Source organism: Lates calcarifer, linkage group LG5 (assembly GCF_001640805.2).
Source record: "Lates calcarifer isolate ASB-BC8 linkage group LG5, TLL_Latcal_v3, whole genome shotgun sequence".
NCBI lineage: Eukaryota > Metazoa > Chordata > Actinopteri > Centropomidae > Lates > Lates calcarifer.
In genome coordinates, this window is record NC_066837.1 from 22,105,966 (window position 1) to 22,240,526 (window position 134,561).

General features: G+C 40.6%; 14 protein-coding genes across 23 annotated transcripts; 5 read left to right on the forward strand and 9 right to left on the reverse strand.

Annotated features, from left to right (window-relative positions):
- The first annotated feature begins 308 nt into the window (after window positions 1-308).
- On the forward strand, window positions 309-17,947 carry LOC108875730 (lysyl oxidase homolog 4-like). The gene is given in 15 exon segments (XM_018664843.2): window positions 309-576; window positions 673-1,200; window positions 1,203-1,342; window positions 2,065-2,273; window positions 8,713-8,748; window positions 8,878-9,085; window positions 9,802-9,982; window positions 11,437-11,591; window positions 11,690-11,857; window positions 12,425-12,587; window positions 12,676-12,919; window positions 13,889-14,004; window positions 14,377-14,513; window positions 16,729-16,840; window positions 16,943-17,947. Coding segments are annotated over 15 exon segments (2,736 nt in total). The 3' UTR covers window positions 17,014-17,947.
- Window positions 17,948-21,316: 3,369 nt separating this feature from the next.
- r3hcc1l (R3H domain and coiled-coil containing 1-like) lies at window positions 21,317-24,620 on the reverse strand. Its single transcript, XM_051070289.1, has 7 exons — window positions 24,384-24,620; window positions 24,139-24,291; window positions 23,728-23,921; window positions 23,301-23,371; window positions 23,031-23,126; window positions 22,783-22,923; window positions 21,317-21,973 (listed from the first exon to the last, which is right to left on the reverse strand). The coding sequence occupies exons 1-7, from the start codon at window positions 24,618-24,620 to the stop codon at window positions 21,921-21,923; spliced, it is 945 nt and encodes a 314-aa protein (XP_050926246.1). The 3' UTR covers window positions 21,317-21,920.
- Window positions 24,621-25,379: 759 nt separating this feature from the next.
- Window positions 25,380-30,501, forward strand: crtac1a (cartilage acidic protein 1a). The gene is made up of 14 exons (XM_018664761.2): window positions 25,380-25,543; window positions 26,342-26,550; window positions 26,659-26,855; window positions 26,974-27,110; window positions 27,241-27,397; window positions 27,479-27,613; window positions 28,077-28,213; window positions 28,317-28,453; window positions 28,553-28,635; window positions 28,846-28,946; window positions 29,037-29,205; window positions 29,367-29,512; window positions 29,765-29,804; window positions 30,232-30,501. Exons 2-14 carry the CDS (start codon window positions 26,351-26,353, stop codon window positions 30,237-30,239), a joined length of 1,647 nt encoding a protein of 548 aa, XP_018520277.1. The 5' UTR covers window positions 25,380-25,543; window positions 26,342-26,350; the 3' UTR covers window positions 30,240-30,501.
- A 1,098-nt stretch (window positions 30,502-31,599) lies between these two features.
- Window positions 31,600-35,190, reverse strand: golga7ba (golgin A7 family, member Ba). Its single transcript, XM_018664762.2, has 5 exons — window positions 35,060-35,190; window positions 33,857-33,982; window positions 33,148-33,300; window positions 32,946-33,047; window positions 31,600-32,835 (listed from the first exon to the last, which is right to left on the reverse strand). Exons 1-5 carry the CDS (start codon window positions 35,105-35,107, stop codon window positions 32,752-32,754), a joined length of 513 nt encoding a protein of 170 aa, XP_018520278.1. The 5' UTR covers window positions 35,108-35,190; the 3' UTR covers window positions 31,600-32,751.
- Window positions 35,191-36,580: 1,390 nt separating this feature from the next.
- Window positions 36,581-45,557, reverse strand: zfyve27 (zinc finger, FYVE domain containing 27). Of its 3 annotated transcripts, XM_018664757.2 has the most exons (14): window positions 45,223-45,557; window positions 43,906-44,143; window positions 43,703-43,773; window positions 43,408-43,594; window positions 42,535-42,630; window positions 41,880-41,992; window positions 41,670-41,788; window positions 41,016-41,087; window positions 40,181-40,201; window positions 39,931-39,951; window positions 38,658-38,799; window positions 38,435-38,481; window positions 38,230-38,311; window positions 36,581-38,060 (listed from the first exon to the last, which is right to left on the reverse strand). In XM_018664757.2, the coding sequence occupies exons 2-14, from the start codon at window positions 44,139-44,141 to the stop codon at window positions 37,990-37,992; spliced, it is 1,278 nt and encodes a 425-aa protein (XP_018520273.1). In that variant the 5' UTR covers window positions 44,142-44,143; window positions 45,223-45,557; the 3' UTR covers window positions 36,581-37,989. The 3 variants fall into 3 exon arrangements, with proteins under 3 accessions (XP_018520273.1, XP_050926732.1, XP_018520276.1); XM_051070775.1 differs by lacking the exon at window positions 39,931-39,951; XM_018664760.2 differs by lacking the exons at window positions 39,931-39,951; window positions 40,181-40,201.
- A 1,049-nt stretch (window positions 45,558-46,606) lies between these two features.
- si:ch211-284e13.5 (uncharacterized protein LOC793850 homolog) lies at window positions 46,607-52,049 on the reverse strand. Its single transcript, XM_018664849.2, has 4 exons — window positions 51,814-52,049; window positions 50,734-51,717; window positions 49,962-50,294; window positions 46,607-49,186 (listed from the first exon to the last, which is right to left on the reverse strand). Exons 2-4 carry the CDS (start codon window positions 51,302-51,304, stop codon window positions 48,603-48,605), a joined length of 1,488 nt encoding a protein of 495 aa, XP_018520365.1. The 5' UTR covers window positions 51,305-51,717; window positions 51,814-52,049; the 3' UTR covers window positions 46,607-48,602.
- Window positions 52,050-52,210: 161 nt separating this feature from the next.
- Window positions 52,211-56,637, forward strand: avpi1 (arginine vasopressin induced 1). The gene is made up of 3 exons (XM_018664608.2): window positions 52,211-52,820; window positions 53,541-54,003; window positions 55,645-56,637. The coding sequence occupies exons 2-3, from the start codon at window positions 53,630-53,632 to the stop codon at window positions 55,844-55,846; spliced, it is 576 nt and encodes a 191-aa protein (XP_018520124.2). The 5' UTR covers window positions 52,211-52,820; window positions 53,541-53,629; the 3' UTR covers window positions 55,847-56,637.
- A 467-nt stretch (window positions 56,638-57,104) lies between these two features.
- On the reverse strand, window positions 57,105-63,775 carry pi4k2a (phosphatidylinositol 4-kinase type 2 alpha). Its single transcript, XM_018664814.2, has 9 exons — window positions 63,273-63,775; window positions 61,191-61,391; window positions 60,945-61,076; window positions 60,460-60,613; window positions 59,667-59,728; window positions 59,405-59,504; window positions 58,766-58,899; window positions 58,566-58,625; window positions 57,105-58,331 (listed from the first exon to the last, which is right to left on the reverse strand). The coding sequence occupies exons 1-9, from the start codon at window positions 63,609-63,611 to the stop codon at window positions 58,170-58,172; spliced, it is 1,344 nt and encodes a 447-aa protein (XP_018520330.1). The 5' UTR covers window positions 63,612-63,775; the 3' UTR covers window positions 57,105-58,169.
- A 1,765-nt stretch (window positions 63,776-65,540) lies between these two features.
- Window positions 65,541-68,479, forward strand: pgam1b (phosphoglycerate mutase 1b). The gene is made up of 4 exons (XM_018664815.2): window positions 65,541-65,935; window positions 66,928-67,202; window positions 67,332-67,512; window positions 67,815-68,479. Exons 1-4 carry the CDS (start codon window positions 65,797-65,799, stop codon window positions 67,982-67,984), a joined length of 765 nt encoding a protein of 254 aa, XP_018520331.1. The 5' UTR covers window positions 65,541-65,796; the 3' UTR covers window positions 67,985-68,479.
- Window positions 68,480-69,332: 853 nt separating this feature from the next.
- Window positions 69,333-73,650, forward strand: exosc1 (exosome component 1). Its single transcript, XM_018664788.2, has 8 exons — window positions 69,333-69,447; window positions 70,574-70,689; window positions 70,979-71,053; window positions 71,187-71,275; window positions 71,370-71,403; window positions 71,484-71,534; window positions 71,790-71,874; window positions 72,434-73,650. Exons 1-8 carry the CDS (start codon window positions 69,420-69,422, stop codon window positions 72,538-72,540), a joined length of 585 nt encoding a protein of 194 aa, XP_018520304.1. The 5' UTR covers window positions 69,333-69,419; the 3' UTR covers window positions 72,541-73,650.
- knop1 (lysine-rich nucleolar protein 1) lies at window positions 73,536-77,876 on the reverse strand. 4 transcript variants are annotated; one of them, XM_018664784.2, is made up of 7 exons: window positions 77,776-77,876; window positions 77,409-77,483; window positions 76,940-77,008; window positions 75,616-76,821; window positions 75,443-75,514; window positions 75,063-75,131; window positions 73,536-74,617 (listed from the first exon to the last, which is right to left on the reverse strand). In XM_018664784.2, the coding sequence occupies exons 4-7, from the start codon at window positions 76,780-76,782 to the stop codon at window positions 74,309-74,311; spliced, it is 1,617 nt and encodes a 538-aa protein (XP_018520300.1). In that variant the 5' UTR covers window positions 76,783-76,821; window positions 76,940-77,008; window positions 77,409-77,483; window positions 77,776-77,876; the 3' UTR covers window positions 73,536-74,308. The 4 variants fall into 4 exon arrangements, with proteins under 4 accessions (XP_018520300.1, XP_018520301.1, XP_018520302.1 ...); XM_018664785.1 differs by lacking the exon at window positions 77,776-77,876 and adding an exon at window positions 77,587-77,767; XM_018664786.1 differs by lacking the exon at window positions 77,776-77,876 and adding an exon at window positions 77,568-77,767.
- Window positions 77,877-79,551: 1,675 nt separating this feature from the next.
- Window positions 79,552-87,447, reverse strand: gprc5bb (G protein-coupled receptor, class C, group 5, member Bb). The gene is given in 5 exon segments (XM_018664783.2): window positions 79,552-81,495; window positions 81,597-81,709; window positions 84,775-85,636; window positions 85,638-85,883; window positions 86,633-87,447. Coding segments are annotated over 4 exon segments (1,266 nt in total). The 5' UTR covers window positions 86,633-87,447; the 3' UTR covers window positions 79,552-81,450.
- A 3,331-nt stretch (window positions 87,448-90,778) lies between these two features.
- Window positions 90,779-94,043, reverse strand: LOC108875689 (cell death-inducing p53-target protein 1 homolog). 4 transcript variants are annotated; one of them, XM_018664781.2, is made up of 6 exons: window positions 93,963-94,043; window positions 93,227-93,312; window positions 92,250-92,394; window positions 92,038-92,091; window positions 91,736-91,869; window positions 90,779-91,608 (listed from the first exon to the last, which is right to left on the reverse strand). In XM_018664781.2, the coding sequence occupies exons 3-6, from the start codon at window positions 92,383-92,385 to the stop codon at window positions 91,534-91,536; spliced, it is 399 nt and encodes a 132-aa protein (XP_018520297.1). In that variant the 5' UTR covers window positions 92,386-92,394; window positions 93,227-93,312; window positions 93,963-94,043; the 3' UTR covers window positions 90,779-91,533. The 4 variants fall into 4 exon arrangements, with proteins under 4 accessions (XP_018520297.1, XP_018520296.1, XP_050926735.1 ...); XM_018664780.2 differs by having other exon boundaries at window positions 91,722-91,869; XM_051070778.1 differs by having other exon boundaries at window positions 91,722-91,869; window positions 92,250-92,390; window positions 93,963-94,037.
- Window positions 94,044-111,838: 17,795 nt separating this feature from the next.
- Window positions 111,839-119,658, reverse strand: LOC108875726 (somatostatin-like receptor F_48D10.1). 2 transcript variants are annotated; one of them, XM_018664838.2, is made up of 5 exons: window positions 118,071-119,658; window positions 115,118-115,258; window positions 114,661-114,933; window positions 113,763-113,909; window positions 111,839-112,557 (listed from the first exon to the last, which is right to left on the reverse strand). In XM_018664838.2, exons 1-5 carry the CDS (start codon window positions 118,650-118,652, stop codon window positions 112,345-112,347), a joined length of 1,356 nt encoding a protein of 451 aa, XP_018520354.1. In that variant the 5' UTR covers window positions 118,653-119,658; the 3' UTR covers window positions 111,839-112,344. The 2 variants fall into 2 exon arrangements, with proteins under 2 accessions (XP_018520354.1, XP_018520355.1); XM_018664839.2 differs by having other exon boundaries at window positions 112,383-112,538.
- Window positions 119,659-134,561: the final 14,903 nt, after the last annotated feature.

Below are 134,561 nucleotides of genomic sequence, written 5' to 3' on the forward strand. Positions count from 1 at the left end.
TTTTCACAATGCTCCTCAAGCCTCTGACTGTCCTTTAAACGACTCTGATTATTTTGAAAGATAAAAACATCTATCAATCTTTCATTTTACTGTGAAATGTCCCATTAGGGTTAGAGGAGAAGTTTCTAATTATATGTTTTGTCAGAGAATGGAATGTGAGTTCTATGGCTTTGTGTGATTTTTGGGATTTTTGCGGTAACATGTGCATATTTATTTATGGGGCTTCTACTTGACATGTATGTTCTCTGTTTTCTGTGCTGCTGTACTTCTCTTTACCTGGTGTCCCTCATTCTCCATTTTTCTCCAGGATGCTGTGCCTCAGCTCCCTGTCCACACTCCTCCTCCTGCTTCTCCTCTACCCCCCTCCGCTGTCAGCTCAGGAGGTGCTTGTTCGTCTGGCAGGTGTAGGGAGGCGCGGTGCAAATGAGGGGCGTGTGGAGGTGTTCTATAATGGAGCGTGGGGCACCGTGTGTGATGATGAGGTGGATCTTAACCTGGCCAACGTGGTGTGCAGACAGTTGGGCTTTCAACGCAGCTTTACTTGGGCGCACAGTGCCAAGTTTGGTGAGGGGCAAGGTATGTCCAGCCAAGTATATTTAGTTTTGAAAACCTTACTTACTTGTTCACTAATTAATGATTCAATGACTTACCACATGCTTTTCTTGTTTTTAGGTCTGATCTGGTTGGACAATGTGCGCTGCAGGGGCACAGAGCTCTCTATTGCAGAATGTCTCTCCAATGGGTGGGGAGTCAATGACTGCACCCACGCTGAGGACCTGGGGGTCATTTGCAGCCCAGAAAGGAGACCTGGCTTCCCCCCGGTCTCGTTGGGGGAGGCCACTTCATCTTCCAGGCAACAACAAAGCCAACCAAGACAGAGAAACCCACTGCCACAGTCTGTGTCCCCTCCAGCTCCACCTGTGGCCCACATCTCCTCTTCTTCTGCAAGAGGTCATGAGATTGCCCTCCATCGCAACCCATCCTCTACCCGTCGCAGCAGCGTCTCACCACAGGAAAACGGCCACGAGATCCAGATCCTGCGACGGAATCGAGGAGGTTCCAGAACGACCCAGCAGGTGAGCCAGGCTTTGCCACAAGGACACGAGCTGCCTTCACATCTGATAAATGGTGCAGCCTACAGGCAGAGGCAGGAGATGGCGCGGAGCAGTCCACAAGCAGTGAGACGGGAGGCAGAGGGCAGGTGAACAGGCAGCAGCAGCCTCATTCCCAACTCCAGTCTGAGAGGGGGAGCGACAGGAATCAGCAGCTCAGTGGGAACCATGTGGAACCAGACCCAGGTTATCCAGACATGGGACTGGAGGCTGATGCTCAGTACACACAGGTAAAAACGCACACACACAGACAGCACAACCTCTAGTGCACACCAAAGAAGTACACCAGTTTCACTTTATTCAGACTCCTATGCTGAAATGTCATTTGTGGGAATATATAATTAGAGACAAAGCTAAAACCAAACCTTCTCCCAGATCCACTTCATATGCAGCAGCAGGGCCTGAAGTTAATTAGTTAAAAACACCAGTCGCTCAACAGCTTCAAACGTGCAAGAACTTCATAACAGAGGAAATTGCAAGACATTTATCACTTGTGTTTGGTTTTCTTCCTTTTCAACTTGCAGAGTTTTACACTTTCCTCACCATTTTGTAATCATCATGACACATGAAGCAAACTCTTTGTTTTCTGTTAGTTTCCATCCTGCTGCCTACAGTACGTCATGCAGATGATTAGAGAGTGTGATGATTAGAGACATAGCATCTCCTCATGTTATCATTCTCTCGATCGTGTAGTGTCTGCAGATATTTAAATAAACAATGTGTTGTTTGATCAAAGATGAGGTCATGTTTATGAAATCAAATTTTTCTTCTTTTGGAGTGCAGGACAAAAGCTTGGTTGATGTGGGTTGAGGTTGGAGTAAAGTCTTCAATAAGTGTGACAAAGATCCATTTCTCTCCCTGTGTCAGTACAAAAAGCAACAAAGTCAGTTCTCCTTTTTTGAATAATCAGTCATGTTTAAATCAGTCAAAAGCTGCGTTCTCTCATGGACAGGGATCTCATAGGGTTCACTTAGAGGAGGTGCGTCTACGGCCTGTGCTGGGAAATCATGGCGGTCTGGTGACGGAGGGAGTGCTGGAAGTGAAGCATGCTGGGAGGTGGCGTCACGTGTGTAACCAGGGATGGGACATGAGCAGCAGCAGGGTCGTCTGTGGCATGTTAGGATTCCCTGCTGCAGAGGCGTTCGACCAAATCAGCTACAGGTGAGTATGTGAGGGGACACGGCAGAGTAATAGAGGAGGAAGGAAACAGAAAAAGAGAGAGTGTGTATAAAAACGGATGTGTGTGTCTTTGTGTGGGTGTATAGTTATGAAAGGGATGGAAAAGTGTGGTGGACTACACATCCCCTCATGGATTAGGCAGCCCCATGCCTGGATTGTTGTTCCATCCCCCTGTAGTAGAGGTTGACCACAACTACTGTCATTAGTACGACCACACTTGGCATGACATGTCCACTGTGGTATTAGCCGAGCCCGGCTGTCCGCCAGGCCTGTCTGCCACATTGGCTGAGAGGGCCTCAAAACAAGTCTTGAAAATAGTTTGAGAGAGTATGTTATTAATGTCAGATCCAGACTACAAGATTATCATCATCATCATGGTGTATGTCTTTACATGAATCCTCCCATACATGGTTTCTAATCTCACATAATTAAGAAACTCCCAGAAAGAACTGTGTGCAGAAGCACTTTCTAATGCAGAGTGGTGTGTCAGAGGCAATTTAATGTCTCTGTATGTCTCTGTCAAAATCATTAGACAATAATCCCTTAACAGAGAAGATTCAAATTAAATCACAAATTACATTCATAAATTTTAAACCAGTTAACAGATTAAACAACAGCATTCTATAATAAAAGTAACATGTTGTCATGTTTTCTTTCAGTTTTTTATATTATATTATATTAGCTCACACCAACACCATTTCCAGACACAACAGGCAGCTGATTTCAGTGAAAAAGCTCTAGAAACCCACTGCACGTACCTGCACAGTACAAATCTGCAGACAGACACAGTTAGCAACTTAGCTGGTGAACATAGCAGAGGGTTTAGTGGCAGGACACAAAACTACACAGAGACAGAGACATGACTTCACATAAATGCTAAAGTAAGATGATATGTTAGTACTGTTTTCACAGCTAGTTTCCTCTGCCCCCAAGTGAACAAAACATCACTTAGTGCAGTTTTAAAATTGACTACACTTCCAACGTTTTAACAAAGAGAACATCATGATTTGTTTGTTAGGATTCAACAGCTACAGCCAAAAGGGAGATATAGCGACTGAATCCCGGTAAAACATCACAGTGTTTACCTTGTTAAAATTATAATGTGTTAAAATTTTACTATGTAGTATGGTCACAAATACACATTTACCTCAGCATATAGACGGAAAAGTCCAAAAATATGTTTCAGCTTTTCAGACAGACCTATGAAATAAACCCTCTATGAGAAAATCAGAAGCTAGTGGAACAGAAAAGGGAAGAAGAAGGACTTAAGGTTTCTGTTTGTTCATGTTTTCAGAGCTCTGTCATTGTCCCTCAAACACAAATCATTGGCTATGCTAATAATGTCAGGTTGTTATGTTGATTTTATCCCCATAAATCCAACTCATCTGTCTAACTTTAGCCATAAATATCCACTGAAGCTCCTACACAAACCTTCAAAGCTCTTACACACATACCAGCAAAACCCCAATGCCTCACTTGCACACACACATGCTAATACATCCCTCCCTCCACCCTCATCACACAGCATCCTACGAGACCTTACATAAACTACATCCAAGATCCATGTGCACACACAAATAAACACGACAAACACACTCACACATGCTTGTGCACATGCAAATACAAGCCTCTGTGTGTCCGTCTGTCTGCCCACAGAGGTCTTTTTATGGCTTGGCTAACAGGGCGACTGTACTGACCGCTGGCCTGCCCTGCACCATCTGTCTCTCCATGTTGCCAATAATTACCCCTTGTGTCCTGCTCTGCTTTGCTCGGCAGCAGGGTACAGGCTTCTCCTCAGCTGCCCTGTTCACCACCAGCATTAGAGCCTTGAAATGAAGCAGTGTAGTCCAGATGCAATGATGCAAGAAGCGTCTCACTTTTACTTATGTTGGTCCTTCTGGTTAAACTATGAGCCCTCTCACATCGAAGATAGAGTAAAGACGTCAGAGCCTAGTTGTCCATCATTCTGACTTTCTAAATCTAATGCTAATGTAGACTTCTCTGCGGTGAAAACACCTCAGAGTATTCTGGAGAAACATCACATATCTGTGCCAAGAACTCAACCAGCAGTTTACGTAAAGACAGGATCAGGCCAGAGAATGTTGTTTGTTTTTTGTCAACCTCCACCCAGCTACGTGGGAGATGAATCAAGCAGCCATTTCTGTCTGACAGTAAACAGCTGAGGGGGGTAGGTTGGGTTTTTTCACAGAAAAGAACACAGCATATGGTGGATCTCTGGCATTTGCAATCAAGTATTTTGAGTCAGATGTTTATGCTGTTTATGTTTTCAAAATGTTCCCTTTTAAATTTGTATCAGGACTAACCTAGCTGGTGGCAAGAGACATTTTAGCCCCTCCAGCAGCGTGGCTCTGGGGGTAGCAATGCTGGTCTCTCAGTGCACCAATTTTGTCCAGACTGAAATATATTTTTAAATAAAATGCAACTTGCTAACTTTTAATCTAGTGCCACCATCAGATCAAAATTTCAGTTTGTCCAATACTTTGATTTAATACCTTCAAAATGACATTCACGTCAGCTAATTTCGCAATGTTAACATGCTAACAGATGGTGAACATGGTGAACAATAATTCCTAAACATAAGCATTTTGACATTTTGAGCATGTTAGCATGTTAATACACCAAACCAAGAATGGGAACGTATTGCATATGGCAAATGTTATACCTTCTCCATCAACAGGTTAACAGCAGTTATTATGAGCTTTAGCATGCTGATGTTAGCATTTAGCTCAAAGCATTACTGTGTGGACAACCTTCAGGAGCCACTAGCATGGCTGTAGATGCTTGGTCTTCTTGTTACTACTGAAATTGTGACAAACAGTATCACACACAATAGCAAAAGTGAAAGTAACCAATTTTTCCATCAGTCTTTATGATAACACAACATCTTCCCGATGCTACCCATTGTGCTGGCAGTGCTCCATGCCTGCTCTTCTTTAGGGTTTGCATCCACTTGAACAGCTGTAATTATGGTTTGAGCGATCCTCTAATCTAGAATATTCTCTCGACTGAACCTGCTGCACCCGCCTGTGCTATGTCAGCATTTCCCTCTCTGGCCATGTGGTTGTTTTTTTGGTGTGACTGCCTTTGTCTCTGCCTGTTAAGTTGCTCAGTGCGTTTTTACAGATGTTTAAATACTCCCCCACTTTGCCATGCTTACAAAAGGCGAGCACTAAAACCATTTTCCAGCTCCCTTGTTTCATCACATCCACACTCTCTTTGAGGCTGACTTAAAACTTCTTCAGTTCTTCTAATTTACTTTCACCCCCTGCTCCTTTTTTCTCCCGTCCTCAGTTACAGCCTTTTTTAAGGCCACACTTAATTCCTTTGCTGCAATTATACTAAAACCCACATTTCATGGAAAGTACATCATTATGACCCCTTTGAGTTTTGTTCCACGGAGGTTGATGGGACTGTCTAGAGGCTTTTGTGGAGTTAGTGTGGCAACCTGCTGTCTCCTGACTGAGTTGATTGTTCCAGTCAGGCAGCTTTGCATTCATGCAGCATAATAACAGGTTATCTCTGCTTTCCTGACAGCCAGCTCCTCTCTCCAGTGTGGCTTATGGTATTGTGTGGTCAGAGTTGCATAAAAAACCTGGCATCCAGCTGAAGATCCTGAGAAGTAAGAGAGCTTCATCCAGGTTGAAGGGATTCAGCAGAAGTGTTGCGGTCACAACCTGTTTGTTGTGTTGAGGCTTGATACTGTGGTTCACCTCCCTTCCTTTAAATCTCCTTATAAGACTGAGAAAGCCTTAACTCAGCTCCAACTTTTGTTTCCGACCTGACAAAGAACATCACACACAGTGTTTTCAGCTCTCTGCAGGATAACTGAAATGTGTCTGGAAACCATACACTTTTGCTCTTCCTGTGAAGTTCAGTGATGCTCATAAAAGTAGCCCAGTTCACAGAGACTTCAGTCTTACATCACTCGCTCCGTGTTTCCCAGCATGCAGTCATAGTGTTGGGTAACGACGCTGGGGTTTTTAAAGAGCTTTGTTTTTACAGAGGCAAGGCAGGGAAAGCTGATATGTACGTGCATATTTCCATGTCTGGTGTGTGTGAACCAACATGCTACTGCTCGACCACAGAGCAGACACTGCCAAGCACAGCAGGCAATTATATGGGTAGTGCTCTTTCCCCCTCCTCCAAACCATGAACTAACACCTCCTTACGGCCTGTCTCTCTCACTTTGATTTATCAGAGTTATGAAACATTTTAAACTGTGCAAACACACACAGATAGCCTCAGACACATGCATGCAAATAGACACAAGTGAACACACACCATCATACACAGCTAACATATACATAAACTGATTGACTTTGCACAGAAAAGTCATAGGTTCTGTCTCATCAGCATAGAGAAATCTACCCTGGAACAGCCTGTGTTTCTATATCCTGTTTTGTTGATCAATATACTTTCATGCTTTTCAGATCAGCTGAAACCTAAACAAAGAGAAAGGGCAATAGGAAGGAAGGGAGGAAGAATGGAAAAAGAGAGAGAAAAGAAGAAATGCCACAAAAGGAAATAGGGTGAGGGGGAAAGAATTGAGGGGGAAAAGAAGGAGGGAAGACAAAAAAGGATGGTTTTCAATGCTCTCTCGCAGCAGGTAGCTAATTTCAATGAAAAGTTTTATTTAAAAAAACTTACTAAACTACCAAACTACCTGCTCAGCACCAAACAGCAGACATATAAACATTGGTTGTAGTTTGTGAACATAGTGAAGCGTTTAGCAGCTACAGAGCCAGATATTTTTCTCAGGAGTTTGTAGACCAAAAACAGAGCTAAAAGAGAGTGAATGTTGGACTTACATTCAACAGGTGTACCTCCATAACTGGATGTGTAAAGAAGCAGCTGTTTGCTAACTCGCTCACCATATCAATTCAGAAAGGTCATGATATGTCAATGATATGTTTCCAAGCATTAATGTATTGGTAGTACAAGTACAATGCAGAGAGAAGCAAAGACTTTGAGTTTCTTTGCAGATTTACCCACACTGAGCCTGCACACTGTAAAAGAGGAAGATAAATAAATGTATTCAGCTGTCTGAACCAGACGGGCTGTTCGAATTACATTTCATTACTGTTGGACTGCAGAAGAAGTAACAAAATAATAATATGTAAACTTATATTAGGGTGGAAATTGTACTGTTAAAGAAATTATACTGTATATACAAGTTTGCCCCTCACTGTCTGGCCTGTTGTTGGATTGTGAATGATTTGTGGTTCACATGTTCCATCCAGTAGTTTCTCTGGCTCAGGATTAATTCCAGCCTCAAACACATTTCTCATCTAATGTTGGGACTGTGGATAATAACCTGTGGAATACCAGGGTACTGGGGTTCTCCCAGAGATGAAACATGTCTCATTTTAAATATTTAATTGCATCATGAATCTGGTCGTACAGTAAACTCTGCTCCTGTCTATACTTGGTGTTCTGACTCATTTAATTCAGGCACATTCATGAAGGGCGTCAGTCACGCTGCACCTGTCTGTGGTCACACTGGCTGATGCAAGTGGTCAGCTCTGATGTGTGTGTGTTTGTGTGTGTTGTAGAAAGACACTTCCCAGACTCTGCCTGGTTTGTGAATCATTCTTTTTATTGAATTCTCCTTTTTTTCTCTCGCTGTTTTAGGTTTTGGCATGGGGTGTGTGTGTGTGTGTGTGTGTGTGTGTGTGTGTGTGTGTGTGTGTGTGTATGTGTGTGTGTGTGTGTGTGTGTGCCCAGGCATAGGGGGCCTCATTTTCTGTATACACAGTTTCCCTTTAGGATTTGACTCTAGTTTAAGGTAATACCTATGAAACTAGACACAGTTTTGAAAACCCTGTTGAAGTTGGCAGACCTCAATAAGGCTTCTTCAAGGGATTAATGTATAGTGGTTTATTCATATTTTTAGGCTTTTTTCCACATGCATGCCCAAAACCAGACATCCACTGTAGACATATAGACAAACACTAAAACAGAAATACCCATGAATGTGGAAATGGAAGATCTAAAAAAAAAAAGTCATGACAAGAAGGTAGTGGTTTGAGAGGGAAGAAAGAAAGAAATGGGGAGTTATGTGATCCGTTATTGCAAATTTCCCTCAGTCCCTGTCTCTTACACGAGGCTATGTTTATCCAGAAGAATACACGCCCTCTCCAGCATGTTGTGTCTCCTTCATATTTATGGCTTTCGGCTTGTTTATTTAAGGTTTGATGATCAGAATGGAAGAGTATGGGGTGTCAAGGAAGAGAAGAAAGGATGATTGAGGAGGAAAAAAAGAGATTGGGCAGGAGGCAGGGGCATAGGAGTAGACTGTGGGAGTGTATAAGACTGGATATAAGCTGGTTGTTTAGTCTACTGGATGTAAAGCTGTACAGTTGTAACCCTAAAAAAGAGCGTGATGTTCTCTGTCTTTCAGGAAACAGTGGGAGTCCAAGTTAGCTGATTCATCCAGGTAAAATTAACATCAGCTCTCTGAAGCATAATAACTTTATATTCTCAGTACAGAGGATTCTAATTCATGTAAATACAAATAAATCTCTCCTGTCATTCTACTTGTTCCTCCACTTCATTCCCCTTCCAGGCTGAGGACACAGATTACTAAAAAGGCCTACTGGGTGGAGAAAGTGCAGTGTCAGGGTGTGGAGGCCTCTCTGTCACAGTGTCAGGCCCAGCTGTCCCTCCCCAGGAGTGATGTGCCATGCAGGGGAGGCATGCATGCTGTGGTCCGCTGTATTCCTGGATCCCAGTTCACACGTAATGGAAGAGCGCCTGCACCACCTCCCGTGCCGGTCAGTGTAGAGGAGAAAAGTTAAAAAAATATAGATTGGCAATTAATACATATCTTGTTGCTTAATCTGTACACAAACATTATGTCAGTGCACCGAGAAATACTGCCAGCACATAACCCCCACCCCACCCATAAAAACCCTCTTTTTTTATGTACAGATTAAACAAAAAAGATATTATGTGTTTTATGCTTGTTTTTACTTTTACCTGTTTTGCTTGTTTTTTTGTCTTTATGCTAAGCTAAGCTAATTTTACCTGATTTTCATATTTGATATATAAATATTCACGTAGCCCTTTGCATGTTAGAGACTATTTTCCCAAATGTCAAACTTCAAAAACAGTACAATACATGGTCTCATATCATATCTCATATCTGAATAGTAAATATTAAGCTACAACCAGCAGCCTGTTAGCTTAACAAGCAGAAACAGCTAGCATTGCTCAATGGTAACACAATTCGGCTATCAGCACCTCTAAGATTTTATGCACTACGACTTATCTGTTAATCTGTCCAAAAACCAAAACGTTAAGATGACACTGTCCAGATTTACAGAGTGACTTTTAGGTGTGTTTTTTTTTTTTTTTTTTTAACTTTAAACAGAGCCAGGCGAGCCAATCTGAAATTGTAGCTGAGCAACCAGATCCAGATAAGCTTTAAAAAAATAAGATGCCCACATCACAAACCATTTCTCTCTAAACTCTTCCTTTTTCTTTCCAGCCTGTTGTGCGTCTGAAGGCAGGGCCCCGTCTTGGGGAGGGCCGTGTCGAGGTGCTGCAGGAGGGCAAGTGGGGCACTGTGTGTGACCACCTGTGGGACATGACTGCAGCCAGCGTGGTCTGTAGGGAGCTGGGCTTCGGGACAGCAAAGGAGGCTCTCACTAAGGCTCAACTGGGACAGGGTAGGATAAACATAGCCACACACATAGCTCAGGGTGCGTGGTGAATTCAGATACTGATTCAAAGTCTCACAGAAAGAAAGCTCTTTCAAGATGCATTATACTTCACTTAATGTTTATTGTGAGACATTCATGCAGGTCAGTTATCATAGAGTACAATAAAGACCATTGGCTGCTGATCGGATCAGTTATATGTGACTTTGAATCAGTATCTGAGTTCACCATGCACCCTGAGCATGATCAGCTCAGTGAACCCTTCAGACTAAACATTTCTCAGTCAATGTCTTTTGCTAAATGCAGCACTCCAAGAAGCATGGGCATGAGCAGACAAATAAACGCAGAGAAAATGTTTACAGCCTCACTTCTACTTCTGTCGAAGAGGCTGATTGTTGAGGAAATCTACCCATGACTAATTATATGAGTGTAAGCTATGTTAGGTGGTTCCAGCGACCATGTGTTGACAAAATAAACTGGTTGTGTGTGAAAAGCTAGCGCAGCTTTGAAAGTCAAGATGTCAGGCAATCAGCACTGAGAACAACCAAACATTCAAAAAGACATGATTGTTTTGGCCCTGTCTTTGTTGCAGGCATGAAAATATGGTCACCAAAATTGTCTCGCAATAATAGAGTTAAACATTTTCCTAGGAAATAGCATAGACACCACTTTCTCACACTCAGTTATTGTCCTCTGTACCTCTGCAGTAACTCTGTAATCACGTTCATTTCCTCCCATTATCTTTCTGCCCAAATGAGCACATAGCATGTCCTATAATAGTGGGTGCATTTCCCTCTCTCTACTTTACTTAATGAAGTAATTGATGGAAACCATTTGAGTGCTCCTTTTAGGGCTCTATTAAACTAGGTACTATAGTGTTGTTCACTCAATAATGAACGTGGTTAAATGTGAGAAAGGAGCGTTGTGGCTTTTACTGTCTCAGGCCTGTTTACTGAAGTCGTCTGAACATAAAACATGTGAAGAGGTGAATCTGTATGTCGCAGGAGGCATGTGAAGGCTCATGAGTAGTGCAGTCAAAGAACTCGAAGCTAGACCTGATGACATCATTAGCTATTTAAAGCCAAATTATAGGGCTCTATGGGGCATTAGCCTGGGCCTCACACACCTACGCAAACATAGATGCGTTCAAAGATTTTCCTCCATTTTGCCATTTTGGTTCTATTTTGGTTTATAAAGCATGGCCCTGGTGTGCAGTGTGCAGCACAGAGTACAGTCATTTAGACAGAAAAGCTCTCTGGCTAAGCTCAGTTTCAGAGCCACATCAGAGGTCCCGATCATGTCTGGGCTTTTAATCCCTCTCTGTGGACATCTGTGGCTGCAGGGCCATCAGGTTTTAGAGACTTTTATGTACTGTCTCTGTGTGTGTGTCTTCTTGCATGTGGCCTACGCTTAGCAAGACACATGTGATTCTATCAACTGTCACCTCACGCCCTCTTCTGTAGGTACTGGTCCCATCCACATGAACAGTGTCCAGTGCACAGGCAGGGAGAAGTCCATTACAGAGTGTCGCTACAGAGTGGTGCCACTTTACAGCTGCAAACACACCCAGGATGTAGCAATCCGCTGCAATGTGCCCAACACTGGCATGCAGACCACGGTAAGAAACACACTCGAAAGCATGCCAGCATATTCACAGATAGTCATTAAGAGGTATTGCTCACAAGAAAAAACCGCTTTTCCTCCCTCCGTATTCAGGTGCGCCTGGCAGGAGGCAGAGAGCCAGCAGAGGGCCGTGTGGAGGTGCTGATGGATGTCGGAGGAGTGAGGCGCTGGGGATCCGTCTGCAGTGAGAACTGGGGCATCAATGAGGCCATGGTGGTGTGTCGACAGCTGGGACTGGGATTTGCCTCAAGAGCTCATCAGGTAAGCAACACACCACAAAATAGTGATGCTTTTTTTCTACTTCATTCCTTCCTTTTCTAAACTTTTGTGCTCCCATATGTCTTCCTTCTCCTCTCTCTCTCTTTCTTTCGCTCTTCGTCCTGCTGTTTGTGTGTCTGTGCTGTGTTATTACCGAGGCCTGAGGTAATTACAGGCTTCTCAAACGTCCACTTCCAGCTCACCGAAAATAAAAGAGGGAAAGTGAGGCGAAGAGAGATCGGGAGAAATTCACAGAGCAAACAAACTGAAAATAGAAGTGTGCATGGAAAGGGCAGCATGAGTGTGTTCTGAGGGGGGGCTGCTAGGAACATTTAACAGGCAGTTTTAAAACTGTGAAAAAAGAATGGAAAATGTGATAATGTGCACTGATAGTTCCGGTTAAAAAAAATGGGGGGGGTTTGCTGTTCATAGCAGAGGCTGCTATTTGACTCCAGCTCCTCCATTTTTCACGTTTCCTTGTCATTATTCCAGAAGTGTTTAAGGCAACAGTACAAATGAACTCTAATTATTTTGTGTGCTAATTTGTTCTCTTCTTGTGTCTCTGTGCAGGAAACCTGGTACTGGCCTGGCTCCTCAGATGCTGGGGAGGTGGTGCTGAGTGGGACCCACTGCATCGGCACTGAGATGTCTATCCAGCAGTGTCGCAGAAACACACACGTCTACTGTCCCAGAGGAGGAGAAGGCAGGGCCGCAGGAGTCACATGTGTGGAGAGTGAGTCCAAAACCAGCAAACACAATGGCATATTTGTGTTTGTTGTGCAGTGACTGTGATGTAAACTCTGAGTCTTGACCCCCTGCAGCTGCTCCTGACCTCGTCCTAGACGCTCAGCTTGTCCAAGAAACAGCCTACCTGGAGGATCGACCCCTCCACCTGCTGACCTGCGCCAATGAGGAGAACTGCCTGTCCTCCTCAGCCGCCAGGATGAACTGGCCCTACGGACACCGCCGCCTGCTGCGCTTCTCCTCTCGCATCATGAATCTGGGCCGCGCCGATTTCCGACCCCGGGCCTCCAGAGAAAGCTGGATATGGCACCAGTGTCACAGGTAAGATGAGAAAGAGGAAAAGAAGATCCCTAACATGAGCCAGACATCTGCAGTGATTGCTCCAAGCCACTGTGTCACTTAGAGGTTTTCATTCGAACCAGCAGCTGCTCATTTTACGCCTTCAACCAGATAGGGAGTAACTATGTGGTGATTTCAGCTGCTGTAGGGTTTGGTTGGAAAGGAGAAACTGTCTAACCTCCTCTTCCATGGCACTGGAATGGGCATCATTATGAGGTGGCACAAAAAAAAGAAGCAAAAAAACAAAAAAAACAGTTGCCACCAGAGGTTAAAAAATGAAATGTCTGCAGCAAGAGATGAATGGGAATTTAACATTTGGTGAGTGAAATGGGATCTCTGGGTGCAACATAGTCCAGTGATATTTTTGAGATCTGGACTATAAATAACCGAAACGCATATAAAAGTCTGTTATTCAATGCAATAAACACAATCCTCTATCCTGCAAAATGATGTTTACAGTAAACATCCTCCTCACTGGTCACCCAGTTGTTAGAGTCAGAGCCATGACTGCACTCAGAGCAGCCTGGCTTCTTATCTCAGCGGTTGTGGTTCGGTGTCCCAAAACGAGAGGCACAGCTCGTTGTGTCTCCCGAGCCACAACCCAATCACTACCTCCCCAACCAGCAAACACATGGTTTGCCTCTCAGTTTCGGTAGAATCTGCTCTGGGAATGGTTCCATAATGAGAGAAAGAGCAACACCAAACTGATATTTGTGCTTTTACAATTGTTGTCCGTGTTTGTTTGACGCCTTCGCAACAACATAACAGGATTTATGAGCACTACATTTCAAATTAAACGTCAGGGTGTTCCTTTTTTCACAGGATGAAGAAGGTGACACTTAAGAACCAAAAAACATGCAGCAGTATGTTTGGAGGTCTTTCTTTCACTAACTTTTTATCATTTTTTACTTCCTTCGTGTATTAATCTTGCCACCCTGATCCCATTTTCAGGCACTACCACAGCATTGAGGTGTTCACCCACTACGATCTGCTCACCCTCAATGGGACCAAGGTGGCTGAAGGTCACAAAGCCAGCTTCTGTCTGGAGGACACCTACTGCCCTGACGGTGAGACAGATTACAGATTAATGCTGTGGAAATCTGATGTTTGAGGGAAATCTGGAAATGAGGGCAGAGTCGTGACAAACAAGAGAATTGAGAATACATAAAAGTGCAAAGCTGAAATCCCATAATGAGCATTCAAAGTCAGCTGTAAGATCGGGGGCCAAGCCTAAATTGAGTTTGGCTTCCAGATCCTTTCTATTCATTTGAAAGTCCCCAAAAAAAGATCAGGTTGTTAAATCATCTTGTTATAATTTCAGCTTGTTGGTAGACATTCAAATCCACAGCCACCGACAGCAAAGACAATTTACACATTATAGTGATTTTTTTAATCTCTCCTCACGTGTTTCCAACTATTTTTTTTCCTCTCTCTTCCAGGTATCCATAAACGGTATGCCTGCTATAACATGGGACAGCAGGGTATCTCAGTTGGCTGCTGGGACACATACCGCCACGACATTGACTGCCAGTGGGTCGACATCACAGATGTACGACCTGGTGAATACATCTTTCAGGTCAGGAGGCTTGTTTATCCCAAAAAGAAATGCTCTAAAGTGAACTGTCACCAGATTCTTATATAAACCATGTTCACTTGTCTAAGAGAGAAAAATAATGCTGAGAAAAAAGTAATCCACACTGCAGTTTTCATGATGAACGTACACAACCTCTTAGATCAGGCATGAAAGTAAAAAAAGAAAAGGAAAAGAACAGGGCAACAACAGGGCAAACACCGGGGGTTGGTGTTTCAACATCTGAAGGCGCACATGAGATAAGTGATAAGTGTGATAAAAGACTATAATTTCAGTTAAATGGCTTTTGGCTGTGCTTCCAGCCATTCAGGTGTACAGTATGTATGCAGTTTTAAGGGTGTGTGCCTATTTAGGGAAAGTGAATTTAGTCTGGATTTATATAGAAAGTAGCCCTGCTATTAGTACACCCTCTCAGAAAGTACGGGCCTATTGGCAGTGGAAAAGCTCCATCAGCACTTTACATTTGCACAGAGCGAGTTTTTATGTTTGAAGCTGAGCTCGCTCACGTCTCGCCAAGCTCTAGACATCCAATCTGCTGTGGTGACCTACTCATCTGTCCTCCCTCTCTGTCATTTGTTCTATTTTTTCCTGTCAGCTTAGTGGCAGCAAAGTGATGATGTTTACAGTTTCTAATTATTTTCTGAGTGTTTACGTAAAATCAAGATGTTTAAGTTTGACTTGCACGTGTGTGCGTGGACCACATGTAAACTACACGCAGGAGTGGTCCGACCTCGATGTGTGAGTGTCACATGTGACGAGCCACGTCTTAAGAGATAAAACCACATATACCTCATAAAGCAGGGATCCGCCGTTGCCATGACAACGTGACCCAGCAGCACTTTGTGGTCGTTGTGGCTCAACAGTAGTTGAGCTGCTCATAAAAGTGAGAGATTGAGGGAGGGAGCAAACGCTCGCTCGTCTTTCATGCAGCTGGGTGTTTCTTTGAGCGTTTACCAAGTATCGCAGGGTGGCAGCCATTTTTAGGACCATACATTTAAACTGATGAGTCATGTCCACCTCAGCTTGATTGCTCCTGATTGCTCCGTCATTTAAAAATCAGCTGCAAAACCTTTTACATGACAGTGACAACCTTTCATTGTTCTGTAAAAACAGGCTGTGGGCCCTTTGTCTCACATTATTACAAGAACTTTTAAAAGACTATCAACTGCCACCAACTTAATATAGTGTTTTACACCGGGACAATAAAGTATATGCTGAAATCATTGGCAATATTAAAAAATATATGAAGTTCTTCATGCCAAATTTGTCGTAAAATGTAATGAAAAAAAAACATTATTATGAATATTTTACATCTTAAACCTTTCTTTATAAATATAATTGGAACCACAAAATTTATACTGTACATAAAAAAATGAAACTGGGTTGCTTTATTGAATATGTGGTCAGGTTATCTGTTTGATGTGTGCATCAGGAAAATTCATTTGTGTGCTTTTCTTATATATGGCAGGCAGACAGACAGGGTGGAAAACAACAAACCATGGCAACCAACCATGGCTACAGGCTAATGATAGGCTGCAACTTAAATCCAAACCCAAAACTGTCATCTGCATCTCTGGGCCTTTTTTTCTGCATGGAGATAACAGTGGAAAGTGATGTCATGCATCACTTCAACCCCCAATTTATACATCATGAGCCATATAGAAAAGGAGAGAACAATAATCCTGTGGTTTCTCAGTCAGCCCCATGGAAAATCTGTTGTTTCCTAACTGTCTGAAGCAGTGTTACTTTCTCACTTGTTCCCTTGCTTTGTTAAAAGACACTACTTGCAGTGTCCATAGTCTAGACTTAGACAGGGAGGTACTTTCAGCAGAGGCTCCAGGAAGTCACTGCTCCCTGCCAAGAAGTAGTCCCACCCATAACCCCCCTGTAAAACATCAACTTTTTAAAACTTTTTAAAATTCTTAAATTTATACAGAGTGAGGCTAGCTGTTTTTCCCCTGTTTCCAGTCTAAGCTAAGCTAACAGTCTGCTGGCCAGCTTCATATCTAAGACAGACATGAGATTGATATTGATAGTAAATTGAATAAATGTATTTCCCAAAATGTTGAACTATTCCTTGGCCAAGTCAAAAAGTAAATCATTCAAAGTGGAATGAAGTTTTCTAAATGTTGAGACAATAGGTTTGTCTTGTCTTGTCTTATCTCGTAGCATCTTATTTTTTGTCTCTCCTCTTTTACAGGTGGAGGTCAACCCTTCTTTAGACATGGCTGAGTCTGATTTCCAGAACAACGTGATGCGATGTCGGTGCAAGTACGATGGAGCACGTGTTTACATGTCCGGATGCCATGCAGGTAGAGTCTTAAGACTTTCTCAGTGCATATGAACCCTCTCATTTTCGACATACTGACATGCTGCTATGTATGCCAATTCTCTTCTTCATCTGTTTTCTTCAGGTGATGCTTACAGCGCAGAGGTTGAGGACTTGTTTGACCACCAACGTCAGATTTCCAACAACTTCTTGTGAATTAAAGAACACGCAAACATAAGGACAAAACAACTGTACAACTCCTCACCACACCTCAACATGTCAGGGAAAGGAGGGTGAATGACAATGACATGCCAGTAAATACAAAGATGAGGGTCAGGGGGAGGAGGGTGGGAAACTGGGATGGTATGGGAGGGACTTCATGCAAAAATGACTAATTAGCATCCAGTGACCAATTGCCATCAGTAGTGACTGTTCCTGTTAGAAAGTCAAAGAGATAGAAGAAGAAATTTGGAAAGAGGGAGAGACCAAACTAGGCCTGTCACAAGTCTCATGTCACCATGATAGAACGTAGAGTAGTTTACAATTTTACAAAACCTTGCCTTGAATTTTTAAAATCAAATTTAATTCCCTTGATCAAAACATAACCGCATTTAACAAAGTAATGACATGAAGGCACGTGAGTACAATGCATCCTTTACTTTTACAGTACATCACCAGGCATTTGTCCGTATAATATCAAAACAGGTAACAGACCATCAACAAAACTCTGTATATGCCTCATGTGCTTTCACTGTTCACATTACAAAATACAGTATTTACTGTTACAACTGTGTGGTTTTTGGTTTTGAATGAGATTTTTTTATTTCATGGTGCTATTTTGCCTTATTTGAATAAATATTGTAATGTATTGCAAATGTATTGTCATGTACAGTTTTATATTACCTCTCTGGAATATTGTTCTTTAGGTCTCTAATTTATGCAGAATTTTAATGTACTTTTGAGTTGAACCTTGTCCCTGTGTGGCTGTGTTTTGTATTGTTAATTTTATTATGATAAGTATTTTCATTTGTTTGTTCTTTACCTGTTTAACATCGGTAACATCAGATGAGATCTGGTTGTACCACGGTATTGCGCTTTTAACAGTACTTGGTAATGGTAGAGAAAGAATAAACGTCAGATTGACAAACTGTATGGTTATTTGAGACATGGTTATTTGACTGCAGGGTCTTCTAATGCAGAACTAAGATAATGGTTAATGTTACAGTTTCTGCAGAAGATTTGGGGAATCTTCTAATTTGCTAAAAGAGATTCCTATATTTAATTCATCCTATATATAAAGATAACTAATATAGTGAAGTTACCATTTAACAGCAGTTCAGGCCGTTCATACAGTGGTTTATGTAAGTCTGATTGTCAGAGCACAACAGCATTTTGATCTTTGTTTCCATCAGCAAACTGAAGAAAGAGTTAAAGAGACTAAAGTTTCAGCAGCAACTGGGTTTCTCATCTTTTCCCAGGGAGCCTGAGCTAATCTGTGTTTTATGATTCTTTCCAACCTCATTACCACTGATTAACACATACAAACACTGGAAACTCTCATAGCTCCCGATTGTTGCATTACATATACTTTGATATATATTCTTTAAAAACATGACATGACTAATTTTTCCCTTATGAGTTGAAGTGGAATATATTTTTCACATTCTGTAAGTAAAATATGAAATTAAAATCAAATGAGAAATACAAGGAAGTCAATTTGTCCCAGTGATTAAAACGAGATCTAACTTCTGTTCAACTTTGGCCACTGCAGCTACAAGTGACAGTTATAGGATAATGCCAAATTTAGCCAAAATGTTTTGCTATTGTAACTGTAGGAGAGTCACAAAGTCAGCAAACTAAATCAGTAAAGTCAGCAATACAGCAACATTTATCTAAAAGTTAGCTAACATCAAGCTAGTGGTCATACCAAACCAAGTAAAGTTGTACCAGCAAAACCCTTAGGTATACTGAGGTGAGGAACAGTGTGTTTTATTGTATATGAATTCAACTTTTAATTTCTTTAGAATTAGACTGTCATGTCTTCTCACAAAATGTATATAGTCTCACTTAAAGTGTGCATCATTATCACAAAACACACACTCTGTTCAGCAGGTGGAAGTTAGCTAGTAGCCAAATCTGGTAATTAATAATAATAATAATAATAATAATAATAATAATAATAATAGCCCCTGTGATGATCAAACTATATGAACGACGGTGATGTAAGTTGTCTTTGCTGACAGTGTTTGGTGCTAGGAAACACACCACCCTACCAAACCAGGGTCCTTTATTATGGTGGGACATCAGATTATTCCTTCATTTGGACCATACCTCACATTTCATTGCTCCATGACATAACAGGGCTTCTGTGCTGCACATATAGGGCAGAGTTGGCATGTGGAACCACCACTTGCTCAGTAGTGGTTTGTGTTTGTGTTGTTAATCTAATGATTGTGTGTAAGGCACCCAGTAGGCTGTTCTGCGGTACATCAACTCCTTATGTAGCCACAGCAAAGCATGAGATTATGGGCAGGGTTCAGATCTCACACGATGATGGTAAAGAGCAGCTATGGGCTGTATATGCAGTTCAGCTGCAAGAACAACAGCACGCAGGGAGGTCTGCTTCTGTTCTGGCAGATGCACCAAGAAAATTTGTCCATTTGCTTTTATTCCGCAGTGAAAAGTCATGTAAATAGGTTATGGAGGTCACATGTGTACTGAAACCAGCAGAGGCCTACCAGAGCTCTTCAATGGCAGAAGACATCAAGTGTGTACCAGCAGGCATCAAAAAAACTAAAACATACAGTATAATACGTCTTCTGATTTTTTAAAACATCCCTATTAAATAAAGATGTATGGTAAAAAAAATTTCATTAACTGAAATTGTTTGTTGCTGTGTTTTCTGCCCTTGTGTCCATAAAGACATATGCTGTCAGATGCAGTTCTTATCAACTTTAGCAAATTTGTGAGAATGTTTGATGTACTGAATACACCAATATCCACTAATCCTATTGCACACAAGCATCTTTGTAAACAAGGAATCTCTGTAAAGACATCAGTACCTGCAGAGACTGTATGTGAACTGCATGAATGTGAATTTGTTAGTGCTCATTGTGCATGACTAATTAACCTAAAAACAGAACATGTAATGGTGCCTCCGCTGAGGCTGCAGCACTTTAATTAGCCCACTATGAGCCACGTGGCACTGTGTCTCAGTCGCCTTCAGCCACTGATCTGCACAGTTATACAAACCAGGCTCTGTCCTGGATTTAGACTTGCTTATTTGGCAGCGGTAGAACTGAATATCACACAAAAACTCTGATCAGTTGCAGGCAACATAATTATTTCATATGAATGGACATCTTTTCAAACATGTGTGCACCCAGCACGCTGTTGTTAACATTTGTTACCATATACACAGCTAACTGCCTGGCCAAAAACAGCACATTTTCACGTTTTACCTTGATATAAAGTTCAATAACTGAGAATATAAATGGCAAATTTGCAACTCTTTCTCCTTGCCTGGAGGATGGGACTTAATTATTGGCTGAGGAGGTGCAGGAGATGCGGTGCCACGTGGTCTGTGGTCAGCTGGGTGAAGCCTCAGAAGAGGCAGCGGCCTGCAGCTGTCAAAAACGTCACCTGAACCTGGATGTGTGCGTCTGAGAAAGCTGGTAGTGAATTATGAAAGTTGGTTCTGAATTCAAAAACTGAATTTGGATAAAAATCAAATTAAATAAACACTGCTGCAAGTCAAAAATCTCATCTTTCCAGGAATAAAGAAAAACAGCCTGTTGAGACTGACCACCACAATGTTTTTTATCTGAGACAGTTTGAAAGAGTTGTGGTAAACCCCAGTGTCAGACAACTTCCTCAACCAGTAGATCATGTAATACTTCAAGTGAAGTGAAAACATCACTAAAATGGGGGATGAAATTGAACTTTTTTATGATTATTTATTTAACAACTTACTGTATTTTACTAATACAAATTAAAATGCTTACAGCTGTTATACATATCTGCTTAACAGATTCACTCAAGTTTTCAGACCCTGGATCTGTGACTGTGCAGCTATTTGAAGACCCCATACAACATTTTTAGGATTTAGTTTTCAAATATACTAGCTACAAATACTGTAATAATGATGGTCTGAAATGTCTGAAAATACAATCTGTAATGGACTTTAAGGGTAAACTGGGAGGTCCACTGAGTCATCAGCCAAATACAAGATTACTGTTGCTGCTTTTGGATATGGACAAGCAGGGGATAATGGGACACTCCTCCAAGGTCTCAGTGTTCACTATATGTCCACTGACTTAAAATACTCACCACTTTCTTAATCCTAACTGGCTAGAAAGATGGTGACAAGCATCTCCGTCCAGGAAACGTTAACTCTGTAACAACAGATGAAAACCAGATTATCATCATCACCATCATCAATTCTCTTCTTCTCACAAAAGAATCCTCTCATTGAAAATATTTAGACAGGCACAGAACACAGTTCAACACAGACCTGACATGAAGGTTTAAAAATAAGGTAAAACTTTAATAAAAGCCTTAAACTGTAAACAACGACACAACATTTAATTCAACCCATTAAAACAGAATCAAATTTCAACAATGTCTTCATATACAACAATGATCTTTAACAGAAAACCTCCTGCCCTTAGATTTACAGGTGGATTTATTTGGGTCATTTTAAAAACATTTTTAAAAATCCATATAATGACAAAAATGAGGCTTACACAGAAAATAATCCTTTCAGCGAATTACAAATTACAAATGATTAGACTCAGTGCTCCAGTACAGACCTTTGTTACAGTGTTACAGATATGAAAGCAAGGTGAGAGAGATGAGAGAAGAGTCCCTGAACGAAGACAGTAAGAAGATAAAGGAGAGGGTAGTAGGATGCTCTCATCTGAGGTAACACTGAAGGGTAACAGACAGTGGCAGGAAGAAAGGAAAATTGGTGGGAATCCATTTCTGGGAAGTACGGTGGTAAGGTGGTGTGGCTAGTTGAGAAAAACAACAGAAGAAACAGAGTAGTCTTTAGCCTCTGCTGAATCAAGGAATCTAAAAAAAAGAAGAAGAAAAAACAGTCGGGGGGGTTGTTTTTTGTCCAGTCACTTCCCCTCCCAAGCATCTTCCCTCTGTTTGGCTGCCAAGCGCTTTTGTTCTGAAAGATAAATCACACACAGACCATTCAACATATCAATCAGCAAAAGCACTTAAATAAGCTACACTTTGGTCATCTGTTGCTCTAAATTTATGTCGCCGTCTTTCCACATGCAGGGGAGTGAAGCTGAAGCAGACTGAAGAGGCAGCTGTAAATTAATCCCTGGATGCAGCCATACGTGGCATCCATTCCAAGGACACAATGTTCAGCACATGATGCACGTCTGCACTGACATTTGCTGTGCGTGTTGTGATTGTAAATAAAGAGCACAGCAGTGCACACATGCTAAGAACAAAGGAGCTTTTTTTAGTTTGCTATACTCAAGGCCCTGACTTCCTGACTGGCTGTTCAGTGGACGGCCATTTGTGGTTTTCTGTGCCTATATACTTATGTTCCATCTGCGAAGGGAAATGGCTGCTGTACTGATTATAGACCTGTTATGATCTGCACAGAAATGGACGGAGAGCAACTTCTCTTGGTATCAATTTGCAACTACACTTTCCATTTTTTCTGTTAAATACAACAACAGCTCCCACTTGTGGTGAAAACACTGTAATGCGAAGCTTGAGCACCCAAGTTCTCTCTAACAATTATTAAACTTATCATTTACTTTAGCAACAGCCAGCCTGACTTGTGGATCTGTAGTATTTCAATCTGCTTTTCAAAACTCAAGACTACTAGTGGAGAGAGCACACAACCAAAATACACAAAATAAACAGACCAGTCTACGAAGGCACAGAACAGGTTCTGCTGGTCATGTCATTGCTCCATAATCATAAGCTGAATATAATTTCTCTGTGTATGTGCACCTCTCGCTTCCTGGAGTTTCCTCCTCTCTGCCTCCCGCTGCTCCTTCGTCAGGTTGCTCTTTACACCGAGGGCACCGATCACAAGCTTGCGAGCCAGTGCCGCACTCGTCTGAGGTCTCTCTTTAGCAGGCAGGAGGTAGTCTGGGGGTGGGTGGAGAGGAGAACGAAGAGAGACACATATTATACTACTATAGAAATGTGTGAGATCAATGACATAGACATGGGAGAACAGAGGACTGTATTTGTACCTGAGCAGCTGCGGGCTTTGGCTTTTGTAGCAGAGGAGGATTTGGAGAGTGGTCGCACCTTCATCAGTGGATTTTTGGATCTGAGAGCTTCTCGGGCTGAAAGGGGGAAAGACACAAACTGCATACATGATGTGTTGTTCAATATGATCTCAATCTAACTGGCAACATTGTGGCAGGCGAAAGTGACACAACAATAATTACTACAGAGGATGATGAACTGTAAGGTCTTCTCCTCCGAAACCACCTTTTATGTGACAGCGCTTAACTAACCTGCTATAGGGCTTGAGAAGAGGCCCAGGGCATGACTGTCATCGATCCACTTAATGTCAAAGCCTCTCTGTCTGAAAACACAGTCAGAAGTCACACAAAAGCAGTGAAGAAAAAGTTACAAAAACCAAACATAGATAAAACAGATTCCTCTGAGACTTCTGGCTCTCAGATACAGTGCATGCATCAGTGACCCAACATTTCCTGAGATGTCAAATTCAGACTTACTCTAGTTTTAATCCCATTTTTGTTAAGTCATGAGCTCCCAGAGAAAACATTCATTAGGAGAAAATGCTGAACATCCAAGAGTTTTACTCAAGATGCCAATGTTAATCTTAAAATGCAGCAGATTATAATGATGAATAGGGACTATACTGTAATTGAAAAATATATTTTTAAGGTTAGCTGTTGTACACTGAATTATACATACTGGTAACACTGGAATAACTTGAGAAGGTCTTCTGTCTTAAATTCTGTGGGGAAGTCGTAGATCTCTATGATGTGAGAAAGTTCATCCTCGCTGAGGTCGATGTCGTCTTCATCATCATCACCTCGGTCCATGTTGTAGTAATCAAACCTGGATTCCTGGATTGACTCCTTCTTTCTACCTTCCCTCACAGCCAGCTGGAGCAGGAAGAAGGAAAGTGTGCAGATGAGGACAGATGGGAGAAGAATGAAAGGGATAATGTTCATTAAGCCTGAATTATAGTTCTCTGTTTTAATGCTTTAGTTACATGTACAAATAAACTGGCAACTGAATGCCAGTGAATGCCACTGAATGTGAATGTTGGGGAATGTTCCCCTGGATATCAGATCTTGTTTTGTATCATCCAGAACTCACCTCTTCAAACAAGTGTGGATCCAAACAATCTCCATCATCGTTGAACAACGTGTCCCAGCTCTCCTCTTCCCCTTTTTCCTCCTGAGGGGACGCTTCTTCCAGCCGTGAGGTAACATCTGCATCCACACTGGTCGACTCAGGCTGTCCATTAACCTGTACATCTGCATCCTGTAGCGCTCTTCCTTCACATCAGGCTTGATGTCACGGTTTGGTGCCTGACCTTCATCTTCTCCTCCAGCAGGTACTGTCTTATCTTCCCCTCCAGCCTTGTGCTTCTTGTTCTTGGCATTCTTTCGTGCCTTGTCGGTGTAACGAGGCCTGGGTCTCGGCTTAACTTCTCCCTGAGTCTGAGGTTTGTCTTTGGAGGCATTAAGTCGTTGTTTGGGGACGTATAAAGCCTGACTTGGTCTCTTTGACTGAGAGGGAGGTGTGGGTGTTTGCTGGGTTGGAGCACAGTCTTCTTTAGGTGGTTCCAACTCCATTATTAAATTATGTTGTTAGAGCACCTGCTAACAGCAGAGAAATATAACAAAAAGACGTAATATGATGTATTAAATCTTTCTTACGTGTGTTTAATGAAAATACTAATTCATTTATATTCAAACAACTTGAACTAGCTTACGTACTTTGCTAGAATGGTCTAAAATTTAAACAAGTAGCATTCAAACCAGTGCACTATATTGAAGTTAGCTACAGTTAGCAAACCGAATTAGCTGATAAGCTAAACTTCCTCTCACTGAGGCTACAATAACCATTTATTAAAGGCACAAAATATTAAGCTAATAACGACTCACATTTAAGTATCGTTTTATTCATTTAGTTGTCATTCGGACGATATTTACCACCATTTCCTAGAATTGTCGCTGCTCTCTCAGCTTACCTGTGTTTGGTTTGTTTAGCAACAGATTTTCGTCGCACTGCTGACGCCAGCGTAGGGGAACCCACAGCATTCTGGGAGATGGTGTTCTTGCATAGCACTGCAGCGGAGCCAGGCTGCACGACGAATGCGTTTGTTTCACGACAAAACATTTCTTTTTCAGCAGAGTATGCACTTACATTGTTGCTCGAGATTTTTTTTTTTACCCCCACAGAAATTATTACGGTATTATTTCTGTGCTGTTGCTTAAATGTGTATGAGTAGCTGCGCCTACAAACATAGCAAACATCCGCTTCTCACGGACGCTCAGCGAAACACTGGTCAACCATTGGTCAATTTTTAATTATTCAGATAACTCTTCGGCGATTGGCCAATCTTCCACACATTACACAAGCTGTTTCGTAAATTTTAAAAGCGTAAGTTGTGTAAGGTGGGGGATGTCTGTCAAATGATATAATAACGCTACTGATTTCTACTCACATTACTGCAGCGAAGTCAGATCATTTCAATCTCTCTCAGAGCCCTCAGGTAAGGTGGCATTTCGATAGTTAAGGAATGAAATTCTTGTATGAGAGTGTGCTCAAGAATAAACAGAGATGAGGAATGGTCTGCATGCCTGGGTTTATTGGGATATTTCATCGTAGTGTGCACGAGTGGCTTCGTGGAGCACATGTAAGCATGATTAGTCATTATCCGTCAATAATAACACTGAACATATCTTAAGAGAGCGTTAATAACACATATTGTGTATCTGCAAAACTGTACATTTTCTGGATGGTATTCAAAGTCTAAAACTTTTGGTAATCATCTCCAAATGTGTGACTGTAGGAAACCATACTTAGATTATTGTCTACTATAAACATCACCCTCCTCCATCCAGTCACCTAACTCTGCCCTTGTGTACACATTTGTTGTTCCAGTATGTTTTGTGTTGTGTCTGTTTGTGAACCCCTTTGTAATCCCCAGTCCCGGAATTCTGTGTAGATCATTTAAATAAATTAAGTTGGGGGACTCACAAATACACATAATATGTTAAAGATGTGTATATGTATGTACACATACACATGATAGTGACGGTCCTGTGTAAACATAAGTTAACAAATGTGGAGGCTGAGCTTGCACTTTTGAATGAAATGTTCTTATAGTACCTGTGAGGTAGGTATGTTATTGCTTTACTTGAAGATGCAGTATACTGTCTATTATGTGGTGAACACACAGTGTCTCTATGCTTTGTTAAATTAAATTTGCTATTACCAAAGACTTGTGTGTGATCTACATCTTGACTTGAAATGCATAACCCACACCCCTGCTCTGTGTCCCTGTCAGGTTGCAGTAATGCAGGGTTCAGGTCTGCTGCTCCTCCTGTTGGTCAGTCTCTGGCATCAGTCTCACGTCCAGAGCAATGAGCCCATGCTCCAGGTTGTAACACAGACCATGCTTCCTCCTGACAGTCTGCACAATCCCACACAGCTCAACTATGGGATGGCTGTGACAGACGTGGATGGTGATGGAGACCTGGAGGTGGTGGTGGCAGGGTGAGGGGCAGATAGCGTGACAACATGCAGCTATAAGTTTGTTTCCTAGTGCAGAAATCCTTATGAATATGTGTGTTCAGAACAAATCTAAGTGATGTTCTCCTTCAGGTACAATGGGCCCAACCTGGTGCTGAAGTACAATCACACTGAAAAGAGGCTGGTAAACATTGCCATTGATGACAGTAACTCTCCATATTATGCCCTGAGGGACCGAGCAGGTAATGCTATTGGAGTAACTGCCTGTGATGTGGATGGAGACGGACGTGAGGAGATCTACTTCCTCAACACAAACAATGCCTACTCTGGTAAAGAGTGCACTGTCAAGATCACTCATCAAAAATGCTAAATGCAGGGCCCCAGCAAGTCATTTTAGCTGTATAAATTTCATCATGATGACATACTGACTATTCTGTTCTTATGCAGGACGGGCAACTTATTCAGACAAGCTCTTCAAGTTTCGTAATGGCCGCTTTGAGGATCTTCTGAGTGATGAACTCAATGTGCGTCGTGGCGTCGCTAATCGCATGGCGGGGCGTTCTGTGGCATGTATCGACAGAAAGGTCAGTAAACCTTAAGTCCTGCGATTTGATTCTTCATATTTCACCCCGTGTATTTCCTCTTTTTCCTGCCCTCTTCTCAGTAAATCACAGTCCCTTCCCCTCACTTCTCTTCCCTCTTGGTGCCCTGCAGGGAACTGGCCGTTACTCAGTGTACGTGGCCAACTACGCCAGCGGTAACATCGGCCCCCATGCTCTCTTAGAAATGGATGAGGCTGCCAGCGATGTGAGCAGGGGCATCATCGCTCTGTCTGATGTGGCTGCTGAGGCCAGAGTCAACAAACTCACAGGTCAGGAGGAGATAAGCGAAGAGAGAAGTGAAGCGTGTGATGGTTTGAAGTTGGCTTATTTACAGTGTGCTTATTGCCCAGGTGGTCGCGGTGTGGTGGTTGGACCGATTCTGAGCGAGGCCAGGTCTGACATTTTCTGTGACAACGAGAACGGACCCAACTTCTTGTTTAAGAATAATGGAGATGGGACTTTTGTTGACATGGCCAGAAAGGCAGGTGAGTATGGAACAGGGAGGGAAGAACATGAAAGTACAAATGGTAGGAGTAGAAATACTTGTAATTAACTTACCTACTGGTACTCAACCTTTACTTAACTTTTTTGATTGTTTGTTTGTTTAAAGAACAGTTCTACAATATGCTTTAAATTAAATGCCAACACGAGAGAGTCTCAGCAAGAAAAGAGAACAAAAATGCTCTCCAAAATGAGAAATGTTACTTTAAAAGTCTTGCAGAAGAACAAAGTGTTATTCAAATATTTAGATTATTTCTCTGGAAACGTAGTTTAATAGGGGAGAATAGGTGTGCGCCACTATCTGCCACAGTGTCTTCTTTAATACCACCACTAGATGTCACCAAAGACATGAAATCTTTATAAAAAAAAGAATTCTTATAGATATACACAGTATGTATGATTTTTCCAGCTCTAGCCATTGCTTTAACTCTGTGTCTATATCTAAAGGTGTGGAGGACCAGTACCAGCATGGCAGAGGACTGGCACTAGCCGACTTCAATGGCGATGGAAAGACAGACATTGTCTATGGCAACTGGAACGGCCCACACAGACTTTACCTGCAGGGCAGTGACTCTAAATTTCAGGTAAGGAACAGGATGGTAGAGGAAAAAATATCAGATAAAAGTCTGTGAAATGGAGAGATTTTGACAAAACAGGATTTTAAAAACTATTTCTTCTCATGTGCAGAACATTGCTACTGGAGGATTTGCCACCCCCTCCCCTATCCGCACAGTCATCGCTGCTGACTTTGATAATGACAGAGAGCTGGAGGTGTTTTTCAACAATATTGCTTACAGAGGAGCCTCCCCTAACAGACTGTTCAGGTAAGATTTAATTAAAAGTTAGAAAGAAATACTTGCAGTAACACACATTACGGATCAATATTTGAATTATTAGCTATTTTTTAATTTCTTTGTTTGCAGGGTGTCAAGGAGAGCTGATGAAGACCCACTGATCCAGGAGCTTAATGTGGGAGATGCTGCAGAGCCACAGGGGAGAGGAACAGGTCAGTTAGCTCTAAACTCAGAGCACAGGACACTGGACAGCACATTCTCATCAGTTTTATTCTAAACATGTTGTAACCTAGAAGGAATATGTGATGTCTTTGCTTCCTCTCTCCTTGGATGAGATTTACAGAGACAAAGCTGTCAGATAAACAGCACAGTGAAGTTGTTATGTAGGTCAGGTCAGTGAAAGCTCTGTCTGTGTTGGACAGGTGGTACTGTGACAGACTTGGATGGGGACGGACAGCTGGATCTGCTGCTGGCACATGGAGAGAGCGCTCAGCAGCCAATCTCTGTCTTCAAGGTCACAAAGGTGCGTGTGCACGTTTGTGTTTGTGTGTCTCTGTTTTTGTTGAAGATATTGTGGTTCTGATTATCTACAATCTGTCGTCCTTGTCGTCAGGGCGCGTCCAATAAGTGGCTGCGGGTTATCCCTCGCACACAGTTTGGCTCTTTTGCCCGTGGTGCCAAGGTAACAGCTTTCACCAATCAGAGTGGAGCTCACACACGCATCATTGATGGAGGCTCTGGGTACCTGTGTGAGATGGAGCCTGTCGCCCACTTTGGTTTAGGTAACTATTTCTTTATTATGTACATCACAGACACTGAAAAACACATATATAAGGTCAAAGACAGTATACTTATCGATTATTTTTTATCACCTGTAATAAACCTAATTCAGAACGATTTAAATTCATGTGATGCTCAGTAATTTTTCTACCCATGACCCCAGGAAATGATGAGGTGAAGGTGCTTGAGGTCTCCTGGCCAGATGGCAGCTCTGTCACTCGAACCCTTCAGCCTGGTGAAATGAACACAGTGGTGGAAGTAGCCTATCCCAGTGGAGGGGAGATGTCTGTGCTAGCCAATGACACGCAGGTATGCGATACGAATCCACAGCATGAACTATGAACACGGGTAATGTTCCAGTCAGCCAGCTTCTTATTGTGGCCTTGTTAACTTATCCAATCATCACAGTCAGTCTCTTGTCTTTTTCTCTCACTTCCAACTTCAGTTCAATAAGATGCAATTTACAACACAATATTAACATAGGACAGTGCTGTACAAAAACAACTCATTGATCGTCCTTTGTCTGCCTGTATTTTCAAATATTTACTTTCTTTTTTTCAGTGTGGTAAAGGCTTTACTGTCAAGATTGGCCGCTGTGCAGGTAGGCAGTTTTTTTAAGAGCCTAAAGGGAGCTATTTGTAAGTTTTACACAGCCACTTTAGCATTCACAGCTGTTTAGTTTCCAGACAAGAAGAAACGAAACAACAGGAATGTAGTGGCTCTAGTACTGGTACTTTGCTCCTACATGTTAGCATGCTACACAACTAGCTCCTGTCACATCACTTTCCGATAGCAACTCACTGTAGGCCCTCAAGAAGTAGCGCTGCTCAAAGGGTGTATTCTAAATGCTACAATGTGACAGAAGCTCTTGGCAAGCGACCATCACTACCACCTGCTTTTAGCAAGAAACTATGTTCCACAGCAGAGAAAACTTACAAATAGCCCCTTTAAAGATGAATTAAACAATTTGATATCAAATATTAATTTGTTTTGTTTTAATGTTCTTTTAATTTTCATTTTTTTTACAGGTCTTTGAAGATAATCAAATGAAATGCGACAAATTTTGCTTTGGAAAAAATAATATTACAGATAATGGTTTAAAAATACTTTTCTTTTTGTCTGTGCTTTAAGACAGGGGCCTTCTTATTTTCTTTACTCTATGAGTAGTTTTAATATTTTTGTGTTTCTTTTTTTTCTCCAACAATTCATATACTCTTCACATTTTTACTGTTCTTGTTGGGTTATGTTTGTTTTTTATGTGCCATGACAAACTCACTTAATAAACTGCTACAAATGAATATTTTGGGTGAGTCAGAATATTATTTCATACATACAAAAAAGTTATATCCATCTTCAGTGCTTAAATCTTGCATACAACCTCACCACTCCATTTATTTTTACTGACAAATGAAAGCAAGTGCTGCTTGCGTGTTGGGTTTATCAGCAGAAAGAGAACTAGCATGAGCAAGGCCTAAATTCTGACTATGGAAAGATACTGAGTTCCTTTATTATTATTCAAAAAAAATTCCTCTGTGTTGTCTAAAGCTTATGTCTGCCCTTTCTTCTTTTCCTCCACCATTTTCCTTGTTCTCCCCTGTTCTGTCCCTTTATCTATGCAGCCTTGGCACCATTTTACAGTGGCGTCCACTCTGCTTCAGTCTCCGCATTTGAAGCCTCCCGTCTTAAGACAGTTTTACTACAGTGTGTCTTGGTGATGTCTGCACTGGCAGATCTCAGGGGTTGGTAGTTGTCAGGGTAACAATGGCACAGTAAGAAAGCCGTTAACCAGTACTGCATGCCTGCACCGAACATCTGCTAAAAGACTTGATTTCTTGTGACCATGTGTCCATCTGGATACACTATTTGATCATATCCCAGTGTCTGGATGTCCTGCAGGCTGGACATTTCCTGTTTGCTTTGGTGGACAGTGTGCATGCTGTAGTCCCTGCAAGCTGTAAGTGAGGACTGAAAAACTGGGATCAGTATCATGCCCTTTACCCAGCAGGAAGTACTGGAGTGTCATATAACCAGTCGAGCATGCATGCAAACATGAGGTACTTTGCCTGACCGAAGCTTGTTGTAACATCGAATTACTACGATTTTCTGATGTTTTCAGTGCATGCAATGGGTTTGAATTGTTTTCATCAATTTGTACTACAGGCTATTTTCGCTGCTGGTCTTGCCACTGCTTACATAAACAATGGCTGTGTTCTGTTCAAATGTCCCAGTAAGACATGACAGTGTGACTGTGAGGCATGTACAATACCAGGACCCTGAAACTGAGGCAGTCATTTTATTTACACCTGTGCTTTTCCTGCTGCAACAAGTCAGATTGTCTGCCATTCTATTTTGTATGTTTCCAGTGGAATAATGAAGAAAGATGAGCTCTGTGCAGCTGTGATGAAACAGTATTTATTTGACAGCAGTCATATATACCTCATTGCCATGTGTATCAAACAATAAGCAGTACGAAATTTTGTTCTTGCACACAATGTCACTAAAATAAAAGACACATTCACTTTTGTGAGCCAGTTTTTGGCAGTTATTGTTCTTTGGAAGTTTGTTCAGAAGTCAAGGAAGGGTTGGTGTACTTTAAAACACTACAGGTGAGATTGAGGAAGACTTTTTGACCCATCCTTCGTCTGCTTACTGTTGTATTAAATGCACAGTATGCCTTTGCATAATCAAAATTTAGGAAGAGTTGTTCTCTCTCATTGAAACCAAGAGGTTAGTACTTGGTTTTGTGCACACATCTGTGTTTGTGTTTCTACCTAGCTTCACGTGAAAGATATGGAAGATCTGCTACATTATATACATGGACAAGCTGTATGACATTCATCTGCTACCAGATAGCATGATTTACAGCAGGGTGATGGAGGAAGAGCTTCTTTGTACAGTTAATCTGGGCTCTGGGCAGGTGAAACTTTGTGATGCCCTACTCAAATACTTGTACATCCTTTTTACATTTTCTAAAAATCTGGCAACTCAGCTAGAGCTACAGATAACATCTTAAAAGCCAGTGTCCGGTGTGCCAGGGTTGGTGACACGTTCAGTCCAACTTCCTGGTTGGTCCGGTGTGGTCAAGGTGCAGCTGTGGCTGATCCGGACTGCGTGGTGCAGCTGTGGTGGCTGAGGTATGAGGTTTGGTGAGGCTTGTGGTCTTCACTCCTGTCTTAACACTTCCTTCCTCCCTTTTATCACCCGCCAGACAAGACAGGAAGGAGGGTAATGGTACGATCACACAAAGAATTACCAGCTAGATGGTTTTTTTTCTCATGGAAACATTGCATCCAAACATGACTGTGTCAGTGCGCATGCACATGGCTTTGCAAGGAACTACTAAAGTGCGCGTTGTAAGCGTTCACTGTGAAAAAAGCATTTTAAGCATGTGATGGCAGATCAGGTGCAAAAATACTAAGCTAGTGGATCTTTTGTGTGAGCATAGCTGAGGGTGCTCTAAGTATTGGGACAGGAGTGGCATTATTGTCCTTGCTTGTCCTCTGGAGTTGTGAGTGATCAGGGGGACATGGTTTTTAGAACGTACGCAGTCATCGAGCAGTGCTGCCGGACACAGAGCTGCTCCCTGAGCTGGAGCCACTGGAGCCCCGGTCTTCATAGATGGAAATCTCTATCTGGTAAAGGTAGTTAGGGGCCAATAATCCATTGTGGAGTGGGGTTGCTTAAACAGAGAAGATAAATGCACATACATTTATTTGCACTCAAAAACACAGAGTAAGGATACGACACGCATTCCTCTCTCTATGGGATCTGTGATGAGCAGACCTCTGGGAGCATAGATCTTCTCATTCTGCTCCTGAATGTACTTGGCTATCTTCTTCAACACCTGACACATGGACCGAACAACACAAGAAAAATGTGACAAAAACATGACACTGACGTTCATTGATATTGGAATGTGTTGTGTTTGAGATCACCATACAGACCTTCTCATAACGTGTCTCCATGCAGAGGAAGATGAGATACGCCGTAGCGCAGGCCAGACACCCCTCCAGGTAGGACTGTCCTCCAATTTTTTCTGCCTCTGCGTAGTAATTATTCAGAGTCTTCACAGTGTCCTCAAACAGTGTTCGCTCAATCTGGAAACACACGCAGAGACAGAGTCATGAGAGGAGGGATTCTGTGTGTTGTGATAAAATGGGTAAAACATGAGAAGGAGGGAATAATTTACCCACTCCTAATTTTGACCTTATTTTTCTCATGACAATCACAGAAATTGTAGCTATGACTTGGTGCTGCAGCTAACAATCCGGCAGTTATGTCCTCAATTAATTGTGTTTATTTGTAGGTCTATAAAATGTCCAGAAATACTACAGATATCCACTTGACTATCACATACATTAAAACCTTGCCATTGGGAAGTCGAAACTATGTCATCTTAAGCATTTTATTTTGAAAAAAAAACTTGAATTAACCCACTGTTTCACCTTCCACCACAGGCATTCTAAACATATGGTTTAATGTTTTGATTACCAAATGATATCTGTAAATATATGCATTGTCTGAGTAAATAAATCCAAACTACAGCCAAATGCATGCGTGGTTTGCTACTTAGCATGAAAGAACAACACAAAATATAATGCAGGAGCATGTTCGAGGTAAAATGTCCTGAGTCACAGGCTCCTGTCTCCTCACTCTGCTCTCCAGCTCCGAGGGGAACTTGGTCTGAAACTTGCAGGTGGTTCCTTCGCTGTAGTCTCTCTGGATGAAGACTTTGTTGGCCAGAGAAGCACTGTGCCTCAACTCCTGCAGGTTGTGGAACTGAGGAGGAGAAATCACACATACACACACACACAAGCAAATAGCAAGGGTTAAAACAGTATCTCTTTAATGAGTCCCCAGAGAGAGACAGAGCAACACCCTCTTCTGTGTACCTGTTCACTGACAACTGTGTACAAACAGACGCTGATTTGGAAGTATAGGATGATAGAGGAGATGTGATCAATCACTCTGTGGCTTGGTGTTTGCACTCATTTTTGCCTTGTTGTCTGCTGGAGAAGAGCCCAGCATTGGACATACTATCCTCTATACACACACACACACACACACTCCCAGTTTGTCGCTCTTTTTCTCTCTGGTCTAACAGGGAAGCACAGTTTGCACGAGACGGGACAACATTTCACTATCAGCTCACAACAGATCGATCAGGTGAAACAAGATGAGGCTGATAAAAGGCCATTCAATTTTTATTTTACAACTCTTATAATTCAGCAGTTAGAACGGCGCAGAGGCGAAAGAGGCTGGAAAAGCAGTGAGTGAGGTCAGGGCGGCGTGGCTTCTGTCCATGGTGCTGAACGCTATTCCTCCGCGTATATGTGTGTGTGTGTGTGTGTGTGTGTGTGTGTGGTCAATGGTCAGCACAGTGGCCTGTCACACGGATTAACGGGGCCGTCTGAGCAGACAAAAACAGATCTGCTTTCACCAAAACAGCTTAACATCGCGCGGAGGACGGAGCGGTGATCCGATGTTTCTGCCACATTTCTGTTTCCATGAAGCGCAGCTGACTTTCAAAATTCCCGTTAATGGTTTATTTTCCCTATGAAATACCAGAACACGCTTACAATTACAAGCGACAAAAAAAGGAAAAAGAAGGAAAAAAAAAGAAACACCCAACCCTCGGACGAAACTGGCATAATAATGTAGGACAACCAGTCGTCAGTCCTGATTCAAGTGAGCCGCAACTGAATCACAGTTTAACCGTGCGCAGCCTTAATGCCCTCTCTGGCCATAACTGTACACGCGCCCGTTTTATTCACAGGTTAACACAATACAGTGGTTTGCGCCGGTGGTCGAACCCTGAGCAGGAAACATTTAAACCGATAATATCGCCAGTCTTACCTCTGTCGCCATGTTGCCATCCGTGGCCGTGGGGACGAGTCCCTGCATGCGCTGAAATCGCTTTACTGGGACACACGGGCGGATTGGAGGAGCGGAGGGGGGGGAGGGGGCTGGGGGAGGAGGAGGAGGAGGTGAAGAGAGGAGAGAGGAGGAGGCGGGGTGGGTGAGCCGGAGGGGCGGGACTAACTTCAAGTACACGTTTAGGTCATAATAATTCAGCTTTTCTACCGTCTCACATGGACCGTGCATACATTTGAACTCAGCTAAGAAGGTGTTAGGACTAACATTACTGATGGCCGTGCTCTAGTCAAGCGTCCTTATAAACCATGATATTGTGACAGTGAGCCAACATGCCCGATACCAGGACCATGAAACCAAAGCAGCTAAATGGAACTCAGCCATCATTTACACCTGTGCTTTTTCCCGCTGTGAGATGAGAAAATGTTTTCTGTAAAAAAAAAAAAAAAAAAAAAAAAAAAAGACCTGTTGTGTGGGGGGGAAAAAAGGCCTGTAATCTACATTTTTGGCTAAACTGACCTATTATCACCAAACCTGTTAGCAAACAGTTTCCTGCTTACACATCCAGTAGTTACAGAGCTACATTAGTATTCGTTTGTAGAGTCATGTTTTGGGCCACCTGACAGAAGTAAGTCCAATATTCACTCTCCTTTTACTTCTATTTTTCTCTGCCCCTACTCTTCAGGGTAATATCTAGCTGTTCAGCTGCAAAATGCTTCACTGTGTTCACCAGCTGGTTGCTAACTGTGTCTGGCTGCTGTTAGTGCTACACAAGTAGGTACAGTTGGTTCATCAGAGCTTTTATGGCTGATAAAGCTGTCTGCTGTGTCTGGAAATGCTGCTGATGAGAGATATGACACCAACAAAAATAAAACAATGAACTGAGAGATGGTAAAATACACCATATATAGCTGAGGGGAACTGCGCATATAGCAGATAACTGTCAGAGGGTTAGAGGCTACAAGCAGCTCCTGTCTCATTACACATACTCATTTGATCCATTGTTAATCTAAAAATAATCATAAGAGCAGCTTTAAGAATTTGAATCTTAGAGGCAAATCAATATCTACAGTAATTGTGAAATTCAATCACTACTAAAAACTTGATAATTAAATCATATACAGTATTAAAATACGTCATTGCCACTGTCCAATGTCCAGATGGTAATTTCATGTTGTGCTGTAAGTATTTTTACAGAACTTCAGGCAGTATCAAGTCACAAAACTCTACATAAATATTTAAATGCTATTAATTATGTGGTTCAACATCAAGCGTCCAGTAGTGCTTAAATTTTACAATTTTAGTTGCTTATAAATTCAATTTCTTGTGGCCTTTCATTGCTTCTGTACTTCTCAAAAAGTCTCGAAAAGTACATACTTTTCACTTGTTACTTTAAACTTATCAAATTATCACAGAGTTTATTTCAACAATGGCATATTTCAACCATAAAATAAGGGGCAGTATATACAGAATTCATCATTAGGTCAAATAACTTGCACTTCATGGAGTTTTAAATTAAATATATTAGATATAATAGAACAATTTACAGTAACAGTTTATATATGATTACAATAAAAGCAAAGCAAACAGTTACAATCATCTGTGTCTGAATCATGATTAAAACAACTTTGCCATCAAGATCCACCTTTTGGGCTATAATGCCTCCACATAAATTCTTTGAAGTCCCGCTTGCAAGAGTATGAGGCTCTGATGACAGTTTCAGTTGGTTTCTCAGCCCATTTAAATGAATTTAATCCAGTTGGTTTGACTTTGATCCAGTTTATGGAAAAGCTTGGGCTGCAGGGATATGTAGTTTTTTAGGCTGTTGGTACACTACAAAAAAGCTAGTTTGACATTCACAGCCCTCCAGTACACCATCGCCAGCAGTTTGCCAGAAATGTGATGGGATTTGTCAAAAGACTGTGCATTTTCAGTCTGATGTTGAAGAATTATCAGTTCACTTCTGGACTTGAGTTACGGTAAATAAGGTGCAAACTATGGTAGTAGTGTAGAGTAGTGTGTGTTGCGGTGGGAGCAAGTGCATTTAGTAAACCATGAAGTAAACCAAAATCACTGGCCTTGAAAAGTTGGACAAACCCAGGACTCATCACATGACATTACTGACCAGTTACAGGTCAAAGTGTACTGGAGGACAATAAATGAGTCGGTGTGAAAAAGTTTAGATGGTCAGCCTGCATATCCTTCAGCAACCAAGACCAAATGCAGAGCTTGTTCTGCCCATACATCCATTGTTTTGTTCATCCAAACCAAATTCAGTTTAGTTGGGAGTACACTGCCCAGCTCACAACATCATGCTCATCACCAGTCTAAAAATATGTCAAAATTATCCAGTGCCAGCTTGGTCTTGTTCGTACAGAAAAGTCCTCTCAGCATTACAGTACAGTTAAACCGCAATGCAGGGCTGAAGAACATTCAAGTGGACTTGACTTTGTGGCGAGGCAAAGCACATAAAAGTAAAACCACTGATATCCAATATGATTATTTGTACTACCCAACACCACCAGCCCAATCCTGGCCTCCACCCTTCATTCGTTTTACTTCCCTCTGCTCAGCAAAGGGGAAAAACACAGTCCCTTGATTTTAGAGCAATTATGCTCTGTATTAAGTCTCATTGATTCAGAAGGTCCAGTTCTTCATTGAGAGTTGAAACAGGAAATATGTAACATATTACAGCAGAAGTCCCATAATCATCACAAGTAGCTACGGAGGGATGTAACTGGAAAAGACGGGGGGTCTTGGAATTCAACACAGGAGGTATCTTGACAGATATTATGTGCCTTAACATGAAAATGAAGGCATGTGTGAGGGCTTCAGTAACTAGGTGATGGGCTCGGGGGCGAACAGTTAATGACCTCCCGCTGGCCACTGAGAGACAAAACCGATTTGCCATCTCACTGTAACTTGATGAGAGAAGAATTACAGGCAGCACAAACAAACACGGTCTCTCTCTGGGCCTCTGGAGCTGAAAAGGAAACAATGATAATAGAGTAAGATCAGCATTCTGAGAACAGAGGTGTAATAATGTGATGTGACATGATGCAGCTATCATGCAAATTTTATCATCCTGTATATGAATAAAATGTATATAAATGAATCAAACAGTCCAGTATTTTTCATTTCTTTCTTCTTACCTGTTGCCCCCATGCAAGATCTCAGCACCTTAAAAGAACAGCATCGAGAACAGAAGCTGTTGCCACAGTTACTGCAGTTCCTCTGCAATAAGAAGAGACATCGTGCTGAAACTCGTGCCAACAGAAAAGTAAGACAAAATTAAATATGATGATGACGTGATGCCTAAATATATCCCAGATTCTTGTCACAAGTTTTCAGTCTCACCCTTTTCTTCAGCACTGAGAAGACGGCATTACAACTAGAACAGTTGCCTTTGGAGACAGAGAAAGGAAGGAAGAGGGAAGTAGTATTATGAAAAAAAACTATCATGAAATAAGAAATAAAATGTATCTGTTCAGAGCTATATGAGACTAACAGAAAGACTCATCTTTCATCCTGAAGTATAATAAGAGGAATGAAATCAGTGGATGAGTCAGAGCAGACTGACCTGTGCTGGTGGTGGGGTAGCGTTTACGCAGTTTCTCTGTCAGTTTTGACACTTTGCTGCGTATTGGTTCGTTGCGGCTCAAGAGACCATTTTCAGAGATGGTGTCATACTCCGGGGCTCCGAGAGGCCCATCGTCATCCTCCTGAGGGGGAGAGTGGGGGAGGGAGGGAGGAGGAGGAGGAGGGGGATGAACAAAGAAAAAGGTAGTTACATACTGTATGAGCTACAGTAATCGGAGTTTGTCTCTAGGGGGTGTGGAAACCTGGCCAGGAAACAGAGCCAAACTCAGCAGTACGGCTAGACTGGGTGAAATTAATTGTGATAATTTCAGCCAGTTAGACAAATGGATGTTTGGCAAATAAATCAAGCAGGATGATGGAAAGTAGTAAGGCTACTAAGGAAACAGACGCAGGTGGAAAATAGATACATTTACAGGAAAATACATGCACGCTTATACAACTGTACTTGACCTACTTGCCAAACACAAAGATGGCAAACCCTGCACACAACTGAGAACACAACCAACAGGAGTCATTTTATCCTTGTAATGCTGAGCCTATAAAGTGTTGTTGACATCCCTATACCCACCTAGATATTCCCCAAATTAAACTTGTTAAATGGTCTATTTCCTTACTTCCTCGAGACCAAGAGCTGGATAATCAGGTCAGTACAATATGACCCACTGAAAGGCACAATTTCAGCTTCACAGAATGGTACAAGACAGCCAGAGAGTGAGAGGCCAAGGAAGAAGCAGAAGAGGAAAGTATTCTTCTTGCTAGAGAAATCCATCCATCTTCAACAGAGATGATTTTTGGGAAACAGGATGCCCTGTTTCTGCATGCTATGTGTTGAACAGCAGATATTCAAGTCGCAACAACTACAATCAAAAACTCTAAAATAAACAAGCTATTGTGCACCAACTCGCTGATGAATCACATGTTGTGATTAAACAAATAATATGCCTCTATGCAAAAAACACTTCATTCAGTTCAAGTATTTTCTATCAAAACATACACTTAAAACCATTAGTCAGTCAAAATGGACTGAGGAAGGAAAAGCTGATTTTATGAGTGCAATATGCCTCATGAACAATGCCACTCATGCAGACTAGAAATGAAGGATCCTGTATGATTGGATTATTAGAGATGACAATTATGGGTCTGTTAATTATAGTATTACATGTCACTATCACACAACTGTCACTATCATGCCAAGGGAACGAACACATGAACGCATAGGAGGATGGATGGGAGGCACTGGGAGATCCACTTACCACTAAGACCAAAGGGGTTTCCTTATCAGGATGCAGAACAACACATGAGAACAATGTTATTCACAAACACTGATATTCAGTGCAACTCTAAAGAAACAAACCCAAACCCATGCTTCAAAGAGCAAAGCAAGAACTAAACCACAAGGTCACCTCACACAAGCTTCCGACACATGAAGTTGTGGTTCATGTGTCAAGTAGTTCTGGATGGTAGTGTAATAGCCTCTTCTAAACAGAGGGGGGTGATACTCACCTGCAGGGAAATTGAATGTTCCTGATTTCAGATGACAGCAGAGAAAAAACAGGAAGTATGAATAAGGGTTTTTCCCCCCCACACAGTTATGGTAAGCTCCAACAATAACACATCAAATTTGTAAATAGGGAGTAGACATAGATTGTTCACATAATCCTCCAGCTACTTTTGTTTTACTTAAAGTTAATTTGGTTGGACAAATAGAGCAGGAACTTCATACTACAGTTGTTTAGCAGATAGGAATAGTTCAAACATTCTTATTTGCTTTCTTGCTGAAGAGTTCAATGGAAAGATTGATACCACTCTCACGTCTGTATGCAAAATATGAAGACAGAGCCAGGAGACCCTTAGCTTAGCTTAGCACAAATTCACCAAACAACACCTTTAAAGCTCACTAATTAAAACCCTATAACCTGCGTGTTTAATGGAACAACAAAGAAACCAAGAAATAGTCCCAAATGAAATCCACAAATGTTGTTTTACACAGATTAAACATGTGATACAATGCATTAATTAAAACCAGGTTAGCCATTTCCAGTCTTCATGCTAAGCTAAACTAACTATCTGATGGCTTCAGCTTCATATTTACTGCACAGAATCAACAGTGATATCAATCTTCTTATCAATCTCTCTGCAAGAAACCAGTAACATGCATACCAACCATGCTTATTTTCTCTTGATTTGTCTTTTATCATCAATCCAACAAGAAATACCAGATGCCCAGATGTCTTACGTTCCCACGTCAGATCTGATGTGGAATGGCAGCAAGATTTGGGAAATAACTGAGACATAGGAAGACCAAAAAATTAGCATATCAGTTTAGAATGGTATTCACCTCAATGGCATCCTTAAATTCATCATCAGGTTCTGCTTCCTCAGCCTCCTCCACACTGCCAGGAGACAGGTCCTGTCATCAAACACATACACACACACAGATAGAGAGATAGACAGACAGACAGACAGACAGAGAGAGAGAGAGAGAGAGAGAGAGAGAGAGAGAGAGAGAGAGAGAGACTTGTCAATATGTAGAGACTGAGCTATAGAGTATACTACAAACAGATCCCACATTCTTGATGGTCCTAAGATTAGCACCTTGGACAGTGGTCAGGTTATAACTGATCCATCTGAGCTCAGGAAAGCAGGAGGATGTTATAAACTGTAGAAAATTATATTAATTTTGATGTGTGCAGTTTTGAGTTCACTGCTGCCTTGCTGATTCCTCTGCACAGGTAGCTTCACATTAAACTGAGCCCACGCTTGTGCCTTTACTGGCAAATGAAACTGCAACAGAAAAAAGTGGCTCTGTGGATGGATGGAGAAAATCCATGCATGGATTTATGTTACATTACTGGATAAATACACTGAGAGCATGAGATAAACTGGATAAGAAGCTTACAGCTGTGGTTGCCTTTAATGTAAATCACAACAACTGACCCCGTCAGTAGTTAAAGCTATATGCACTTTTCTCTACTTTGCTCCTTCCTCTTACCTCCAGACTAGTTGGTGTAGGGGTCCTGTCCAGCAAGTTGCCTTGTTCCTGTTCCTCACACAGCCCCTCAGAGGTCTTGGTCTGGCCCATGCAGAAAAACTTTCTTAGGTCCAATAAAACTGGAGGCACAGAAGAAACAATATTTACTTTAGTCTCTCTTTCAGAAGTTAGTGAGTTAGTGTTCAAGCTTGCTTCTTAAAAACAGGATACCTCTGCAGAAGTCTCTGTTCCACAGGAAGATGGCACTGTTGAGCCCAGCGAGCACCCAGCCCACAGGCGCCACATAGAGCAGACACACCACTATTAACACCCCTCCATAGAACCTGGAGAGAGATATTAAAAATGTCAGGTCACACTGAATGCAAGTGATTGCAAGCCACTACATTCTCACTACAAGTACATTTACATTTAATACTATAAACTTGTATCTACTGATCTAGCTTTGAAAAAAGACAGTATTTCAAGCTGTCTGCATGAGATTTCTAACTTTAGTATTCCACTGTGATTCCTGTTAACACACTACAGAGCACAGCCCAATGAGGTAACATTAGGTTACAACATCAAATTTCCCTCCAGTATTTAACTACACCTAGAACACTACATGTCTTTATGTGATTATGCTAATACAAAATATGACTTAATTTGGCTTAAAGTAATAACAAAATTTAGCTGACTTTTCATTTATATTTCTTACCAGTATTAGTTAGTGCTAACATCATCAGTTGTGAAGTTCTCCTTAAGTGTAATAGTACTAATGATAGTGATGACTTATTACTCAAGACTACAGGTGACACCATCTGTGCCTCTGTGTGTGTGTGTGTGTGTGTGTGTGTGTGTGTGTGTGTGTGTGTACACAGATGCAGACCTTGATGACCTGGTATGACTATCCCAGTAAAGGACTTTGTAAATAGCGTCTGCTGACTGACAGGCAGAGGACAGCATGTCATCCAGGTGCTTCAACCTGGTGAAGACGGGAAACACCCCCAAACACAAACAATATAAGAACAAACATTTCAACCCATTCATGAACAAATACCATGTACAAATGTCACGATTACGGTTTGTAAACTAGACCCAAAAAGGACAACTAAATAATATTTTCACTATTAGTTAGTTAGAAAACAAACAATTTTAAAGGTATCCTGCGTGTGCAATATTGGAACTGTACAGCAATGTTTTGATGAGTTTGTTACTTCAGCTCACACACGCAAGCCACAAGTCAGGGGTTCATACAGTGTGCCATAAAAGGAAGCAACACAGCAATGAAATGTAAGAAAATGAGGAAGAGCAAAAATTAATGTAAGCAACGCAGGTTTAAAACGTTCTTGTAAAAAGGCTCTGCAAACATACTTAAAATAAAAATAGCAGCTTTACGCATTTGAGAAGTTGTGATGAATAAATGTTTACAAAATTAAGTGCTACATGGAGGCAAGGAACGCCAACAACAAAAAATGGAGTGGCGTTTAATCCAAACAACTTTTTTCCAAACCAGTTTAGATTCAGATGCGTAATTTTTTGAATAAAAGCACCAAACATCATCATATTCCAGCTTCTCAAATTTGATCATTTGAATATCTTTGTCTTTGGACTGTGTGTCAGACAAGATTCTGTAGTACATCACTGTGGGCTTCAGGAAACTGTAACTGACAGTGTTATTTTATATTTTGATATTTTCTGATGTTTTATAGACTAGTTTTATAGAAAATAATTATATTCCATTATGAAACATGTGTCTTACAGGTCTTTTACTTCCAGCATGGCCTCCTGTTTGGTGAGATGCACTGTCTGCAGGTCTCTGCGGTGCACAGCGTGATAGCGCCTCCTCTGGAGCTCAGCTTCTGAGGCTGTGCCCCCACACCTGTCCTGCAGGTAACCCAAGGCAGCAGGCACTGTCACTGCCACCACACCCACTGAGAACCAACCCACTGACACCAGAGAGGCAGACACAACAGCACATTAATAAATTATTCAAGTGTCTTTTAAAACACCACACAAAAGGTGAATCAATATTTATGCCTAATGCTTCATCTTACCTTCATTAACTGTGCAGAAAAAGACATTAAGGAATATACAGACAAGCAGAGAGCACAGGGGCATCTTCCATCTGAGAGATAAAAAAAGAAAGCAGATGACACTGAATACTCCAATATAGATATGGCTTCTTGCCATTACTACTCAAGGCTGAAAGCAATTATATCATGTGATGCTCAAATAGACCACAGACACATATACACACCCAAGCAGGAAGCGGCTCAGTTCCACTGCATCTGCAACTGGTTCTAGATACATAGCCATTCTCTTGTAAGACTCGACCATGTTGAGGAGGTCAAAGTTTGGATTACACCGAGGGCTCCCCAACTCAGAGGCATCTGGAGACCCAGAGGTCTCTTTGGATAATGAGTGTACCAGCTCCCCACGTTCCCCTGTACCCTGCGAAGCATCCTGGGACACTCCGGCACTGTGCATCGTCATTCCTGTGTAGAGTGAAGAGAAGTGGCATTTGGTGAATTAGCAGTAAAAGGCAAAAAAATTCTAAGATACAAGTACAAGTACAAATTGATACTGTCTGTACAGAAGATGAGGAACAGTGGGGAGACTGTAGCCTTGAGCCAGACCTCTGGATCACACTCACATCTGCAATTGTTATCACAACTCAAGTGAAGCAACAGCCAGGGAGACTGAAACCTTTGACTGAGTCACTAAAAAGCAATTTAACAGCATCAGAAAATCTTACTTCCAGTGGTTTAACTCCTCACCTTGTTGCAGTGATGATTAGTGTACTCCACAGTGTGTCAGTACACTATAACACCACTGTTAGACATAGTTACAACACAGGCTGTTCTCTATTTATGCAAGCCTGCCACTTATTGTTTAGCAACTAGGGTGCGGAAATGTGTTTATAGGGAGGGAAAGCAGTATATGAGGCCAGAGGTATGATGGGGAATCTTCATGCAGAGACTGTACAATATAATTTTAATTTAGATTCAGTGACTGTAAGTCAAGTAAAATGTGTGTTTATCAATCTCTGTTGTTTGACATGGAAACCACACCCATCAGTGATGCTGGGTGTGCTCACATGTGCAGCACATTTAAAATTATCAACCAGAGGCGGTAGATATACAGCTCTTTTTGTGCGTGTTTTGGCACACTGCACTCAAGAGGAGTGTGTGAGACTAAAATAAAGTGAAGGTACCCCTGAATACACATTGAATTAGCTAGGCATTACAAGGGTGAATTCATTTTGCAATGTTATGGTCAAGATGCAACTTTGCACCTTTCAAGGTAGCTTGGTACTTCATGTAGTACACAAGTAATCCTAACCCAAGGCTGTGAACTTAAACTATTCATCGTGACCGTGAACAGCCACGAACAGAAGCACCTACAATGAGTGACATCTCAGTAAATCAGCGTCTTTAACTTAAGTGCTGTGGCCTGTGAGATGCTGCCAAACAGGAAAGTTAACTTGGCAGGATGACAAAATTACACTGTAGATATACTACTGTAACTTCAGCCCAGCTAATACCAGCTGCCGAGTGTGAGGGAGATAACTCACCCCGAGCCGAGAGTCCAACAACAGCAGCTTGTGAAGCAGCAGCGGTGCTGAGAGGAGCTCAGGCGAAACTAGCGAGTCCCACCGACATCATCAGTCCGAGGGAAGGAAGAGCCTCCAAATTCAACCGGCCTGGTCAACATGACAGCAGTCTGTCCTCCTACATGAGCACTAACCTCTCAAAGCGAGTCAGTTTACAACAGTGTCGGTTCGTCCGCGGAGAAACCCCGTCGGGTAAATCAGTTATTTTGTTTACGGACGGCAGCTTATCGCAGCTAGCTTTGTTAGCTACGTCTTGTTCCGAGAACGTCCGCTTCCGCGTTTAATCCAGACCGAATAATTGAGAGCAGAAAAGAGGCATATGTCCGATACAGTCGATGACAGAGCAGGGTGATCTTTGGCAGCAGAGTTAAACTGATGTTTATTAGGTTCCATTTGTGCCAAAATGGTATCCACGTCTATGTGGACAGAGCATGTGACAAAACATTTATCTGTGTCATTTCGACTGTGAACTGTGCTCCCGTGGTAACAAAAGTATTTAGACAGTCAGATAGTCTGTATCAGCTGCTCACCTTACAAAAAATTACCTGTGTCATTTCAACGTGACCTCTGTCTCCCTGTCATTTGACTGCTTTGTTATGCATGTTGTCCCTCTGTTGTTTCACTGTGCTGTAGTGCATGTCGACCAGATGTCGACCCCCCCACAGAAAACGTTTAAGGTCATTTTGGAAAGTTTTCTCAACATTCATGAGGTGTTTGTTTTTTGGAACAAAAAGTACCGTTAGAGCGCAAAGCTATAGGTTGTGGGGACGTTAGGAAAACAACCAAAATAACTATCAACGTTCGCTGCGGTGGACGACACATCTGGTCAACATATACAACAACACAGTAAAACGACAGGAAATGCAACAGTTCGAAATTAAATAATAGACATATTTTGTCATTTATTTAGTCGACTTACAGCGCACGTGGACACAAATGGATCCTCATAGAAAATTATTGTGTATACGCCTTTCAGTGCGGGGGACATAAATATAGATTGTGCTGATAAATAAATCACAATGGTTATCCAGAAACCAATCAGTAAGCTTATGTTGTAGTCAACAGGCTACTATAAGTTTTAAGTCTACTTCTAAAATGACATAGTCCTGACTTTCAGACATGTTTAATAATTTTGTGTCTAATATCCATTTGAAAAAGTAATTCAATATAATGTGTTACTAAAAGCAGTGAGGCGGTTCAAGAACAGCTCAGCTGGAGAGATATTATCTCTCTGTCTTCCTTAACAGAACTTGAACAGGGCAGAGGGTAGCCAACGCTGTGACTGAGGGAGAGCCACATTCACCCACACAGAAATAATACATTCATTCAAGCTGATTTAGTCACTGGCAGTTTAAATTTAATATGCAGTTTACAATGCAGAGCCTTGTTTTCACATTGGAGCATGCAGGCAGGAAGCAGCAAAGAGAAAGAGGGAACAGAGATGAAATGTAATACAAAGATGAAAAATACTATCAAGAAATATAATGATGGAAACTGAACAAAGCATCAGTAAAAAGACACACAGACACAACTGCAGAGCGTTTGATGACCTGTGTCACAGTCTGACGTTCAGAGATGAGTTAGAGTGTTTTCATCTCAGTGGGAAATGTAGCCATTTAAAAAGGCACACACACATATGCACACAGCCTCTATTTCCTTATTAACACGTCCAATCAAACTACTGAGTCAACAGACAGGTAGGGTGTGATGGGACGTGACTATCCACTGGGACACTGGAATGATTCAATTAAGCCTTAATGAAACACTTAAGCAGCTGCAGCAAGTTCATAAGTACCTCATCATTTACAGTATACTCCATTGTACAGCAGCAACAGACATGATGTGCCTTATACTTTTACATACCAGTGCAAATATTTAGGGTAACAACAGCTGCACCGTAGTTTGAGCAAACATTTCCTGTGATGTGGTTTCTGGTTTGGTGTTGGACATACGGTACGTTGCACAGATCTGTTGTCACATATTGGTAATCAATGCAAAAAGACATCCTATGCCTGAACATTAACTTGACATAATGAGCTTTTCGTAAGCTTAATTTCTTTGATATGAGATGGTCTTTGTTGCCCTCTACTGGCAATCTGAACGTCTCCCAGCAATCTTTCTTCTATTGTTTTTTAATTGGATATCCCTTGTAAAAGGGGGGATCATCATTTATTCTGTGGAAATCTGCACTTGACAATTCTTTTCAAAAATCAGCCGTAAAGAGTTGTAAACATGGCTGCTATCTGACTCTGAACACTCAGGAGACACTGAACTGGGATTCTGCCGAGGCTATGGCTGATCTGGTAATGTCTTCTGGTGCCAGTGACTTGAGAAAATGTACTTCATTTTCCACGTCCAACTAAATCAAACATCAAAGTTAGACTTCAACTGATAAGCTTCCATGGTCATATACAGTATTGGTACAATACAATAAAACATACATACTTTGTTCACTGTTTGAGCAATTTTCATACGTTTATTACTGTTGATTACATTATTTTCCAATATAGTGTAATCAAAATAAGATGCATATTTGGATAAATGAAGCACACAAACAATTGGCAACAACAACTGGCTCAGCCAGTGATTTTCTTCAATAACAATCATAAAAGAAACGAAACGTGGCATTTAGAATTACACTGAAAGCTTTCACACATCTCAATAAGTACTACTGAGCCAGAATATACATGTACAGTAATCCAATTAAATAGCTGAATTAGTTATCAAATAGAATATCGATAGTTTGTCTTTCTACTTGGTCCTCTTCTACCAATAAGTTGAAACTGATTTACACAACATTATCGCCGAAATAAAACTTTTTTTTTTTCAATAACTTAACAGTTTTTGGTTTGACACAGACCGCCTCAGTATGATGTACTTGCCAGTTCTCCTGCTGTTTGTGGGAGAGCTCTTGTGAACACTATTTGCAATCTCAAAGGAAGACCTAGCAGAAAGATGTGAGGACAGTACAGACAGGTGAGACCCTGTTATAGAACAGTCACCTATTAGAAGGTGTGATCCAGCTCTGAAATGCTGATAATACATCCTTGGATGTGTGTAACAATAATTCAAAAGACTATAAAATTCTACTTTCTTGTTTATAGCATAAAAAAGCACAACTCTTAAGGTCCTGTAAGCTATCAGACACACATAAAAAGGGATACATCATCTCTGTCCAGAGAATTTTAGACAGCTTCGGGACTCAATCTGTAAAAGCTTGCAAGAATTGTTTTTTTTAAACACAGAAAAGGACAAATTAAAATATTTTAAGCAGTATAAAATCAGCTGTTTATAACTCACATAAAGATAGGTAATGAAGACCTTAATATTGTTGACTCCCACTACTGTAGCTGCTTGCTGTGTGAACGCTGGTGGAATTTAAGCCCCCCGCAGTTTCTGAATGACTTCCCACACTGTCCGCAGATGTAAGGCTTCTCTCCAGTGTGGATACGGAAGTGCCTGGTTAATGCACCAGAATGACGGAAACACTTTGAGCACACAGAGCAGGTGTACGGTCTCTCTCCCGTGTGTATGCGAAGGTGGGTCTTGAGGTTCTCCATGCGGTTGAACTCTCGGTTGCACTCTGTGCAGCGGAAGGGGCTGCAGCCCGGTGGGTAAAGCTGAAGTCTCCTCTTGCTTCCTGCTACAGGCTGCTGACAACGCTGCTGGAGCTTCTGCTGGCACTGGCCGTAGTGCCGCCGCAACAAGCTGGGCAGGTGGAAGGTCTGACCACAGGACTTGCAGGCGTAGAGGTTGCCGACAGTGTGGCCAAGGCTGCGGCTGGTCCGCACGTGGACTCCATAAATCTGTGGAGGGGCTTCTGGGATGGGAGCTGGTTCCGCCAGCTGGAAGATGGGGAACTCAGAGGAGAGGGATGGAAGGTCTGTGGGTGATGGAAGGCCTGCAGTCAAGTTCGGGGGATGAGCTGTAGGAAAAAAGTAAATGTGCGAGTTAACCTGGAAGAAATTAGACAACTTTTTCACCTTAATGCCCATTTAAAAAACAGATTATGTAGCTGCAGTGTTTGAATTTTTGTATCCAACGTTTTTGGCTACATGTCATCTTTATCAATATGCCGGTTTAAAACAGACATAAGCATAAACACTGAAAATGTTTATATGGAGTAAATAAGTCAGCCTGTATTTATTTAAAGCAAGTTTTTCAAATGATTTGATGGCACTCAAAATGTTGAGAATACATCAAGATGATACAGTCTGACCAGCACATGTACACAATATATGATACATTGCAGCTGATTACAAATATGTTGCAGAAGTGAACTTTCAATAGGAAGTCCTTCACCTGAATTGAGTCAAATGGGCATTTGATCTAATTCACCATAAGCATCACACCAGAGGTTCTCCATTATTTGAAGTGGAAGACCAAACTAAAACAAACAATCTCAAAAACATCTGCATTTCCCATGTAGTTGAAGGTATTATTAAGGTAAAGGATAATTCTTAATGTTAAAGCTAAGTGAGTTGCTGTAGTGTTTTACCATAATAAAGATCTGTGTTTTTTTATCATCACAGTGCTGTGGTTTAAATGCTGTTTCAAATAGACATTTTTCAGTCTGACTTGGGGAAACACTCCATACTTCAAAGATGCTAAATATCAGTGATCTGTTCACCCCATTTTGATTTGCTGCTATAGACACACATTACGTAGTTGTTTCAGGCACTCCCTCTGCTCCTTCTTACCCTGAGCCGGCCTGGTGCAGGATAGCGGGGTGTTTGGGTCTTGGCTCTGAGTATCTGGTACTTCTGGTTCCCACTCCTCCAACATTTTGGACTGGACCGCTGACATACACTCCAGGCTAAAATCTTCCACTTTGATTGAGTCTAAACAACAAGCTGAACCATCTCTCTCCTCCTCTTCTGGCTTCTCCTGCTTTACTGTGACCTGCTCTAATGTGGACTTGTCAGTGTTGGAAAGTGGTGCCAAGTGGTGGTCTTGAGCTGTGGAGTCCTGACGTGGCTGGTTAATACTCTCTACCTTCACCACACATCCACGGGAAATCTCTTCAGTGACGTCTGTACACAAAAGGATCACAGGGTACACACACTGAACAAGGTAACACTCAACATTTTAGATATTTCTACAATGTTTGTAAGGTCCTAGAACAGAATAAAATACATGCATGATTTAAAGCATCAATGTAATCATTCATTTTGGAATTACACACACTAGATCACATTTTTGAGAACAGTCATTTCAGTATTCAAAACTGAGGCATTAAAAGAATTGCTCTTGGGCATTCCTGACTGTTAGTAACACATGCAGTGCAAATTAACAAGTGTGGCAGTAGTTTCACACTCGTGTGTCTACAAAATGTGTGAAAACAGTCAGCAACACAGAAGATTTCAGCCGCCGTTTCATGTGGTTTCTGTGCATACTTACTTTATCCCACATGTATTATACTGACGTGCAATGTATGATGGCAGGTAAATAAACAAAAACATCGCTACATACCTTTAGAGCACCCATTATTTCTCTCTTCCTCTGGGTCTGAAGCTGCATCACTGACAGGCTGGGTCTTCTCAAAGTCGCCGGATCTCTGCTCTTCATTTCTGCTCACGTGTTCATTTTGGGGGTCAGCAGGCTGCTGTGCACGGCTGTTGTTGGCAGGAGGCGCGTCACCTCTGATCCCTCTACCACTGTGCGCATTGCCCACTTGAAGACTGGGGCTTACTTGATTGTATTTAGGGTGAGACGGTTGATCCGTGTGCTTTGAGGCTTTGATGAGTTGTTGTGAAGGAGGAGGGCTTCCACCGCTTTTCCTCATGCGAGCAGAGTCCAACATAGCCTCAGCTCTCTGCAGCCTTTGTTTGAGGGATTCGTTCTCTCGTCGCATCTTTTCATAGGTATCGCCCGTTGTCTGACCCACCAGTTTTTTCACCTCTCTAACTGCGATGTGCACAGCCACTTCAAATGCTCCATGTATCGCTGCAACAAGCTCCTCTTGCAAAGACAAGGCAGCCTCAACCCCGGCTGGTCTTGCCACAGGCGGCCGTTTCTTGGCCCCAGTCAGCTGCGGCTTCATGATGCATTCAAAGACACATTTGCTCTATGACGAAATTTGAGATTAATAACTCCCTACGACTGACAGACTCTCCGTTATGAATACGTTGAGGTGATAGAGCGTGTATGTAAGCAATGCGATAGGTTTCACTTCCGCCGACTGCTTCTGCCATCTACTGGTGCAGGGGCCGAACTGCACCCGTTAATTAAAGAGAAATTGACTCAATTAAATTGACAAACTCAAGTTTATTATGTTAACAAAACAGATTTCAAAAGATTCAAACGACATGCACAACACCACGGGTTTAAGTACAGCCAGTGTTTCCAGGGCCTCATCCATCAGTCACGACTTTTGTAATGGTCCAAGTTTGAAAGTATCCAACAAGATGGTCCGAGAACGGCCAGGATCAACACAGTCATGACGAATACAGACTCCTACAGGGCAGCCATGTTAACAACTTCAGTTACCATCATTTATAAATAAGCCACTGACAAAACTGTGAAAGAAAACCAAACATTTGTAAAACTTACCACCGCACCAACGTTATGTTTTGGTGGTTTGTCATGGATATTTGCTTTTTGTTGAATCATTATAAGGGCCCTCGGAGCAAAAGCTCGTCGAGGCCTGAGAAGGCCAGCAAAAAATCCACACATTTCTGGCTTTGAAAGAAAACCTCCTTCTATCACTATCGGCCTCTGAGACAAAAGAAATGGCTGCAGCAGTGATCGGGGAGATTCCACGCGCTTTAAGGTAGCTGTACTATGACACACCTGCTAATTCTCTCAATTTAATTAGGGTTGCCTTCAGGCCTTATAGGACAAAAACAATGTAGCTTTGATGAGTTCAGTGTCCACGTGTTAAGTTCTGTGTTTGTGTACTTCACATCAGCATTTATTTGAGGTGATCATTTTATAGTTTTTTGTTGACGTGATGTGAATGATGTCAGAGTTTATGAAGTCAGGGAAAGTCTATAAAACAGCTGTCTTTAGCTGCAATTCAGTTTTTTGTTCGTTCGTTTGTTTGTTTGTTTTAATAAAAGCACAAAAGTATAGGCCAGTAGCATGACTACAGTAACATAAACACAAAACAAAATTTAACCAACAAGTGTAAATACATCCACTTAATGCTTCTAAGAAAACAAAATGTTGCATTTTATACAGAACTACATTCATTTGACAGAGTTGGGAGTTACTTTGCAGCAGTTACAAAATGGGGGCCACAGTTGGTCCGTGTCACCCTGTACAGCTTGAAACCATAAGAGTACTCCAGCCCTAGGGTTGTTTATTCTGACTGTTCATTCTCTTTTTATTTACTTGCACGCTCTTGTTGTGGGGCAAGCACTTCGGCACTGACGTCATTGATGGATTACTCTCTGATTACGTTCCTCCCCTCCACGCGCGACTGACGCGCCGGTCGGAAGTGGGTCGGCTCGGTATTAGCGGGTGTGAAGGTTGTAGTCCTGGATGCTCGTACATCAATAAGACTTTGTCTGTAGTGCATGGTTGGAGTTTGTCTCATTCAAACTACAGAGGGTAAGGTAAGAAACCAGGCTCATAATGGCCAGTGTTTAACGCATTTCTCTGGTTTCTCTATAGTGTGGACTAAACTCATTATTTGCAGTTATAGTAGACAGCTGTGAACAATATGTATAGTATTATGGGATTAATTTAATCAGTGTTCTTTCCCAGTAGGACATTAAAAAAAAACCCTCTCACTTGTTTGTATAGGAATAAGGATTGATGTAACATCAGAGGGCAACAATCTGGTTTCTATTGCTTATCAGAAAAACCTGGGAAAGGGTCAGTTTTCCAAGAAATAACCACTAGTAGTTCATCAGCGGGATTGCTGTTTACCCAGAAATCACATCAGTTAACGTCTGACAAGGGGTTTGGTCGAAGGATAGGCGTGGTAGAATTTATTGATACAGGAAGCCTAAACTCTGTTTTAGCTTCATCGGGTTTGGATGTGCCACACCAGCATTAGCTTAGAACTTAAGGTTGATTACTTGATCCATTGTTAGTTGGAGCCCTGTGTGTGTGTGTGTGTGTGTGTGTGTGGTGTGTGTGTGTGTGTGTGTGTGTGTGTGTGTCACCCCTTCCTACACACTTAAGACCAATAAATAATGAGATAGGACTTAGTCACAAAGTCAAGTGTGGCAGAAAACTTTTTTTTTTTTTGGCTGCAGCCATGGAAATGTGTCTGAGGGCTGAAGGCATGACCTTTTTTTTTTTGTTGACCTTTTTGGTTCTCTTTTCAGATTACCTTCCTGTCAGCCCTCTCGCCCTCTCCCTTGATATCATCCTCTTGTCCTTATCTCAACACCTGGAGGCTTTCCACCCACACAACATGGCAGAGGCCCCAGCAGCATCCACTTCCACTGAGGATGGTCTGCCTGTGCAATGGAAAGTTTCCAGTCGACACAGCAGGAAGTCTGGGTGCTCCAATATCTATACAGGGGTTAACCTGCACCAATTGCACAGGCTGTTCAGAGCAGCAGGAGAAAGAGACGCTGAACATCGGGCGAAGCTGGCGTGGCGAGGGATGGATGCAGATACAGAGGGAGGAGAGGAGAGGAGGGAGGAGGAAGGGGAGGAGAGAGAGGACGAGGCAGAACTCGTCCAGGCCTTGGTGGGACTCAGAGTCCGCACAAGGAATAAAGCAGGTATCAGAGTGGAAGGACACAGAGACCACAAGTGGCTTAGGGCACCAGGATATCACAGGTATGTGACAGTGTCAGATGGCCAGGGAAAAAAGTAAAGAAAGGATGTGAAAAGTGATGTGTAGACGATGAGTTTAAAAAAATGAGAGAAGTGTCTCATCTCCACTGTCCTATCCAATAAAGGTCGAAAAAGCCCCCCCCCCCCCAAAAAATAATAACTTTACAAAAAATTTAAACAAATGACAGAAGTTCTCTTAAGACCTTATTATTAATGCAAGTAGTTCTCTGTTCTCTCCTTACTTATTAGAAATGAAAAATACTACCATCAGTTGAACTTGTTGATGTTCAAGGCCTTGTCTAACTTGGATCCAGACTCCAACTGCATCATGAAATACAGTGTGTAAATTGTCATGTGCCTAACAAACTCAGCATGACCTCACAAGACTGTGTCCTCCTCTCTCTGCATACCATTAGACACACACCACACACACACCACACACACACACACCACACACAGCTTTCAACATTCCTCACTGAGACTAAATTAGATTTGCTGGTAGGAGTAATGAAGTGCCACAGAATGTTAAAATGGTGGCGTGAGTCTACAGGGCAGTGTAGTAATGACAAAATGGCGTATACAGAAACAATTTTTTAGCCATGCTATCAGCATGGCTCTAAAGGTGGCAATGTTGGTCTATCAGACGGTTCACCACTTTGGTCCCTATTGGATGGATTGCCATAAAGTTTCACAGATACATTCATTGTCAGCAGAGGTGGAATCTTAATGACTGTGGTGATCCCCTGATTTTTCCTTTAGTGCCACCATGAAGATGACATGTATGAATATGTACGAAATATCTCAACAGCTAGTAGATGGATTGCCATGAAATTTGGTTTAGATTCTCACCCTCTTTGGAAAGAACTTTAGTGACCCCTTAGTGTACCTTTTCATCTAATACCATCATCAAAAAAAATACTAATGACATTCCCATGAGTTTCAGCTGTCCTTTGTGTTCAGTGCTTATTAGCAAATGTTAGCATGGTGAACATGGTAAATATTATACCTACTAAACAGCAGCCTGTAATTGTGAGCATATTAAAATGCAACTAGCTCAAAGCACCACTGTGCAGAATAGCTGCAGTCTCTTGTTGTCTAGTTTCAATATCACTTTATTTCTTCAATATAATGCTGCAAGTTCAAGTTTGAATAAACATCATAGTGGAGTTATGTCTAACGTGGTAAGTGGCTAAAGTGATATCGATAGGAATGCTACACCATATCTTTATTTCAGTGGCTGAATAGCTGTTCATCTTTTCACAGAGAAATCTTTCAAGTCTGTCCATCCTAGAGTGAAGATAGAGGCATGAATAATCATCAGAGGCAGTACTCGTTGCTTCTTTAGGACACTCATCACTGACTGACTTTCAAAGTTCAATCTTGACTGTGGAAACAGCATTTGATAAAATAATCTCACCTCGGGGTCTCTTTAGTAGCATTTGTGGAGCTTTCAGTCATATCGTATGATCTTCATCAGTGATGTTTTTGGAATCATCTGGTGGTTTTGACCTGAACACACACACAAGTTGAGACAACAGCATTTTTATGTGGGGAAAGTATTGTTAGATAGTTTTATATGCTCTAAGTATAATGTGTGGGCCTGTAATAATTTAGCTAAACCAGAGTTTCTTCTTTGTGTTGCAGGATTGAGGAGCCTTTATCCGACTACACTGTTGAGGATGGAGAGGCTGACCCATCGCCAAGTCCAGGAGAATTCCTAATTCCCACTGAGGAAGACATCCCAGAGAACCAAAATCCTATCAAACCATCCTCATGGAGGTTGGGTGTGGCAAAGCAAGACGGTGCCAGAGACTCTGAACGCTACCTTCACCGCATCCTCCACTAAAAACTGATTGGAGTTTGGAATAACACACGTGCGGTACAAGATGCGGTAAAATCATAAAATGATGATTCTGCATGAAAGGACACAATATATTTCTTCATTTACCACGTTCTGCTAACATGTTCTCTGTATGTTAGACCCCAGCACATTGACATACCTGTGAACTCTGGTAAACCTGCTTGGGGATTCAACCAATTATTATAGGTCATTCGAACACAGGCATGTTGGCCGTAGATGAGGTCAGTCAACAGAATCGAATTGTGTTTTAACAGAAATGGGCCAGAGTGTAACTCTCTGATGAAATTCCTTATGTACATTGAAAGTATGATGCATTTTGAATGCACAACAGATAAAGGAGTTAACTGGACTGTTTGCACTGAACGTCCAGAGAATTCATGGTATACTATCATGGTAAAGGTGCAGAATATCGTAATGCTGCATGAAATGTTAATGTTTAAAAGCACTTTAATAGTATGTCTAACCTAAGATGTTTTTTTTCTACTTAATACTGAAACATCCAAATGAAGATGCTATCAATCATTCTCAATTAACCCGCATTAACTAATCTTTTTTTGACCAGTTGAGGACAGCAAAACCAAGTGGTAAACACAATACAACACAAGACATAAATATTATTACAAACTTTTCAATTGAGTTGGTCAAGTTGTTAGCCAACAGCTGTTTATTTACTCATGTACTAGGTGTGGGGCAACATTATCATTCAGTTAGTTATGTTTCTGTTCACCTGAAGATGTAAGTCAGATGTTCTCCCTTTTAGCTCTGTTTTTGGTCTCCACAAACTCCTGAGGAATATTGTAGCTTTGTAGCTGCTAAATACTCTGCTTCTTCACTAGCTATTTGCCATTTGGTGCTAAGCAGGCAGTGACTTTATCAGAGGTTTTTACTGAAAACAGCTTATTGCAGCACTGATGAGAGCTGCAAGAGTGAACCAAAACAATGAGCTGAAAGATGAAATGCCCTGTCAAGCTAGAAGGAACTGCAGAATCAGGTGATAGTTCTGTGGATTCGACTACAAGCAGCTCTTTTCACATACATGTAGTCATTTGATCCATTGACTATAGCAGCTTAAAGGACATGATTAGATTGACTGTAAGCATTATTGTTGGACTACAACAACATTTCTGCAGCTGTAATTATAAGCAGTTTATAAGCATTTTAAGTCTGGCTGAATTACTCATATTTGTGTAGTTTGACTATGTGACTGTAAACTTTTCTCACTCACAAACACACAAGTCATCTGTATTACTGGAATATGTTTTAATTATAATCTATCATTAAATATTACATACAAATTATACAGTGCATTGTCACAATACATTTCATGTCAGTTCAGTACAGCAGGAAGTTACTTTGTAGTTTACTGAGGTCCACCCCACGAGCCATAAGATTAACAGAAATGAAAATGGCAGACAAAAACAGGAGCTTGTGAACTGGGAATCACCAAAGACAAGATAATTTTGTCTTGTTCACCGATGATTTAACTCATCAGTGTGAGGGGACAAATTAGGCGAGCCGGTCATACTACTCTGAGCTTGATTCTATAATCAAAAAGTGCCTCTGTCTTCCAACATCACCCCAGATGACTTGCAGATCCTAATCTAAATAGTTAGGAGGAGCAATGAGTAGGCCTTGAACTTGAAACTAGTTCACGTGGCATGGGTGTGAAGACACCCACAAGTGGCCCAGTTCCTAAATTTTAGACTTAAGACTTAACCACAATGAATACTCCTCTTATTTGTTAAAAAAAACAAATCGCTGATCTCCACTAGTGGCTTTGATGCTTTCACCAGCCCAGTGCTTTTAACTGCATGGGAGGGAATATGCAGGTGAATATTAAAAAGGCAGACAGGTTTGAAGAAAAAAAAAAAAACATGGAATGCAACACCTCTCATCCAAAAACAGCTGTATGAGAGGTTTTGACTGGCGTGCATGTGTGTGAGCAAACATTATTTGCACCCAGGAGTCCAACAGAAAAGTCTGACATCTCACTGAATCTTTCTCTCTCACAGGAAGGAACAAAATCTTCATAATTTAGGCGTTATTTCTTCACCAACATCCACACAAGGCACAGAGGCAAACAGGGAAGATATGTTGTGAAATTCTTCCTCTTTTGGCCTCATCTCTCCACCCATTCACCCACTCTCTGTAACCAGAATATCCATAAGAAGAGGAGGGAAGGGTGATGATAATATTCCATTTTCAGGACAAAAACCTGGACCCTTTCCTCTCTTCCAACCGCACATTTCACTCCTTTCCCCGCCCTGGCTTCCTGCTGTTCCTCCTCTTCCTCTTTGCTGCTCTGTTCCTACCACCAGGTGAAGAAGGGTCTTCTGCTCTGGAAACTCTGTGTGTAGGACTCACTATTGGCTCTCTGAGGTGCTCTGGCTGTTTCGACAATTACTGGGGGCATCTGGACCAACTGCAGGGGTGTTTTACCATCCTTCAGGGCTTGGCACAGGTTCAGAATCTTAGTATCAAATGGGAGATAGAAAAAGTATGTCAAAACAAAAACACTTGTGGTGAATTAATGCTTTGCAGCAAAGACAGTAATCCAAAACGGAACAGTTGGTTTGGCTAAACAGCTGAAAAAGAAGTGATAGAAACTTTTTTTTCCCCACGAGTATGACTTCCTCCCTTTAGATTCAGTTTTAGATTTTGTTTTCAAGATGGATGTTTTTAGAAAAGAGAGAAGAAAACTCACCTGTCCCCTCATTACGGCTACTTGTCTATGAAACTGTCCCCTGTCAAATCCAGGGTCTTTCTGTGAGACACAGTAGAAAACACATGCATGTTGTACATAAAATTTACAGCCACAAACCTGAGTCATCTTCCTCTTCATCTTCTATTTCCCTTATTTAAATGTCAGATGTTGCTGAATACTTCATCCAAGTCCTTCCTTACCTTAAATAGCTCATACAGGTCCTCCTCCAGGTCTTTGATGAAATTTGGGTCAGAGAGTTTAGGCAGGACCAGCTCTCTGATTTCCTGGGAGAACGGAACTTTGGCCTGAGAAAGCCACGCCCAGTAGAACGGATCTGGTGATCAGACAATGAAACAGTGAATTAATGACGCTATGTACAAAGACTTAGAAAGCTAATACAACAGCAACAGAATAGTTGATCTATCTCAATGTTTTCTGGAAAAATATCTTTAAGGACAAGGACTCTTGAGTACAAATGAAAATTTGGTGAAAAGAAGAGTGACAAAATTGATACACATATATAGAAATAAAGAAAATAGAAAAATACATAAATATATGAGGTGTGATCAAAAAGTTCAGAGCCTATTCCTGTTATTCCTGCACACCAACAGAACACAGCATGCTAATGTGCATGCAGTAGATGTGAGCAATAACTCTTGTGAGTCTGTATTCAGCGTTACATCACATTATCAACATCCAGACCTCTGTTACATGTGGTTTTGTGCCTACTTGCTGCTGAACATTTGCAAAAAAAGAGAAGCTGTTTCTTCAAAAGCATGAATTACAAACTGCTGGGGGTGAGAAGTGATTTGCAAAAACATGTCAGCGTAAATGCTTACAGGCTCTCCAGGAGTCAGGGTGTTTGAGGGGGAAGGCAAGGCCGTTGTCTATGGCTGCCAGCTTAATGATAGGATCCTTAACAACCACCCAGTCTGTGTCCTGCAGAGAGGGTGTGAGGGTATGAGCAGGAATTCAATTTTATTTCTTCATTTAAAAAAGACATACTGAAGGCAGAACATAAAACAAGTATTCGGCCACAGCATCACCAGTTCAACAATGCATGTCAGCTTTTTGACAGTGTGCAGGTCTGTACATCCTCACCCTATTCCCAACGGGGTCCATGGGACAGTCATATTTCAGCAGCCAGTTGTCATTTCCCCTGTCTGCAACACCAAATAATAGATTCAAATTCAACCCAGAGCAACAAAGCCTGTGAAAACCTTTGAAAAGGGACTGGAGGCACATCTACACTTACTTCCTAATTGAGAAATTCTGGATCTATGAATATGCCCCACTGCTTGCGCTAAGTTGACCAGTGAAAGACCAGTGCACATCAAGATGGGTAGCAAGATTCAGCTATACATGTATGAGCCTCAGTCAGACCCAGACTCATATGAGGAGTCTGTTGTGCACCAAAATCATCAACTAGCAGTATCACTAGTATCAAAGTGGTAAGTGCAGTTAATATCTTTTACTTGTTGATGTTGTTTGTTGGCCTGCGAATGGAAGTGGCTGACACAGCATTAGCAGTTATGCTCAGGCAAACTCTTGCTCTCTGTACTAACAAGTCCGCTCTGCACTGGAGGTTTCAGGTTTCTTTTAATATTGTATTGTTTTTACCCAGTGAGTTTGGATCAAGGTATCCCTTCTTTTTTCTTGTTGGAAAGCATTAAAAAACTACTAACTATAGCTGTCTGATAAATGTAGTGGAATACAAATATGAAATAGCAGAAAATGGAAACACTATTCCAAAATCATACTTAAGTAAATGTACTTATTTACTTTCAACCAGTGATCTGAATAACACTATAAATTCTAATAAAAAGTTGTCTTTGCTCTACTTTGCTAAAAACATTTCCCAAAATGATGACTGCTGACAATTGTGACCACATGCCTGTGTTCCTGATGATGTAATCGAGGACTACAAGCCGCTCGAACTGCAGCTGGAGTTGACGGTTGGTGTTTTCGGGCAAAGGCTCCGCTTCGAACCTCCGCAACCAGAAATCTGCATCCTTGTATCCATCAACAAAGAGCTGGAAGGAACCAACCTGGTGGAAGTGAAACAGACTGTAGTGTTTCTGTTACACATAATTCATGTATGCACAGTGGATCACACTGGAACAGTGTGAAGCCACTGTTATTAATCTGCTTGAACTGAAGTAAAATAAAAGTCCCCATAAAACTATTCAAAAAGTATACTATATAATACACAAAGTTCACTGAACATCATCAACTAGTAACATCTAACAGTTTTAAATTCAAGACTTGAAAGGGTGAACTTTTCCTTTACATTCACTGGACAAATTGCGCATATTTTGGTGAATAATACACTGAATCACAGAAAGAAATCACTTGTGTAATAACAGTTTGTCTGATTACCTTTGGAGGTAGTCCAATCCTATGGAAGCGCTGCCCCACTTTAGGTACCTTCTCCAGGGCTAGCCTTTTTCCTCGAGACTTAACCCTGTCTATGGCACTGTAATTGAATGTTTCACTAGCCAGATACACCACCTAAAAGGAAAGAAGATGCATTAGGAGAGGGGAAATGAGCTCTGGTAATGCTGTGTGTGACCACTGTTGTGTGTGTGTGTGTGTGTGTGTGTGTGTGTGTGTGTGTGTGTCTACCTTGGTCCTAGGAACGATGTTGAGCTCCAGTTTCTGATCGACCAGGCTGGCCCCGGCCTCCGAGAGGTAACCCTGGTTCAGGACCAAACAGTCACGACCAAAACAGCAGGGACAGCACAGTTTCTGGAGCCACTTAGTCCACTTGGGGTTCAGCTGGCCATAGGGCTCTTCGTTTTTGGGTTTGAATACGCCAATGATCTTCTGCAGAAATGAAAGTTTGGAAAAGTTGAAATCCACTGTAACTGACATGAAGTGACTCTGTCCGCAGCCACTGTGCAGAAAATGAAACTAAACACTTTCCTTATAGCCTACAGGGGATGAATGTGTGGCACGCAAATGATAGCTTTGAGTGCAATGCCGCTTAAAAGTTGTATAATAGACATCACATGTTGCATTATGTCGAGTATGACACACATACAGCGATTACAACGTGAAACTTGGTCATAGAAAAGAATTATATCCTCACACAGAGAGCTAGCACATGACTACTAAGCACACTGGTGACTAACTAAAGGAACTGGAGAGGTTGGGGGGGGGCAAGGGGAGCAGGTCATTGGATAAAAACCTCACGCAATAAGCCTAGAATACTCATTTCTGCTTTGTAAGCTTTTAATGAGGAGAAAGTGGCACAGACCTGAATTATCTTGTCTTGAACAAATTGAAAATACAAGTGAAATGCATGAGGTTGCAGCCACAAGGTCCAAAGGCCGCACTTCCTCTTTCTCTAATGTGGATTGAACACAGTACACACTGTAGATTGGGACACAGTGGAAAGAGGGTGTCTGGAAGTTGCTCAAGACTTTTACTGGTTGAAACCAATAGTGCTGATCAAAGTTTACGGTCATTCGTCTGGCATGATTAGAAAGACTTGGGAGATGTTGTAGAGCGTGACAAGTGAAAAGAAATGCTTTCTAATGATCCACTGATTTGTGTTGACTGTGTAGCAATTTGGAAATGTTGTAAAGCAGTTGCAAAAATAAAGTGATTACAAGTGCAGCAACTAATCAGACGTGTGTGCTCAGCATCTTGTTTGATTAGATGCTTCAGACTTTGCTCTTTGCCCACAAATACAATACAGACAATGAACAAGGAAAACAACCAAGAAAACTACCTGAATTAATGTGACAGAGCACGCCATCTGTGACTGTGTGTTGTTGCTGTTGACACCAGCATGACAGCTTGTCAAAGATGGAGGTTGACTCACTAACAGACTACCTATCTCAACAGAAAGATCTGAGATGATCGACACCTGCCAGCAGAGCCGCAGTCACACTGATGATAAAGGCATTTTAGGGGGAGCTATGAAAATGGATCAAGAAGTTACAAAAATACTAATGTGAATTAGTATTGTTTTCAAGAAATATATGCAACATATTTAAACAACTCAATAGTTTTGGTGTAAGCCAGCAAATCTGAGAAGCTGTCTCTGTATCTCTGATTGAAAGTCTTCTGGCATACACAAGACAAGGTGGCGATGGTTAAGGGGTTCGCTGGAAACACAGGGTGAGGATGAGGGTTCTGTTTACACCAGAAAAGGCTACATTCCCTAAACTGTGAGGTGCTACAGGATGACACTGGCAATAAAGAATGTTTATAAGCGTACATTTACCCAAGCCCATGGTTTGCTCAGTTCTTTGAGGTTTATTTTTTTCTTAAACTGTTTTTATTCAAACTCAGATTACTATTACTTGGAGTATTCATACTGTCAGTGTTGTTGTTATGTGCTGTGTATGTGTTTTATGAACTGCACTTATGAACAGGCAGTTTTACACATGCTGGACAATAAAGTTATATTTTATTCTAAAATGTGGTTAGTTTATTTGTTTAAACTTGAAGATGTAGGTTCATGTTTTGTTTGTATGCCTTATAGCCTATTTGCCAAGTCATCACAGGCTAGTTGGAAGAGGCCTCTCCTGGAAGCGACTTCCACTTTGATCAAAACACTCTTGCATCCTTTCGGTCTTGCAGACAGTGCAACACACACAACACTTGAGATTTAACAGATAAGCCATCAGACAATGAGGAGTAGGGTAGCTAACTGTCTGTAAGCGGTAGACGTGAGTTAGCAGCTGCTCTCCTTACCCCCTGTGAGTCTTTGACAAAATAGCTCCCACTGGATCCCTGGTAGATCCTCTCCGGGTAGATCCCCTCCTCTATGGCTCGCTCGGCCTTTCGGATGATCTCTCTGAACTCGGGATCCTCCGGAAACTCGTTCCTGTGCGGCTCCCGCGGCGAGCTCCCGCGGTCACGGTCGAGCAGCGGCTGTCTCTCCCGGCTGCGTCCCGGACTGCCAGCCGGGATGCGCACCACGGAGCCCGGCGTGCCTCCAAACGCGCCCCGCGGGCTGGTGGGCTCTGTGGGACAGTAGCTGAAATCACCGGAGTCCCGGAGCGGAGAGACAAGCGGACTCGTCTCGTCCATGTCTTTGGAGGTGGGCGAGGAGTTAGTTTAACCCCTGAGGAAAGAGGGGGAGAGAAGAAAAGACCAAACAGAAGAAGGAAAGAAAGTAGGACGGTTGTTTTGTTGGCTAGTACTGACGCTGGCTAACAAGGAAACACGGGAGAAAAAAAAGAAAAATCAGATGACTGTCAGCTTCCGGGAAGAGGAGGGACCCATTGAGTGTTTTGATTTTTGACCAATCAGCGTTCAAATGCTGCCGTCAACAACCTGAGCTCTAGCGCTGATTGGACACAAATATTCTGCCCCAGGAAGACACGTGAGAGCACAGTTAACCCAATCAATTAACTCCATATAAAAAAAACTTTGATAAAAATGTTCAGTGTTATTATGGAACTGAGGAAGAATTGTTGTATTTGCAGCGGCCAGAGTAGAAAATATGTGCAGATTCTGCAAGCCTGATAGGATATAAGAAGCTAAACTCAGCTGCAAATTACTTTACAATCCCACATTAAAGAGCCGCGTTAATTAATTTGAGACAATTTAATCAGTAAATGAAGATAAACAGTGTTCACTGGAAACTTACACCGAAATCTGCTGTTTTCTAATGACAACTAATTTCATGGGTGGTTTGCACTCAACTTTGCTATGGTGTGTGTGTCCCACAGGAAAGTTTAAATGGGTGTTAATGAGACAAAAACAAACATCTCAGCAGATGAGAGACAGCAGCAGCCTGCCAGTGAGCAACTAAATGTTTTGACAAATGCACATTACATTTCACAGTTTGTAAAAAAAAAAAAAAAAAAAAACATAGTAGTTTTAATTGACAGTAAGGTTAATGACTGATGTGAGACCCCAAGCAAGTTTGTTTAGTTAACATTTTCAGAGGCAAAATTCTATGTAGTTCTCATCCAATAAAATTATTGCAAAAAGACTCCTTTGAGATTACTGTGTTCACAGCCAAGTAATATTCATGCTACACTATGAACATCTTGTTGGTGCTGTCATGTATTTGTGAGGGCATCAACACAACAGAAGTGTGGGTGCTGTGCTAGTCAATGAAGATATCAACAGCAAACATGGAGGTAAAAATGTACAGCACTGTGGTGGCTTTGTGGTTAAAACATTTGTTACATGACACACCCCTCTCTCTCTCCCCATTTCCTGTCTGCCAAAATACCCAGTACCCTAACATTTTGCTCTGAAAATGTTGAATACGAAACTTGGACTACGCCTCCTCATCACCGTAAGGTCAAAGGTCAAAGTTGTGTTAACACGTGAAGTACTCTGAACCTAGTGTCATACTGAAGCAACATTTCAACCAGGCAGAATCTGGTTTGAATGAGGGTCTGTTGAGAGACACTCTAACCCCAAGACTGACTCACCTCAGGATAACCAGACCTATTTTGAAAATCCACTGAGTAATACAGGTCTGTATCTGTCATAGCTGGGGAAGTCCAAGTCACGTCTCATGTCCATGAGGTCCCCATGTGCTCTCATGAGCAAACTGCAAATTAAAAGCTTCAAGTCTTTAATGTCTCTGACTCTTCTTGTTAAATAACACCACATTTGAATATGTTAATTTCAAAGCTGTTTTTTACTATGCTTTGTTCAAGGAAAGAGATCATCACTTCATATTTTTGTCAGAATTTGACTTGAGTTTGATCTAAATCCACTGTTGAGCTATCTAATATGTGTGTCTTGATATGTTAGTGGCAATATCTTGTGACTGATTATCATTTGAAAATATGTATACAACAATTTTTACACGTGTTGTGGTGATCATTCATGGTTTTCTAATGTGTCAGAAGGCGTTTCTTTATTTTTTCCATATGATGCATTCACTCCAGCCTGGCCTGCAGGATGCACGGCTGGGCGTGTGGACGTGCCGCTGTGCGCATCCTCCTGCCTCCTTCCTCCTCCCTTGCGCGCACAGCTGGCCCTCTCATTGGTGGAAACCGGCAGGAAGAGAGGAAGAGAGCTCGGGTCGTGAGATCTGTCAAGTTCAGCCAGACCAGCCAACTTTACGACCCAGCCGCTGCGCCGGACACGCCATCACTTCAAACCACCAAAAATACTGCGCCCGGTTCTTTTTCGCCGTCTTTGGTGTTTCGGCGAAGTCAGGACAAATCTGCGGACGTTGCTGCCGCATTTTAGTCACTTTCCTCAGAGTTCCCGGAAATACAGCGCAGAGGGCATCGGTGTGAGGATGGCTACGTACAGGCTGGTCTTGATCCGCCATGGAGAGAGCTGTTGGAACCAGGAGAACCGCTTCTGCGGCTGGTTCGACGCGGACCTGAGCGAGACCGGAGAGCACGAGGCAAAGAGAGGAGGACAGGCCCTGAAAGGTACGGTAACCGATAATGTCACAGGGCCTAATCGGGCTTGTCGGATTAAACCTATGCAAGCCAGTGCTTATGCAACTCTGCCGGATGGGGAAACAGGTAGTATAGGCCCACTGCGACACAAGACAAGTCAGCAGCAGCGGGGACAGAGAGTAAGGATGGGAGTGATAAATCGTGTTTATTTGACTGGACGGTTAATGAATTAAAAGAACTGCTGTAGTCACGCATTGGTAGGAGAATATAGACTCTTGATCAGACAACTGTCAGTTTGGCACAGATCACGGTCCCCCTGCTGGACCCCTTTTCCCCTGAGCCCATGATGATGACAAACCGTCTGGCTGCCCTTGGCGTAATAAACATTTCCTTACCAGTTCTATCTTGGATAAATGATGTGAACTGTATTGTGTAGTGAATGTGTGGGGGAAGCTTAATAGCAGAGCAGAGATTGTGGAAATCATTAAAATATCCTCTGACCCACACCATGATGATTATAAAGGTATCTAGACACATTTTCAGATTGATTTTTATTGAGATATTCAAATTTAAACCTGATGTCCACAGTACTTCTGCACTGTTAGAAATAAAAGTACTACTTTGTTCTTTTAGTCAGGGTTCCTGAAATGATAAAGTCATGTTACTCAGATCTAAGGAAGAAAGAACAAATCTCCTCTCAGTCCTTCAGGTTATTCCTCTCTGTGCCGCACGCGCGTGCACACACATTCACACACACAGACACTCTTTTAGGTTTCCTTTGACCCTCTGCTGGCAGAATCTGCAGAGCCCAGTCTGACTGTGTCCTGTTGTCTGCACTGCAGCTGACTAAGCAAAATCAAAAGTGTATAAATGCCATTTTTAGAGACTAAAAACTACAAAATACAAAATAAAATACATTTGATTTGTATGCAGCTCTGCACTGAAACCTCTCTCTTTGTGTCAAATGCCAATGCACATTCACATTTACCATCTTTTTATGTCCTCTCCCTGATTCACCTCAGATGCTGGCTATGAATTTGATATCTGCTACACCTCTGTCCTGAAAAGAGCCATCCGCACCCTGTGGTTTGTTCTGGACAGCATCGACCAGATGTGGCTGCCTGTCCACCGGACCTGGCGCCTTAATGAGCGCCATTACGGTGGCCTGACTGGGCTGAACAAGGCTGAAACAGCAGCCAAACACGGAGAGGCCCAAGTCAAGATTTGGAGGCGCTCTTTTGACATTCCTCCCCCACCCATGGATGAGGGACATGACTTCTATCAGAGCATAAGCAAGGTGACGCTTCAGGAAAACAGTAGAACATTGTCTACTTCTCTCTCACATACGCAGACATCCTTATTACATCAGTGCCAGCTCACACGGCTGCAACACATGTGACAACATTCACTTTGCCTTTTGCTCTAGGACCGGCGTTATGCTGACCTCACGGATGACCAGCTTCCATCCTGTGAGAGTCTCAAGGACACCATCGCCAGGGCGCTGCCTTTCTGGAACGACGAAATCGTTCCACAGATCAAAGAGGGAAAAAGGGTGCTGATTGCTGCCCATGGCAACAGTCTCCGGGGCATTGTCAAGCATCTCGAGGGTAAGAGATAGAGCAGAGATGTGACAGAGGGACGCCTGACCCTGAAATGCCACACTCTCAGTTTTGCTAAAAAGATAGATAATTAGTGGAGCAATAATATACTGGAAATGTTGACACAGCACTAGAGTCATGACTTTTCCATTTCCAAACTGAACTCTTTTTATTGGCTGATTTTTCACATTTGCACAGTCTGACTCGAAGCAAAAAATCTTTGCTTGCTTCAGTCTACAGATGCATGAAAGGTATATTCATACAGGTAGATTGTAAGCTCTGCATGTCTCTCACTGTTTCTTGTTTCTCAGGGATGTCAGAGGAGGCCATCATGGAGCTGAACCTGCCTACAGGCATCCCCATTGTCTACGAGCTGGACGAGGACCTGAAGCCCACAGGACCCATGCAGTTCCTTGGAGATGAGGAGACGGTCAAGAAGGCCATGGAAGCTGTGGCTGCTCAGGGCAAAGCCAAGAAATAGACTCATCCTCCCTCAGGGGACTAGAGTACAGATCAATTATGTGCTGTTCAGTTCTCACAGTTTGTGTCATCACAGACTTGCGCAAACACAGACACACAATGTGCACTTTATTGTAATAATACCCATCTTTCATGCAAACGTACAATCTAGTGTTTGATTTGATTGGTCTTTACTTTTTGACACACTGAAACACACATTTCATTATTAGACTATAGACATCAGCTGTAATATGGTTTAAGCACTGACCAAAAATTGCAAATTAGGGACCAGCAAATAGATATAGACTACAAACATAGACTAACCCTGCAGAGTTGTCGCAAGTATTCCTTCCTATTTATGATCCATGTAGGTGAAGCTCAGTAGGAACAGTCTAACCTATAAAGTAACACTGGCTGTTGTCTAAAGGGCAAATTGTTATGCTCTGCACTGCTGAGTTTTGTTTGCTGTGGCATTGTGAGAAAAAGAATAAATGTTGTGAGTCATTATGTGATGAAATCTGTGTCTGATGTCTTTTTCCAGTATAACTGTCCCCTCTGTCCTCATGAATCATTGTTATAGAGAAATTGGTTGGTTACAGTCTCATGAAAAATTATAATGAATATATTAGCTTCAAAAGGAAACTATGATACAATACACACATTGTTGTGTGCCAGACATGGACAAGAATACACCCTAGAATATAACACGAACCACTTTTTGTATGGAACTTTTATACACACGCAAAGGTTTGGCCATTCCTAAAGCCTCAGCTTGGAGTTGTTCATGGTGGGTTTTGAGGTCTGCTCTGGATCATTATCCAGTTATAGTGGCTAGTCTTATTAAAATTTCATTTGCATCCAGAATTTGCTAATATTTTGTGGAATCTGTATTTCCCCCCGTCTGTGTAATATTTCCACCCCATACTTAACAGTCAGCAAAGGGATGTTATTAATTACCCGCTTTGCATCTTAAAGTTGATGCTTTAGAGCCAAATCCACAAATGTGAAATTTTATTTTTACAGATTTATTTAGATGACCATTACATTTTGACAAGTAAGTGTTAATAATGAGTAATGGAGAAATTATGCCACAGCGTACTGCAAAAAGATTGAGTGGTTTTGTATTAACAGGTAAAACTGCTGACAATCAGAAACTCTTCGTAACACTTAATAAATGTCTTTTTTATATCCGTAATACTGTTGGTACAAGTAACATAAGTAGTTTAATTATAAATAAGTAGCCTGACTGTACATGTATAATCTGCTGTATAGTGTGGAAATGTTAATGCCATGCTACCGTGAGGCGGCGACGCATACCATGTGCTCGTGTGCCTCAACAAACATGGCTGACCGAGCCGTCCTTATTCCCCTTCCTCTCAGTGTGAGATCGACCAATCAGAATCGACTCGAGCCCTACGTCACAGCCAATCGGCTTTCAATCTGCTCTTCTCGAAAACATGTCGCCCATGAAGCTGTGTGTTCCAGGTGAGCTCCGTAAACTTTGTCAATACTAGTACTTAAGATGTAGTTATATCACACATACGAGCGTTTTGGCTTTTCCTGCTCATGTTGGCTATTGTAGACGTCGCCGTGAAATGTAGTTAAACTGTAGTCTGACAGCGTAAAATCTCTTAATTATTTCCAGCTGCCATGCGTGGGGTGGGCTTTGGCTTCAAGCACTGTTAACGTTGCTTTTTAATTTCGGGCTTGGTGTATGACATGAATATGAGACGGAAGGAGGTGTGTTCACGGTCATTAACGCGTAGTTGTTTCACGGTAAAGGAGGTTTATTACCGTACACTTGTGCAGGGCTGTGAGTTGTTGACTTTTACTTTCCACGGCAGGTTTGATGCAGCCCTGCCCATCGCCTCAGGCAGGATAGCAGCATTCCTTCTCTTACTTGTTTTGACTCAACCATGGGAAATCCTCTGTTTTACTGTGCGGGTGGCAGTAGGAAATGTCAACAAAAATGTTTCACACTAAGCAATTGCAGAAGGTCTGATAACTGTCATCTAAATGTGTTAAAGTTGCATGGACACACAGCTGTGTCAGTCCTATGTCATGGTAATGCCAAGGTTAGAAAAGGCTCAAAGTGATCAGAGGAATGAGTCCAGAGAAATAACTGTCCGCCCTAGATGAAGGGTCATTCTGGACAAAGGTGTTGCATGAGCCAAATCATGCTCTGTGCACACACAGGAGTGATGGGTTTTGGTTTTATTCCTAATATCCAGTGTGTGTTCTTCTGCAGAGCCTGGAAAGTAAATCTGTCAGCTCATCTGAGGTATTTACAGTTATTGTATATGGAAACACATAGAGGATTTCCCCTGGCCAGGATATTGTTTTGATGAGATGGTGGTCCACCCATATCCTGACATAACATATTTCGTGATCAATTCAGATAGCAGATATAATATTCACATATATGGAATTGGCCTTGTGAAATAGTGTCTTTCTGTTTTACCCCAGAGGTTAATGTTTCATCCTACAAAAGTGTATTGTGTGCATTGTTTATTCTGATGTTAGTCAAAAAGGGTCCACCTCCACTATAAAACACTTTTCTGCAACACCCTCCTCCACTGACACTACCTCTGATTTCCTCCTTTGTTCTCAGGTGACAAACTATGCAGTGTAGAAGACTGTATTCCAGGCACGGGAGTATATCTGCGGCACGGCTACATATACTCCTCACTAGCGGGTTACGTGCTCAGGAAAAACGAGGGAGAGGAGGTGAGGGGTGTGACATGGTGGGTGTGGGTAGGAGAGGGGTGGTGAAAGCTGCAGAAGCAGTGAGGCATATGATGTGGGAGTGCCTGAGTAAAGGTATTGCGCAACCATTGTGAATGTGACTGAAGCAAAATGGCTTTGTTAAGTGCCTGTGGTGAAATGTGCACCATATTTTTGTGTGACAGATTCTTCCTCAGGCTGTTTTAAACTTGTGTAAAGTTATGAAAACTGAACAGGTTTGTGTGTGATCTGTGCATGCATTAATGCATGTGATTTTTCTGCCTCTTTCAAGTTACCCGTGATCTCAGTGGTGAGAGAAACAGAAACACAACTACTGCCAGATGTAGGAGCAATAGTCACCTGTAAGGTATGCAGTGAAGTCAGATCCAGTTTTTATAATAACTGTTTGATTTGTTTATGTGATTGTGCACAGTTAAGTTATACATCTTTTTGTCAAAGAGTTGGTTTGTCTTGAGCCTTGCTGTTCTTTGATTGGACAGGTGACCAGCATCAATCCCAGGTTTGCTAAGGTCCACATCCTTTACGTAGGCTCCACACCGCTGAAGGACCGCTTCAGAGGGACTATCAGGTAACCCCAAACCTGGCTCCACAGTGCAGTATGTGGTCTTATTATTTTGATTCTCTCTTAAAACTGAGCTCACTCTGTCTCTCTGACACTACAGAAAAGAAGATGTGCGAGCAACAGAGAAAGACAAGGTGTGTTTGAATAAATGTATTAAATAAGCTCATCATGTCTATGTAGCTCCTGTTTAGTTACAAGCTTCTCTCTGTTACAGGTGGAAACATACAAAAGCTTCAGACCTGGTGACATCGTCTTGGCAAAAGTGGTATCCTTCATGTGACAAATTTTTTCATAACCTCAGAGTGACACTTGTACAGTAAACAAAATCATGTCCAAAGAAGTCAGCTGTGATTATTTCTGGGAGGGTTTTGGTGTTTGTTAAACATGGTTTGAGGATTTTAATGCACAACAGATTTACAATGAGTCAAAAAACTGTGTCACTTCTGTAAATAATATGTTGAATTCATTATCTTTGGTTTTGGATGTATGTTGTTGTTGATACCTTGACATGCAATGTCAGATTTCTCTTGGTGACGTTCAGTCTAACTACCTGCTGACAACGGCAGAGAATGAGCTGGGAGTTGTGGTGGCACACAGTGAAGCAGGTAACTCTAATGCTCAATTAAGCTAAGCTTTTGCTTCTGTCTTATTTTTTTTAAATATAAAACTTCAAAACACAGGAGGATTCCAGCACACTACACACATAAGGAGTATCATGTTTAAACACAAGGTGGTGTTTGTACTGTTCGGCCTGCAGGTATTTATTGTCACTCTCCTGTTTTCATAGTAATTCTGCATGATGAGCACTATATCAGACTGTGAGGTGCACATCTGCAGGAGAGTGGCAGGAGATTCATACTCCTTGCTCAAATCAGTCAGTTGATGTTTATGTTACATGGATCTAAGTGAAGTTATGTAACTCAGCTGAATTTACAGTAAAAGTCTCTATATGTTCTATGGCCCTAATTTTTCCATGTAACATTCACTTCCTGTACTCATATTGAACCACATCTAAATTTTGAGCAGAACTCCGCATTTGTACATTAATTTTTGTTTTACACTTCTTTAGTTTCTTGAAATTGTATTTGAGCTGTTAATAATGTGATGAAGCAATATGTTGATTCTTTCTGTTTTGTTTTTTTCTCATGTTCTTTTGTGAACCAGGTGCCCAGATGGTTCCTATCAGCTGGTGTGAGATGCAGTGCCCACGGACGCACACCAAAGAGTTCCGCAAAGTGGCGCGAGTGCAGCCGGAATATCTACAGGCATGAGAGCCCCAAACCCTTTTCCCTCCACAAGGAACACACAGCTTCCCCTTCCTCCTTCACTCACTGTCATCAAGTAGCCTCTTAATTCTGTTTCAGAGGTTTTCTGAGAGACTTGAGCGACTTGTTAAGATTTGTTGGCTACTGCTGGTTTCATGTCTTTCTTGAGTGTTTTTTAAAAATAGCTTTCCCTTTGCACATTGTGTCATCATTTGATTGTGCCAGCTTGAAAACACTGTAGCAGCGTCAGACCAAACTGCTAAACTGTCAGGACATATTCTAACCAATGTAGTGACTGTTGTTAAGACATTTTAACTAATTCAAGGGTGGTACACTGCAGCTAACAAATTCTCTAAGAGGTCATTATGTTGAGAAACTAAAAGCATCAAAATTTTGCACTTAGAGATGAAAGGGCTCTTTCACAGCTGCAGGATTCACTCAGTTTTGCAAAGTTATTGTGGCAAAATTTAGATCAACAGGTCTCTTCAAGGATGATGCATGTTTCTGGGTGTATAGATCTAAGACTTGGTTAAACAGATTACATCTCATGTAAAGATAAAAATGAACACTGCATTTTGTACCCAGAGAGATGATTTAAATGGGTAGTGGCTGCATTTGGTCTGAAATGAGGATCTGACCAAAAAAGCTGCATAGTGAGTGCTGCACTTTTTTGTTCTTGCACGATTTGTGGCTGACTTTTTTTTTTTTTTATCTTATCCATTAAAGTGTCAGAACATTAGTTTGAAGACATTTTACTCTCCTGAGGCTCATTTCTTCTTACACCTTTTCATCTTATCCAGTTTCAAGTAAACTGGTGGACAGATGTTGTCCAAACAGCGGTTAAAAAGGGACGAGTGTGATTGAGAGAGCCGAACGTTCAATCAGACAACACAGCTACCATGCACGGAATATTGAAGTACAGCATATGATAGTCAAATATTTCTCTTCTGTTTTCCAGCACATAATCAAAACTACACAATTATGAGCCTATAACAAGCAAGCAGAAATGTTTCCATTTTATTTTTGAAGTAAAATGTACTTTTACTTTCCTTATTCTCTCTTCACTTTACAGCATATGTCATGTGCAAGATTGAAATAAAATGACTATCAAAACAAGTGACATTAGTATTCCATCTTATCCAGACTGATTCAAGTGATGCCATTTTGTATTCAGAAATGAAAGGAGATGGCACAAGTGATTTTTAGCCATACAGCTGCTCACATCTACACAACTGGCAGGACAGCCGCCTCATAATCACTGCAAACACACTGCAAGCATTCTTTCTCCCTACACATTATTTAACATCCTTAGTCTTTTCTGTCACAAAAAATACTGGATTATTAAATGTGAAACAACAATAGGAGTAAAAATCAATGTGTCATCTAACACTGCATCTAACACATTGTGTTTGTAGTCACCTTTTGCCATTATTAGAACAAAGTAATTAACAGTCAAAAAATCTTAGTCTAGAACATCAAACAGAAAATCTGAAATAAGGAGAACAACATTTTGCAGCCACAAAACAGTGAAATCACACAAATACTTGTGAGAAACTGATTCTCAGTCACAATCTTCTACATAAAAACAGTTCCTCAAGCAAGAGGATGTATAATTTACAGTATGTACAAACAGAATTGTCTGTTGTGTTTCCTCGTCTAATATTAATTTATATACAAGTTTAAAGATTCTCCAGTGAACCAGTGTATGAATCCAAAGCTTAAACCACACATAAAAAAAAATTAAAAATAAAAATAAAAAAATGGATCACTTTGATCAGTCATCGAAGCGGACCGATCGACTTGCATTGATGTCAATAAAGAACTTCTTATTGGACGGTGCAGTAAACCCAAGTCCAGCCCCCCTGTTAGTGAAGTCCATTCTGCGTGAGTGAGCACGCTCAAACTCTCCCAGAAGCCCTTGCTGTAACTGCTGCTGTGCCTCCTTCCCCATTGCCATATTGGCTCCTCCGGTGCTGCTCCCTGTGGCCGGCTGGAAACCCTTTTTGAAGCCTCCCATCAAGCGGAGGAATTTCTGCTGCTGTTCACAGCTGTTGAACTGAGCAGTGCTCCACTGACCCAAACCCTGAGGAACGCAAACACCGGGGGCAAATATTAGAGACAAGCTGCAGTCATTCACAGTGAGTGTGTTGAGAGGCACTCCACAGGTGAAGCTGTTTTCTTGTAACAAAGAGTATAATACAGCCTGAGAAAACACTTGTACTATGTCTTCTGTAGCTCTAGAGGAGCTTTCTAAAGCTTGCATAAATAACCCCTGGTGATCCATCAGTCGAATGAATACTATAAAGTTGCTTCATGGAACTGTAGTCCAGCACTTTTTGAAGCTTGATTCGTACTGCTGATTGAAATTCAGGCTATATCTGCCTCTGCTGCATCAATTTTGTCTTTTCTTTTTTAAAATCTCTTTCTCTGAAGACTTTTGTTAAAGTGCAGGAACAGTACTACAAGACTGGAGTACCCCTTTAAGGGAATTGTTTTATTCTATTTCCAGGACAGATGCAGATACTGACCAAAGGTTTAGCTGGTTTTTCAGGTTGAGAGGCCTTGTCAATCTCCATTTGCAGAGCTTGTCTCCTCTCCTATGATGAACCAAAACACACTTCAATGCAATTTACAAAGTCAAAGTGAAGTACCATTAATGAAAATACTAAAGATTATATGTTGAATCTCATTAGAGGGATAGTTTCCTCTTGAGAGTGAGATGAGAAGACTGATACCAAACTCTTATCTGTTCATTAAAAATTTAAGTACAATCTGGAGATGTGTAGTGAGCTTTAGAGGTGAGGTAGGTGGATTCAGCATTACCTTTGGACATGGTCAGTCCAGTTATGTACAACAATAAATGTCACACTTGACACAATAATGTAAAGATAATGAGATCCTTGATTACCTGGTTGATAGTGACCTCATCAGTGTTTCCACTCTTCTCTGAAAGAAACACCACGTCCTTTTGGGGATACACCTGAAACACAGTGAAACACAAACACAGCTCACTCCAAATGCAGGTGACAAAAAAACAACACCTGTGCACAGTGTTAGTAAACTCTGACAATACACACTCACCTGTTCATCTTCCACCTCCTCTTTAATCTTTTTCTTCTTCTTTTTCGAACCAGTTTCAACACGAACATCATTCTCCGCCTGTTCCACCTCAGCAGCACTCTTCCTCTTCTTTTTGTCCTTCTTGCTTCTTGTGTCATTGGCCTCTCTCTGCCCATCCTCATTTTCTTCACATTTAATAAATGATGGCTCTTCCATTCCCTTTGCGCTTTCCTTTTTCCTCTTCTTTTTCTTTGGCTCTGTCTCCTCTACCTCGCTGACTTCTACAGGAGCTTTTCTACCCTTTTCCTTTTTTCCTTTTTTCTTTGTCTCCTCTTCCTCTCTGATAACTATCTCACTCTCATTCGACCCACTATCTTTGTTCAGCTTTTTACCTGATGGTTCTTTGGTTCTTTTGTTGCTGCCTTTGATCTCAGGTGTTTCTACTCCATTTTCATCCTCTTTAGTCTTGGCGTCTTTCTTTTTCTTCTTTTTCATTTTTACCTCCTCAACCTCAGTGTCACTCTGTGGCTCTAACTTCACTCCATTCTCAGGCACTTTAGGTTTCTTTTTTGTTGCATTTACTCCCTCCACAGCTACACCTGTTTCTTCCTCAGTGGTTTTCTTTTTCTTCTTTTTCTTTTCTTTGCTTGGCTCCTCACTCTCCTCTGTGATCGCAGCTAAAACATTGTTTTTTGCTTTCTTGACTTTCTTTGGCACTTTATCCTTTCCATCTTGTTGCTCTTCTTCCTCCTCTTTCTCAGCTTTAACTTCTGCAGTCTTATCCTTTACTTTCTTCTCTTTCCTTTGTTTCTTTTCCACTTCTTCTTTCACTGAACTTGTAATTGCAATTTCCACTTGACTGATATTATCAGCCAGCTGCTTCTTCTTCTTCTTCTTTTTGCTGACTCCTTCGTCTTTTGCTAACTCTGTGACATCAGAACCATTGGCATTGTTCAGAGATTCATGAACAACTTTCTTCTTCTTCTTTTTTTTCTTCTCCTCCTTTTCACCAACTCCATCCCACAACTCTTCTTCTATAACCACAGTTTCCTTTTTTTTGCTTTTCTTCTTTGCTTTTTTCACTTCTGCTAGGCTCCCATCGTCATAGACTTGTCCTTTCTTGCATTTCCTCTCTTTCTTAATACAATTCTCCTCACTCTTGTCTTCTTCTGTCTTCATTTTCACCATTTCCACTGGACTCTCCACAGCAACAGACCTCTGGTTTGTCTGATGAGAGAAAATACAATTACTGCAAGATAATGCCTCCTCTCAGATTAAACTGCAATACCAGGTTCATGAAATCTATGTTTATGCACAGGTGTGACCAATAGAGCAGCACACTAACCGAGGGTTTGACTGATTGCCAGGGAAGAGACTCCTGATCAATGTCTTTTTGTAGGGCTAATCGCTTCTCCTGCAGGGAACAGAGAATTGTATATCAATATCAACCAAAATGTATGTAGTTATACAAATGTATCAAACACTGGATGCATTGAAAACAAGTACCCTTTTAATGCATCAGAAATCAGTTTTCACACATCTTACATTATGCATTATTCTGCATATGTCAAACCTGTGGCTCTTCTGATCTATTCCTACATTTTATTCGCTGATGCTTAGTTTTGTGTTACAAACTGTCTGGCTTTGAAGGTCTACTTGTAGTGTTAATGTTAAGAACACTGTCACGATGTGTGCACGGTCATGTGGAATTTGTCCTCCAACTAGTCAATCCTGGACTATAACTCTGCCTTGCAACCTGTCAGCAAATATTTTTGTAATCCAATATTGGATATTTGATTAAAGAAACCCAGTACCTCGTCAATACAGATCTCTTGGGACTTAGATGCAGACTTCTCTGAAACAAAAATCACGTCCTCGTCGGAGTCCGTCTGAAACATAAAATAAACCGTGTTCAGCACGTGTAAATGAACATGAATTTCAGTCCCAGTGTTCTTAAGTAAGCGCATACTCACACACAGCACCTACACCTACATTTGAAAACACCAGGTTTATCCAAAGCACTCTTAGTAAAACATGCTAGCTAGCTAACAGCAGCTGAATAGCAGCTAAACGGTTAAACCAAAGTGGAGACAAGCTAATGGGTAAGCCAGACGCTGAGACTATGTTGTCACAGCTGCACAGTGTACAATAAAATATAAACCTGATGAACGGTTTACTAACTTTGCACACTTTGAAAATTCACGTGGACAGTCGTTTACTCCCTTGACCTGGAAGTAGTTTTCGTAGTTCCTCTTAGCGACGAGCGAGGCGCCCGTAGCAACAAGCGCGTTCTCCTGTATGGAACGACAAATGGGTCAAAATTAATCTACGTACCGTCCGCCAGTGGCTGAAGTGCGCTCATACGCCACGAGATGGGACCATAGACTGTATATAGTATGTAAACAGTCTGCATATTAAATATAGACACTCAATGGGTGGGACTTAAAACCTCGCGTGTTTCCATGGGGATGAAATGAACTGACGATGTAACTCACGTCAAAGTGTGTTTCTGGGTTTTAAACGGCCTTCAACTTGTACGTGAAATGTAGGTCTGCTACATTACATAGGCTAGTAGCCATAACAGATACATTTTACCTTTACATAAAATATTTTATCAAACCCACAACAGAGGATTCTCACACCAGAGATGGACACAGACCAACATTATAACAAAATGATTCAGCCTGTTCATATTCTGTATATGTAATATGAAGCCATACTACATTACTACATCACTTATACAACAACCATAAAACTTCAAAATTAATGTGGTACATATAATAATGATAATAATAATAATATCAATACTAACAACAACAATAATAATAGTAGTAGTTATTAGTAGTAGTGGTAGTAGTAGTAGTAGTAGTTGTTGTTAAATGTACTCATAATCATGTGTATATTCATTTCAGTTATGAAGCTTTGTTTAGATAAAGTCATAATTTCAATGCATTAATTGAACATATTTACACATGCACACACTTCACACTTAATACAATGTAATATAATATCATACATTAAATCAGGATTTAAACCAGCTAATGCTGCATTCATGTCATATGGGATGGTTGGTAGACATGGCAAAGATTATTATTTTAACTACTTGCCTACTACTTCTGACAGCCCTCTGTAACCCCCACATCTTACTACCCATGACAACTATTTGCATCACCTTTTTCCAACAGCCCTTTGGCACAAAGCCTTCAACTTGCAGTGTGAGTTTTAAGAAGCCACCTACAACCCCAGCTGCCAAGTACAGCTTCCAAGCGCGGCTGTGGTCCCAAATTCCACCTACAGCCTGACTTAAATAAAGAACAGGTTACTTTTAAAGCACTCCCACATGTAGTTAGGGATTTTAGCACAGCTGCTATTTTTGATGGATAGAGCTGGGAGATGTGCTGGCTCATGATTCAATGCATCACACTGAGGGAATGACATCATGCAGGTCTTCACTCGGCTCTTAAAACTTGGAGCTAAAGATACAGCTATTCTGTGATTACTGACAATGATGAAACATGACAAGGTGGTGACAACTGGGTCTGAAGTGAGGAGAGTAGTTGTTTCATGTGTTGTCTTTTCAGAATCATATTCACAGAAACTCACACCCTGGACACCAGTTTTACAAACCTTCTTTATGTTGTAACTCAGAGTAGTTCCATTGTTGTGTATGACTCTTAGCATTTCTGAATTTTCAGTGTTTCTTCATTAGTTTCATAATTTACTTGTGTTTTATCCATTAGCTGCATATTTCCTAAAAGAGCCACTTGTGCAGTCAAAGTGATGTTTTCTATGTTTTCTTTAGTAGTTTTCTGCAGTGCATTGACCTCTCTGTCACCATACATACCTCTACTCTGTAATAGTTGAATGTACAGCTGCATCTCAATGAAGTGGATGCATTAGTGCAACACAAAGGACAAGGAGGCTGAAGAAAGATCAGTTCAATGACCACACAGTAAGTAAAGGAAAATGCACTGATGTATTAGCCACTTTGTGCAAATCACATTACATTTATGTTATGCTGCCATAAAACAGTGACAGTGCTATCATTATAAGAGCATCTCAAAAGAAAAATACCAGGGCTTTTTTTCACATTTGGGTATTTACATGATTAAAACTTAGTTATATAGGATAATATTTCATAAAAATCATGTGATGATAATATATCCATTGTACAATATCAGAGCACACACATGTACAAAAACAAAGTTAGTAATTTAGTTTAGTCTTACAGCAAGAAGATATTGCCACAACACGAACAAGGGGACTGCTCTTTGAATTCAGTTGAATAAAACTGTTCTGGAGTTAATTCATTCTTGAACAAGTGATGGAAACTGCAACCCTCTGGTCAAATATGAAGGATCACTATTGTAAACAGTATACATGAAATGTTACCAGTTAAAGTCACAGTGATGGATGGCAAAATGCTTTGTCTGTATTCGGTAGAATTTGAAGTTTAAGTAGATCCTGAATGACAGAATACATGAGATGCTCCATTAACCTCAAACTAAGTGTATGTAATGCTCATAGTATTATTGAATCCAGAAAAATCTAGAGAACATATATGTGAACACACTGAAACTGCTGACAAAACAGTCCAACCTTAATGTCCATTTAGTAGATGTTACAAAGCTTTCAGTCATATCACATGGCCTTCCTCTGTAGATGAGGTTTGCCCAGTTGTCATGGAATTGTAGGTATTTCGATTTTCCATTTGTGAGCACTTGAGATTGTTTTGTCAACTGTTGCTTGAATCAGGTTTTAAACTCAACACTGAAATGGTTAATTTCCTTCAATATGTATATCAAAATTCTAGAAAACACTCAAAATACGTTAGTTTTGACAAAATACATTACCTTTAAACTGTGCTTTTACATGCATCTCAAATATCACAATGCCCAGACAAGATCAGCGTTGATAAAGTGCAAAATCACAATCTCCGACAGTAGACTCTATACTGCAGAATATCTATTGCAGTATTAAATGGCTTTTTATGATATGCGTATTAAAAACTAGTTATCCATGAGCTGTAGACCTTTTAAATCACCTAGCAATCCTCCAAACTCTGTTAAATACATGACATTTATCAGTACACATGGTGAAATGTGTCACACTGTCCAACAGCACTGATAATGGGATGGAGATACAGAGAGAAAAACACTATGAGAGTCCTTTGAGGCTTTCCAGCATGAAATACAGAGGCCAAGCAAGCTTTGTGGGTGTATGCAGGTAATTTACATAAACATCCTAAGGGTTTTTTTCTGAGTTGTAGCAGGCATCAGCAAGCATCACCGATGAACAGGCATCAGTAAGCAACAGCACTGATTTAGAGCTGCTCAGGCAAAACTTCACTACATTCAAATCATCCTTTAATTTCACAGCACATCATTCAGTTACTCCCCTTCAATACCACAGTGGACTCTGATTTTAATCTTTGTCCCATATATCATAACAGTATTCTTCCTCATACACTCCTTGCCAGTATATTTACACATTACAATTAAGACTGCATGTGCTTATCTGTGCTGGGCAAAATAATGCACCATAAATACCATCACTGTATGACAAAATACCTTTGACTGTGGAAGCTGCATCACTTTCTCTTTCCTCTCTTGTGATTTCACATCCAGTCTGACTGATAAAAGAGGCAATCAAGACCATTTCAACAAAAGAACTACTGCAGTTTTTTTAACATGTGTGCAGAAACACAAATACATTAAACATATTTAGCTCCCACCAAATCCACTCAGATTGATATGTGATGTCTTTAATATATCCTTCTTCTTCCTCTTAAGTAACACAAATATTCCTCTATTACAAATGTGACTCAAGTATATCCTCTTCAAGTCTTGTCCCATGTTACCATAATCGGCGTCCAGTGTAGTTGATTGGGGCCGTGGGCATCTACGAGAGGGGGGGGGGGGGGGTACAATATTGATTAGCTACTGTATTTAGTGAATGAAAGAGAGTGAAACACACAGAGTGAGTATTCCTGCCATACTTACTGTACCACCATTCATGACCAGAGCCATCTCAGTGGGTTGGTAAACGTGACCTCTGAAGGCTATGCCAGGACGCATGCTCCCATGGCTGCTGTGGTATGTTCCACTTCTGAGAGCTGACAGACCAAACACAAGTTACAGATGTCATGTTAACAAGTATCACATGTAAGGATTAGAATAATTCCACTTTGTACAGTACCACTATGACAGGTTACTGTGCCACTGACTGAGACAATCATACATTAATCATACTGAAGTATAATTTTTCCACCAGCTGGGTAACTCAGAGGCCCTTCACACTCATAGTAAACCAATACAAGTGATTTTAATTGTTACTGTTTGTTAGATCTTTTTTCTAGGAGTCTGTGGGTGTCTATGGACACTTTGTTAGCTTGCCGTTAGCTTATTGGAACGCGGAGAGAGTTGCAAAAGGAGGACTAAACAACACTGGTTCTGGAAGTCCCATTCATTTTACACACAAAGTTTAATGACTCTGGGAGCACTACTGCAACTTGAAACTTTCCCAAATGAATCAACAATTCAAGACATTAAACACTGCATTAAAATATCTAGTCTTAAGGAAAATGATACAAGCCTGTGGATATAAAAAAGTTTGAGGTACAACTTACAGTAACTACAACTGCCAAGGTGCATTTCAGCAAAAAACATCTAATCGCTTAGCCTAAAACACAGTGACATGCTCTCAGTATTGAGAATGAACTAAAAACACAATCTGCACAATTCATTCACTTTTAATTTGTGAAACAGTTTTGGATGCTCATGGGTATTTCAGTATTTTTTCGACCCCTGCTGTGCTAAAACAATCAGACAAAACATGATTTCTGAGACAAAGTTGAAATAATTGAAATTGGTGGCCTGTATGAAGGCTGCATTATCCAGGAGAATTCCATGTTTCTATGTTAAGCAACACTGAGGCGACTGATCAAGAGAAAAATTGCAATGGGAACACTGAACAGGGGGAAACAATTCTAGATCCAGTGGCCTCTCCTCTTGTAATGTTATTTCCATCACAGCTCCAGCCACCTCATACTGAAGTGTAATTGTGACTGAAAACACCTGTGTGGGTGTGCAGTGCCTTTAAGACTATGGCTGTGTCTGAAATCACTCCCTCATTCATTACTCCCTATATAATTGAAGTTCAATAACTTACTGTATTTTAGAACCATATGAATCACCATCCATTTATGTCATCAAGACAGCTGTACTGTTGCATAACTGTTCATTTTTGCATCTATAAAATGTGGAGCAATGCATTGTGAATTTATGAGCAGAAAGTACTGTGCCCATTTACTGTTCATGCTGTAAATGGTGCTTTTTTTTTCTTCATCCAATCGCAGAGATATTTGAGAGCACCATATAGTGGATAAATCACACAGACTATCAAATAAAATGCTGAGGAGTACATATACTGTGCTCTTTAGTAAACAGGCAGTGAGACACAGGCTATGTTACTTGTGCTATACAGCAGCCACTGTGCTGTGGAAATGACAGGATATAGGCATATTGAATTCCTCTTTATTTCCCAATATCATAGTCATTAGATGAGCTGACTGTGAGTGAGTGCAGTGGGACCACAAGCAGGAAACAACAAACAGGTCTTGAAATGATATTCAGTGTCGTTTTCTTGTTGTTGTTTCTTTATGATGAAAACAGTGAAATATGTTATCTGTGAAGCACTAAAAATGGTGTAACAGAAGAGTTACACAGTCAGTGAACTGACTTAGTAATGTCTATCAAATGTTAGCTAATGTTAGCTAACATTAGACACTGAATGGTATTACATAACGTCTAGTCAAAACTAGTCAAGTCAAAACTAGTGTGTTATTCATTGAACTTGACATTTGCAAGAAGAAGATTGTTATTTCATCTTTTAGGTTTCATGTTTTAAAAGAAAATTACATTTTTGACAACTGGGGTCTTTATTCTTACAGATCATTTTGACCCATTACTCACTAGCTGTACTGCAGAGATTTTAGACACATAGAGGCTGAAACATGGATTACACTATACTATCTGGTAGTATGTTACAGAAGCCTTAACACCATCCTTTCAGCCACAAAGTAAATCTTCCCATTACTTGCTAACACAGTGTTATATGACTTTCCTCTCTGACTCCACCATTGTGCATTGTCTCCTCCTCAGTAAGCTGCACATTGGCCAACAAATATCATCAGTCTCCTGAAGTCTGCTATCTTGCAAGACAGGCTTTATGATTCCACTGCCTCCACTCTTTGTTTGTCCTGGTTCCTCATGGTTTAGCTCCTCATCTGTGCGTTTGGCTTCAAATAAATATGGAGAGCAATCCAAGTGAAATGACTCAGAAATCTCCCTGCAGAAAAGCCTGTTGGATAATCAGGCATTTCAGGAGGTTTAATTGGATTTTGGACTGTGTACAGTAGCTACAGGTCAGCCACACTTTGCTGTAAACAAACCTACATGGTGCTCACAGTTGTATGGTGATATGGTAGGAAACTTGAAAGGTGAAAAGGACATTAACTGATCTGCAGTGCAACTGATGATTTTAATGGAGGGTGAGTTAGTAAAAAGCAACTCAGCTCAGCAACAAATCCAGCAACACTGCAGACACAGCATAACTCTGGACAAATGCAGTTTGTACTGCTGTCTATTGGTTTTAATGAAATTAAAATGTATTCTGTTTTATTCAAGTTTTAATCAATTTAATTTATTTAATTAAATTAAATGAATGAATGATTTCTATAACTTATTCAACTTTAATTCAATTTAAATCCTAATTCAATGTAATAGATTTGATCTAATTTAATGTAATTATTGCTTTAATTTAATTGGACTCAGAATTCAGTTTAATAATTATCTGAATTAACCTTTTATCTGAATTTGATTTGTGATTTAATTCAATTTTATTATAATTTCTTCCATCTAATACCATCTTGTTCTTCACACGCCAATGTACTGTTGAATATTTCATTCCAATTCACTGTCACAGACAGTGAAACTGTTCTCTCAGTCCCTCAGTGAAAGTTGCTCTCAGCATCTCTATGAAAACCTCAAGAGGAAATTTTGCTGCCATTTATGAACACAGCTCTAATGAGTTCCAGTTGAAGGTATCATATGACCCAGGTTTAAAAAATGTATACAAACAATACACAGCCACACACACACAGATGTTACATAGGCCTACTTGCACTGTGCTCCTCCATAGAAAAGGCCTGATTTTCTGGGAAGGGTCGGTGAGAATGTGCAGGGAGCTCATCTCCAAAATGTGGAGGAGGGGACGTGTGAGTGGTGTCGAAGAAATCCTGCGTGTTGGACTGCAGGGGCTTCCGGAGACACAGGTGGGTCTCTGGAATAGCATGGAACAGCAGCAGGATCCAGCCCTGAATGACCAGAGCCACCGCCAGCGCAGGCTCATCCAACACTTTTACATCCTTCTTCCCCCCTCCTCCTAACCTTTCTCCTTTCCCCCTTCCTCTCAGCGCCTGGCTGCCATAGAGATAGAACCCCAGCCAGGCCACCCACAGCAATGCTGATGCCAGACTGGACAGGAAGAGCCAGACGGCGTTACACTTCCATCTCCGTTTTTCACTCTCTCCTTCTCTGTCTTCTTCACCCCCACCTCCTGCCTCTGCCCCAAACTCTCCTCCACAGAGCACCACCCCCAGAGAAAGCCCCATAGCTATGAGGAGCAGCCCCAGGGTGTAGCTGCATGTCAGAGCAAAGTCCAAAGGTGGATATTCGCAGGCTGGGTGACCCTCCCGGACAACAGTCAGCAGAACCCATTCAGCAGAGATGATCCCCTGAACCAAGGCCAAGGCCAGGCCAAGCGCTGCCAGGGAGCTGCCAGAGGGGCTCGTCTTGCCAGCCACCAGCCTCCTGAGCCTCACACCCTGCACTAGCAAGCTGGAGAAACAGAGGGCAAAGAGGGGCCCCCAGAAGGCCCTGCGGACCACACAAAGTGCCTGGTTCTTCCCAACCAGGAAAGCCAGAGAGATGGAGAAAATCCCAAGGAGCGTGCCCAGGAGCAGGAGAAGTGGCCCCATGCCAGGAGCGCCTGGCAGGGTCGGAAATGGAGCGTAGCTTGACTAGCAGGAGCACAGCCAGCACGAGAGAGGTGATGCCACCGCTGCAGGCCACGGCCTCCAGAACCACGCCCCAGACCGACTCCAGGTCGCACAGCACTCTGTACGGAGGGTCCACGTCCACGCTGCATCCCCGAGGAGGAGGAGAGGGGTGGGTTGAGCCATAGCCAATCAGTGACAGGAGGCAGATGATTATAGGGCTGACAGCCATCTTGGAGACACAGAGACAGAACAAAATGCAGTGATCAGAGACAGAGAAAAGGTTAAAAGGGAGATAAAGAGAGGCAAGTGCGCAAAGAGGTAAACAAGAGGAGTGAGACTATGGAAGAAGATCCAGAGAGGAGGGTGGCAGGAGGGTGAATGTAGATATAAATCATAGTATATTAGTCTATACAAAATCTCTATGAGGCAGATCATCCTGTAGACACAGCATCCATATTAATATCCATTAAATCTGTTATATATCAGACATTAGTTTGTTTCTCTCTCTTTCAGACACACAAACACAGACTCACGCACTCACAGCGCAGAATAGAACTGCTTTTAGCACTGGGCAATGGTTTCCATGGGAACGAGAAACAGCGTGGGCTGTCTACATCGCATACTGGGCTTTTGAGAAGTCGAGTTTCAGTACCCAAAAGCACAGAGAAACGCACGACTACTCACACACACACACACACACACACACACACACACACACACACACACAATGTTTGTACTCACTTGTGAGGACCCTCATTGACATAATGCATTCCCCAGCCCTATGATGAACATAATTTTAACTTTTACCCTATCAAGTGGTAACTGTGAAAACATGATGCAAAACGTTCTCACTTTTAAAAAAATGTCCTCACTGTATGTATAAGAGCATACACACACACAAATATACACACACATAAATACAAAATAAATAACAACATTAAACAATTTCATTCTTAATTTAAACAATTTCAAACTCACCTCAGACAAATTCTTGATTTGAAATCTTGATTATTGAGAGTGAAAAGGCATCATAATTTTCCCAGTCTGCATCACTTGAACTTGTTTAGGTATTTTTGTAATCCTAGTTAATGAAATCCATGAGGCAGAAAAAGCAAAACGGTTTCCATTTTGTCTTTGAAAATGTCTCTTCTGTCACTCTCTGCGCTCACAGCTCCCACTGTTTTAAAGTACAAAATAACACACTTTGTGCGACCAATAATGTCCTGCTGCTGCATTGACACGTCCGGCTGCTCCGAGAAGAATCCACAATTATGATGCATGCCTTGATACTTCACACACCCACATAGTCAAATATATCTTCTGTCTCCCTTTCACTCTTCTCTCTCACTGTCTCTGCCCCTCTCTCGCTCCCTCTGTCCTCCTCTTCCTATTCATTCTGTCTCCACGTCTGTGTTTCTCTCTCCCTGCTTCACACTGAATCTGCGGAGGTGTCAACAGAGATGCAATCCCTGCCTTACCTCTCTTCACCCACACATAGGAAGTATAATTTGCTGATGCACCTGTCTTACCAGTAAGAAAATGAGAAATAAGTACAGTATGTAAGCATGGCAATGCACTACCGATCTAGTATTAGTCACTCCTTTGCACATCTCGGTGTTGTTTCCCGCTCTCGAGCTCCCACGTCTTCCTCATGCTGCTTATACAATTCTTCCTCACACCCAGAGCTGTGGCACATGTAGATTCATCACTGATCACCAGAATGGACCAAAACAGTCAGAAGTCTCTTCAGCAGTAAGGTGTCTGCTGATGGTGCGTGTGACAGAGTGAAGATGGGATTTGGATATAGAGGGGCAGATGGTCAATCCAAACACAGGTGAGCCTTATGGCCACGTGGCCTTGCTAGTAGAGAGTGTTACATAATAGCCTTGAAGACATGATTCAGCCAAGTCTCCCTTTGGAATGGAGTAATCTCCTCCCCTGGAGGTGGCTTCGTGTGGTACTGGAGAAGGACACAGCATGAGGGAAACCATGATAAGGAGCAACCATTGTACGAGCTAATTGAGCCAGTTTGTGAGAGATCAGTGTGTGAGAGATTGATGCTGACAGACAGTAGTAAGCTCAGTGACATAGGAGAAGCCAAAGCTGGTTTGTAGTACACAAATAAACTCTCAGACAGATGCAAGTAAACAAGTGCACACCTGCACCCTGCTGTGCCAGTCAAGACAGTCTGATCCAGACAGTGAGTCCTTGCTGTTATCGAATCAACAGGAGCAACTGCTTTGGTTTGTGATGGCAAGGATACGTGAATAAAGACAAGAATGTATAAAAATGACCACAGCAAACATGTTGGCTTGTTATGGCAGGAAAACTACAGCCATAATATTAATTATAACCCTGTTCTATTCAAGTGTCCCGCTCAGTGTGACAGTGAGCCAGAATGCACAATGCCAGGACCATGAAACTGAAGCAGCTAAATGGAATCCAGCCGTCAATGCTTTTATTGTTTACGCCTGTGTTTCTCCGTACTATGACATGTCAAAATGTTTTCTGTAAAAAACTCCTACTCCAAGTCTGTGTTTCTACATAGCTATCAATAGACTGAAACAGTTACTCCATTAATCAGCTGATTGCAGCTGATTTGATACGTTTAAATCATGTAGTGAGAATTTGCTGGTTTATTATAAACTGAATGCCTCTCAGTTTTGGACTGTTGGTCACACAAAACAAGACTGACAAGCACATTTGTTGACATCAAATTGGACTTTAGGAAATAGTGCTGGGCATTTTTAATGGAATAGTTTGATACTATGTGAAGTGCATATACTCACCTTTCCCGCAAAACTGTTGAAGATGTCTGTATGCTAAATGTAAAGCTGCAGCCTACCTTAAAGACTGGAAACAGGGAGAAACAGTTTGACTGGCTCTGTCCAAAAGGTAACAAAATCTGCCTATCAGCCTCTCTGAAGTGTAAAAACCACAATTTGCTGTTTTATGATTGGTAATATGCTGTACTATTTCTTTGCCAGTTGCCAGGTAACCAAGACATAACTAGCTCAGATAGCTGATCCCCTGTTTCCAGGCTTAATGCTAAATTGCTAGGGCTGCTGGCTGTTGTTTCATATTTAGCAGACAGACTTGGGAAAAGTTTGGGAAGCCTTCTAAGATTTAGCTGGAGTCTGATGGAGTTTGATGTCTAGTGTGCTGCCCTCCTGTTGTGTGATCAAGTTCTCTGATAGAGACAAATGAAGACAGAGGTGGGGGACAACAGGGCAGAGAAGTGCTGACTAACTCTGGTCATCAATCCTAATCTGGGTAATCCAGTAGTTACTATGGTCACAGTCCAGTAGGACCTTGTTAAGTATGGCCCATCCCATAATCCCAGCTTTATCCCATGTCAAGTCTCTTCTGACAAATGTCCACACACACCGAGGGCACAAAGAAAGTCCACAAGGGGAAGCTCCTCGGGTTGGACATAAACTACATGTGATGACTCTGTAAGACCTCACTCCACACTTGCATAGTCAAAAACATTCACAGCTGGAGATCTGCAGTTCACTTCCCTTGGCCATGAGGCAAGATTGAACAACAAAGGATGTCCTTGCTCAAGGGCATCAGTTATTAAGTCATCACAATGGGTTAGATTTATTATCAGAGGCATGTATTTGTGCAGTTCGTTGAGGTGTTTTTGGGATGTTTTTTAGCATCTGCTCTTCACTGCCAACAGAGACCCAGTATAACCAACATAAAACAGTGCACTTCGTCATAAAGAGGAAATGGCAGTGGTGTGTGGACTGAGGCCTGCTTTTTCATACCCTGTCAGCTCTATCTACTGTCTGCTTGGAGAACTACAGGAGCTGCCAGTCTGAGGTCACGTAAAATGAGATATTACAGTTTAGTTTTTGCAACCACCATGGTGATGACCAAAAACTTGATTTGGCAGGCAATCCAAAAACTGGGGTTTCAACTGCTGTTTTTTTTCTCTCTCTCTCTTGCTACTTCCTGTCCTGTTGTTTTCACAATAAAAGATTATTGAATGGAGACTAACCACCTTCACCACTTCTCAGGAAGACATTTTGAACCTCCAGCAAACAGAGAAATGACTCCTTTCCTCTCTTTCCTCTTCTTTGTGTTTATTGGTGAAATCTCGTCATAATAAGTCATGCTATTAAATCATCTTAATATGACCTGTACATTATGTATCAAAAACACAAAATTCATTTTCTATTGGTTACAGTTATTACTGTACATTACATGCAATACATTTTCTACTACATTACAGCACTGAAAATTATTTGAAGACCCTCATTAAATGCAACATAGAATTAAACATAAAGGGAGGAGATATTATATAATAGGCCTTTTTATACAGCCAACACTCTGACTTGTCATAGCAAGAGAAGCACAGGCAGAGTTATTACTGTTAATTATGGCTCCATCCCATTTATGTATTCCAGTAAGCCAAACCAGTGAGCAAGTAATACACAATACCAGGACTGGAACTGGCACATCTGAGAGAAATGCTATCATTGTTAATGTTACTAATTACACCTTTGTCTTCCTACTATGACATGTCAAAATGTCAGCAGTGAAAATGGCTTGTTCTGTTATAATGTCTCCTTTTATTACGTTCACATATACAGGTACCAGCATAACTTCAAAAGTAACTCATATTTCAACTTTTTGAATAGACGATGAGTTTCTGAGGACAACTGAATATAAACACTGTATAATTTTCAGTGGTTTAACTTGTCTGTTGAAAGGTAACTGAAGAAAAATTGAACTGTTAAAATTAAGCTGAGGTTTGGGCGTGCTCAAATAACAAGGTAATTACAAGATGAGGTATTCTTCTCACTAAGCCCTCTAGATGGCACTGCAGGATTTATCCCAGTTTGTCCTGTGTTGAAGCCGACAAGTGTTCATGTGAGTTTCACTGAGTCATTCTTGGCTGATTTAATGAAATTTCATTTTGTTGTTTGATGAATATCATCTATATTGACAGAGCTCTGCTTTAATAGCTTAAACCATGTTCTGATCATGTATGGATAAATAAACCAATAAATTATCTGATCTGTTTATATATGCATTAAATTGTTTTTTTTTCTTTAAACATTATTATAAGTATATGGATAAATGAGCTTAAGAATGACAGTTATATTACAGTGATGATTATTTAGTGATTCATTTATTTAAATCATTCCATAGTATCAGTGAGATGTTATTATTCCAAGTAAAGGCTTTGTCAACAGAATGAATTTAATGAATAAACATAGCTTAGGATGATTATTACATGATACAAGTATTATTTTTATAATGTCAGTGTTTCATGAAAATATGTATCTTATGTATCTCCTCTTGCCCCTAAGTGCACTGTCCACAAATTGTGATTTTGTTAATGTTAAAATATTTTGTCCTTGGTAAGAACTATTTATTTTATAACAATGTGTCAAAGAATTGAAATTTCAATACATTCAATATGCCATCAAAATGATTTCAACATAGTAGCTGTAAATGCAAAAAGGCAAATAACATTTCTTAATTCAATAATCCAGGGGACTTTCATTTGAATAAAATAAGACTCATGACAGAGTTTCCATCCTGAATTCAACACTGAGGTTTAACATACAGATACATCACTCATATTACATTATATTATAATTATTATATTATATATATATTTTTACAATGTGATTTCACATTTCAAATCATAAGAAAAAGAAGAAATCTTGGCTCATGTTCAGTTTTCTAGATACGCATATGTACATTACATTTAACATAAGTGAGCACATGGTTCAAGATGTCGTCTTGGCCCCTGAACAAACATTTATTTGATGACAGTGAGCTTCTTTATCTTGAGTTGCTACTGCAGACTTTACAGCACAGCGCAGTTTTATCTGCGTCTATAGACATGCAGGACGTTGTTACATAAGGGGCAGGAATGTTCCACATCCTTGCAAGCATCCACACAGAAGGGGATCAAACAGCAAGGCCAGCAACTGGTGTGGATAAAGTAAAGTCAAAATAAGACTTAACTGTTTGGTGTATATGTATCTAAGTTTACATGGGTGTGTGTATGTGTGTGTGTGTGTGTGTTGGGGTCTCTACTCACAAGAAGACACCTACTATGCCACAGATCAGCCAGGTGAGCATACCATTTTTGTACTCGGTTTTAGTGACTACAGTGTTTTGGCAGCGAGGACACACCATCTGTCCAGGAGCATCAGTTGGTAACTGCTGCACCACCACCACCTGGTTCACTGGGAGTAGAAAAAAACTTCTACTACTAACAGTCATGATCCACACCTCCCCACCAATGCATCACTGAAAACAAAACTGGACTTTTTAGCACATTTTTTTTCTATATTACACAGGTAATATTTGAAAATATTGTATCTTATGAGAGACATTTGGAGACAGACACTCACCAGACTGTAAGACCTGAGGTTGTTGTAGAACGTATTGGGGAGTAGTGGGCTGAACTGGATGTAAGAAAGAGATATTTAGCTTGAGAAAGGTTTAAAGAACAAAATTAACCACAAACTGCACAAAGGCTCCTACTACATGGACTAACATGACATGAATAGCTCAAGAAATAAGAACTACATCACAGTAAAAGGGAAAGACTCTGATGTCTTACCAGGGTGGACAACAGGCTGAGCTTGGACATAGACTCCTGTGTTGTTTACAGGGGGTCCTGGGTACGGCGGTGCTGGTATGTCTAACATTCCCTGCATTGGTGGCATTGCCGTGGGAGGTCCCTGACCCTTTTCCATGATGTCTGTCTAACGAAAGAGAAAATCTTGTCAGAGTCAGAGAAAATAAGTGGAGGTAGACCTTGAAATCCAAAGATGTCTTTATTAAAGGGTCCGATGATTTCTCTCAATGGAGTGACAGTAAGGTGGTTGAAATGTAGGGTGGAATCTCCACTATCTAGTTTTTCACCTTTTCCTTTCTCTCAAGTGTGAAAGCTTGCTAATCCAGTTGTAGACTATTTAAGGCACTGCAGGGCCAGTTGTTGTACCACTGGTCATGATGCCTAGGTATGTGTATGCAACCAAGCAGGTTTGGTGGCATCACATTTTTACATTGTAAAACTCACCAATTAGTTTCTGCTCTCACATGACCAAAAGTCCCATTCTGTGTGTGGAAATTACCTTTCTGGTTTTGCTGTTTTACCAAAAACACAATTAGGGCTGATGACAAAGAAGTGTATTGTCCTACAGAATCTAGAAAACCCAAGGCAATGTGAAAGAAAATACATAAAACACAAGCAAATTAAGCAAATAGAATAACACTGCAGATCACACTTTATATTGAGACTAAGTTATAAACCCAACAAACCCAGCATTTTCATTTTCATGGAAGATGTTGTTGTTGTTATTAATTATAGCCAGTAAGCTGTGCAGTGAGCAGCATGTGAAATACAGACTCAGAACTAACTCAACTTAACTGTATGTAGTGACTTATAATGTTATCAATTAGACCTGTACTTTTCCTGCTATGAGGAATCAATTCTTTATGTTGCATACGTGTAATTTGGTTGAGTTTTATTTGAAGCATTTTTTTCTAAATGTGAACTATGCGTCATCAAAGTGGTAAAGATGATCTCCTCACTTGCTTGTGGTTTCTTCAGCTGCACGCCCAGAGCTCTCTTGGTCCACTGTACAAATCTGAGGATGCTGGGTGAATCAGCTGACTTACTGAATATAAAAAGGATCAAAGTTAGAGCAGATCTCACTCAACCTGTTCAATGAATTAATACCTACTTTTCCATGAACAGTTTTGCGTTCAGTATTCCAGTCATGATTTGCTCTGCTGAAACCTACTCTCATTACTGAAGATTCAATTTATAATCATGTTTAGTGAGTCAATAAAAGTTGTTAGATAACCCCTAAACTGTACATCTGTTTCATACATGACAAGTGAAAACCACTTTTTAACTGGGACACACATGAAAACCACACACACACCAAACACACCTACAAATTCCAACAGCAGGTGAGGTTTACCAGTTGTTTCACCTCACCACACAATATAAAGCACACCTATACATAATCATATTTAGTTAGCATTCATCACAAGTGGCTATTTTTAATTCACATTTTTTGACAGTCTATATATAGAGAGAATCTATAGCAAGAGATTTAACAGATTTTCAGAGTGAGTGCTATGATAGACAAACCTTTTCTGAAACAGACAACAAAGAAAACAAACAACAAAGGAAAGAAAAGAAAAAGATAAAAATCCTGCACTTTTTTAAGTGAAGCACATTTAAGCATACAAATCAACAATTTCTGGCATGTAGAATTTCTTATCTAAAACTATCTGCACCAGATCTAATGCTGCTTACCTTGATAAGGAAGTCAGGAAAGTGTATGAGAGCCCAGCACTGATTCTTCCTGTGATGTTTGAGAAATACAACAGGACAAATGCTATTGTAATGTAAGAAAGTGGGTGGAGCAACACTGTTGCAATAGATGTAGCTCACCCTTATTTGTGTATATGTAGAGTTTTACAATGTCATTCTCTAACTACAATACATCAAAAATCTTTTAAGATATGAAATTGCTTTATTTATTAACTGTATTTTATGTTACAATATTAGATTACCAGATTCATTCAGATAACAGTGTGCTGGGATATACAAATAATAAGTGTGACAAGTTATTACATGTTTGAAAAAATACAACATTGAAAATAGCTAGACAAAACAGACAAAATGACAAAAGGTTATTCCAGTTATTAAGTGCAAAGTAAATACAAGCTGGGGATTTATACAAGAAAATTACACTGCGCTTGTGTGGAATGTATTCACTATGTCGTGTATCCAAATGCAAATGGGGGAAATTTATATATATGCTTATTTGCAGGATGGGCAAAATCAGTGTAGCATACAGGAACATCTGTTGGTTTTTTTTTTTTTTTTTTATTAATATTCCAGGTGACTGGCATAGATGGACGAGTAACTCATCAAGAGACATTTGGAAACATTCTGGTGACTCAAGGAGAGTTTAATGTCAATCTGGAAGGCTGGCATGGAAAAACTTTAACTGATAAGGCTGGAGTTATTCTGTTTTTTCTTATTGTCAGGAAATCTAATGGAAAAAAGTCAATAATATGTAAGACTATCTCTCTCAGACATTCAGAGAGTTCCTACTTAAAATGTTAATCTTTCAAAAATCATAATAATCATAATACATAGAATTTTCTTCAAAAAAGCTTCAAAAATAATTATCTTACTTATCTTATCTTACTACAATACATACACTCTGTCTGGACATGGAGTATTCTGGTCAATATCTAATAATATAGGAGTATTTGAGGCACAGTGTAAGTGGGATTGACTCAAATTTACTTCAGTGTCTATGTTCACCATAAATAGAACTATGTCATCTAGTGCAGAGGAATAAGATACATCATGCTTTGGCTGCACAGTCAATATAGATCAGTTTATTGATAGCTTTGGCATTTTCATGGTATTTATGTACCATCAGAAAAGTATGCCTACTCTGGGGACAGCAGTGGTGGTACTGGCCCATAAAGGCTGACAATGCCTCTTAAATTAGGGAACTAGAGGTCTGCTTGTCTTCTGTGAAAAGCTGGATGTCTCGAAACATCTTGCTTCTTAACTCAGACAAAACTGAAATGCTGGTTATTGGCCCAGTGCGATGCAGACACCAGGTCGATCAAGTAACTATATCCCTTGACAGCTGTGTGATTTCTTAAAGTAGGAAGTTTTCCCTTGCCACAGTCGCCTAGTGCTTGCTCATGGTGGGATCTGTTGGGTCTCTCTCTGTAAATTTTATAAGATAATGAGTACGGTCTAGACCTGCTCTGTATGTACAGTGCCTCGAGATAACTTCTGTTGTGAATTGGCGCTATATAAATAAAACTGACTTGACTTGACTGAAGCACCACGTGAGAAAGTGTGAATGTGAAGCATGGCTTCAGTGTATGATAACAAGGTTATAATTAACTTGAAGAGAAGTCTGAAAATAATTTTATAGAAATTGATATAATGATTAAATTGTCTTACTTTTCCTGTTACAGTTATTTTTAATTTTTGTTTTGATTAACTGTATTTTAGATTTCTCTGTATAGCACATGTACAGGTTATGAGTGAAGTCTGTAAATAAAACTGAGCTGTGAAAAATATCACAGCACTAAATCTATGTTGGTGCTATGCTCAACATCCTAACACCTGTCCAACAGATAGTCACAGAATTCAGACAAATTCCAGTGCAACAGTAAAACATCACCAGCAGAGGGCACAGTGTGTCACAGTTACCAAAACTATGGCTGTGTGTTAAGTCAGGATCACCTGAGCTTCTCTGAAAAGAACTATAGTTCAGGCTGTCACATAGAACAAGTGTGAAATCATGTTTGATGAAATTTAAACTGTCTGACATCCATGCATTTCTGTTCTTTTAGTGCTCTTTAAGTGTGTGTGTGTGTGTGTGTGTGTGTGTGTGTGTGTGTGTGTGTGTGTGTGTGTGTGTGTGTACATCTGACACTTTTATGCTGTTTCCCATCATATTGTATTGTCAGGATCTATTTGCTTTTTCTCACACCAGTGGAGAGCTATGGCTAAGAGAAGTAATTGAAAGCTTTAGATGTTATCAGTATTGCACTTCCACAGTTTATATGTAATGCTCCATAGTGGCCACTTGGTTGAGGCAGTTGACCAGGAATACTGAGAGAGATATATATAGAAGCGTGGCCCTGTGATGGACTGGCGATCTGTCCTGGGTGTGCCCTGTCTCTGGCCCCATGACAGTTGATATAGGTTCCACCCCCCCACAACCCCCCACCCCTGTACCTAACTATATTTACAGTACAAGTTTAAGATGCTTTTGGGTATTTTCATTTCATGCTATTTAACACTTCATTTTAACTATAACTCAGAGGAACATACTTTCTCGTTATTCCACTATAGCGCCTTTAGAGATCAAGATCTTGCATTCAGAAGGTGATTATGATGCATTACTGTAGGTTAAAAGACCCAAATTATGGCTTGAGTAATATGTTTGGTGACCACTGGAGCAAAGATTTGTTGTTGATACTCTTTGCCTGTTTCTATGCCAAATACACAGAGAGTAACCGGTATTACTAATGTACCTCAAGAAGACCGGGTAATAATGCAGAACCCACCAGTCTTCGCCCTAATGGTGATCCAGCCTTACAGCAGCATCACTGCAATGTGTTATGCCACACAGTATAACTAAAAACAGCCTAGCCTCTGTGACTTTTCAAATCTGTTGTTATGAGTCGTTTCTACAGCCAGACTCTATCCAGAGTGAAAAGAGTTTCTGTTTGCTTTGTGATAATAAAGTTCAGCTAGATCACCACAAAACAGCGGCTTAGGAATTATCACCATCACAAACTGCACAAGGACGTGCAGGCAAGTGATAAATTGACACCTTGATTAGGATGAATCCTGCCTTCAGCTCTTTATATCACTGGACAGAATAAATGGAAGGAAAAAACAGATGGGTGGATGGATAGTTCAGGTTGAATATTTCTGTAGAGTAGATATTTTTGTCAAAGAAGTGCAACTGACACAACTGTTGATGTGTGGAGGTCGACCTCTATTACTTAAAAACCCCCACTGGGAAAACAAAAACTCTTTTCCCTCATTACAGAGGCTGTATGTCCTCTAGAGTGGTGTAAGCAAAGCTAATGTGGGGTTATGCAAGAGGAAGAACAGAGGACATGGAAAAACATGTAGACTTCAGGGCAACAAAAATGTTTGAAACAAGGAATTAAAATGATTATACTAATGACATTAAACATTACAAATATCAACTGGTATTTTTGTCATCATTTGATTTTCATTTGTGTTGTTTTATATAAGAAATAAGTGTGTTTCTGTGAAGTAGATGCCCTTCTCCTCTCTCTCCAAATGTACAAAGGTCATTTGATGTGCAGATGATCGCTCAGAGGGAACAGTACCTGTGTTTCTGTCTTTGATATAAAACCGAACAGAATTGTATTAAAACCATCGTCCCTGTGCTCTGGGGCATCTTTTTCTATCTTGTCTGTGCTCCTCCTGGTTCCTTCCACAATTATGAGAATAGAAAAGGTTATAATAGCACAGTACAGAATGTTATTGAATCCTGGAATTAAATATGGCTTTGAAAATAGGGGTTAATTTTCAGTGTCGAAGGATAGAAACTATAACTTTTCATTAGTTTTCCCATTATTACTCAGAAATTAGTTTAAAGCCTCAAAAAGGTTATTGAGTTAATACCATAATCATTAAGTGATTATAAAAAATATATCTGTTTTGTTACTTTGTGATTTGGCTTTGTAATTTCATCACATGGTCACAAAACAATTAAACCCTTGTTATACAGAGGTATGACACCAAAACAAAACAAAATCTATCAAATATTACGACTTCATCGTGAACTGGGCACAAATTTTAGTATTTATGAGGACATCTTTACACAAACAGGTTTATATAGGCTATATGCTTTAACATAGCACAGATCTTAAATGGATAATATCACACACTGAATTCTGTCAATCTGTGTCATCTGCTCATGGATGAATCTCATTAAAGTATATCTGCACATATGTCACGCACAGATGTGACGCATAAAGGGGACAGCATTCACAGAAACAGTCACACAGGGTGCTGCTTCAGCTGCAGATAGAGAGAAATGTGTGCCTTGCTTTAAGCAGGCTGACAGGACAGATGGAAGAAAAATGGGGGTATTTAAAGAAGCATAATTAAAGCTAAGCAAAGAGGGGTCTGAGGCAATGTATTAAAATGACAGTAAACAGCATAAATATTAAGTTCTTTTTGCAAATACTAAATCAGTCAACATGCATTTGAAATAAACTGTTTCAGGGTCAACACGGTAAAACTCAAGTGATATGATTTTAAACTTGATATGGTTACTATGTTAGCACACATCCAGCAGAGTAATATGAACATTCCTTGTGTTTAGGTGAAATTCATAAGCTGTGAGCACATCAGCTCCTACAAACACATCAAACTGTTTATAGCTCTTCACATTTCAAAAGTTTCCTCTAATGTCAGAGATACTCACTGGTTGTTTATTGACTTTTAATTCATTTTAACTGATCTACAGTTTGGCATTACTGTTGAACTTGCAAGGCTGGGTGATGGGCAGGGGTTTTCTAGTGCACTCTCTCTCTCTCTTTCTCTCTCTCTGTATTGTTTTGGTCATCACGAGCTCGTTGCCCCCCCCCCCCAGGCCTTCTTCTCTACACCAAAATGGTGACTGACAGTGTAAAAAAAAAAAAAAAAACCTCACTGAAAAAAGACAGACATGAGGGGAAAAAACTGGAGGTTGGCATTTAAAAACACATGATACAAAAATAAGATATGATATGATAAGATAAGATGATATTTTTCAGTGGAAGTTTTTCAGTGCCAGTATTTCAATGCCAATGTTTCTTTTTTCAGTGCTACTTTTATTTTCAATGACAGAATTTCAGTGTCACTGTTCTAGCCACACGCGCTCATGTTCACTGCTGTTGTACGTTCAGTGAATGAATCACTGAATCACTGAACATGCCCCAGCCTGAAGACTCTGAACAATTATTTTGTACTTCATTGGTATTATATTTCAGTTTTTGCTCATATTGTGTTCTGCCATTTGAATATTCATTGCCATGCAAATACTCTGCTGACGTATATATTGTATATTTAGTTCTCATTCATATATTAGTGTAATTCACATCTTTTAATGTTGCTAATTTTGATGAGATTAATTTTGTTCTGCCTCTATTTTTTTTATTATTCTGCCATTAATCACTCACTCATATTTTGTTCTATCGCTTCTTGTTTCTGTGTTGTACCATACATGTGTTGCTGCTGTGGCAAAGTAATTTCCCACCAGGATCACCTGGAGCACTTACCTCGACTTGTACACTCCTCCATTCCTCCTGCGAACGACATGACTTGAATCACTCACTCAGTGCATGCAGGGATACACTCATTCCCGACAAATGAATCATGTTTGCTCACTCATCCCCCGACACCTGGGGTTTTCACCTCTGCAGTTACAACAGCACCAGCTTTAATGGCAGCACTGCATTAAAGCTGGTGCTTTAATGGCAGTGGCTGCTGGTGCTTTAATGGCAGTGGCCATTTGTGTTACATATTTGTGTCAGACTCAAGAAATAAAACTATTTTAATCCAAGTCATTCACAGCTTATGAAAGTGTAGATAAAGTGTGAAGGTGAGTGTGTGAATCACTACTGCAGAAAGAAATTAACCTCAAGCTTTTCAACATCAGACTGATGTCTGGGTTCAAGGAAGAAAAAGCAGTTCTAGAACAAATCAGAGTAACAAAACAGAAAGTTATTCAGCACGCAAAGTGTATCATTGTCGCTTAATAAAATCACTACGTACTGTATGACCTAAGGCCACAAAGTGATCGTGTGCAAAAGATGTGTGAGCTCTAGCAGTGACTGTGTCGATCATTTAGACGCTGATGTTTGTACTGCATACTGCAATACATCTTGTTTGTTTTGGGGGCTTATCGCCTTAAGACCGATATTCATTAAGTGAAATTCATGCTCATTTGCTTTACTGTCTCATCTAATAACTGCTTGAGTGCCTTGTTTCAGATCAAAGGTCTGTTGCACTGTTCTCTAATTGGGCTATTATGTATAAAAGGGAAGATCCTATACTGCTCACTCTTATATTGATTATATAAAAGTTGAAAGTCAGTACCTTAACCCTGTGTATGGGTGGACACTGGTGCACAGAAGCTATTTGTTCAAGGTTGGTAATAGCTTTGCCATTTGTGCAAGTCACAGTTAGAATTTTTTAAATGAATGAGCTGGAAGTATCTTATTTCTTTGTATCTGATAATTATTAAAAATCCTCTCATAATATCCAGCAGCTATGAAGCAGCATTATTATTTATTTGGAGTACCTAATGAATATAAGTCCAAATTCATTCTCTTTTAGCTCACTTTTAGCTCTCCACTCTGCTAAGTGTTCCACTATGTTCACCAGCTAGTCACACCCTGTGTCTGTTTGGTCTGGAACAGGTAGCTTAGAGTAGATTTTTCACTGAAAACAGACTCATGCCGCAGCTGAAAACAACACTATGAGAGTGTGAGAGTGAAACAACAGTAAAGTTTTGGGCCAGACAGCTAAACAATGAGTTGAGATTCAATATAAACCTCTGCAAAGCAAAGCGAAGCTACAGATTCAGGTGATAAGTCTCCGTAGGTACATACTGTCTGGAGTACATACTGTCATTTCATTTTATACACTGTTACCATAAAATATTGATTATTGCCACTTAAAGTGGTGCTTTTCTTTAAAAATAGCAAAACTGTGACATGACAAGTATAAAAAATTTTGAGTGTGTTTTTGTCTTTTCTGCCCCATTATATCAATATCATTGGCTGGACAATGATATTTAATACACAGTACAATACATCAGCACCAAATGACCATGAAGCTGAATCAACATTTCTGTAAAACTCATTGCAAGGCCAAGATTGACATGAGTGATTAGTATCAGCATAACAATGAAAAACGTGATGTCTATGCATGATATTACCAAAATGTAATGAGCGTGTAATGATTCTGACTAAGGGCCAAAAATTTCATATTCTTTTCAAGCCAACAAGGTAGGATGCTACAAGGCTGACAAGGCATAAAAAAAAAAAACTTTTGGAATTATCTGAATATTTCAGATGGTACTGGGGCTCAGGAAGGCAATTAAAGTGTTGGGGCACCAACCTTTCCAAAGCCACAGGGTCCTAAGTATTCACCTGGATGACGCGCGTATTGTCCTTTGAATGAAGCTTCAAGAATGAGAGGAGCTAAACTAAGTTAGCTGATACGCAGACAGTACTTGACATGCATTCACATGAGGCTGTTTTTATATTCCAGCCCCTCTAATCAGAGTCTGATTACAGCTGGGGTGCCAAGTGAATGCAATTAGAGACAGAGAAAAACCTGCAGCCCCGTAGAGGAGAGAGGAGTGCTGCTGTTGAGTGCAAAGTACAGTGTGTTAACATGTTAAGACTTATTCAGTACAGAGCTTATTTTAAACTCATTATAGAGTAAAAAAGGAGTGACACATAATGACACATGTGTCACTGCTTCACTAACAAGTGTGTATATTGTGTGAATGGGTGGAAGAGATAGAGAACTGCTTAAAATAAATTAGTATCTTTTCCTCTTCTCTTGATCTTCATTTGACATGCAAACAAGCTGCAAACATGCTAGCACCAGTCAGTCATAATCAACAACCTGAACCTCTGACCAACTGTATATGGGTTGTTTGTCCCTGCCTTCCAATATGTCATCTCCTGGAACAGGGCCCTAATGGTACCAGGCATACTGGACCTTGGTTGTCATGGTTACAGTAATAAACCTGCAGTTAAGCTTACTGAACGTTCATGATTTGGTTAGGTTGAGGCACAAAAACTACTTGGTTACACTCTATGTACTTCCTTAAGATGAGAAGACTATTGTTTTCATGGTTACAATAATAAAAACATAGTTAAGGTTGTTGAATCACTGTGAATTAAAGACATAACAAGGACGACTGCTTTCACACAAAAAGCGAACAGTGGTCGCCTAACAATAAAGCGTATCTATGAGTCATAGTAAGCTGCTGCACAGGCGACACATGGGATAATTTTTTCACAGGAGGACAGATCTCATCATAACAGCTCCCCAAGCTTCTTTCTATTTTCTCTGCATCTGGGATTTTGCTGAAAAATGTTGCCATTTTAAACGCTAGAGTGACTGAACTTTGATTTTAAAAAATGAAATGAGAGTGAGGACTGCACTGCAGCCTGTCCATCATGTGTGACATCACATCTCTTAGTGTATTTTGAGAAAATCTCACATCTTGATTGCTTCAACGTTTTACTGTTTGATCCAGATGGTGCTTCATTGATTGTTTGTTCTTCTGACCACAAGAACCAAATGTTACCAAACTGCTGATTGGACATTGATTAAGCTTAAGGTAATGATACATTTCATCACTGCAGCCAAGCTGTCTGAAAATTACATTGATTGGCTCAATAGGAGCTGTATGATTACAGGTTAGAAAGACAGTGATTGACTTACTGACTGGCAGGCAGGACGATTTAACTATAAAGGAAGACTATAGAGATTGCATGGTGTCAGTCAGCAAACATGAAGCAAAGGGAAATGAGGCCACAGGAGATGACTGAAGCATATTCCCCGCTCTTTGTCTCCTCTCTGACTACTGTACACTCCCTTTGTGGCCCTCTCTGCACACAGTATATCTTCACTTTTTCATGATTATTCTTTCAGTGGCAGCAGAACTGAACTGCACGACTAACACGGCCAGGTGAGGAGGTGGATAGCACAGGAAATGGAGAAAGAGAAAGCAAATAGCGTAAGACAAGCTGATGAATGTGGGCTGAAAAATTGGCAAGGCTTCGAATTGAAGGAATAGAGAGGAGAAAAAGGGATGCAGTAGGTGTGTGTGCGATGAGAGCAAAAACCTTCCAAATAAAATGACTCAACTGAAAACATGAAAGGAGGAGTAAATGTGGAGTTAGAATCAGGAGCAGAACAACAACAGTGACTGCCAAAGCTTCTTGAACACTGGCTAGATACAAACCCAAATGTGAGCTGCAACTGTCCACTTGTGTTTATCATTTCTTGTGTATGAATGTGTGTCTGTGTGTCTGTGTCTGTGTGTGATTGCACAGTGTTTACCTGCTGATAATGCACCAATCAATGGTTTATCAGTCCATGAAGAGCCAAGGATGAATCCTTTGTCTCAATCTGTTGTTTACACCCAGACATAATATGCCTCATATAGATTCTTCTCACTGCTTTCCCTGTTGAAATTCATATATGCAGCCTTTTACATTTTTTTTTCTCTTTCTCACTGTCTGTCACCACATGTCATCAGACAGCCTCAGTGCAATAACAAGTAGAAAAGCGTCAGTATATAAATGCATCTGTTCAATGTGTAGCCTTTCCTCTCCTGCTATGTCTGCATGCCTTCTCCTGCATGCATGTGTGGGTGTCTAAGCTTCTTTGTTAATAAAAAGCAGAGCTAACGGTCGAGCAAACCAAGCCTACAGAGCAACTCATCAAAGAGTTCTATTGCTCCCAGGAACTTTGTCTGATACTTAAAGGGGCAATATCTAAGCATTCTTTTACCTCAAGAGGCGATAGTAAGCATTCAGTCTGCCTTCAGTCCAACATGGGAGGATGAAGAAGTAGTAACTGCTGGCTATAAACCTGTGATGCTGCTGCTCTTCCTCGTGCTCTTTGACCTCCCGTGGCTCGTCATCTACTCAAGCCACCACTACAACTGGGCAGACTGTGACATCGTCAGCACACTGACAATGACAGGTATACAGAGAGGGACAGTAAAAACTTTGTGGATTTTTTAACAGTCCACTGGCACACCAATGTGAGGGTGGATCTGTATCAGTCTGCCAGATGGCCAGTCTGATTGCAGCACAGAGGAAGAGGAGAGGGGAGGAGGGACCAAAGAGTGTTTGGTGAATGAATATGACAGTTGGCCAATTCTTAAACACTGCCCCTTAAAAAGAAAATCAGTTTTAAGGTTACAGTATGCAACTTTGTAAATGGACTGGCCTGGTGAGGCGCACAGTTAATACAGAAAAGTGTGTACACACAGTCTGCAGCTTTACAAATTGGTAAGGTACCACAGTATGAAATAAACTGAGGAGATAAGAGAGAGAATATTTATCAATAACATCATTCATTTGCCCCTGTTTAGGTGACACTCTTTTTCTCTTAAGTTCAGTTTTATGAGGATGGAGGAGAGTCATAGGAGAGAGTGATATCTGCCATGCTATTACAGTTTTTTTAACTGCTACTCACATTCCTGTGATCAGTATCTTACATCAATGCACATGCATCTCCATCGTGTTCATTTCTATTCTTTAGGCATATAGCACATATGATTACCATCCATAAAAAAAAAAAAAAATAAAAAAAAAAAAAAAAAAGAAGAGCCATCTGTATCGATCTTATTGATCTGATCTCATGTATGTTGTTTTTATTTTCATTTATTGCATAAGATAGCATTCTATGCTGCTTCCTTACACTATATGTCAGAGAAATAAATAAGAAATGCTGCAATCTGCTTCAGCAATTCAGTAAGCAACACAACACCATAAATATTCACTACACATACAGCATAGCATATCTACACATATACAAATACAAACAACCCCATCGTCTGCTTTTGTTCTTTTGTTCTTATCCAGATCATACCTTCTGTCCTCTATTGCAATATCCCTGGAAATTAATCTTTTTGGAGCCTGATCCATCCTGGCATCTTTTGCAGATACTGTACATTCAGACATCCAGCATTCATTGTGTTCAAGAAAGACATCTGATCACAAACATTACGACCCAGTGAGAAACAGAATTCCTTTGTGGGGTTGAGGAATGGAGAGTAAGGTGGAGGGATGATGAATGGGCTGTAAACCATACTGTGAGTAGGAGAGGGTGGTGAAATGCCACATTATTTCACACAATAAGAAAACCACTTCACTTTCGCTGAGGAATGTAATGAGGCACTGTGTTGTATGGTCCAATTGTATATACTGGTTTATGTAACAGCAAACCATCAGAGGATATTGCTGCACAGATTGTATTGTTGGCACCTCTCTGACCTGGGACATCCACTGCTGCTCTGTTTCCAATAACATTTCCTCCTGGCTGGTGCGCTTTGGCCAAGTTGAAACTAGTTTAATCCACATAAAATATGTGGGGTTTTGGCATGGCTTTGAGCTCCATGTCTCCCTGAAATAAATCCACAATGAAACAAAAGAGGTACGCCACTGCGGTAGATTATGTTATACTCAAAAACAAAGCTGTGCACTGTGTCATCTTACCTGAACATATCTGAGCTCCTTAACACGTTCAGAGTTCCTTTCAAAGGGGCTGTGTGCAGCTGCATCCTGTTTCAATGTCTTTTCACTGCTCTTGCAATGGTTGTAATGCTTATACTCTGAACATTTCCAAATGTAGTGTTATCTGCCAACATGCTGTCCCACATTTCTCTGAGTTTTATGATTTTGTTGTTTACAACCATATCAATGACTGCAGTTTCCTGTTTCTTGGAATGATTTTTTGATGTAGATGTAGCAAAGTGTGTCAAATTGCAGTCTGATGTAAATGTTTTTGAACAGGCTCTACAGCAGAAATGTAGGCAACATGAAGTGTTTCAGTGGTGGTAGAGTTTGATTGAGAAAACAGTTCATGAACTTTGAAAGATGTGGTGATTGTATGATTTTATGTCGAAGCAATGATAGGTGATCCACAGTTTAGTTCACAGTGGTTGCTGTTGTTCTGACTGTGAGAGGAGTTCTGAAACAGTGAACTGAAAGAACTCTCATTTTCCCAGTAAGTACATTGTTACATATTGATTGCAGCTTGTGAAAGATTATTTAGCTATTTAAGGACTTCTCACCCATGTTGGTTTGAAATGTTAGATTGATTCTAATATTCTTGAGCTTGGTAACAACACCAGCTAATATCACAGCAAGATCCACTTATCGGCTCTATTTTTTCTCAGCTTTTTGAAGACATCTTTTACAAGAACTTGTTGGACACTAAGTCCATAAAATGGGCATTTCAATCACATCTGCACTCCCATGACAATAAGGCAACTCCATCTGTTGATGATGCTCATGTGATACGAGGATTACATGTAAGTATTTAAAACTGTTTAAAACATCCAAAAATTTATTAAAATTATCAACAGAATCTGAAGAAATAATAGTTTTGATGTTGTGTCAAAGACATTTTTATATTATGTTGCAGCGATATCTACTGAAATTAGCATGCCAGCCAGCTGGCCCCAATCTGTCCTGTCTCATTCTACCACTTACCTCAAGGGGCAATAGTGAGGCACCGTAGTGTTCAGTCTCCCCTCAATCCGACATGAGAAGATGAAGAAGTAGTATCTGCAGTTGGCTATAAACCTGCTTTGTAGCCATCCTCTCTCGGCCACATTCCTCCATTCTCTCCTCAAGCTCAGTAATTTCTCTTGCACTTGCCTTCATGTCACATGCAACATCCAAAGGTCTCTTATCTATAATCACAATAAATCCCATTCAAAACTCCACACGACCCGGAGCCAACATAAGCGTAGACTGCTCCTTCTCTTCTCCTAGTAATCCTTAATTGGCACATGCACCCATAGCATGAACAGACAGAGTTTCTTTATGGATTTTCTGGCGGCCTGCCAGGATCAGCCCAATGGCCAGTCTGTCTGATGGCACAGTTGAAGGGGAGGATGGACCACAGAGTGCATTTCCTTGATTTTTACAATAGGGGTGGATGCCCCAACTTTCTGGTCATATGCTGCCACTTATTTGTTTGGAATATGAATTTGAAAGTTGGCCAATTCTTACACATTGCCCCTTTAAATGGACCCTGTGTTGAGATTAATTTACAGACAATCACAATAAACCTTCAATATGTCACATGTGGTAGTATCACCTCTACAGTGATAAGACTGTTAATTTGAACAGTGTGTACTCATATAATGACTTAAAGTGAATGATTTTATGTGACAGTGAAAACTATTTTAAGCTCCACTTTTCTGAGACAAGTATTATTATAATAAAATATTGATTTATGTAGCTTTTACAGCCTGTTAGGAATTGAAAATGTGTGTCTTTGGTTCTCCCCAGTGTGTCAAATGATTTGAAAGATGCTATCCCTACTCTACACATAAAGGCATTAAGCTTAAAGGTTAAATTTGCAATTCATTTTTAAAAGTTATACATTTCCTGCCTTCTATATAATCTCTTAATTCTCTTCCTTCAGCCTTTTTCCTCTGCTCCTCCATAGGAAACTGTCAGCAGGGCTTCTGATGTCCTTTTTATCATCTGTCACTCCTTGAAGCAACAGTCACTCATCCAGTGGGTCTGTAGACAGATACTGTGAGTGACAGGCAAACCCCAGGTGATTAACTTCATGTCTTAATCCAGAGAGAAAGCTTTCTGCAGGGAAGCATGTAACAAGCTTTTATGGTGACTTGAGTGACGTATCTTTTATGTCAATCATAATCCTAAGGAGAAGAAACAAGGACACTTGAATTGATAATCAAGTGTGTATCAATGTATAACATCCCAAAATTGACACAACATGCCTGAGTTTTATTTGAGCTGCAAGTTTACAGTTCAGCGATGAGCATGATTCATCAGTTAGTATTTGTGATTGAGATGTAAATTTATAAAGATGTAATAAAAACTGGATTTTCTCTGCATTTGAGCAGGTGGGGATCTGGCATCTAAATAATGTAACAATAGTCTCTAAAACAAAAAATGTCACTCTTTTCTGAGGTGTTAATTGTGTCAATGATCAGCAGTAGGAGGTAATAATTAGACGTGTTTTCACTGTACTGCAGCCTGGAAGGAATACAAAAGACATCTTCAACATGGATCAATGCTAAACTCTCAAAGACATCATTTCTGTCTCTCTTTTTTTGTGCAATCACAGGCTCATTAAAAACTGGTAATTACCAAGTGATTTTGTTGTAAACTGTTCAAGACATTCAAGACAAAACATTTTCATTTCTCAAATTCAATAGTTAGGACCCAATAAACAGAATTTTACCCTGGAATTTTACCCTGGAAGCAGTTTACCTGCAGAAATTAGTTAAAATACAATATGACCATAAGAGACAGAAACGGAGGTAAAACAATTCAGTTTTGGCATCTTGGTCCTATGAAGGAGGAGTAGGGGTTCTTTTGCATATCTGTGCCCAGGGGCCCATTGTCTCATCATGTGTCCATGGGTTACATAGTGAAACAAACCAAAAATATTCAACTGCTAAAAGCTCATTCACTGATTCAGGCCCATTAAGACACATATGAAACAAATGCAAAATCATGGCAGACATTATACATATATAATTTTCTCTAGGACAGAAATTATAGGGTAAATGGTCTTGTTCAAGTTTAATTACTTATTACCACATGTTCTTTTCTCCTATATTGGACCCAGATCACCACCAAGATCTGATGAATTATTCCTTGGTCAAGGGCTGCAGTGTCTACCAAATTTCATGTAAATTTACTTCAAATTTTGTCAGAAATCCTGTTGACAGACAAACCAAGATGGAAACTACCTTCTTTGCAGGGGTAATTTCACTGAATAAGACATTTCCCACATCTCCTTATGAATAAAGATGGGGTCCTGCTATTTGTCTTCCCTTCATCTCTTTCTTCTCAGAGCTGTGTGTTTAAAATCATGAATGATGTGTTCAAAGATAAAAAAAAAAAAAAGAAGAAGAAGAAGAGATGTTCTGCTGTGAGAGTACACACACACACACACACACACACACACACACACATGCAACAATGTATAATTTATTACATTATGCTATTAAGAGTGTGTACATTTGCCTGTGTTAGTCTGTGAGAGGCTACATAAGTAATGAGGAGAGTCAGCCTGACATCCAGTCTGTGGTCATTACAAAGATGGACTGTCTCTACAGACCTTTCTGGGATAGCAGACATGCACAAGGACACACTGAGTCAGATAATGACAATAACAACACATACCAGTTGGCACAGTACTAAAACTTGACCATGGAAATTCACTCTTGACCCTGACTTGGGTGCATATCTGTGATAAAATATTCTCAGGGTTCGCTTTCTAGGTTATCCATGATCTCCTGGTCGATGACTTTTACCCTTTCCCAGTCGATGCTGTGACTAGTTGCTAACACTGAAGTTCCTCCTTACGTCACCTAATGACCTCTGAGCAAAATCAATTCACTGCAGAAAGTCATTTGAAGCTCAGAATAATTTTGTTTTCCTAAAGCTCCAGAAAACTTGATTTCAAATCATAAGTATTTGTCTTTTGGACAGTCGTGACTAAATCAGCAACAATGAGAATTTTGATTTTGGGGAAAAAATATGTATGCACACTCAAGTAATCTTCATCATCAGGACTATGCGGGTGTGATTTGATCACATTATCACATTTTAAATCATGTGTTGCTAAATTCTGATTGCTGCTCATAAGTACATGACATCACTGTTCTCAAACTGAGCCCCACCCACTTCACACCACTGAGAAGATCTCAGAGGGAAAAAAAAAATACTAAAATCTCTCGATCGAAATAACAAAAACTGTTGGTAGACTGATTGTTGTCATTGTAGGACCCAGTTGATTGTAGTAAGAAGTTGAATGAGAAAACACATTTTCGGGACCTTTAAACATAACTTTAAATGGATTTTCACACACATATAGGAGAGTTTAATTGGTGTGTTTGTCTGTGTCTGTAAATGTAGCTGTTGTTTTGGTGTACATATGTGTGAGAACTTCAGTTATTCAATAGTTTTACCTCTCACTGTTATATGCTGCTACACATATAAATTGCCTCATATTGCAAGACATGACAGGACTGTTGCCATGCGAATTAAAAACATAAGGGCATGTCATCACGTGGGAATGTACAAACATACCAGGTTGTGATCTCAATGTACACTATGTCCAACGTGCTGTGTTTTCAGGTCCTCCAGCTGCTGCACCAGATGTTGTCTTCAGAAATAGGAGCATGAGGGCAACATCTGATTATAGCTCAGAAGAGCTCAGAGCAGGTAACCTGCCTGAGATTACAGAGCTGATGATGTCTGTCGCACAGCCTGGTGAAAAGTGCAGACGGCTTGTGTTTCTATCATTTCCGCAGATTGACAGTGACAGTTGAACAGATGTCAGGGTGTGTTTGTGTGACGACAAGAAGCATAAATGTTTGATTTGGGATCACACCATTTTATTCCAACAAAACCCCAACAAATATACAGCACTGAAACATCTGAACAGCTATAAATAATCTGGTAAAATAGACACATACATAGTATCTGTATTTACACGTAAAAGCCTTTATTATTAACAACCTTGGTGTTTTTCTTCTTGTGGAGACAGCTTCCATTAGTTTCTCTGTCATCGCCTCCACTCACCTGATCAGCTTCCAAGTACCACTGATGAATTTTCTTTCTTTACAATGATGACAAGTGACTTAAAAAGCATAATCACCCATCACTCAGATTTTATTAACTTTTAATAGCTTTAATCAGCTATTAACAATTTGCTTTTACTGAATAACCTCAATCACGATGACTGCTTTTATAAAGGGACTGGTTGAGTGGTGATGATATGGAGATCAGAAAATAGAAACTGTTTACATAAGCAATAATACAGCAGTATTTAAGGTTGATTTACTTACAAAAATAAAAGTGTGTTTTTCTGCTTCGTCATTTACTGTACCACAAAAGGTGAAGCAGTAATCAAAATGTAACCAATTCATGAAAGCTGCTTTACAATTCTTAGTCATAGTTTAGGTCTGTTTAACTTGTCAATGAAAACATAGATATTGTTTCTGTAGTTGCTTGTGTTTGTCCATATGGCTGACCTGAAATATATCTGAGGTGTTCTGTTTTTAAATTTTAAAGGGCATCTACCATCCAATCACACGTGAGTATTTTCTGTGGTATAGTATAATTCTCTCCATTCTGTCCCAAAAACAGCACAGTACATTTCATAATAAAAGCTTAAGGGTGGACACGCTTGTAGTATAAGCAGTTCAAAGGCCAGAGCTAATAGAGGCTGTGTCAGCTGAGGTAATGTGCTGCCAGTCTGATCAGAATTAGCATCTAATGTACAGAAAACAAGGCGCTCATACAATAACACTAGCAACAATATATGCCGCTACAAACCCTGGATTTACCAGCATCACAGCTTCTGCAGAGAGAAAACATATACACATATACATATTTGGAAAACAGCCACAAATGTACATGCACACACACACCTACATGACAGGCATATATACAAAGAGGTCAGAGGTTTTGTGTTCAGAGCTGGCTACATGTTTGCAGAAAGACACTGAGCCACATTTTCTGCGACTGAGAAGCCAACAAACAGCAAGCAAGCTATTTTCTGAAAATACAAACAATATACAAAAAGGATTACGTCGGACTTTATTCACAAAGCTGCACAGATGTTCATTGATCACAACTCATCCATTTAAATTAAGTAAAGTGAGTGGGAGCTTGAAACAGAAAAATGCACTGCACAGTAATACAGGGACAAAAGCTTGTACCGAATTAGTGCATTGTGCTGTTTAGCTGTTTAATTAAAGCTGTAGTAAAGCGAGAATTGTCTGCAGGAAATCCTCTGCACTGGCTTTAAATATGTCTTCTGCCGCTTTTTTTTTTGTTTGTTTGTTTGTTTGTTTTTTTGTTTTTAAAAGTAAATACATTCTTGGAGGTTATGTGACAGACTAAAAGGAAGTGAGAGAAGGAATGTGTTTCTGTGTCCATTTAAGAGTCGGACAGAGGAGGATGATTGCTGAGAGAGGCTGAAAAGGCACTTATGTCAGATGGCTGGATGGAAAGAAATCTGAGGCACAGTAAACAACTTGGTGAATATAGAATAGAATAGAATAGACTATAGAATAAACAGAGGTGCAGATACACATCGAGACATGAGAAATATTCATGAGGTTGTTTCACCGATATGAACTATCAGTGTTAGAATGCATTTAGAATGAGTGCACATTTCAGGAAATTGTCCAAGAAATGGATTTTTACACTGTTACTGCAGAAAAGCATCAGTGTTTTCCATTTTTCATCTGCTAATCCAACCACTCTGCTCCCTCCTCTATGTTCTCACATCATGTTACCCCCCCCTGAGCTCATCTTTGCATTTCCTAAAACACAGTTTACTGTTGCTATGGAGCTATGGTGGCAGAGGAGGCCGGAGTAGTCAGGACAGTGATGGTGGGAGGTTCAGCAAAGGTTACCATGGAGGCTGCTGTGGAGGTTACTGTGGTAGTGGTGGGTGTGATCCCTGGGCAAGTGGAGGGAGACTGACAGTTAGGGGTGGAGCGGTGCAGGTCTACTGCTGTGTGCGAGGTGGGTGAGCCTGGAGGGTGAGGAGAGATCTTCAGAGAGGAAGAAGAGTGCCAGAATCATGGAAAGCAGAGGAAGGAAGCATCAAAAGCAGCAGTCATGACATGTTACAACAGCGACATGATGATGAAGGCGAAGAGAGAGAGGGGATGGTGGAAACAGAGAGGGTTCATTTATTTTTGGGTTGCCTAGATATTTCTAAAGTAGAGGCTTCCAAACCCTCTGGACTTCAAGGAAACAAAAGACAAAGAAAAGAAAGAAAAAAGAAACCTGCTGCTGAATACATACGGCAGGAACACTGTTTCTATATAGATGTGTTCATTGGTTGTGATAGAGTCCACCATTCCCATACTGGATATAAAGTGCCTTTGCACATACCTATGTAATGCAGTGTAATTTTATCTCATTGATACCAGCCTCACTGTCAGTTTCCTATTCTCTGACGTGTAGTATCAAATGGACTTACTGTTACCACCTGTAACCACAGGTGTCACCAGATCAGTTGGGGCTCAAATCTAATGGACCACAACTTTAATTTTCAGTTTCTGTTCATTTTTTCCTTTTAATCTTCATCTACTTTTTTTCTGCCTCTCTCTCTCTCTCTCTCTCTCTCTCTTCCAGTGTACATACAATACCATTAACCCATTAAGTTCTGATAGTTTTGATAACCTTGTGCCTGCTGAAGGAGCTGTGGGAGAATCTCATCAGAGCCACTCTGTCAGTCTAATGCACCTCACTGCTCTTGCACAAGTTATCTAATTGGACACTATGAAGCCCCACACTGCAAAGATTGAGTCAAAGCTTTTTCCTTCCGAGACCACCTTCCCATCTCTAATACACACACACACACACAAACACACTCAGACCTAATAATCTCATAATCTTGCACTCCCACCTTCAGAATTTTTCCTAATCATTGCCTCCACAGCAGCATTAATTTACCATCCCTCTTCAATTAGCTGCTCTCACCCACACACACACACACACACACACACCTGCCTGTTGATTAATTCAGAGGAGTTCGACTGCCAAACCTAATGCATCAGACTCATTGGTGAAGCAGAAAGCTGCAGTGTGCATGCATGCGTGTGTGTGTGTGTGTGCATAATTGGAGGGATTTGTTTTTAGGCAAACATCTCCCCACTATTCTCCACTGTTCTTAATGTGAATCAAATATTATGCACATCTTCCATTTGATTTGTTTGCTTGTCACTTAAAGTTGCCACACACAGATTACCTGGCTACTCTGGGGATCATGGTAGACCTGGTTACGAGGGGAGAGCAGGATGCAGTCGTGTGCTGTGGTTTTCTCAGTGCGCGGAGCACTGGGGTCGCCATCATCTACACCATTGGCCTTGCACCTCATACTCTTCACACACAGCACCTGCAGGACACACAACAACAACTACCTGTAGAGGATTTCAAGCTACATCAGAAATCTCCTGGAGAGAACAACAGCCACTGTCTCATGACACAGCAGTATTTGACAAGCAGCCTAGAAAACAACATAGGTCAGAGGTCATTTTCCACACCCTTTTACATAGTAATGTATTCTGCATTCAGCTGTAGTCTTATGGAAAGAGAAGTTAAAGCCTGTGTGGATCTTTTACCATATTTCCTACTGTTCTAATGGCATAAGGTTTGGCTTTTAGAAAAATTTGATTTGGCAAAAAATGGAGCTGTGTTGCACACAGCCCATTAATTTCAGTGTCCCTGGGTAAGATCCTTGTAGAAGTATGGCACTGTCTGCCACACTGGGGACACATGGGGCGAAAACAACTAGTTTGTGTGATGACACTGGAAAGCACACTGGAGGACTGAGTGAAAAGCCAGGCTGTCAAAGAGAGGAGTGAAATACCATAACCATTTAAATACAGGGATACTGCAGTTTAAGACAGGTTTGTGGAAGGCTGGGCATCTGAGAAGTCTGTCAGGTCTTTTCATATGAAAAATGACTTAGCTTACTTTCCAACCCTGCAGAGACAGCTAATTTCTGTGAGCAGTGGGTGTGATTGTCAGTTTTAGAAAGTTGGAAAGCATAAAAAATACTTGGGAAAAGAAAAAAACAGACCCTGAATTATTTGTTTGAGCCTTGTCTGTACACAGTGTTAATAACCAGAAGATATTCAACCTACTTTTCGGAAACTCTGTTTGAAATTGTCCGACAGGAAACCGTAGAGCACCGGGTTTGCACAGGAATTGGCGTAGGACAGTATGACAGCGAAGAAGTAGATGCCAGCGGTGGCACTGGACTCTGGGATGATGATGACCAGGTTGACCATGTTGATGATGAAGAACGGCAGCCAGCAGAGCACAAACACCACCACGATCACCACCACCATACGCGTCACTTTGCGCTCTGAACGGCGACGCTTGGTGAAGCCTGCCCGCGCCCCTGAGGACTTCACCTGCAGAGGAAACACCAAAGATTGTTTGATTATGATGATGGTGAGGAGGATGAACATGAGAGGGATAAGGATGATATGAAAATGAAGGGGAGGATGTTGAGGATGATGGAAATCATCATTATGAGGATGCAGATTAGAATATGAATTTATACATGAGCTTTTTGAATCAGACAAATTTGCACACCTTGATAACGATGAGTAAGTAGCAGAGGCAAATGATGAGCAATGGTCCAAAGAAGCCCACAGTGGCGGTGTAGAGAATGAAGGCTGTTGACCACACGTTCTTTGGTTCTGGCCAGATCATGTTGCAGGAGTTAAATGTGTCCTAAAGGCAAAGGAAATACGCTGAGTAAAATTTAAATACTAAAGGAAATGACTGCAGCAAATTAAAATTTGAGTCATTATCTGCTCAGTCAGACCGTGAATAAAATATAGGAGGTAAACATTGCACTTTGAGGCCCAAGCGTTTAATTGCAAAGCCCTTAAATTATGCCGGAGAGGATGTTTGTAGAAATGCAAATGACATTATCTGCTCGTGGGGGTTTTAAAGAATGTATTGTATCTGCTTTTTGGCATTTGCATTGTGGGAGACATTTCCAGACCTTACTATGTTTAGTTTTTGTGCTAATAGAAAATAACCATAACTATCAACCTTTGACTTTTCAGCATGACACAGCCTCTTTGTCCTGTTGTTATCAAACCTTCACAAGTCCTTCAGCAGTGCAGTGTATTTTGTCAGAGGCAACATTCTCTGCTCACCTTTCTTTTACTCAAAAGCTTTTGTGTTTTCTTTCTGTTACAGAACTAGCTGCAATGCTTTTCTTTCTGTGAACATATAATAGCTTCTGCTGAGATTCTGAACAAAAGACTTGTTGAACAGTGTGCTTTAATTCAGTTTGCATGTTTAGAATTTTAGCAATAACTTGCCTGTTCTCTCCATCTTGTCACCATGCATACCAAGAATGGGACAAGGCCATTACTTCCATGTAGATAATTAACTAAGTTTTAAACCTTCATTTTTTGGCCACTTGGGGGCAGAATCAAGCAACATTAGCAAGAAGATTCCGTGTTCAAACCCCAGTTCACCTGGGACTTTTCTGTTTGGAGTTTGCATGTTCTCCCTGTGTCTGTGTGGGCTCTCTCTCTCCTCCCACAGTCCAAAGACATGCAGCTTAGGTTAATTGGTGACTCTAAACTGCCCGTAGAGGTGAATGTGAGTGTGAGTGGTTGTTTGACTGTACTATATGTGTATGTGCCCTGCAGTGGACTGGCAATCCATACAGGGTGTACCCCATCACCCAATGTCAGGGATAGGCTCCAGCCCCCTCACAACTCTCAACAGATAAGTGGTATAGATAATGGATGGATGGAGGTTTCTGGCTGCCTAACAAATGAAAGTCCAATGTTCACGTTCATTTTAGCTCCTCTTGTGGTCTCCACCAGCATCTTTTGTTTGTTTGTTGTTTGGTGTTGGACAGCTAGCATACAGTGGTTCTCTCAGAGCTTTTTCTACTGCTGCTAGAAAGTAGGTTTTGCAAACTGCAGCAGTGAACAACAACAATAAAGTTGCAGGTTCAAAATCTAAAACAATGAGCTGAAAAAAGCTAAAATACTCCGTCAGGTGACAACTTTTTGGTCTTGTGCCTCAACCAAAGAATGTGGCTGTTTCTAGCAATAGTGTGCTACTTGGCAGGTTACCCTGTAAATCACAAATGACAGTTTCTTTGAATTAATTATCAAGGAAAGGTTTTTAAAACAGTCTCATCTTACAACTTTACCATAAACAAAGAAGTGACAGAAGTGTTCACTGAACACAGCGCAGAATTACCTGCTTTGTGTAAAGTGTTTATTGTTGAACATTTTGGGAAATACACTCTTCAATTTATTCCTGGGTGTTAGATAAGAATATTGATATCTGAGTCATGTTTGTCTGTTAAGTATGAAACTACAGCCAGCAAGACACGGTTAGCCTAGTTAAGCACAGAGATTATCTACGAGTGCCTAACTGTGCCTCTAAATTTCTCCACCAGGACCAGTTGCCAGGCAACCAGCAGAGGCAAAGAATGGTGCAGAACGTAACAACCCCCCCACACACACACACCCCAATAATGCAGGGGTTGCCAGGGGTTGAAATTCAAGGTTGCCAAGTCTTCCGTTTTCCTGCAAAACTAGGCTACCTTTGAAGTGTTGCTGCAGGTTAAATGTTTTGTCTGCTGGTGGGGTAGATGTATTTTGCATACAAATCACATGAATAATATCAATAAACAAGGCCATTTTAGGAACTAGGTCAAATAATAGTTTAGGAAAACCTGCTTTGAATTCTGGCACAGTAAACATTCACTTTGTAAGTATTACAATACATTTGGTAATGATAGCAATGCTGCTGGACTTGAAAAGCAGGGTATGTGCTTTGCCTGCAGCATATTATGAGTTCTGGTATTGGGCCGGGTTTGATTGGCAATTGCTCTGGTTTTGTCACAGATACCTGGCAACCCTGGTGGCAAAGCATTTTTACATTTCAGGGTTTTGTTTTGTTTTTTGTAGGAAATAAACATGTGAAAAGTAAGGTGTTAATTAGTGAGTTTTAGAGGTGCTGATGAGTTTGTTGTCTATTTTACCTCCTTTTTGGTCAATCATTGCACTAAACTAAGCTAATTGGCTTCTGAATTTAGCTTCATATTTAGCATACAGACATCATCTTCTCTAATTCTTGGCAAGAAAGCAAATCAGCTTGTTTTGTAAAATGCTAATCCTTCATGTCTGATTTTGTAAATCTGTGCTTTGCCCTTAGTTCTTATCTCATTTTTATTACTGCCTGTTTCAGCAAAAAAAAAAAAAAAAAAAAAAAAAACACTCCTACAAACAACCAGATTTTCCATCTTAATCAAGTCTAGCTACTTAAGAAAAAGGTAATGGTACAATGATGCTTTGGGTAAATATAAGTACTAATACAGCCAATTGGTAGTTGAATTAATGATGATGAACTGAATTATAAACAGAACCATTTCTGTGGCTCTTTGGATAGTTTCCTTATTAATGTAAATTTGAAAAGAACTGCAGGGGTCAGCTCTGTGTTGGAGTTGGTCCTGTCTGAAGTTTTGACTGGCACGAATGGCAACCAGGACTGTTTTTTATACCTGGACATCAGAGAAGATGACCACAGGCAGGACCACCACGAAGGACACGGCCCACATAGCCGCGCTCACCACCTTGGCCACGCGGGGGTGTCTCCACTTGGTGCTGCGGATTGGATGAACCACGGCCAGGTAACGATCGATGGACATGACCGTCAGGCAGAAAATAGACGTGAACTGGTTCATAGAGTCTGCAGTCATGACCACGCGGCACAAAAAGGAGCCAAAGGGCCAATAGGAGAGCACGTTCTGTGTGGTGAGGAAAGGGAGCCCGATGATGTAGAGCTCATCAGCCACAGCCAGGTTCAGGATGTAGATGTTGGTGACTGTCTTCATCTTGGCATAACGCAGTACCACGTAGATGGCCAGGGTGTTTCCGGTTAGACCCACCATGAAGACCGTGAGGGAGATGACCGCCGTCATCAGAGTGCTGCTGCCCTGAAAGGGGACGCTCTGAGTGGACAGGTTGGAGGAGATGTTGAAGAGGCGGGGGTAAGATAAGGAGAAGGATGAAGGGCTGGATGCAGAGGTGGAATTGAGGTCTGATGAGAGGGTTATCCAGTGGGTCTGGTCTAGGGGTTCCATTTTCAGAAATGAAGAGGGAAGATGACGCCTCACAGTCCGGACGCAGATTTGTTTCCTCCTGTTTTTATGGATTTAGAAAGAAGCATTTACTTCTTCCCTGTTAGTTTCCGTACTTACTTTGGCAGAGATCAGGAGGAGGAGAGTCAACAGACACCAAACCTCAGTTTATCAGCCGAAAACGAAGCAACGTGGTTTGATCTGTCTGATTTATAGTCTAGTTTGTCTCAGATCAAAGTTTGCATGAGAGTGACTCATAGCTTCCAAGTGTGCAGACTGCTGTGAACATGATGTGTTCACCTACCGGTGCTCTGTCTTTGGGAATACTTTGTGTGTGTCTTCTTCGTGCCATACATCCTACATTCTAACATAACGTAAAAGTAGTTTTCGGAAGAAGTCGATGTCGTAGCCGTAATTACGCACCACAAGCCGCTGAGCCACGAATGGCTGGTAGTACTATCACCGTCACCCCTCCGGTGTCTCCGAGTTTTTAACAGCTCTAAACTACTTTCGCCTCATTCTGACACTGCCAACACACACATAAGTCATCCGTCGTGCCTCGAGCGGGAGAATCGATTGGAACAGTGCCACAGCTTTTACGCACGGGGCACATCTGCTTGAATACAAGCTCTGTAATATTGTCTGTTATAATTGTTTGGTACAAGTAGGTTATTTCTCTGCTAGAGATGTCTTATCGTCATGCACCCCCAAGGCAAAGTGACTTTATAACCGCGCATTCAGTACACTAATGATTTATTCAGATACCAAGAAAGGCTTACTTTGGCGAGCAGTGAAAAAGTCAAAGTCTCCGTGTGATCAAATTGAAATCAGTCGATCCGCACAAACCAAACTCCTGGTCATAGATTCTGTCCTTTGATTGTCCATTAATTCTCCAACATTGATGGATAGCTTGTGTCCGAGCTTCCAATCATTCGCTGTCCGTGGTGCTGAGCAGAGTGTGTCGGCAGCAGCTCCACCGCTTCTCCTTCAACTTTCTGCCCACACAGCTCTGCTGTTTCTTTGATATGATTTGTTCAGAGATAGAGAGAGAGAGAGAGAGAGAGGAGAGAGAGAAGAGAGAGAGAGAGAGAGAGAGAGTAACAGTACTCCTTGATGACATTTACTCAGTTACCCAAGTACTACTTGGTGCATACTGAAGTAAAATACTCGAGTATTTCATGCTATTATATACTTCTACCCAACTAGATTTTATATTTTATATATGAATGTATATGAATCATGATGCAGTGCTATAGATTAAACTATTAAACCATACCTAAAGTATATGTAAAATAGGATCTGTCTCAACAACCTACAACAAAAAATGCTGCTTACATGTTAATGTGCCAGTATTAATTCAGTGCTATTCATTATATAACGATCTGAAAGGGGCCATTCTGCCCAGTAAAAGAAGCAAAAGATGTGCATACTTCTTACTCTCACAGTAACCTTGGCTATTTTCTGATATATGATGTAAGTTATTTTCAAAAATAATCAAACAATTGTACTGTGATGTTTTTGCAATAGTGGTTCCAGTTAACACTTTTATCTTATCTTCTCAGGCACTGAAAACAAATAAGTAATGGAATTTATTTTTTGGTTAATGTAATTTTGTCAGTCCTCTGAACTGTCATGAGGCCAAATGCCAATAAGAATGAGGGGTATACACCTACCATTGCAGCCTGTTTGATACTGGCCATCTGTCAGCTGTAAACTGAACCACGTTCTGCTCAGTGTCATCCTGATTAAGATGAATGTGCCACAAACAGTGGACCTCTTCTCCTCTCACAAACAACATTCCCATCCACACATTCATTGTTTTCTTGTTTTGTTTTGCTAATTTGAAACCTCTCTCTTAATGCACGCTCACACACAGAGATAAAATCAGCTCTACTGGTTTTGTAGGTGTGTGTCTTCTACAAACACTTGTGAGTATCTCACATCACACATCAGAGTCAAAGCAGCAGCCTGGGCACCAGACTAGTCTGTCAGATGGAGGCATGACCAGGTTATCAAGTCAAGTTAAAGTTTATTTATATAGGCCAATATCACAAATTACCTGCCTGCCTCAGCAGGTTTAAAAATCTATACAGCATCACAACACTGCTCTGTCCTCAGACCCTCAATCAGTAAAGGAAAAGCTTTTAACTGGAAAAACTTCTGGAAGTGCAACAGAGAAAGGATCCCTCTCTCAGGATGTACAGACATGCAGTAGATGTTTTGTGTAAAGAACAGAGCAACATCATAAAGGACATTGAGCAACTTCCAGGTGCCACTAAGAGATAGGACCTGAGCCAGACAATTTTGTCTCCACCACAAATATCTGGACCAGAACCAGAAGTAAAACCAAGCTCATCACTCACTTGTCTAGAGGAAGCAAACAAACCCACAGAGGGAGAGTGAGACAAGGAGGAGGCTGGGACTCTTGGAGGATGAACATCCAGATCTAAAACGTCTGGAATGAGGTACTGACAGCCTGGAGAGGAAGAGAGGTCCCAGGATGGCAGATGGTCCAGCACACAGAGCCTGAGTGAAAAGACAGGGCAGGGAGGAAAAAGTTGGGGGATAAGTAGAGAGAGATAGACACACAGCCTGGCTGTTCATGTGCTTGAGGGAATAAACAAACAGAGGTTTTAGAGATGCGGTGGTTATCAGAAAGTTTGCTGTAATCTTGTCGGCAGGACCACATGGACCATATTAGGTTTAATAGATTCATTGTGACTAAGACTGACCAGCCAGAGGGGAGAATGGAAACAGGTATCAGCCCTGATGTAATCAAAGAATAAGCCACTAACTGAAAGCCAAGGCATAAATGATGTCATGGACACAATAGGAGAAGGCCTTGTAGCTTGCTGAGAGAATGGGACAGAATATAGGGTTTAAGGAGGTTAGACAGGTATGAAGGGGCCTGACCATGTAGGATTCTGTATGTCATTACAAGCACTTTATAAAAGGAGCCAGTGAGGAGAAGCCAAAAATTGTGAAATGTGGTCAAATTTAGTCAAAGTTAGTTAAAATTCTGCTGCAGCATTTAAAGACTTTTAGAACTAGTACATGGCAGGCCTGAAAACAAAATGTTACAATAATCCAGTCTGAATGACACAAAGCTGCAAATTTGAGTCTCAGCATTTGCCATAGACAGGAAAGACAGAATTTTAGCTCTTACATAGGTGTAAAAAAAAAAAAAAAAGTGCTCTTGGTGATGTCTTTAATGTGCTGATCAAAAATAAGTGTGTAGGACCAAACATAATACGAAGGTTTTTGGCTGTCATGCTTTGAGAAATCACAAGGGTTAGTGTTACTTAATTGCTCACCAGGAGCATTGAAGTCACCTCAAATTAGAATCTAATCAGAGTGGATAACAAGGTTTGAGAAAAATCCTTCAAATTCTTCTAAAAAAATGTGAGTACTGGAAAAGTAGTCTGGAGTACCACAGGGTGAAGTGACCAGTGTCTGTTGCCCTGGACAAAGCAATTTATAGCTGATTGAGATGTTTTTTATACAAAACATCAGCAAAATCAAAATAGTTGAAACTGTCAGTGAGGTAGTGTTAGAATTATATGAAAACATTATATGAGTTAACACACAGTGAATAGACAAAGATAAGTGACATTTTAAGAGCAGGGATCACAAAAATCATGATGAACAAGTATTGGTTTTTATGTTCCTGTTGAACTCATGCGAACACACACACATACATACATCTGGGGGTAGACCACAGGGTAAACCTTAGTATTTCAGGGGCATATCTATGTTCCCAGGATCCTATGTTCCCCAGTTCAGTACTAACACAACCCTCACTGTGTATTGGTCAAATAAAATATTTAATAAATATCATCCATTTTTAATGGATTAAGACTTTATAACAGCTATATAAACACAATAACCTAAAACCCAAACCCCAAATTTTAACCTTAACCTAACTTAAATATGATGTGTAAGGAGAGTATAAGGGAACTGGCAGGACGACTAGGTGTTGTGGAACACAGAACCCCTTTGATGAGTTCCCACAAGTCTATGTAATATTAAGCAAATACAGAGGTGGGGAACATCTTTTACAAGTTCCCAGAAAGTGCTATATAGAGCTGGGAACAAAGGAAACATAGAGCCATTTATCATGCTTCCATTATGTGCCACATAAACCTGGAGAACAAAGGAACCTGGGACCATGACTCCAGTGTCCCACAGAAAATAGAGCATCCAGATTCCACAATAATGCAGAAATCCACACAATTTCATATGACCTTAATACTCTTCACACTCTTCACAGCATTATATCTGACACACATGGAAGCTGCATGTACACACAGAGACAATAAACATGTATTAGAGGTTGCAATGAAATACAGTGAGCCACTGAGAATACTGTACAAAAATGCTAAAATGCTGCACTGTATACATCAGACAGTATTATATGCTTATTTGTGAACTCATCACAAATAGCTACAGAGGAGCTTTAAGCAAATATAAATACACACTTTAACAGAGCAGACAAATTTCTTCTGAATGTGTTGTTTGGAGTTTTTCAAATGCAATACATTTTCCAGTGCCATCAAGGTCAGAAAATAACATTGTTTGAAAGCAGATGAATGGTTTGAAGGTTAATAAGTATTAATCTCTTTAGCTCCATGACAGCAAACACAGCACAAGGCAACATCTAATCAAGCACTGACACCATGTTCTTGAGACTGCCGTGACTGATGTCTAGCAGGTGTAGCGCAAAGCCCTGAGTGTGTAATTCATTTTATTACAAGCATTGTCAAAGAGGATGCATGTGTTTGACTGAAAGATGTATGGAGAGCTTTTCAGAAAAGAGCAGACGCTGCAAGTATGAGTCAGGAGCTCAATTTCACATCTGCCCTCATGAAAGATTGTGGTCAATTTTTTCTTTCTTCTTTTCTTTCTAAGAGCACACATCATTTATATACAATGCATATATGAAGGCAGCAGAGAGGTATAAGTACAATCAAAGGAGAATCAGAGAAAATTATCCATAGGAACACAGCATATAATAAACATAGTATTTTAAAGCTAATAAAGAAAGTAATCAAAACTATAAACACTAGCCAGCAGCTGCGGTAAAACAATGGTTTTAACAAACAAATCTCAAGATAGGAACGTTATTAGGGAAATATGACTAGAGGCTTACACATGTGCTTTATTCAAGCACACTTGTGAAAAAAAACTAAAAATAATCACATGGAAAAATATTAACTCCCCTGACTATCTTCATGGCTGAGATGACGCATGATAAAAAAATTGCTTCAGCTGTGGAAAAAAATCTATGAGAAAGATGTTATCAGATGGGAACTGAGCTGTGCTACAGGTTTGTGTATGGTTTTGTGTGTGTGTGTGTGTGTGTGTGAGAGAGAGAGAGAGAGAGAGAGAGAGAGAGAGAGAGAGAGAGAGAGTGTGTGTGTGCTTAGGTTTAGCCATACCTGTGGGGACCAACTACAGAGGTCTCACTCTGTGGTGAAAAAACTGACTTTTGACGTTAGCTGTTAAAAGAAGAATCAACAGATGTGTGACGGTTATGGCAGACTAAATGTTAAATGCCCCATAACCTCATCACCTGACAGGACAGTTAAAGGTGTTCTCTGGAGTTTTCTCGTAAACAAACACAATGTTATGTTTACGTTTGTACAAATCTGCACACAGAAGGACTATATAAACAAAAGAGGGACCCACTCCTCAAAACATTGCTCATTGCACTCACTGCACTACTCGTGGTTAAAAACTCCACACGGCACCTTTAATTATGTGTAACAGGTAAGGATACATTATCAGGTGTAAACCATATCTGACCCAGCACAATCTCACACATTACGCCCAGATACATCTGAATATAACTGGATCTTCCACTGTAGTAGCTCAAATATCCAGACCAAAAGGATTCTGTACAGTACTGTTAAAGTCAGGCAGTTCTCTGTACAAACATGTCAGAATACACTCATTCTTGAGACTGTTTACCTTCACGTCAGCAGTATGTCTCATCCCTGCTTAACTGTGATGCGTCAGTGCTATTTCCCAAAGTAATATACATGCCTGCAGTCTTTGTGAGAAATAATCATCTACAGTAAATACAGATAGATAACCACAGATAAGGTAGGTAGTGGTAATGTAGTAAATTTAAGGATTTAATTGTTGTAACATTCTGAGCATGTCATCAGTTATCAATGTGTATATTTTGCCATTTTGCTTTTATTTGACAGCACGAAAGAGAGAAATAGAAGAAATTACATACAAAAAAGGTTGTTGGCTGTAATCAAACCAAGACATTGCAGTTAATGATCAAAACACCTCAGTTTAATGTAAATAAACATAAAACTGTGTTTCCATTATGACTGTGAGTCTCACCTTCACCTGGTTTGCTGATAATATAGATAATACAGGCATCTTTGTTTGTGCTTGTGGAGGTAGTTCTTCATAAATGAAAATATTTGGAATTATCGTCTTTTTTAAATGTTTGTTGTCTTTTTCTGCTTCTCCTGCACAAAGCTTTAGTTGTTAGTTGTAAGTTGTGAGATGTGCCCCTCGGACGATGCAGCTGATGTCTTGTTGCATCCAAAGTTGATGAATTTTTATAGCCACAGTGTCCAGCAGGTGCAAGTATGAATTGTTTTGAATGATGCCCCACTAATGCCAAATAAGATTTCCAGCCCACCCAGACACAGTGTCTGGGAAACAGCTTTCCAAGCACAGACACAGACACAGACACAGAGAGATGTGCTAAATCCCCAACTCATATCATTCACTATTGGAGGAGAGGTAATGCTCACATAACTCTTTTCACAACATACAATCTACATCCTAAATCTCATGTTCACGTGTAAGCACATGTGAGTTTATCTGCATAAGATGTTGCAATGGTCTATGTAATTTTATATCATTTCACAGATGTGGTGCGGTGTGGCATTCTATAAATGCTCACAGTTGTTATTAGTTTTAATTATGTAAGCTGAAAATGTGTTACAAACTCTCTCTTTCCCTGCACACACGCACACACAGACACACAATGGCAGAGTAGTGGTACACAGATACATCATGATGCTTATGCCCTTCCATGACCATAATGTCTATCCTCGACTTCCATTGCTTTGTAATCTTCCATGTTACCTCTTTTTCTATGTAGTCCTTCCTTCACTGCAGAGAACATGCTTGCAGGAAAAGGAAGACCCTACGCCCCTCTAACTAATCCCCCCTACTACCACATACACATAAACTCTCTAAGACATACACACACAAACACACACAGTAAAGTCTGACAGTTTGTACAATGATCTATATGTGAAAATAGATCAAGTGTGGGACAGAGAGAAAGGTTACCATTCTCATCCTACAAAGTCCTGCTCCTTGTACCAAAATAGACAGCATGCTGCACTTTATATACCCACAAACACACATACACACACACACACACACACACACACACACAGTCTTTAGTTAATATCAGGGTGGGTAAAGGGGAAAGAGTTTATGCCCATCTCCACAGCAATCCCCTGGAGTGAAGCTATCACACAGCCCGAGGGTTGACCTTACCAGCCTGTCAAAGGACATTATTGTCCTGTGGGCAGTGTGTATGTGAGAGAGATAAGAGGAAAACAGGAAAACATGGCTGTCCAGAAAACAGAGGGTATGGATTGCAACACAGAAGACAAGCAGTTTATACACTTCTGCTCCAAATATTAACATAAAAGAGAAATATTAATTTAAAAAAGGCAACTACAGTTTAGTTTTGATAAGAACCTATTTTGCCAAAGGCAGTTAATTAAAGCAGTTATTAAATATAGCCCTAACAGACTATGGAAAATCCTGATGGGAATTATATTAAGTAATGAATCCAAAATGTATGAATAAATATGGGTATGAAGAGAAAATAGATCGATAGAGCTGTGTGATCTGTGAGACAGGAACTTGAATCCCATTTTCTTCTGTACTGTGAATGCCACAAAATGCCTTAAAACTTTAAAGACTCCTGAAGGAATAGTTTGACATTTTGGATTCTCTGCTTCTTGCCTGGCAACCTCACCATGACGACAAGGCTCCAGGATGTCACTGCGTCCAGCCAAAAAATAGGAACATGACCTCTAAACTCATATTTACCCTTTCTTTTTTGGCTATTAAAGTTAAAATTAAAGTCTTTATGCAAAGCAGACAGACACAAGTGGTATTAATCCATCCATCAGTTAACAACACCTGCTTATCCTTGATGGTTGCAGGGGCAGGGGTATTAATCTTCTCATAACACATTTAAGTACTCCCCAAATGTCTCTTTTAGCTCTGTTTTTGGTCTCTTCCACCTTCTGAGGGAAATATCTGGCTCTTAAGCTGCTAAATGCTTCACAAGGTTCAGCATCTAGTCACTAACTTTGTCTGTTTGCTCTTTGGTACCAAGCACTTCACTGAAAACAGTTGCTTGCTGCTGATGAAAATGCTATGACAGTGGTGAGAGTGAACCAAAACAGCAAGGTTGTAGGCCAAACAGCTAAAAAAAAAAAAAAAAGAAAAGAAAAAAAAACTCTGTAAGGCCAAAGGGAGCTGCAGATTCAGCTGATAATTAACAGTGGTTTCATCACACTGTATTGTTCTCACATTGTCATTTGATAGATTTCTATTGCAAATATATTTATTACATCCACACTGGTGTGGAGATGACTGAAAATGTAATGGTTGTTTAATGTTGATCCTTTACTTTAGCTAACTGTACCTCAAACACCTGGAAAAAGAGGCAAGAAAAAGTATGAACTTAAAACTTGATGCTGCTTATATGTTTTATTTACATGCATTCTCTTTAATAATCTGATGTAATTCGAGTGAAATTATTATTTCTGATTCATTCGAGGACATTGTTTTTTGATGTCTTGTAAGTAAGTTAATAAGTATGGTATCAAGCAGTTTACACACAAAGGAGTGCAATTCACTGTAAGCACTGAATCATTTGTATATCAATAATCTCACTTAAATCAGTTAATGACTGAAAATGATTCTATACCTCTCCTTTCTTATAAACTACTATCAGTGTGTCTGTGAGTGTGACACCAAGTCCACAACTGCCCCATTAGATTCATTCTGAAGATTCTTTTGACCAAAGCAACTTACATTTATGTCTTCATTCACACATCTAGTGCAATTTGGGAGTCAGTGTGACTATTCCTGGGACACTTCAGTAGGAGGAAGTGGAGATTAAACCATTAACCCTATAATTAATGTCAAACCAGCTCTAACACCTGATCCACAGCCACCACTGCACCTGTCTGACATTCACAGGTGTTGCTGTGTCAGAGATTAGCAACTGAGCACACCTAGGTAAAGAGAACTGTCTTCTATTTAAAAAAGAAAGAAAATAAGCAGGCAAGTTGAGAGCACTATAGATACAGACTCCTAACAGAACAAAGGAGTGTGTACTCACTAAGCTACACAGTGTGACGAGTAGCACAGAGAAAGGGTAAGAGCTATATGTTCTTTGGTGTTAATTAATGTGGCAGAGTGTGTCACATACTTGAAAAATAAACTCTCTCATCCCGTTAAGGAACCGTCCCTTAATCAGACTGTTTTCACTTGGCCATTAGTCAACATGTTAGAATGGATATCTCGCCCTTTGTGTACTCTGATGCACTTTTTATGCTTTTTATTTGAGTTGCATTATTTGTCATGACTGGATCCTGACTGACTCACTGTTTTGTTTGGTCCAAAGTGAACCTGTAGCCTCAGACTGGAGGTAAGGTACATGAGGTCTGATGGAGAACACTACTGCCTGTTGATTTTACATCCACTGGATAATGAGACTTACAAGTTTTTGCAAAGCTGAATGAGTTAGAACTGCCCGATCTTCTCTTCTTCATGTTCACTTTATTGTGTAGCATTGACCAGCAATATTCTCACTACAAACATCTAAGAAAAAAATCTTTTAGAGTAAGTTAATAGTGTATGAGCTTTTCTTTTTTAGTTCAGCTTTAAAGAATATGCCTTTTAACCTCTCTTGAGAAATATTGATTAAATGTTGTCAGCGGAGAGTAAACTCCATCCGCCCCTGTTAGATCAACCAATAGGCTTTACTGCATGTTAGAAGAAAATGTACAGTTTGTTCTTCTTACATACAATGCTACACAAGCACCAAAATACAGCACGAACATCTACAAGTTATGTTAAGTTGCAGAGCCCATCATCTCACACAGTGAGTGAACAGACAGAAACTTCTGTACATTGTGATGTATTCTGATACAAAATAAAAAAAATATGATTATTGTAGATACAATCTAAGACAGGCGTTCATTCAACTCTGAGGAAAGTGTTGAGGCTGTACTTTTTGGTGGTGCTTAACTTATATATCTCTGGAGTGAATGTAAAGCTGCAGATAACACTTTGAACAGTGATATTAGATCACTGTGATTAGTCTAATCTCTGTTGCCAGATGTTGAAGGATCAGTTCGTCCAGAAGTGATATCACAAGCTCCAAAATATGTCAAAGTATAGTTTTATGTTGATTTTAAACAGGAAGTCAAATTTGGAAATAATCAATGCAAGAATACAGAAATTATAGACAGGCCATTTGTAACTTAGACACACCAAAATTCCCAAGGCAATTTGGAGATAAATGAGTCGATTTCACAAAAGCTAAATCTAAGCTCTGTTTATACACAGATCGCAAACTGTGGCAGTTTCTTTGATTACTACTGCTACTGCTACTTCTCAGAAATGACTACCACTACTACTGACAGATGACTGTCACTCACAAATTGCAGGTAAATTTGTAAGTTCTACAGGGCTCTCACATACTTGTGCATGAGTTGCAAGTATGGTTGATTAATGCAACGTGTCAAAATAAAGGTAATAGAAAATTATGTTATGCTGCAAATTACAGCTTGCAAGGCCAGAGTAGTATTCAAACCATCCATCAATAATATGTTTAACTTTATTCCAGTTAGACAATACAGAAGTTATTTAAATTTAAATTAGGTGTCTTCATGAAGAATGTTTTACCTTTGTTTAGAGATTTAATGTTGCATCTCATCCCAGCCACATGCCATTGTTTTGTCACTATTGTATATGTTGCTTGTACGCCATTCCACAATATCCTGTACTACATTATAAAGTATTTCTAATATTCTTGATCCTTTTTATACATAAATAAGGTGGACATAATATAGAAATATTTCAATACAGTGCAGTCTGGTACAACGCACAACAAGTTCTCAAATGTACTCATTGAATCAATATAAATAATAACTAAAATAATAGTAGCAGCTATTGTATTGCTTTGCTGTGGGTTTTTCTAAATGTCTGTCCTCTCAATGTATAATTGATTTACAAGATAAAGGAGATGGTGGTTGACTTTAGGAGGACAAGAACCCATTTTTATGATGAGTGAGGTGCTTGGACTTGTGGAGCACTGCAAGTACTCGAGTGTTCAAAAACATTCATTGATCAGAACCTGGACATGTTTGCATCAGTCAGGAACAGGAGGTCACAGAACAAACTGCTCTCCATCATGACACAAGCCATCCCACCCCCTCCATGACACACTGCCGAGACGGTGCAGCTATGCTTCTAATAAACTCATTCTGCTGAGCTGTCACAATGAATGTTTTGGGAAATCATTTTTACCATTCATCATAACTCAATAGCAATCAATAGGTCACCTCAGACTGACAGGTCGACACACTGTTGCAGTACAATCTGTACTAGTATATCATTCTCTTATTGCATTTATTATGCACTGCCACTTTGCACAGTTCTTATTCTACTCCAGCCTTTCTTAAATTGTACATCATCCTCCTGTTTCTGATGTACATGTTGCATATACTTCTTTCTATCTATCTATCTATCTATCTATCTATCTATCTATCTATCTATCTAAATAACTAACATCTCAGAGGGATTTACTGGCCCACAGCAGCGAAAGAGAAAGTAAAAAAGGAAAAACTGAAATAAAATGCGTGTTTACAGGTTGTCAGCAGTTCAATCTAACAATCCAAGAGGGATTTTCACATCTCAGGTCATTTCATTTGAATAATTATAGAGGCCTAAAGAAATAAAACTGCAGCAATTTGCAAGTGGGAGGCAAATACTAGGGAAAAGTTAATGAAATAATTATGAAGTTGTGTTTCAGAATGTTGTTTTTCTTATTTACTACATGGGCAATGGTGGTGGAAGAATTAGTCATATATTTTACTGAAGTAGAAGTAGTGATACCAATCTGCAAAAATACCTCTCATAAAAGTTCTCCATTTGAGATTTTATTCAAGTAAAAGTACAAAAGTATAACCAGCAAATGGCCAGAGAGAGTGTTATATTATTATACAGTATATTGGATTTTTTTTTTAATACTCTTATGGATGGATTGTAAAATTTTAAACTGTAAGGTAACTAGTACCTATGGCCGTTAGATAAATGTGACAGAGTAAAAAAAGTAAATGCAGTGGAGTAAAAGCATAAAGTAGTAAAAAAATAAAATAAAAATGGAATACTCAGCTAAAGTACAAGTTCCTCAAAACTGACCACCAGGTTAGAAACCTGTCCTCCTTGTCTTTAGGAGGAAATGAAAGAAATTTCCACCATGTTAATGTTGCACATCCAGTGCAAAATTATTTGTCATGACTCCTGTAAGATGTCATGTGGAATAAGTGTAACTAAAGCAGGGTTATTAATGAGCCTGAAAATGTGTAGCAATCAATAGTGAACACAATGTTCTACACAGTCAACAATTAGTCTCAAATTTTGTTGTATTTTTAAAGCACATTTTATGTTTAATCACTACTGAGGAGACAAAGATTATGTTATGATCTCACTGTGAGTGTGTTTCTGTTATTTTCTGCCTTTTCAGAAAAAGGTGGAGGTGTGATTGGTGTGTTCTGGTTTTGACTGTTCATTCCCTCTCCCTCTCTCTCTTTGAACCTGCCCATTATTGAGAATTAACACGCCTTTCCACCATCAAGCCATCAAAACACCATTATAAGAACCCTGCTCTGACAGCCACTCCCCACTGGATTGTGGTGCTACCCACTGAGGTGCCATGCCTCCATCTCCAGAGAATCTACCTGTCTTGCATGTTTGTTTGCCTGCCTGCCAGCCTTATCTTACACCTGTCCTCCTTGTCTTTAGGATCTGGGGCCTGCCTGCCTGCCAAGCCCTCCAGCCAGCTCTCCTCCTCAGGATTCTTACTTCCTCCTTAAGCTTCCTCCTGAATTACTCCCCTTCACCTCAGCCTAGAGCAAGCTACTTTTCACTCTTGTGGATTTCATCTCAGTTTTCAATATAATCCTACTGTCATTATCATTTCCTGTCTTCTTTCTCTTATCCTCTCCTGGCTTCTATCACTATCATCTTTTTTCCCACATCGTCAACTCCCTATCCCTCAGCCATTGACAACAATCCTCTTCCATTCCTCTACTATGTGCTTCCATCTCCCTCACCCTCTCCAGATCCTCCTCACTCTCTCCTTCTGCATTCTCTCCTCATCCCTCTCCTTCCTCTCCCCTCCATTCCCCCTCTCTTCCTGTAGCCCTACAATAACACAGACAGAGGCCTCAGTAAGTGCTGTTTTCCTGGCCAGGCTGGAGGACCCTCCCCATAACCAAACAGGAGCCAAGCTCATTTTATCTTCACTCAGTCCAGACTGGACCAGGCCAGAATGCAAAACACTATATTTCATACATTAGGACATACTGGTTCAGCAGGCCAGATTCTGTTCAGTAGTCTGTGTGGTCAGCCAAAATGTACAAGAAACCCTGATATCTCATAGGTTTGGTTAGAACTAACAAGTTTTCATTTTGTTGTTTTTATCATGTTAGTTTTATGGCTGGAAATGTGAATGAATCTGAATGACTTTGGTGACCCCCTGACTTTCCTCTAGCGACATTTGTGGTTTTGAATGAGATACTGCAACAATATTGGAGGGACCATCATGAAATGTCCTATTTACAATACCCCTTACACTGAATTACAAAAACATTAGGACCATTGCTTTTCATCTAGTGCAAGCATCAGGTCCACTTCCACAACATCTTCTTAAATTACAAGGAAGTTACTGTAAAAGTGTGTTTAGTGTTAATTAGCAAATGTTGAATGTTAACACACTTGATTACAATGGTGAACATACACTCTTAACATCAGCATGTTAGCATTGTTGTTAGCATGTTAGCATTTCACCAAAAGCACCACTGTACCTATGTGCAGTCACACAAAGCCACTGGTGTGGCAGTACATTTTCTGGTACAAAATGCTCAGAATCATTCAAGAGTATAAAAGTAATGTGATATTCAGAACACAGATTAATCTATTGCATTTAACCAAGGTTAACCAACCTGAATATGCTGAAAATGTAAAGCCTATGATTACTCTTCAGTGAGCGCCCTGCTCAGCTATCTAAGCTTCAACACCCTCAAATTTCTGTGGAGGTTTTCTGTTTGTTTGATTGAGATGGTACTCCTGTTGTGTCTTTGTGTAATGTGGGCCTGTGAAGCCCTTTGGGACAATTCTGTAATTGTAAAACACAAGAATACCTTAAAAGCACCCTGTGTAAACTGTTTCTGTATCTTTCAGCAAGACTACACTTCAGCTACACCTGGAGTTCAAGAGCTTATAGTCTCACGTTAAGATGATGATTCTCCAGTGAGAAAGTGTCGAAAACATCAGTCTCAAACAGCTTCAAAATTAAATGTGCACTTCACTGGACACACTGCCTCACATAAAATCATAACTGGTATCAAAGTAAAACTTGTTACTTAAACTCCTCTTTAATAATAAATATTTTCAGATGTCACATTATATGATTTTTATATTGAGCAAGGTCTGATTAATTATAAAGCCTACAAATGTTTGGCATTCTCTCAATGATGTCTATGTGTCTATATTTATCTTCTTGTAGTCTTTTTATTTCATATTCTTTAATAAAAATCCTTTATTTATTTTATTTATTTATTTATTTTTATTTTAGTGGGGATCTCAAAGTTTTCAAAGATACTACACTGTGTCAAGCTGAGTTTTGAGGAAATGTGGACAAATGATGCACAAGACATCCATTTGACTGAATGAAGTCTTGGGTTTTAATAGGAGTCTAAACATCATACAGATTCAATAAAGAGTTGAAACAGACTAAGTCAAAATATATAGGCTGTGGCAGTGAGAAATCAGATGATTTTTAAAAACCTTAAAGGAGAAACAAAAGAGGGAGACTGTAACTGGGTTAAACACAGTATTATACTCTTGAATCATATGTTTGGATATAGAGGAAATTAGATACAGAGCTGTTACTTGTTTTGAAAAGCAAATATTTGGGTTATATGGCCTGATCTCTTCCACTTGAAAATGTTTTGCTTCTCAGATATGAGCTCCACAATGAAAAGCTGCCAATGAGGATAAGAGAGTATGAGAGTCATTGTGGAACTCTGCTTTGTACAGAGCTCCAGATGCCTGCAGGGAAGATGGGTGGACCCCAGCCAAATCAAATACCCAGGAAACACCTCTACCACGTGCCCTGCACTGCTTCAGGAAATACTGCAGAGAGACTTGATATATTTCCAAAATGTGAAGAATATCAAGTTTAACAACTGTCATTTCACAATCAAATCCCAGGAGAGCAGTGTCATTTCAGTGAGATGAAAGCCTTAACATCTGTGGGTGGCGGAGGCCATACAGTGGACGCCTTACTGCCTCAAGATGAAGGAATCCTGAGTGAGTGACTCATACATCTTCTGCACTTTGTACTCTGATATTTTTTAAAATCTGTTAAATAATTTCAGAATCTGTCAACGCACTGAGGCAGATTTGGTTACAGAGTACAGCTTTCCTCAGCTGATACATAGGTTTTCCCCTGCAGAGACAGACTCAGGTGTGTTAACTTGGGTTGTTAACGCTGCTTTGGGAAAACTGTACATTGGCTGTCGTGTCAGGAAAGCATTAATGAGCAGAACT

Bases quoted from the DNA above. Each gene is read 5' to 3' on its own strand.
- pi4k2a (XM_018664814.2), bottom strand. From the start codon at position 63,611: ATGGACGAGACGAGTCCGCTTGTCTCTCCGCTCCGGGACTCCGGTGAT. The intron at 60,614-60,944 runs GTAATCAGACAA...CACTTCCACCAG, and splicing joins GGATTGGACTACCTCCAAAG to GTTGGTTCCTTCCAGCTCTT. The intron at 58,626-58,765 runs GTAAGGAAGGAC...TGTGTCTCACAG, and splicing joins ACCTGTATGAGCTATTTAAG to AAAGACCCTGGATTTGACAG.
- knop1 (XM_018664784.2), bottom strand. From the start codon at position 76,782: ATGGTGAAAATGAAGACAGAAGAAGACAAGAGTGAGGAGAATTGTATT. The intron at 75,515-75,615 runs GTGAGTGTGTAT...ACTGTGTTTCAG, and splicing joins AGGAGGTGGAAGATGAACAG to GTGTATCCCCAAAAGGACGT. The intron at 75,132-75,442 runs GTAATCAAGGAT...GGTTCATCATAG, and splicing joins ATGAGGTCACTATCAACCAG to GAGAGGAGACAAGCTCTGCA.
- zfyve27 (XM_018664757.2), bottom strand. From the start codon at position 44,141: ATGACGATGCACAGTGCCGGAGTGTCCCAGGATGCTTCGCAGGGTACA. The intron at 41,993-42,534 runs GTCTGCATCTGT...ATCTCTCTCCAG, and splicing joins AGTCATACCAGGTCATCAAG to GTTCTATGGAGGGGTGTTAA. The intron at 40,202-41,015 runs GTGAATACCATT...ATCTGAAATCAG, and splicing joins AATTTAAGGATGCCATTGAG to GAACATTCAATTTCCCTGCA.
- LOC108875726 (XM_018664838.2), bottom strand. From the start codon at position 118,652: ATGGAACCCCTAGACCAGACCCACTGGATAACCCTCTCATCAGACCTC. The intron at 115,259-118,070 runs GTATAAAAAACA...CTTTGCCTTTAG, and splicing joins TCATCTTCTCTGATGTCCAG to GACACATTTAACTCCTGCAA. The intron at 112,558-113,762 runs GTAATCTGTGTG...TCCTCTCTGAAG, and splicing joins ATGATCCCCAGAGTAGCCAG to ATCTCTCCTCACCCTCCAGG.
- si:ch211-284e13.5 (XM_018664849.2), bottom strand. From the start codon at position 51,304: ATGAAGCCGCAGCTGACTGGGGCCAAGAAACGGCCGCCTGTGGCAAGA. The intron at 50,295-50,733 runs GTATGTAGCGAT...TTTTGTGTACAG, and splicing joins AAATAATGGGTGCTCTAAAG to ACGTCACTGAAGAGATTTCC. The intron at 49,187-49,961 runs GTAAGAAGGAGC...TTTTTCCTACAG, and splicing joins CTGCACCAGGCCGGCTCAGG to CTCATCCCCCGAACTTGACT.
- exosc1 (XM_018664788.2), top strand. From the start codon at position 69,420: ATGTCGCCCATGAAGCTGTGTGTTCCAG. The intron at 69,448-70,573 runs GTGAGCTCCGTA...CTTTGTTCTCAG, and splicing joins CATGAAGCTGTGTGTTCCAG to GTGACAAACTATGCAGTGTA. The intron at 70,690-70,978 runs GTGAGGGGTGTG...GCCTCTTTCAAG, and splicing joins GGAAAAACGAGGGAGAGGAG to TTACCCGTGATCTCAGTGGT.
- golga7ba (XM_018664762.2), bottom strand. From the start codon at position 35,107: ATGCAGGGACTCGTCCCCACGGCCACGGATGGCAACATGGCGACAGAG. The intron at 33,983-35,059 runs GTAAGACTGGCG...TCTCCTCCTCAG, and splicing joins ATGGCAACATGGCGACAGAG to TTCCACAACCTGCAGGAGTT. The intron at 32,836-32,945 runs GTATCCTTACTC...TACCTTTACCAG, and splicing joins TAGAGAGAGGAATGCGTGTC to ATAGAGATTTCCATCTATGA.
- avpi1 (XM_018664608.2), top strand. From the start codon at position 53,630: ATGGCAGAGGCCCCAGCAGCATCCACTTCCACTGAGGATGGTCTGCCT. The intron at 54,004-55,644 runs GTATGTGACAGT...TTTGTGTTGCAG, and splicing joins AGGGCACCAGGATATCACAG to GATTGAGGAGCCTTTATCCG.
- r3hcc1l (XM_051070289.1), bottom strand. From the start codon at position 24,620: ATGGAGTTGGAACCACCTAAAGAAGACTGTGCTCCAACCCAGCAAACA. The intron at 23,922-24,138 runs GTGAGTTCTGGA...TTCCTGCTCCAG, and splicing joins ATCCACACTTGTTTGAAGAG to CTGGCTGTGAGGGAAGGTAG. The intron at 23,372-23,727 runs GTATGTATAATT...CTGTGTTTTCAG, and splicing joins AAGTTATTCCAGTGTTACCA to ACAGAGAGGCTTTGACATTA.
- pgam1b (XM_018664815.2), top strand. From the start codon at position 65,797: ATGGCTACGTACAGGCTGGTCTTGATCCGCCATGGAGAGAGCTGTTGG. The intron at 65,936-66,927 runs GTACGGTAACCG...GATTCACCTCAG, and splicing joins AGGAGGACAGGCCCTGAAAG to ATGCTGGCTATGAATTTGAT. The intron at 67,513-67,814 runs GTAAGAGATAGA...CTTGTTTCTCAG, and splicing joins CATTGTCAAGCATCTCGAGG to GGATGTCAGAGGAGGCCATC.
- LOC108875689 (XM_018664780.2), bottom strand. From the start codon at position 92,385: ATGGAAAAGGGTCAGGGACCTCCCACGGCAATGCCACCAATGCAGGGA. The intron at 92,092-92,249 runs GTAAGACATCAG...TCTTACATCCAG, and splicing joins TCAGCCTGTTGTCCACCCTG to TTCAGCCCACTACTCCCCAA. The intron at 91,870-92,037 runs GTGAGTGTCTGT...TTCTACTCCCAG, and splicing joins ACCTCAGGTCTTACAGTCTG to TGAACCAGGTGGTGGTGGTG.
- crtac1a (XM_018664761.2), top strand. From the start codon at position 26,351: ATGCAGGGTTCAGGTCTGCTGCTCCTCCTGTTGGTCAGTCTCTGGCAT. The intron at 28,636-28,845 runs GTCAGTTAGCTC...TGTGTTGGACAG, and splicing joins GCCACAGGGGAGAGGAACAG to GTGGTACTGTGACAGACTTG. The intron at 29,513-29,764 runs GTATGCGATACG...TCTTTTTTTCAG, and splicing joins TGCTAGCCAATGACACGCAG to TGTGGTAAAGGCTTTACTGT.